Genomic DNA, 127,878 nt, shown 5'->3' on the forward strand with positions numbered 1-127,878 from the left:
TTTAGGTCACAAACATATTTTAAGCAAAAATACCTATTCTGTTGAAAGCATCTTCTTCAGAAACTGTCTGCTGCTTCAGGGTGGTTGCACTAATACTCACTGTCCTTAATGTTTTTTAATGAGATACCAGGTGCTTCCAAAGTCTGATTTTTGTTTGAATACAAATTAGATTCATTCTCTCTCTTTCTCTCTCTCAATCTAAATGCTGGTAAATAAGAAACTGCTTTCTGGCAGTTCATTTAGGTATCCCGAACAGGAAAAAGCACAGATTTCCCTGGATATCTATGAAAGAGAGATAAAACAGCTCTGCCACAGGGACAGGACTATAGTCCTGAACAGTCTGGTGCTGCTGGTGCTTTGCTCTCTGCTTGCTAGCAGGCAGGCAGGCAGGCAGGCAGGCAGCTTTCCAAGAGCACCAGCACTCAGACATTGCTCCCCATGCTTTGGGCTGCCATTTCTCTTAGCAGTGGCCTCTCCATGACTCTCTGTGGATTCACATCTTAACCGGATTCAAGCACCTGGCTACACCTCCTATCAAGGCTGTACAAGTGATGATCTCCTTGGACTTTGTAAATATTGATCATTATTCTGGAAGCAGCTCAGCAGAGAGAAGCTGCTCTTCAGCCCCAGCTCCTCTGCTGCTGGAGGAGACTTGTCTCACAGTCAATACACTTCAAACTGGAGCATATTGTGATGCTTAGGGATCCTTGGCTGTCCATGCTTAGATCAATATTCCCAAGCCTCCTGTTAACAAGCCTGGGGCATGGTCATCAAGCCCAAGGCTTCCACTGGGATAAAGCAGTATCAATCCTGGACAGCCCAGAGCAATAACCTGGAGCACTGTGTGACACGTCCTTGCTCCAAAGGACAGGTCCCAAAGCCTCCCTTGTTTCTGCTGACACACACCAGAGGAACAGGGCTGCTGCTGCTTTGCCCCCACAGCCCGCCCCTGGACTGCCTGCTGGCTCACCTGCTGCTGACATGTCCTTCCACCTGCTCATAACCTTTCTGTTTCCATGAAGGCTCTGTCTTGCATTTGATTCCTGAGACAATTTTCTCTCTCCTCCTAGGGAGGCTCAGTGGGACACAGAGACCCAAACACAGCAGGCTGCTTCCCCTGCCAGGCCTTCTTAAACTTCACAGCAGATCCTGGCGCTGCAGGCATCACTGAGGCACAGCTCCCCAGATGTCTCAGGAAGGAGGTGATGCTATTTTTCTGCCCTCTAGGATTCCTCCAGGGGATCTTTAAATCCCTTGACTCTCACAGAGCAAGCCTGTTTAATCTAAGTCTGAAGGAGGCAACAGCACAGGAAGAGTTGGATGAAGGAAGCCAATTTTTGGAAGCTTAGTAGAAAATATTGTAATGCTTCTGTTCTTTGGGGTTGACAGTGCACATTCCCTCCATCAACAACTTAGCTCACCTGCTCTGGCCTGCTCTGCACTGGGCCAGGGAACACAACTCCACTGCAGTTTTCTTGACCTGCAGTGGTAGCAGGAACAGAGGCAGCTCTCATCCAGCTGGGAGAGGCACCTCTGACCATTGGGAAGAGGAGCACAAGAAGCCTGAGAAATGCAGCTCCCTTTCCAGAGAGAGCTCCAGTGCCCTGCCCTCATCTACATCCACAGAACCACAGAATACTCTGAGTTGGAAGGGACCCACAAGCATCATCCAAGTCCAGCTCCTGGCCCTGCACAGGACACTCCAAGGATCACACATATGCCTGACAGTGTTGTCCAAACACTTCTTGAACTCTCAGGTATCACTCATCAGATAAAATGCACTTTAGGCTGGAAGCAGATGCAGAAACTGGTTTGAATGGAGTTAGACAGAACACCCACCCGGGAAGGCTTGACAGTGTTATTGGGTTAGCTTTAATGCAGCACATGTGGTCCAGCAGGCAGGGGAAATGGCTGGGCCTCCCTCAGAATTGATGGCTTTATCCCTTGCATTAGCACCAACCTGCTGGCAGTGCCTGGCTTTGCTTGCAGAAGCTGTTTTTCCATCCTGCCATGCCTGCAGAGCTCTGTTCAGCTGCAGGAAGAGGGCACTATCAACTGTTCATTCAAGCCAGGCTTGTCATGACAGGTTGTCCTTCAGGAGCCCGAACTGTCTGGAACAGAGCAGAGCAGCCATCCTTTCTAATGCCAGGAACTGTTGGAGAGGGCAATGATGGCATCTGCTCATGCACCTTTGACTTTCCAGTCCTCCCAAAGGCTGCATGTGGTGGATGAGAGATGGAAGGCAAACCCCACAACCGCTGCTCCGATTTCGCCATGTGCAGGACGTGCCTTGCTGAATGACAAAACTTCAACCTCTGCACAAACCACAATTAAATGTGTTTATTAAGAAAACCACTACTTTATAGATTTTTATGCTGGGTAGTTCTTCACTTCATCTTTACTAAACCTACAGCTTGATTTTGCAAACTGAAAACTCAGTATACGGCCCTGGTGAGTTCAGAGCACAAGCAGTTTTCTGTATTCAGGATTAGTTCTTAGTTTCTGCTTTTGGCTCCTTGTAAATCTACCTGCTTTTCTCCAGTGATAATATTGAATTCAGTCAGATTAAATCTAGACAGAATGGGTACAGCACGTTTTTTTTTCTGCTAGGTGATCACTGAATCTGACTTATCAGCTCTGTGACTTGATATCTAGAAGCTTGATACAAGATCTTGGAAGCCTGTCTATACAAGAACACCATTTTAACCAGCAGCACCATGTCTGCAAGCCCTCCACCATCAGCCTACGCTTCCCTTGAGGAAGGAGGAAAGAAATGGAAGTGCTGATCAAAAGCAGCCTCTGTTTTTTACACAGCACTGATGCAATGAAACATCCATCCTGGAAGTGCAGGAGGTTCCAGGAGGCATTCAAGGAACCTCTGCTAAGGAGAAACAATGTGCAGTGGGATTTCAAATGGTCCTCTCAAAGGAGACCTCAAATTGTTATTTTTTTCCTTGAATCCAATAAATCAAAATGATAAGTAAACAATATTCCCAACTAGGCACAAGATAAACTGAAACATGACAAAGGGGAGAAGTTTCTGTTTATTTATTCCTCTTTAAAATGACTTAAAAGAAAATTCAAAACACTATTTAAAAAAGAGGGGGATTCAGAGTATTGAGAAGCTGAAAATCAAACCACAAAGGAGGCATTACAAGGTTAGCAGAACATAGAAAGCATAGTTAGTATAAAACAGATTTACAGTCTCAATGAGCAGCAAATTTGTACCGCCCATATAAGTGGAACAGCACATAATGCTGCCCCTACTCTCTGGAACACAGAACTCTTTTATAATTTTGTTTTATTGTAGGACTGTGTAGGAAAACACAACAATTTTAAAAAGCAACATTTTCAATCGAAAGAGAAAAACATTAAAAACATTATATTGCTCTATAGGCACTGATAAATGTCTTTGTGTGGTAAAAGAGTGTGCCAAGCAGAATTCAAAACTGTACAATTTCTTTTAAAATCATATAGCCCTGGTGAGATTGCAAATAAAACTTAGTTATGCTACTTCTCTGGCACAGCCTGACAGCAGCTCTGCCCACTGTGAACTGTCTGCATGTCTTCATGGACAGGGCTAGGCAGAAGCAACAGGCAGCAGTACTGGAAAATGAAGGTTTCTCCTGGCAAGTCAGAGCACTGGCAGCTCAGATCCATGGAGGGTATTTGTTACACTGACAAGAAGTGACTGACTGCATGTGCTTGCCAAGGCTTTCGCTCGGCTTGTTTCAAGTTACACCTGACCTTGAGGTGCTGAGTCCCAGCAGGGAGCGAATGGGAGCAAGAAAAGGTTGCTGCCTACAGGCCTGCTTACAAAGAGCCACTCTGGTGGCCAGTGGCTGCTGGCAGAGGGTCAGCTACAAGCCCTGTCCGAGCTTGCCATCAGCAGACAAATACTTCCCTCTCCTCTCCCGTCACTGAGCACAGGCAGATGTATGTTACATACGCCCTCCTCTGCAGAGTGCTCTGCTTAGACTACGGAGCCCTTATGTCCCCTGAGAGCAGGGATGAGGACTTCACTGGGATCTGCAACAAAAATCAACTTAAAGCCATTGGGAGAAAGAGCTGCTAGGGCCTTGGAGAAGGTTACAGCAGTGCCTATGCAGGGCACCCTGAAGCAAGCATCCTCACTTCTGAGACTTGTCCTCCCCTATGTGTTTTGGCACATGCAGCTGTGCTGCTGCCCCGCTCTGGTGAGCAGGATGCCTGAGATTAGCAGTGCTGAGCTGCAGTGACCCTGCCTGTGCACAGGGGAGGGAAGATGCGCTCCACTCTTCTGTTCTGCTAAAGAGTCTCTGCCTTAAAAAGTCACCTTTTAAAAAATGCCCCGGCAGGGACAGTTAATCGAACATGTCCTCGAACATGCGCTGCCCCATGGCTATGTAAACCTCCTTTTCCTCCGGCGTCATCTGTGCCACCAGCTCGGGGCGCTGGCTCACTTGGCTGTAGGAATGCGGGCGCCCAGCCACTGTGACAGTGGGGTCTTCTGCCACCACCTCGAACTCTTCATCCTCCTCCTCCTCCTCCAGCCCGTACGTTGCGGTGGCCGTGGCGGCAGGGCGGGGAGGGGACTCCTCCTCTGACTCGCTGGTCTCGCTCTCGGAGTCACTGGCGTTGCCGCCCGAGAGAGGAGCGGCACCGCTGACCGTGACGGTGGAAGCAGAAGGCGTCTTCTTCTCGTGGATGAGCAGGGCACGCATCACCTCCTCATTGTCGTCCAGGGCTGCCCGGCTCTCCTCACGCTCCTGGAATGCATCCAGATCCCGGCCCCCTGCAAAGGGACACGAGGGAATGAGCATTTCCTCACAGAGATCGGTGTGATGGCCCTGAAAGCTTTCTTAACCTCCGTTAATTACTGCCACTGAGCTCAGTTGACAAAGTCACATCCTTTCTCTATGTGTAGAGAACTCCTCCTCTCCCTTCAAAGACAGAGACAGTTATGAATCATAATGGCAGAGCAAATACTGACATTTCCTAGGAGGCCTAGAGTCACTGTGGCTCCCAGCTGGAAGCTTTGACCAGGAGCACATTGCAAGTGAAGGTGCACCATACCAGGCAGAAAGGGGAAAAGCTCCTTACAGGAAGATGGTGCTGGCATGGAGCAGATGCAGCTGACAGCCTGCAGCCCAGCTGTGCAGCACAGCACTAACCAGTGCCTGCTCTCCAAGTGAAACACAGCCCACACAGTCCCTGTAGCTCCCTACCTGCACCTCTTATTTGGAGGGGACTGCAGTGTCCCAGCTGACACACCTGGCCTGTGCTCCTCTTTCAGAAAACTTGTCTGAATAACAGCTGAGAGGGCTCAATATGGCTCTGGTAGGCAGAATGTCTACAGTTCATGGATTCTGAAGGTAAAATTCTGCTCAAAAAGTAGCATTCCACAGAAAACCTCTCCTAATCCCACCTTTGGTGAGAGGGCTATGAGTCCACCTAGCACCAGAAGAACTACAGGGAGTATTAGAAAAAAAGAAACAAACCAAACCTAAAAACCACCACAAAACAAAAACACAGAACAAGAAATTAAATATGGAGAAAAAAAAAAGGCTTAAAAAGTAGGACAGGCTCCCTGTGGCAAATTTTCTGTCTTACACCAAAAGATGCTGCCTATGAACAATTGCTGGAGCTGAGGTGTTGGCATTCTGCCTTCACACAGGCAGCCACTTGCCCACTCCTCCAAGACACAGACCCTCATGGTTTCAGCACCACATCCAGGCAGGCAGCTCCCAAATCTTTTCCTTCCCCAGTTAGAAATGTGCTGGTTACATTTTTCACGTTGAGATTAAAAAATAATGTGAAGGAAGTAAGTTCCAGGGCAGTTTGTGGTCACTCCTTTCCTGTGGTAAAATAAAGGCCCAGAGAACCATATCTAATTTCACCAGAATTCTGTTTTCATTATAAACAAAGTTGTAGTAATGGGTGATGGCTACAACTACTAATACTAGAGGCTCTGCCAAATTCCTGAAAAAAAGGAAGAATAAAGGCATCGTGTTGGCAGTCATGTGCTCAGCTCACTGCTTGTGACTGTGGAGTAGAAGAGGCTGTAGGAGAGCATTTCTGTGAAATAATATCATAGCTCATCACACTGAGAGCTGTGAAATGACAACAGCCAGAGTTAGCTCCATAAAGGCTGACTTTGTGGCTCAGAGAGGCTGTCTCTTGCTTGCAAGAACTGTTTCTGCCAGATCCAAGCAGCGACTCTTTTCTGTCAATGGTCCCAAGTTTCTGTCCTTCCTGTTTATGCGCTGCAGAAGCAATTTCAGACTATTTTCACAAGCTCCCTCTTTGATCTCTGTAGCTGAGGAGGTTAAGCAGTGATGCCACTATCCTGTAAGGAGATACTCCACCTCCATGTCCCTTAGCGACTTCTTGAGAAACATTTATGCTGTGTACATCAAAAGCTGTCTCAAGGAGCTGATTTAAAACTACAGGTGAATTGAATGTCTAGCAGAAAAATGGGGTGAGAACTCACCATGGCTGGTGAGTAACAACAACATCTGCTACAGACTGCAGGAGCAGGTTGTTCAATCATCTCACTTTGCTTAATCTATTTGAAAAATGTTTTGGGATCCATAATACACTTGAAAGGCATTACATGTGAATAAGTTCTTTAGGTATCTTGTGACAATTACATCACATCTATTTTCTTCATTTCCGCTACACCTAAGTACTCCACTCCTCTCCTGAACATGGCACGAATTCCAGGGTCACATACTCAGACATATGACTCTCTTCTGCCATATCTTCTTCCTAGGGCACCAACAGTTTCAGTTCATAATCCTAACATTATTTTATCTATTGACTCACTCCTGTAAAAATCATAAAAGGCGTCCATTTCCAATTTTTGCATGGAATCTTAAACAGCACACATACCAAAGTAGAATGTTTCTACTAATGGTTATAAGACTTTGACCATTGGTCTGTAGATAACCTGACCCCAAGATGAATGAAAATAAAAGCAGAGATAATGAGAAACAAACAGAAGGGAATAAAGACTCACCTGTCATGGTGACAGACCTTCCTACTGTACTTCCAGAAGCTGTATTTCTGAGTATTCTTCATACATAACAAGTTTTGAGAAACAATTATCAAGAATATAAACAGTGCTGGTAGATTTAGTAGACTTCAAGGTCACTGAACATTAATAAATGTTATTTTTCAGCAGTGACCTCTTAGGGAGACAGCTTTCTAGATGAAACTGAAAGACCTTAACCTAGAAGCAATAAGCTCTCAAAGTGGAAGACATAACAATTAACATTTTAGAAGCCCCCACAAAATTTCATGGACAGCTCAGCTTTACTGACCTAGATGTCAATCCTGGATCTAAGGAATTTTTCCATCTGCCTACACACAGGTGCTTCGCACAGCAGAGGGGAGCAGACACTCCAGTGTTGGGAGCAGCAGCTGTACACAAACACCAGAAGATGGTTTTGCCAGCACTGTAAAGGCCTTGTATAAACCCAGCAGTACCTCTGTGAATTTCTTACCATCTTTGATTTCATCAGGGTCATAAGCTCCCTGCACCGTGCTCTCCCGCAGCCAAATGGGTCTCTCTCTGGCTGGCTTTCCTTCAGCTGCAGACCGGCTCAGATCCTCCTGGTCCTCCATGCTGATGACGACGTTCTGGGTGTACAAGTCCTCGTATGATGGTCCCTTTGTGGTCCATGCTTCCCGATGGTGTCCCCCTGCAAGGCCAGCTGCTGCTCCTGAACCAGCACCGGCCGCACGCTCCTTGCTACATGGAAGTTAAAGAGAGAAAAACAGCTCTCAGAACAAGCCCCTCCTTAGACAAAAATACTTCAAGGATGATTAGTTATCCCTCATGATCTGCACTGAGAACTTTCCTTCTCAGTTCTAACATGTGCTGCCAGGAATTTCTGTGCCAGCTTGCTGGTTTGGGAAACTTGTGGATCTCTACTGGGAAACCCTACACAGGGCCATGGCAACATCCACCACAGACACTGAAAAGAGGCAGCACTAGAGATGCAAATGCACTTAGGTTTAAACAAACATAACACCCCAGAATTCCCTGAAACAAAAGCCACAGCAGCAAAACACAGTCAAACAGTAGTCTGGTATTTGGAAAAGCCTCTTTTTGGCCTTCACACAGCAGCCAAATACTGCATTAAAAAAGCACTGAGGTCTAACCAAGGTAGATAGTAGGCCCAGGGACTCAGCATGCTCAGAGCCGTGAACTGTTATTAATCACAGGACTCCTGAAGAAGTTAACTCACCATGAAAAACACAATTTAAACCTTTGCTTGAATTGGGAGCGACAATGCACTTGAGAAGTCACCTCTCCTGTGCTACACAGGAGATCCGTACTATCCACAGAGGCAGCCTTGGGAGGACTGGGGAGCCCAGGCAGAGAAGAAAGAAGACAAAGCACCTTCAAACCAGAGAACTAGGGCTGGACAAAAGGCTCTGTGTGCTGATGGAGTGCAGGAGGAGACAGAAGAACTGTCTTCACTGTGGACCCATGTGAAGTCAAAGCCCAGCCCTCTGCTCTCCATGCATTTCCTGGCAGGGCTCCTTCTTAGCTCAGGAGACTGATGGAGAAAAACATTCCTGCTTGGATCTGATCAAAACAGGGTATCAGGTGAAATATTTTCTGCACACTGATGATGGCAATGAGCCTAAAATACACCCCGGCTTGTGCTGCTACGTATGCAGAGTGGGGAAAGCCAAATATGACTCTTCCTCTACTTCAGAATGAGATTTCATCTTTTCAGAGAAACAAATCCACTGCAGATCATATAATTTCAGTCATCCAATTGCCAGGGGTAACTACAGCTTTTCATGAGGAACAGCCCTGCCTTGACTCCTTCTCTTGTCCAGATTAAATCCATCAGGAATACTCCAGGATGCCAGCTGAGCTGACAGTTGTTATCAATGAGCATGGTTCAGTTGCTGCTGTCTACCCAATGACCTTTTCTCCAACCAAGAAGCTTAAAATAAAGTTGCACTTGGAGAAGACCTGACTAATTTGTCGGTTTTTTTAGTTCAGTAAAGACATTACCACTTTTTGATGAGCTAATTCTGCTGGATTTTTAGGGGTAAACAGTGAGGGGAAATGACACAGGTAGGTGAACATTGCTCTTCCCCAAATAAAAAATATTGGTGTGTTCAGCCACAGTGTTGATTGAGAGCTACTCACAGGCTCACAGTAGTGGAATGGCTGGGATCTGTTAACAAAATACTTCACAGCATCCTTGTTAGCATGTCTCGTGTCCTTAGCAATCCTGCAGAGCCAGCTCTGCTAGGAGAGCTTCACAGCAGCCTTGAATTTTGGGGCAGAAGGCTCATGCGCATGCATTGCTTATGTAACCTAAGGAACCACACAGAGACCTTCTCCCCAGCGTGTTATTTCAAGTGTTGGTACCTTTCAGCTCTCCAAGACAGGCGTGTGTTCTGTGAAAAGCACCACTCTGCTTCCCACACAATAGAAATCTCTATCTATCGTTTCCCTGACAATTTTATGTAATCCACTTCACTCACAGGATGCACAATGCAGCTCTCCCCACAGCTCTCCCTCCCCATGACTACAGCGTGACACTAAACCCTCAGTAGTGCCAGGAACTACCTAATAATACTTTTGCACAGAAGCCTCTGGGAATGTGCCTGAAATTGACTTTTTTCCTACACAGAACCATTTAGCAGCAAAACACTTATTCCATGACGTCAGGAACGTTTCAAAAATTAAAGTAACACTTCTAAGAGACACCTACAGTACTAATTACTTCATGTGATCTACTGCCATGTCCTACACTGAGCTGGAGCCATCCAGAAACTTTCTGTCTGATTTTGGACCCCAGTGAGCTTTGCAAGTGTGCCTCAATTGATGCCACTGTTGATAGGTGTGAGCACCACCCTGAGACTACCTGAGCAGGGGAACACTTCATTCTGCAAGAAGAGAACTTACTGTGGAGCAACCTGTTCCAGAGTACAGCATTAGACACCATGGACCAGGCACCAACAAAAAGTCAGGTGTGGGAGCTGCCGTACAGGCAGCACAGAGCAGATGAAGGGATCTCTTAAATCTCTCTTTCTCTCTTAGATCCACAAACTACTTTTTCCCCACCTTGCTCCAGACTTCACATGGCCACCCTGCAGGCAGGAACTGTGGCAGCTCAGTGGCCCAGATGTGGCTACATTTAGTCTGTTTTATTCACCTCGATGGAAATCCCTTAATAAGTGGTTTTGCTGTCTTTAAAGGCAACATAAATAGCCCCTGACACAGCTGAGGTATGGCCCACAGAAACCACACTGTGCAGTGGGCAAACAACTTGAAATTTTCATCTCAATCCTGCCCAGACTATTTAGAAAGGTCTTGGATAATGGGGATAACTCTCTTTTTTTGCCACATTTGAGATAAAACAAAACACATTTTCATTGTGCTGCTCTTAAGAGTTTCAACTTCACAACAGACAACCCATGGTTCTTGACAGCATGACTATAGAAAATTAATTCTGTGAAGATTTTTTGTTAATTGAAATCATGCTATTTTGACACAAGGAAATAGAAGGGTTATTAAAATCCATAATTTTTCAAAAACTACAGAGAAGGGCTTAAGTAAAACAGGTTTATTTTGAAACCTGTGGGGCTAATTCATGCTCTCCCACGATTAAGAAAATTAACAGCCTCTTAGGAAAGCATAAATGAAGATCTACCCAGTTTCCCAGGGCAGGTGAATGACAGTTCTGCAGTGCCAGTGGGGCCACTTAGAGCTGTAACTCTCCTGAAAACACGTGGAGTTGCCCAAGTTACTGAGAAGAGAAGATGCAGGCATTTTGTGACCTTTTTGGTTTGTTTCACAATCATCAAATGTCAGTTTTGTCAATGATTTTAGACTCTCAAGACTCCATAAAAACAGAGAGGATAAATAATCTAGGGTTTGGCACTTTAAAAAAATCTCACAGCAGTGCTTTCATGGAATTAACTGCTTTGAATTAATAAGAGTTAATAAATAATTAAATCACTGTATGTGCTGAAGCAAGTTGTGTTCAAGTAAGCATTTAAAAAGCTGCCTATTTATTTTGTCATTCCTTGCACAGAGTAATTAATCATTTACAATGTTTTTTAAGTATTTAAGAGTCAAGTAAGTGGGTGCTGCGATTTAATTGTGGGACTGCACCAGGCCTCTGCTGTGATAATTTCCTTCCACAAAGAGGGAAGACTAAAAAATTACTCTCTTTTTGGTAGGGTTATCCCAGTTCTACTACTTAAACTAGTGAAAAGGGATTTTAAAGCAAAGTCTAGTGATTCAGCTTGGGTATAAAGGCTTCAAAGAATTCCCCATATCACCAGACACATTGAGTGACCTTGGAAAAATCTTTTCTGCTCTTGATACTGCTTCTGTTTTTCTATCAGAATGATGAGGAAAAATAGCTACCTTCTTGGCTAGAAAAAGACTATGAATAGACAAAGAATTTTTATTATATTAATTAGAAGCTGTCTAGCATGAATATATGAGGAACATTCATTCTCAAGGTTAGCCTGAGAGAAAAAAAGAGTACCTTGCTTGCTCTCCTATTAACTAAAGCCAAGCACCCCAAGGCACTGTGGGAATGCTTCCCCCCATGGTACAGCTCTTTTCCCCCGTGTGTATAATTAATTTTTTTTTAAATACAGAGAAGTGCATCACATTTCACCACAGCTGACAAAACTGACAGCTCCCCACATCTTTTTGCATTATTTAAACATCATCTGTTTTTGTAAAGCTAGGAATGTTCTGAAAGAAAGTGTCATTTCCCATGAATAAGAACATTTTAAGGAGTTTTTCACTCCAACATGGTCTTCCTGAAAAGAAGAGGTGTGTAATAAGTTGGACAAAATGAGATGAAAAAAACTGCTCATTAAAAGTAATGTCTTCAAACTAGAATGCTGTTATATGAGGATTTGAAATACAAGGTGTGGATTGCAGATAGTTTCATTTCAAAAGCTGGGTAGAAGCAAAAGGAACAGATGACAGATAAGTATTTGAGAGATAGAAGACAGCATAGGTGGCACCTTCAGAGCTTTATCAAGCAGCTGCATTTTTTAACTATTGGGCCAAGGGCTTAGTGTGCATACCAGCTGCAGCATGGCAAGCAGCAGGCAATTCAAGCATCCCACCTCATAGAAAAATACATGCAGAGGGCTGACCAACAGAACAGTCATTTGCCTTGTTTAGTAGAAAATGGTTACAGCCCTCTGTCTCCTTGTAAACCACACATCCCTGGGGCAATCTGTCAGTTGTTTGCATAGTACAAGTAAGTGCTGCACAAGGTTTGGGAAAGCCCCACAGAGCACAGCAGAGCAGAGCAGAGTAACACTCTACAAGGAAGCAGTGCAGTGAGGAAAGAGCAAGCGCGCTCCCACCTCTGCTTCAGGGCAGGAATCTCTGTGGGTTCTGGCTCCAGGATTTCATAGGCTAAGTTAACATCTTCTGTCTCCCGAAGCAGCGCGTAGATGGGCTCAATCTGCTCGTTGAATCTCGCCACCAGTGTCCTTGCATCCTTCTTGGGCATGGCCGACTCATCCTCCTCCACTTCAGTCTCGCAGAACGTACAGCGGAAAGTTCCTAAAACGAGAGAAGGTGCTCAGTGTTGGAAGGAAAGCAGCAGGCCTGGCTCCTCATGCTGCCTTCCCAACTGCAGTGCCTTGCTGTTCCCTTAGCTGGATGCTAAGGAGCTTTTCTGCCCCAAAAATCCTTCCCACGCACGGTGTACCTGGTTATTATTCAAGCAGACAACAAAGGAAGTATTTTGATACCAGCCAGGGATACCCAGCTGGGTACAGTTTCTCACTCTGAAAAGCCCAGATGGGCTGCAATACCTCTACTGAGACATCTCCTAATCTCCCTCCCTCCTTGCTACACATTTTAAATGTCAGCTATGACTGGGCTGTGATAAAAAGCTACATAGCATCCTCTAAGGAGTTCAAATATCTTCTGTTTCAGGTGCCTGCGCCACTATCTCCCGGGCCACACCAATAGGCTGATTTCACAATAAAACTCTGCAGTTTTACACTGCATCAACCAGCCTGCAGGAACTGCTAATCTAACCCTTGTCACTTTGCAGCTACTGCAAAAAAGAGATGGCTTCTCCTTCTGTTTCAGGGCCAAACCAGGCAAAAAAGTCATTACTGCAGAGCAGACAATGCAAAAACCTATCCCACCCAACTCCCATATTAGTTTCTTAAAATTACAAATGGTAAGATAAGAATCATGTGAATAGCAGTTAAAAATAAGTTTGTTTTGCAGACCTCGTCAGGATCTATAAAAACAGGTCAGACTGAAATGGCTACATGGCAAAGCAGCTACAAAAAACCCACTGAACTCCTGCAGAGCAGCTTTTGGGTTTCATCACTCCATCTGTGAGCAGGACCCTTGGGGCCCTACATGCACAGTGGGACCTTTCCATCTGGTCTGCTAGGAGGGAGCAGAACACTGTGATGGCTTTGTCTTGCAAGTGCTGGACTGAGAACATACCCCTGCCACCTCAGAACATGACATCCAGAGTGATGCTCACAGGCTTCTTGATTTCGCTTGCCCCTGGGTGATATTTTTTATTTATCCATTCTGTGACACCCACGCACATCTAGCCTCACGCTCTCAATACCCCGATGAAGAAATTACTACATCTTTATACCAATAAGAAGCCTGAGGATAGGTACTGCCATAGAAATGATAATCTTATGTATAAAAACCAGAATTAGAATCAGTATTGAAGTCTGCTATGTCACCAATGCTATGGACAAACACAGTCAAAAGAACAGGGTTTGCCCAGGGCACATGGGCATGATGTAATGACACAGGCTGGCAAGCCAGGGCTTCTGGTATCTTGGTTTGCTGCTTACACAGATTTGCTAGTGTTGTCACTTCATTTTTCAGCAGAACTCCTTCCCTGCCTGTAACACAGTGATAAAAACAGACCTAACTTCTTCAGTGCTGGTGGTGAGGGCTAGACAATGCTCGCACTTGTCTCAGCAAACACAAAAAGCACTGTTTGTGACAGAAGGGAGATCTGTTGCCTCTCACCAGTCTGTAGAGATGCAGTTTTGTACTCTGGCACCATCTGAAGCACCTTTTGCTCATTGTTACTTAGAAATTAATGCATGCTGTGTATGTGGCCTACAATATGGACACATTTCCTGCAATAAATCCTCTCTTTAGAAAGTTTCTCTTATTGACATGCAAAAGCCAGAGCAGCCAAGAACAGCACTATGCAAAGTAAAATACAAGTGGATAAAGTACTCTTCTCTCCTATCCAAGCATGAAACACTTTGCTTATTTTCTTCCAGGCTGTAAAAACTGTCCCTACTGATTCAAAACTGTTCATTATATAAGCTGTCAGCCCAGCAAAAACTGAACCCAACATTTGGTCTCCTTATCCGACATCTGAGGCTATTGGTGTGACATAAATTGAATCAATTAAAAATAATTAGCACATCTCAGTTCCCTTAATGGACCACGGGAACAAGCACAGGTTAATGAAGAACACTCCCCTGTTTTTACACACCCCCCAAGTCCTGTTACATGTTCCTGAGACAGCTCAGACTTTTCACACTTCCATCTGTGAACCCCATGAGTATCTGCAAAAGATTAAGGTCATAGGGAGAATGGTTCCAATTCAGAGTACCAAAAAATCAGAAAGTAAATACAGCTCTAATGAAACAGAACTCCTAAAGCTATCATGGATTTGCTGCAACTTCCACCCCTCAGGGTTCATAATAAGCAAAAAAATTTAATAGATGAATTATGTAAAGAATTTCATCCATTAATATGCTGGTTTTTTTCAAGGTGATGCAGCATTTCACAAGAGGCATATGTGATTAGAGAACTGGGAAGCTGCTTTGCCATGACAGATGGCATTTACAAGTTGCAAACCTCTTTTGTTAGTTTTTAAGAGGTCAGAAAATGTCACCAAAGCTTTTATGACATGGCACATCACATCAGCAGTGACACACGTTCCTTTCAGATATGAATTGCATGTGACAAACATGAAGTGGAAGCCGTCCAAAGGCTGAAAACGGCAGTGTTTCCACTCCAACGATGTATTTTTTCCTTCAGCCCTTACACAACAGAGTTTTTCAATTCCAAAATGCTGCATAAACCAGGACTAACAGATATCCTGGAGCAAACAGACATGAGGCTTTTCTGCATCTTGGAAGTGCTAACAGAGAGCACATACATCTCCTTCTTTGAACACATGCTCAGGCACTCAACAGACCTCTCTGGCTGCATGTTAAAAACCAGCCATCTGAAAGAGATCTCATATGCTCCCAGACTCTGGGGGGGCAGATATGCTGGTAATCTGGCTCCCCAAGGCTTCCCAAGATTAAAGCAGCTGAAGCTCTGAAGTATGGGGCCAGAATATTTAGACATAATTCCTAATGGCTTGATTTCACTTGAGAGAAGGAAAAGGTCAACCACCCACACACACTGAAGGCAGGATGTCCAAGTGTGCAAGCAGCATCTGCTACAGTTAACATATTTTACTGGCTATAGACTCCTGAGTCTGAGCCCAGGCCCTGCTTACGCCCTTGTCAAAGGTCTCAAGCCTCACCTCCAGCCCAACAAGGGGTCTTCCACTCTGCCCTTTGGAAGATCAAATAGTTTTCTGAGAGAGTATCTTTGCCCAAGACTCTCACTACTCTCTCAGAAAACTATTTGATTTTCAACCTCAACTTAATTCCCATTTATCTCAAACTTAATGATTGTTTTGCCAAGAACTGTACCTTGTCTCATTGGGTTTCCATCTTGCTGTTAATCCTTCAGGTGTATTTACAAACTGCTGTCTTATTCATCCCTCAGTCTTCATTTTGCAAGGCCATATACTCTCCTTTACCTTTTAAAATTGGCCACCCATTTTTTTGAGCTTGCTAACAGCCTCACTGGCCCTTTCTCCAGTTTGCTCTCATCTTTCTGCTGTCAAGATGGAAGTATAGACAAGTGTCCAGATGAGTTCTCCCAAAAGCTCAAAGGCATTAGTGCTTCTCTGATAGCCACTGAGACCTTTTAAGATCACATTGTAAGAGACCATGAAAGTGATGCCTCAATTATCACAAGACTCAGCAATATTCACAGATTTTTCTTTTCCTTTGTATCTTTCCTTCTCCTTTGCAGTTTCCAGTTGATGAACTCCATGTTAATAGCAGACATTTGCATTACATGGTAGCCGCATGACAGTGCTTCATAGTATAATCTTTCAGCTCCTTTATATTCCTCCAGCCTTCACCCTCATCCAATTTTTTTTCTTGACTGCATCACAAAACATTAAGCTAATTTATTTTCAAAATCTCCCACAATCTTCTTTTAGAAGTAGCATTATTACCATTACATGGTGAGTGAGCTGAGGCACAGATGGCATAATTTCAGAAGTATCTGCTGATTTGAGCAGTACTTGATTTGAGATGCTTTTCTAAACTTCTTTTTCAGAACAGAACGTGCAGTATCCTTACCACTCTTCTTTCAGGCTCTAGAATTGGGCATCTCCAATGAGTTAGATACAGTGGCTAACAACAGCCTCTGAAAAGCTTAAAATGACTAGTTCAACATCACACAAACTCAGATAGCCTGGAGGATAAGATCATGTTCCTGTAGCTTCTACAGCCACTTTACTCAAGTAATTCCCTGACTCTTACACTGCATTTTTCCTTTTTCTGCAGCAAGCCAGACAAAAAGTGCATTCTATAAGCATAGCTCTTCTCTCTCATTGAGCAAAGCATGTTTTGGCAGAGGGGGGAATTACATCACAGAAAAAAAAGTTACAGGATGCAGAGGCAGCTTTAGTTCGGCACTCCTTAACCCCGAGTGCTTCAGCTGATGTTAAAATGAGAGTGTAAAGACCCTGAGGAACGGACAGGAGTTTCGTAGGTCCCCACCACCAAGAAGGCAGACAAGTGCCTCCCACCATGGGACGCTGTGCCAGCAGCCATATGGTTCATCTGCAGACCTGGAGCCCTCAGTTCCTCAGGCCTCTGCCACTTGCCTCGCCAAAGGCAAGATGACATCCTGCTAGTGCTGCAGGGGAGCAGGATGCTGTGCCAGCCTGCTTCCTCCAACAAAGGGAGGATGAGAAGGAAACAATTTGGGTGCTGCTCTAGCTTCTTGAAAGAGAGGTGCTTTGTGGGAATCTGCTGTTCTACCTGCTAGCCCCACGCCTAAACTTTCCTATCCAGCTCTTCCCATCTGCTTCCCATCCCAGTTCTGGGCTTTTCCTTCACTGATGGTCCTATTCTCCTTGCTGTCCTGCTTTTTCAGCATGGGCTTCACTTACTTCTCAAACTTCTCCATTCATTCTTCTTCTCCTGGACTTCTTTTTCCAATTTCAACCTCTTCTCATTCCTGAACCTCTCTACCCCACACTCTTAGATCAACTAATTCTGCCTCTTGATTTGAGCCCTGGTCATCAAACAAATTTCCCGTTTCAAGCCAGAGAGATGGAAGATCTTTTCACAGCATTGAAAAGATTTTGTCATTTAGAACAATATTACACAGGCAAAAGAATATACATTTTTCTGGTCTCCCATTTTCTCATAAGCCCATTCTTCAATAGAGCCAAACTGGTTTTAATTAAATTTTCCTAAGCAATTTAAACATAGTCAGATGCATAGAATGGGAAAAACTCAGCGTACAGTAAGTGTCTGACAAAGTTTTGAACAGGACAAAAGTCACAGAACAATTCCTATGCCTGCCCTCCACCAACGAGCCAATCTCATGGAATGAAAATACTTAGCAACCTAAGTAGTAGACAGTGTTGTCAGTACAAATTATAATTAAATTCCTTTTATTTATCATTGATTTTTAAGATTTAGAGGATTGTTTACAGCAGCACCTAAAGGCATATCTCTGCTGAATCATTAAAAACACAAATAGTAGGCCAAGTGGCTACAACAGACCTGGATCATCAGTTACCATAACATATTCTACATTAGGCTATAAGGACACGCAACCTACTAGAAGTGGCAACCTGAGGGGTTAAATGAAAGCAAAGAGAGTTTTAATGACCTTAATGGACTGATCTGGTAACAGAGCTAATTGTTAAAACAGCTGATTGTTAAATGGATTAATCATAATGCAGATTAGACTGTGGCAGCTGTTGTCCTTTAGTGACTCCCAAACTTAAACAGACTTCTCAGCCCTCATCAAACTGTTCTCACCTTCCCAACGAGAAAGCAATCCAGTGCATCTGAGTGGGAAATGTATTCCTGCCACACAGAAAGATGAGTCTGCTGTTAATTTCATCAGGCAGCCTTCTCTGACCCCATCCCTCTTTTCTCACCGTACTGGAAACAATGAAATAGTCCCTAGTACATTCCTATTCACATGTGAATTCCAAAAATGTAGCTGCTTTAGGTAAAAACAAGATAAATCCACCAACAAAAGCTGCCTCCTGAACACCACAGCAATACACCATTCTCTCTTGCAAGTAATTCAGTGATTCTACACATGCAATAAAAGAGCCAGCTACGAGCACAGTGTGTTACATAAAATGTAATGCCACATCTCATCTTTCTGAGACAGGTTTCATGGTCCACTGGATCTTAAGCTCCAGGGGCCACTCCACAGCCCAGGGCTGATTGCAGTACTCTCTTGAAATGTGACACAGAAAGTTTAACTTCTTATATTAGTCCTGTTTGGGATAGCCCAGAACAGACCCTGTTGTCAGAACACATGGCATGAAAACGAACACTGGGCCATGTGTAGAAAATGTCAGCATTTGGGGAAGATTCACTGACCCACTTCTGTAATAAAACATCCAGTTTTGCCATTGAAATCCAAAATGCATCAGGCTTCACCCAATTTGCTTTATAATTTCCAACTATAAAGAAGACATGGGATATTTCAATTGAGATGAGTAGCCTTGGTCAGAGACAGTGTCAGGGCAAATCCAGAACATGTGGGCGATACCTGAAAGCAGAGGACTGAAAGGTTCATGGGCAGTGCTGCCCAGAGAAGCTCAGTGCAGTGGCTGCAGTTTGGAGCCGAGCACACAGCACTCCTTGAACAGCACTGCACCCGAGCAGATGCAGACTGCTAAATACAGATCCTGCCCTCAAAACTGACAGCTCTCCTAGTAACAGCCTCATGGACTACAGCATCTTCTCTATGCCCCTATTCTTTTTCTGAAGACCTAATTACCAGGTACATACAATTACTATTATGAGCAGGAGGCACATTAACAGCCAATACTATACACTGCTGGACATATCCTATTGTCAGATCCTAGACAGAAATTTGCTAAAACATCTTTTCTATCACAGTTCTGCCTCAGATGAGTGAGGAAGCATGTGGAGTGCACATTAGAAAATGTCAAGCGTGGTACTTCAGCTAAAAATGTGGCTAGGAACAAATAATGTAACTAATACTATTATCTGAAGAAAGATTTAAATGTCTTTATTAATTTTTCCACAATATCTGAATTATTAAGAAAGTTGTGTAGTCTAGTGTTTACAAATGGGATCAAGACTCCACAATGAAGTAAAAAAATCCCCTCCTTTTATGTGCCCCAAATCTTGATCCAGTTTTTCTCAAGTCTGTACATATTCTAGCATAAATCCTACTGAGTCAACAGCTAAGAGATTGATCCTTCTCAGTATCAGACCATAAGGTTTTAAGATAGGTTTCTGTGAATTAGAGAATGAGTAATGACTGTTCACCTTCCAACAGCTTGTCTTCACTGACCTGCTGTTCAATATGAAATGGGACTGTATACTGGAGACAGGAGAGTAAAATCCAGGTTCCTGGAACAGCATTCAAGTCCCCAGCCTACAGGTTTGGGAAGAAGTCATATATATTCCTACCCTCCAAATCAGCCTTTGAAAATGGGTGATTGAAAAGGGCTTATTCTATGAATTTATTAAGTGGAAAACCCAATGTTTCATCATACAATTCAACACCATTTCATAATACATGCATACCAAGATACAGCTCTGACTTTAAAGTACCTATTTTGAGCCTTAATAATGCTTCTTAAACATTTTAATATTAAACATGTTTAATATAGATTCAGAGTATTGAATCGCCCACCAGGTATTAAACAGAGAGTAAACATTTCATTTGGGATAAATGTCAATCAGTTCGCTTTCAAAAATTCTATTCTTGTAATATAGATGTAGCAGCCACCTCATTTAAGGGCACTCATGCAGTAGCACTATTTCTGATTAAGATGAGGTAATTCTGCCAGAAACGTGTTCAGAAGATTTCAAAACTGCAACTCACTAACATATGAAAAATGATCAATTTGTTTAAAAATAAAAACAAGAGGGTAACTTAAAACAACAACAAAAGAGATAAAGGCATAGTCTTCAACACACAGCAGGAATAGCAAAAGATGAAAGAAACATATTTTATAATTGCCATTAAACAGTGCCTCACTATAATCAGAAGGAAATTTCACTTAGCCAATGCATATGTTCATGTATTATTTATTCTTCCAGAGAGCAGTGTGTAAATGTATAAAAATTGAGGGACTGGCAGTCCTGGAAACAGAAGGTCCCTCTGTTAAGCTGCAGAGCGGATTTTACTCCGGCAGTTACATTATCCTAGGCATAATTTGGAAGAATGGTGGTGCTAGAATGTTATTACAGATGGCTAAGAATAGTGTCCAGCACTCATTCCGGACCCTCTTGGCACAAAATGAGCCTTGCTGTTAACAATAGAAGGAGGAATTGCCAAGATAAGACACCCTTGGCAACACCTTCAAATACATAAGGCCAGTGTTTTTCTTCCTTGAAAATCTCAGGTGTTTGGGGACAGAAAAACAGAAGGTTTCAGAGGCTGCTTCTACATTGCCCTGTTTCAGGCAATGGCAAATGTCAAACACTTTTCCCATGCCTGAGATCCACCTGTTAAACTACACCAGCACTTCTGATTTTCTGAGAGATCTTTTCTTCCATGTTCACTGCCACTACCAAATCCCTTTAGTATCATACAAGACATTCCCTGAGCAGAGAAATCCAGAACTCTGGCACACCTACTATGCTACTTATAGTCCAAAAGGGCTTCAAATTCCACTGCTCAGAAATGGCAACAACTTAAATCCTTTCCTTTCAAATTCTCCTCAGAGAATTCAGAATCAGAGGTCATGCATAGCAAGAAAAATCTCCTATATCAGCACCCAGAGCCACCAACAGAGAACAATACAGATTAATAGAAAAAATGTAAAATGTCATTTTTTGCCTTATTATTATAAACTCCAGTTAAAAAGAAGGGCACCCAAGGGAACACACAGTGGATGCTGAGATTTTGCATTTCATACAAATCTGCTCATGTACACACCAGAAATCTATTTAAGAACAAAGAGCAAGAACAAAATCCTTACACCATAGTCCCAAGGCAGCATTTGAAAGGCTAACGGGGCCAATATCAGAAGAGTGTGTTTCCATACCAGTGCTTGGGATGGCAGCAGCTGGAAATAGCAAGAGAGAGGAATTAAAGCAGGACTCCAAAGCCTGCATGTTGTTTCCAGCCTTAGTTTCAACACCATCACATAGTGGAATGGGCCAACGCCAAGAGGACAAGCTGCTCTTAAGTCCACTTTTCACTTTTTGTTTTCCAAGAGGTTTTGAAGGCCCTTCACAACAAACAAATTAGGTTTTTCCAATGTTGGTTACTTAAGAATAAAGACAGACTATTACCAGAACAGATATCACACTACCCTCCTTCCTCCAGGTCTGAAATAATTTATGGGTAATCCTGACCAACAATTTACTGGTGGAAGAGATCATGCTCCTAGCTTGCAGCTTTTGAAGGTGCCCCAGCACTGCAAAAATATACATCAGTAAGTGATAAGAATGAATGCTGCTTTTCAGCTGACTTTCTGCTGGTAATGTGAAGGATGATGCAAGGCAGCATTTTCTACTCAACTAACTTGGATTCTCAGCCATACATAAGGTAACAGATCTCCTGAAGAAACTTCTGCACACACCCTTTGCCTGAAATGCCACCTTTTAACTGCTGCCTTACATGGTATTTTTGTCAATCTATTGATCCATTCTGTATTTCTCACATTTTAGCACATGAAGCCTCACTTCTTACCTGCCACTAAGGAAACAGAAATATCCATCAATTCTTTTTTGTTCCTTCAGACTTTCTTCTGGATAGTTTCACTGTTCTCTTTTCTCCTTAATGTTATGCCTTTTAGAAACTCCTTTGTGCAAAGTTCCTTGTTCTTTACTCTCAAAGGAGATACCTTTCCCCTGCTCCCTGTGAAAACTACATGCCACATGAAACCAGTCCCAGCAGTGCTCCATGAAGGGCCACCACTCCTGGCTGGGGAAGGATTACAGCCAAGCCAGCTCCCACTTGCACATAACCTGGGCCTCAGGCCAGAGCTGGCAGAAGAGAGGGAAGAGAAGCCCAAAGAAGGGTGATGGAAAAGCTTCCTCCAAAGACAGCACTTAGTGCTTAACCACCCTTCCTCCCTCTGTCCATGCAGAGCCATTAGAGTAATGGGAGCAGCCCTGAAAGCCTGGGTAGTGCTTCCCAGAGGCAGCCAGGGAGGACCGCATTTTCTCATGAAATATAAGGGAGAATAAATGAAAGAGAGGCTCCTCAGGACTGAGCTGAGCTCCAAACTGCAGGACAGTGCCAGAATTGCCATGGACAGAAATAAGTTGGCAGTTTCTAAGTGAAAGAACTGCACAGATGCCAGGAGGGAACCTGGAGCACAAAGGGAAACTAACAGAGACTAGGACTACAAAAATGTTGAAAAAAGAAATTAGGAAGGAATAACAGGGCCCCAGGTGAAACATGCAGGAGAAATTGCTGAGGCTGCTCAGGTGCTGGCCCATTATACCAGGCAGGATCTCTTATGAAGCCTGGACTGAGGTCTGGGTACCACTCTCCCACACTGCCTCAGGGAAAGAAAGAAGAGAGGATGTGTATTTTTTCCCTTCTCTGTCCTTTTCTTTTGACTCATGCAGTGGGAACCACATGGGCCTACACAGGTGAGAGGGACTAAAACAACAGTGTGGCCTGGTCAAACAGTCACAGGTGCCACAGGCTTGTGTTAATAAACAGAATTTCTGCTAACAACACTTCAAAGAGCAAATTCCCAGCACTCTCACTTCTACTACCTGCTTGGAAAGAAGGTGCTTTTTTCAATTACTGTTCTTCTTAGAGGAGAAATATCTCTCCAGCTAAGGGCGATTTCTGCCTTCTGTACTGCAGTCTCTCATCACGGGTTTCATGGTAAAACTGAGTAATGCTCACCCATGGAGCCAGGCGCCTCCGCACTGCAGAGTTTGTACAAAACTCACCTTACCAGCATCCAAGCACTTAAAAAGATTTAAAGAGCAAGCCACCCCACGTGCACACAACTTCCTTTAAACCATCCTCTCACTCTAGCAACGTGCATACCAAAAGCAGCAGTTTGGAAGGGCAAGGGCAATTAAATAAACTGGTTCCTGAGATTATTTCGCTTAGTAAAAAAAAATAAATAACAAAGGACATTTCAGATGCTACAGATGCCAAATAGTAAGAGCCTGACCTTCCTGCAGCAGCACACAGGAGAATTGATCAGAAACAAAGCCAGTGAGACTAGTTTTGCAGTACAGTCTGACTTATGCACAACAAGAAATACTCCAGTAAAAAATTTATTTTAATTCTCATAATTTTCAATACCAAGCAAAAGAAAATGACTTGTTAGTATCAGGAATATTTTAACAGGGTTCCTGATCTCCAGATTGCTGCTGTTGCAGATAACCCACCAGTGATCTGCCATCTCACTGATGGAACTGTTAAAGACAGAGGTTGATGAAGCTCACAGTAATGCCAGACAAAGCAACAGTCTCACACCTGCAAATTTTTAGTACAGAGGTACCACTCTCTTTAGCCATTCTATCTTATTTTTAACATTCAAATTAGACCATCTGAAAAATAAAAGCTGAAGCAGTTGAATTCAGCCTTGCCTTAACACTCCCTGTTACACACAGACAGAGCCCTCAGATTATAGTATAACCTAAAACAGCACTACCTTCTTAATAGAAAGTATAAAAGAAGAGCAGATGAAAAATGTGAAGAAATAGCAAATTTCATCCAAATTTTTGTATTTTTTACTGTATATTTGTGGAGAATGTGCTATTTCAGATAGACTGTACAGACCTGACAGACTTAGATAAAAAATACTTAGCATATCACCTTTTAAAACAAAGCATAAATTTTCCACAAATTACACCCCAGCAAAACATATCTTTGGACATCAGCTTGGGGGGACTCTGAAAGGAGATGCCATGACATAGCCTGGACAACAGAAGCTGAATACACAAAATAAGAAATTTGGTTCAACACATGTTAGTAGCTTAACAAAATAGACTGACAGGTTATCTAAGTGGACTAAGTGATTAAAAATTACCATTATTTTTCATTAACAATAATCAAGAATGTACTTCCTGTTTTTATTTCTTAATGTGATCAATCACTGCTAATTCTTAAACCATTTTATTAACCTCTTTAGTGAAAAAGAAGGTAACAGGGATAAACTTACCCTTCAGATTGCTAAAGCATCAGAACTGATACTGCCTTTCAGCTCAGTGGGTTGAGTCAGCTTTTGCCTTGTCTTGCCTTGCCTTGTCTGCTTTGTGAGTGTAGAGATTTAACATTTGGGAAGTTTTTTGAGCACAGCAAGTGTCAAGTCCTTTCCTCTGACACTGATCACAAATCCAAAACAGGTGCATTCATGGATAACACTTCATAATAGCAATAGAGATAGTGCTTGTAAGGGTCCTATAAACCTCTTAAATCTTTTTATTTCAGATTATCTGCAATTCCAGTGAAACAAATGCAAGAAGAAAGTGACCAAGTTTTCCCAGTTGCTTTTCAGAAGCAAAGCATACCTGCAGATATATAAAAGTGTTAGTACATTAAAAAAAATCAAATCCTAAAAACATTCCTGTTTTGCTTATTAAGTCTTTTCTCCATCAGAAACTTTTTGTATCTTCAAAACAAGTGCCTTTCCAACAATTTATTTTACAGGGCTGTTTCTCTGCTCTTTCTTCCCTTTTTCAGGGGGAGCGATGGCTTCACTGATCATGTGCCACAACAGCTTCTGATTAATTCTGATAGACAACCAGCAGTTAGCTGGCACATCATCATCATCACCCTAGGATGAACAATAATCTGCCTCACCATCTGCTCCCAAATTTATTTTTAACCAGCCCCTGCTCTCTCCAGTGCAGAGAGCATGGCAGGAAGGGCAGCCTTCCCCTGGAAGTGCTGCGCTGGGAGGGGCTGTCAGGGGCCAAGTCCAGTCACACACCCCTGAGCCCCACCGTGGAGGGAAAACAGATGGATAAACACAGCATCCCAGGGAGCAAAAAGGGCTTCTGCACCAGAGGGGCTGGCAACTGCCTGTTCTCCTCCAGCAGACAGGGAACACCTGCTGGGTTTTCAGTTCCATGGGCAAGCTAGATAAGGTTAAATGAACAGGCCAAGGTGGTAGGAGAACTAGGGGAAAGTGATGGATGTGGACCAGTTACTGATGCCAATATGCATGCCTGCTTTTTCTGAGGTCCACCCAAAACTGCAACATAAGAGCTTTTTTGATCACTTCAGTTCACCTCTGAAAGTTAAAACTATGCAGTGTTCACAGCCCAAGTGAGCTGTGCTGCTGTGCCAGTTAGTGTATGACATCCCTGGTGTAGCACAGACTAGATTCAATGATTTTCTTTGAAAAGGAGCACCAAGATGTTACAGCTCATGGGGAAGGAAGCTGGGGGGTGGGAGAAAGACAGGCTTGATGAAGGCACAGGGCAGTGAGGAGGTTCTTTTTGTAACTGCATGGGCCTGCTTGCCACCTTCAGGTACAGAAGCACAGTCCAGAAGGTGGCAATTACAGGAACACTGTGGCTGCGCCAATGCTCACAAGTGCTGCTGGCACCAGCAAACTGTCCGTAGACAACACTGTATGTGGGAACTGATATGATGTAATAGAGAAAAGAAGGAAATCAGCTGGAACCTAAAGCTTTGTACAGCTGGTAAAACAAGTTACACATCTGTGATACACCATCAGCAGATCTGATGATGATTCCCCCAGAGAAAACAGGGAATTGTTGAAAGTAGGCTCTGGGATATGAAGAACTATCAAAATTTCAGGACAAACATAAAGAGTAAAAAGATCAGATTTGAGAAAGAAGAGAAACATAGATGGACTTTAGCATGTCTCCAGTCCAGCCTCTTGCACAAATGAGGGCAATCAGACCTGACTGCTCACAACTTTATCTACTGATGCTTTGAAACCTCCCCCGGGTGGAGACTGCACAACATCTCTGGGAAGTCTTGCTCAAAGTGAAAAGGTCATATATCAGTTTAGACCCTCTTGTCCTCCAACCTGGCATCACTCTGAATATCCTGGCTTTGTCTTCCTGGAGATCTCATAATTACAAATGCTGAGGAACAGGTATTAGGTGTGATGCAAACTGATGCTGGACTGTCCTGAAAAACATCCTCACCAGGGAGAAAGGCTACAGGTGAAATGACAATAAGAAGGATGCACAATTGAAAAATATTCTCGATATTCTCAGTGAGTAGGCATCAGTAATTTGGTATCAGGTGGGAATGAAGCGAGGCCCTGATCACAGTATTTTCTATTGAGTGTTAGGTAACTAAATTTTGTGAATTTAGCTCACAATTTCAAGAGTAGGGCTTATCAATGCTTTAGGAGACAGGACTGCCATTCCAAATGGAGAAATGCTTGGCATATGTATAAAGAAATTCAGTAGAGATTGGTAGAAAATATAGCATTTGGGTTAGGAAAAAAGAAAAAAAGGAAGGGGGGTGACCAGAAGGGGGTAATTGTTTTGGCAGCACACTGCAAAGAACCTCAGGTTTATAACAGAGGGCAAAGCCAGGAACCAAACTTGCTGTGCTGCAAGGAAAGTAAGAGAAAATCTGGCTGCTGTATTAATAACTGTCATGCATGACTATGACTGTTACTCTCCACAGTATCTTAGCCTCCTTTATTCTTCCCTATGAATATCTGCTCCTGATAAACCAGGTGCAGCTTCAGATTCCATACTTGTAGTTAGGGACCAGCTGTAAAAATTCCAAATGAACAAAATGGCACAGCTTAATACATGTTTCATTAGGGAAAAATTGGGAAGACAGACTTGTTTAGTTTTAAGAAGGTGGTGGTAGAGAACAGCAAATTTTGGGTATTACAGTAATGAAAACAGTGACAAACTGTTCTTTCATTTCACACATACATAAAAAGATTACTCACGGCTTTAATTCGGGGTAAAAAACCCCTTCAGGTTAGGGTATTATGAAAAATTGAGGATAAGAAGCCTGGAATATGCCAGCCATGAAGGTTAAATTTACCCTGCTTCAGAGAAGGATGATGACATGGCTATCTCTTCTAGCCCTGCACTGTATCTGAAAATATCCTTCAGCATATTCTGAAATGCAGATAATTTTACTGTATACTCATTCCCGATTTTCTATCTATTTTTCAAAGCAGAAACACACATGTTTTTAAAGCCACAAACATAAAATTAACAACCAAGTATGAAAAATTGAACAGAACTTCCCTCCCACCACTGAGGGCTGTTTAATAAATAGAATTGTTAACAACATCTTTCCTTGGAAAATTTGATTCTGCATCAACATTCTGGCTTACAAATGCTGTGTCTCTTGTTTCAGGCTTTCTCCTGTACATTTTAATAAACAGATTGCCAGTTTTAGACTATGTTTATGCTGCAAGCCAGTGAGCCAGGGTCACAGTAATTGAAAGGCACCAGAAAGCACACCCCTCTGGAGGCCTGTATGATTATCCATTCTCCCTTGCCTTCTTGTTAGTTCCAATAACTGATATTTTAATCAATACCCCACAGAGCCTGAATGCCTTTCTTGCTGGGACTGTAGCAAACACTTGCACCAGTGCCTTACACATGGACTGACAGACCATCTGCTAACCTGTTCAAGTGGAAGTCCCAGCTGTGTGTTTTACTTTAACAGGTTATTTTATGTCTGACTTGGCACTGAACATCTCTTGATGCTCTTGTCCTGTTTTCCCAGTCTCCAACACATGCAGGCTGAAAGAAGAGTAAAAAACTGCAGGTTGATTCCTATGACAAATTCTCAATCCTCACATTGCTTTTCTCTTGCTCCTAGCACACTCCTTGCAAGGTATGCTGTGAGGCACACACTCTCCCTTTGGGAGACTGGATTTCAAAGCTGGAAGGGAGCTTAGTCCAACTTGAAGTCATTTAAGCAATGACCACTAAAAAACCCAAACAAGCAACATGCTTGAACTTCACACTTTAAAATGGTTTCAGAGGTCAAAACAAAAAAGTATACACAAGGAATTTTACCTTCATACACTTGAAACACTGTACAGAATCTGAGCCATGATATTTGTGATATGTTTGCTATTTGTGCTTTTAGCAACTCAAAATATAAAGCACAGTCAAATAATAATGACTAGCACAAAAACTATCCTAAGGGATGGAGTTTGACTTCACAAACAAGAATTTTTATTAATGAATAGCTTTCTTGAAGAAAACTAAACCCTATTATTTTTGTAGCATAGCTCAATGTCTCTTCTCAATTGGGCTGTTCTACACAGAAGTTTAATACTGTGACTATACAGTATTTATATTGTATTTAAAACACACCAGACCATGTGCGAGCTTAGCTTTAGCTCGTGCCACTTTAATAGGTGTTCCAGAGTCACAGAATGAAACTGCCATTCCCATGGTGCACATGACAGGCAGAAAGAGCTTCCACTGAACTTAGGACACTTAAAACAACACTAGAACATAGGGGCTTACTGGTCTGCAGGGCTCCCTTCACTGGCAGCAAACAGAAAGATGGATGCTCTGTTTGCAGTTTTCTTCTGCCTCAAGTGTCCATGTCTGCTCTGTAAATGCCTAAAATTAGAAAGATTAATACCTTGTCTAGTATCAGTACCCACGCTTGGAAAGACTCTCCCTCTCTCCCATTTACTGAATTGCATTACGGGAACATTTTCCAGTGTTCTGCAAGTAGTTTTTTTTTTTAACAAAAGCATTGTTGACACTAATTTTGGCTCCCTTCCAAAGTCTTCAAAAGAATACAAGAGTTATCTGCATCAGTTTCCTGAGCTGCATTTTCCTTTTACTTTAGCAGAATTAACTAATGAATAGTGCCACTCTAAATATCATATTTTGAAGCACAGGCAGATGAAAGGTTCTACAGTTTCAGACAGTGGCATCAGAAAGAAAAGAACAATATCCCAGCCTTTCAAGTTTTCTCTGAGGATGATAATTTAGAAGTCTGAACTCAGAGTCTCTATCTAGGTTTGTCACCAAGTTATTTCCAATTAGGAACACATCATACATCTACCCATGCAATTTACTTACATTTATATATACTTTCGCAAGACCTCACTGTAACACTGTCAATTATTGCCATCAGAGAAGAACACTACTGACACAATTATTCGTTCTTTTTAATTAATTAATTTAGCTGCTAAGAGTGCCAGCATATTTTAACACTGCACATGAAAAAGCAGCTTAGTAAAAGCATATACTATCTGATAGAGCATACAAGGCAGAAAACTCATTTGCAGAAAAACAGTATCTTGCATTTCTTCTGAGAAGAAAGGGCATATGCAGATTGGGTCAAATGCTTATGTATAGAAGAAATAAAGTTGAAAATCTACCTTAACAATGCTAATTTCCTGATTTTTTTTTAATATCAGTTTTTCACTCGTCTTAAACCCAAGCCAGAAACCTGTTTAGATATTTCATGCACATCACTGCAGTAACTTCTGGAGTCCAATGTCAACAGACGTTTTACTCTGCCTTGAATCCTGAATAAATTTTTGCATGCATACATATTTGAAAAATCTAAGAAACAATATTCTGAGTACTTCTCTATTCCTATATTAAACACACTTTTTTGCAGAGAAGGTTTCCATCAAATATTATCTACCCACACAGATAAGCATCTTTGCTTACTTACACAATCCAAGATCCTATCACTTTTGTTGACTTTTCTTTTAACAAAAGCTCCAGCTTTCCTAAATGTTTCCAAAATAATTTTGCCTCACTCACAACAACCTGAAGAATGAAGCAATTTGTTCTGGTTCCATTTGAACACACAGGGATGTTTTTCCTTAGAGCTATGACAAAGCAAGGTAACAGAGGATAAAAACAAAAGCAAAACCTCAAACCACATAACCTTGCTCAGCTGCAACCTGCAGCGTTAAGAAGAGAGAGCTTTTAATGGGAAGCAGGCACAAAAGCAAACACTTGTTATCACTGCAATCCTAAACTGGAATAGTGTCAATTCTCCTTGGGCAGAAGATGTAGAACAGCACTACAAAGTTAGCGGCATCCTCTTCTGTGTGCTCCAAGGACTACCTTTCAGCTTGTTCATCATGTAAGAGTCACAGCAATCCTTTTTATCTGATGCATGTCCAAAGGGATGCACAGAAACACGTGAGACAGGTTAAAGATGCCAGAGAAATCTCAATTTCACAGCAGTGTATTCAGTGTGTATAAGGAGTTTATTTCAGGGTCAAGGAAAGCCAGACAAAGATTCCAGCGGAAGGAAGAAGAAACATTCAGATTTTTGACAAAAGCAGTCAGCAGGAGATCAAGGTGCTTTATTAAAATCCATGCAAGTCTTCTCAAGAGCACAAAACACTGCCTGTCAAATTTATAAACAAACCAAGAGTCTGATTTAACCCTCAAATAACAAAATCATAATGCTCTGGATTAAAAAAATAAGGATTAAAAAAACTTCCATAATAAGATCCTGACATGGGCAAGGGACTGGAAGTTGTCTTTGGGAGAGAATAAAGGAAATCTGAAGCTCCAGATCATTTTTTTGATTGCACATCCCATCAGTAAAAAGAACTTTTGAGCAAACTATAAAAATATTTACTTATAAATTATATATGTAGTACTGTAATAATATGCTATATATTATAAAGCATACACAAAAATAGAATTAGGAACAAGATTAAGAAGAAAAACTGTTTTAGAAGATTTTTATTGATGTTACAAAAAATATTTTCTTAGTATTCCTCCCACCTTCATGGATTGTTTTGCATGCATCCCACTTTGGAGACTGTTGCAGATGGCTTTTTCTCCTCCTTCCTATTTCCAAAGACATTATCTAATCTCTTGCAGCTCAGTGAGGAATAGTGTTTACCTTGAGTTAATGCAGAGAAAAGTAACAACTATGGTGGCAGAGATCCAGTGACTGGAATTCAGGACTGGGGAAGGGTGGAGGACAGCTGAGACTCAGCCCATTTTGTTAGGGGCTATACTCCATCACACATTCAGGAAAACTGGATATTGGTGGAGGCTAAAGCATGGAAGAAAATATTCCCATAAGGAGGGAACTGATCAGGAGTATGAATTATAAGAGGAGGAAAACAAAGTGCACCAAATTTTAAGTTTTAGAGAAGAATAATGAGATAAGATAAAGGATAATGAGAAAAACGGGAAGCAATCTATTTTGGTTGGGAGAAGAGACAATCTTCATCTGTTCTAGATGCTTATCAGCAAACTAAAGAAACATCATCCAGATAAATTAATCACAAAATGATTGCACACCTGGTGGAGAACATCACTTTTAGAAAAAAAATCATTGCTTACTGTTAGCCTTAGAGTGCATTTCAAGAGTCTATCCTGGTTCACATCAATTTTATACTTTCTCCTAAAGATTTTGAATGCAGACTCTTAGGTGCATATGCTATGTACTAACAAGTTAAAATTTAAAATGGTGGCAAATCCTAGAAGACACAACTGGAATGAAAACCTTTCTTTATGAATTACATAAATTGTCATTAGTCAAGAAGATGCTGTTTAGTGAAGCCCAAAGCACCCATTTATTTTTCCATTATTTTTCCATACCTGCACTTTACTTTCTATACTGTTTACAGATGATGGCTGTGAGCCTTAAAAAAGCACCTCTGGATTGGCAGAATAGGTTTCAAAACAATATCCTCTATCACCATTCAGACTCTGCAATACTGGGGCATCTAAAAAGATTGATGCAGACAATCCAAATGAGTGTCTCTGCCTGCAACAATATCACACAGGATATGCTCAAACAAAGCAACTTCTGACTAAGAGATCAATTCCAAGTTTTAACTGCTGCAACCTAAAAGGTGTATCACAAACTATAATAAACAATTTTGCATCACAGCTGACAGCAGATCTTAAATGAAGAGTCATCACAAGTTGAGGAATCAATGTTTTGACACCATGAAATTGTACAGCATACCTGTACGCAAACACTGCCATTACATTAAAGAAAGTGACTTTATATATACAGCCTTAACAAAAAAAATAGTGAATGCATATTAAAAATGTTTTATTGCACAAATTCTGATGCAGCAGTGATCTGAGATGAAAACAAACAACAACTACATAAATTAATTCTCAGATTTCCAAACCCGATTTCCTGTCTTTCAGCATTCAGTAGCTTACAGGGTCTTAATGCTCTTCCAAAAGTGATTATAAACAAACATACGGACATTAATTGCAAATCTTTGAGCCCTCACAGGGAGTTTCAAAGAGCAGGCCTGCTGTGCTGTTTACTTGCATTTGCTTTCCCTCTCCTTAAGCACGCAGTCGTGCTTGGTGCCACAAATGCTTCCACCAGAGCAAGCAGAACTGGCACAACTCCAAGGCGAATTGTCATCTTGCTATTAGAAATGTATCAGAGGTGATAGTAGTGAGCTAATAAACTAAAATTCAAATAAAAAGGGGTTAAGAGAAGAAAGCTCGTATTCCTTTCTTTCACAGGTGCAAGAGCAGCAGTGCTCCAATGATCTTGAATCTGAGATAAAACTCATTACCTGTGCTCTGAAGAGGGAGAAGCAGGATATAAATGATTCATTTAACAAGGTAACAAAGTCTCTTTCAATCCAAGAGAGCAGCAAAAGACAGAAGAACCTTAAATTTGTAAACATTTGTTTATAATTTTGTCATCTAGTTAAATATAAACATAAAATTTCAGAACAGGGCTGAAGTCCAGCAGAGACTCATTGGTATTCATGAGGCACTGGTCATACTCACATGGGATACAGAAGTTCAGAATTGCACAGAACTGGTATCCTGCAAAAAATAGTTGGTAGAAAAAGTTCTGCTTCAAAAACTGTCAGTCCAACCAGGCAAATCAAGCAAGTGTGAGAGAAAAGTGTTATATATTTCCCATTTGGAAGACAGACAACATAAGTAATAAGTGATAAAGCCACATAAGGATGTGACAGAAGGGGGATCTCTGGAGCTCATGCCCAGTTTAAACTGTGGTATCTAAACAACCTAGTCACCCAAGGAGCATTTAGGAGGAGCTAAAAGCTGCATGCTGATGGGCACAGGTCAAACTCAGGTTCAGTCACATCTTCTCTGGTCCCACAACTGTAGCTGTTTTTCCTTCACTAGCCTGTAACCACTGCAGTCCTGAGAACAAGGCAGCAGATCCTTAACACTCCAATTCCTGAATGAGTACTACAGATTCATATGAAGACCAGGATCATGTTTTGGAAGCAAATACTAAACTGCTTAGAAGCACAGCAGCCTTTGTTGCCTGAAAGCAGCAAGTTCCTGTCAGCTTTACAAGTTACTGCTTTTGTGGGTCATTAACTTCCAGCTCCAGGCAGATTAAGATGAATCACCAAAGCATTTACCAGTGGCAAGACCCTTGGCTGAGAGGGAGGACCACAGGCAGGACTGAGGAACTCAATCCTCAACAAAAACAGTCCAGCCTAGACACGCAATGTTCAGTTATCACAAAAATATTTGGGTGATACTAAGCAGCTCAACTGTGTCTTGAGAACACAGATTTCCTTGAGTTAAATTCTTTAAAATATAAAAAAGGATCAAGTCAAGCACAGAAGCAGCCCAAAGTTTTAGATAATAAAGCATCACATACAGCAGGCGAGAATTATTGCCTCTTCCTTCATCAGCTTCTCTGACATTTTTAAGATTTTTACAACAATATTTTTACACAGACACACAGATCAGCCAATTTAATTACAGTTCTTATTGTCTTCTCATATAAAAAGAATATTCAGATGAGTTTTGTTGGGTTTTGTTTGTTTTTAAAATTGCCCTGTTCCCAACAACAATCATATATCCATGTGATCTTGTTCACAGAGCAGGAAGAACCACTGAGACTGCCATCTCTCCATTTCAGCTTGAATGAAGATTCACTAATCACCTAATCTTTTGTCTTTTATGGTCAAGTTACATCCCTGTCCTCACCGCTTTTTAGGCTTCAGGGTAGATAAACAAACCCCTTTTTAATCCGTTTCAGCAGCTCAGTGCAATTATTATGGAAATTAAAAAGGTATCTCTTCTTTCAGCTCCACTGAATTACATTCAGAAGTTGCTAATCTCTTTGCAACTTAAAACTACAGTATTCAAGTATTCCCATAATCATGGACTAGGAGTTTATATACTTCAGTCATGCAGTAAAACTACTAAAGGCATTTATCTACTTGTCAACAGGATTGTTTTCAGAAGCAGAGTAGTTTAACTCTTTTCCCCAGCCCGAAGTCAGCAAACTGGATCATACTGTTTCAGACTAACAGCAAAAGGAATCCAGAAAAGACAGCCTGCCTTAGCTCCACCTGTAAGCACAAAGAACCTGATTATTAGCCAGTTGTGTTAATTGATGTTAAGTCCCCAAGAAAAAAAAAACAAGAAAGTAAGAATAAAACTATTAAACAGCCCAAGAAAAAGAAAAATTTTGACTGTGAAGAGAAAAAATGCTTCCACGATGCAATTTTAGACTGGCATTTTCAGAACAGATTTGTATTATTGAGCTTTCTCCTTTTCCGTCAAAGCAGCTGCCTGTTCCCTTCTGACACCCAGATTTCTTTTAATCAATGAAGACAGGATGCTGTGTTCTGATGAAATGCCCTTCCTGGCCATCCCTGGTAGAGAGAATTAAAAGCCTTGCCAATCTTTTTGAAGTGCAAATCTTCACCAAGTAGGTTTCATGCCTCTGTTATTGTTGCCTCTCTCAGGAGAGCACAGTTGAGGTGGAACACTGAACACTGGACTGTTTACTTATCTTCTAAATGGCATCTTGCCTTGCACTTGAGGTCCCACGATCTCTGTCTGCACTTCCACTCTCCTCTTTCTGCATTCCCAAATCTTACACTGCTCAAGCAAAACAACCTTAATAACTCTAGATTGCAAAAAAGCTTGTTCCTCAAGTGGCAGAATCACTTACCTGAACATGGGTTGACAGAATTTCTTTCTTCAAGCTCCATGCCTGACCTGCAATGTGCTCTGGAAAACGCCTATCACTACAGGATGGGCACACTTGAGCCTCCAGCTTGTACCCTGACAGCACTTAGGGAGAAAGCACACCCAGCTGTATCACTCTGATCTTAAACTGAAAGCCAAAAAGACAGCAGCTTTTTTTCTGGCTAAGAACCAAGTACAGCTATACAAAGACAGTCCAGGGGCCCAGTCAGCAGTTTAAAATACATTTCTCTAGAGCACTGTAAAGGATACAAGTTAATAAGCTCTGCCAGGAGGCCACAGCAGGTTATCAGTGGAGAATGAGGCATGCAAGGTGCTCTAAGGGCAAAGCAGTGCTGTAACTCAGCTGTGAAATAGCAACTTGATCACAGATTGCAATGTGTATATGGAACTGCCCCTATATGGATTTATTTCTTGACCATAATTTAGGCTGTAAAGTCGAGAAAATTTAAGATATCAACCAAATTTCCTTCAGCATTTCATAACGACATTAACCTATACTTCATGCTACAGTTTCCCCTTCCTGATGAGCTGGCTTTGCAATTAGAGAAGGGAAACAATTTAACCTTTAATGTTTACCAAAAAAAAAGCAGCACCTTAAGAACAACTTTATATTATGTAGAGGAACACCACGTTGCTCATTCATCTCAGTGCGCAGATCATTTTTAGCTCAACTAAATTAAAATTACTGTAACACAATTTTTAAACAAAGACATTTCTCTTGAAAAGGTATTAAACATTCAAGAATTGGACTGCATGAGACACACATCAAATTATTGTTAATTCAGAAGCGTCAGATGATTTGTGTTCACTATAAACTGGAAGAGAGGAATCCTTTCCTCCTCTCCAGAAGCTAATGCTGCTGCAGCTCATATGCACAACCTCAGCAGCTCGGAGCTGACAGAGTTCTTCCTTTGGCCCTACTATGGCTACATTAAGCCAGACACTAAGCCAAGAAAACACAACTGGACAGAGGGATTACCCAATGGAAGCCCAGTGGGAATCACAGATAGGTGGTTTCTCTTTCAGTCAAGAAGACTACATCAAAATATCAACTAAGCCAACATACTATACCCTTGAATTGCATCCAGTGGCAGAGAGACTGCAATATAAGTTACAGGATTCTCCATGAGCTCTTGGTCTGACTTACAAATGCCCATGCCTAAAAGAGAAACACCCTTCAGTGACAATATCACCAAGGATGCAGTTTCAAAAGAACAAGTCACCAGAATAAAAGAAAGGAATGCTGCAGTTCAGCTTTCATCACTATAAATGGCTTAGCAATATTGACAGATTTCACAGAGATCTTGCTGCAATCTATTCCAATTTGCAAAGCTAAGAGAAGTTAAAGTGATAACCTTTACTTGAAGGGCAATTACTTCTTGTACTTCAAATAATAAAATGCCCTTCACAGATAAAACAAAAAAAAAAGGCATCAATATTGTAAGTCAGGGCATGCATTTATCAGATAGGTTTTTTAATCTAAGAGCCACAAGCATTCCAGACAGAGGTCAGTGTGGAATACAGGGAAGTGATCAGCTAGCATTCTACAGGCAGCAGCTTATCCTCTTGGCTGCTGTTTTGCACAGGTTCCAACCCTACCTTCACCTATTTCCCCATCAAGCTGAGAGATCCATGGTTAGACCAGCTGGTTATTTTCCAGACAGGGTGCCCAGCCCACAGGGAATGGGTTCAAGTTACAGATGCAACCTTTAAGTCACTCTACAGAGTATTCTTACTTTGAGGAAAACATGCATTAATTCTGATATGTTTTTCTCAGTTTTCCTTTCCCTGTGGCTCCAAGCCTTATCAAGCTGAAGCAGAGTGAAGCTGACAGGAATACACTTGGAGATTTTGCCAGGAATTGGAATAGAAATAGAAAAACTAAGCAGAGCATGGACACTTTCCTTCTGCTGGTGTTTGCCAAAAGCTCTCAGTGGCAGCACAGACAAACAAAATGTGCTTGTAGAGTCAAGGAAAATCACACTGACGGGTTTTTATGCACTTGGAAAGCTAACAATGATAACAAAACCACACAACTTCACAGAACTTGAAGTTGTTCAAAGCAGAACTGTTCTGAATCCTTTCTTTTTCAAGGGAAGTTTCAGTATGCCTGTTTATATTAAGACTTGCCAAGTCCTCATTTTGGCTGGTTAAAAGCTGTAAATTGTTGTACTAGTAGCATCACCTACTAGCACATACATGGCAGACAAAGCTATCCAGAATGTCTGAAAATCACTGAACTCAAAGGACAAGAAACAACAGCATAAAGCTCAAACAGGACTGGCTACATTGTGTGAATATAGAGAATAAACAGCTCCATGTGATTTATTTTTTTCTAGTGGCTGGAAGGGACAGAATACAAAAAGAGATGTACCAGAAATGGACACAAGAGCTCCCCAAGAAAGGGTAAGGCAAAAAAAAGCAGGGAAAAGGGGAAGCATAATAAAAAATTAACAAAATAGATAGGACAGGCTCAAAAGTAATTTGAATCAGATGAGGAAGTTTTGAAGCTAACGTAGAACTTGCCTGAGGAAGTGGGAATTCAAAAGAAGATGAGAAGACAGATGTGCTCTGAGCAGCTCACTGGGGATGAAGTGAGGAGCTGAACACTCAGGAGAAAAGGCAGTAGCTCCAGAAGTCAGCACACAAGACCAAAGCAAAAAAATGAAAGAGTAGTCAAACTTCTAATCTCAGAAACAGGGCCCAAACCATTCAAGTGCTCAGCTGCACACAGGCTGCCTGAATGTGATATTAAGTGCCTTATGACAGGTACACAAAACCAGTCTCTGAATGTGTTATGTGCAATTCTGTTAGGAAGTACACAAAGGACCTGTGAGAGGCTGACAGTAAAACAAGTGGGTTAAAATGATATTCAAGATGTTGTCTTTCCTTCTATAAAACTGATATTGTCACCTTCAATTTGTTCTTCCCAAATTAAATTTCTTATCAGTACACAGAATAAGAAAGGCATACAGATACACAGTATGTTACCATTACAGTGCACTTAGAGGAACAGCTAGACATCCTCACAAAATCATTCACCAAACCAAGAGCAAACTGTGGGAGGAAGAAGAGCAGACAAGTAATTAACTGCTGTGATTTCAAAAAGCAACAAAATACTTTGGTGATTACAACTGTGATTGAGAACATCCCAACCAGCATCACCTTTCTGATTCACATTACCCACTTGTCTTGCATCCTTTTCTTTCCACTACTATTCAACACCTTACCTAACTGAATATTATGGTGAGGACACAAGGTATAGATGGACATGAAAGATCAATTGTCATTACAACATACTGGTGACACCAAAATTTTTCTTCACAGTACAGAAGTGAAAGAAACACAAGACTGGGTAAAAATTATATTGCAAAGGTGGAAGAGAGCAGTGGAAAAACTACTTCATCTAGCCTTACACTTTTCAACATCAAATTCACTTACTGCACTGGTGAGTACCCTAACACAGTTTGGTATTTAGAATACCTAAGAAAATCCAGGGCTGAACACCAGCGTGATGCACTGCAGAATCTCATTTCTGCCACTCCTTCAGTTCCACCTTACTCTCCCTTTTGCAGTTTCTAGTCACATACTTTCTTTCAAACTGACCTTGAATTTGACAGAACTCCAACACTACACTAGATTTACAAATATGATTAAGGTATGAGAATAGGATACATTAGAGACCTTCTCCAGCCAGATCCAATTAATCAGGCTACAGAAAAACACATCCATGAACATAATTTCCAGTGTTGTGACATTCCATAGATTAAGCAAGCCAAATCCATCTGTAGAGAGCAAAGACAGAGCCCTCTACTGGGTGAGAAATGCAGCTCCTGCCGTCCTTCCCCCACACTCCACTGAACGCACGTGGGCGGATTCGATTCTCCAAACATCCAGCCCACAAAATGGTATAGAGCTGTTTAGGCTGATCTGCGATTCAAGGGATTGGCCTGCAGAACCTAAATTTCTGCAGTTTCTACACGAAAAGCGCAGAGAAGAACATCCTTACCATAGATTTAAGAGACTAATGTAACATCCTATGTCTAGGTGAAACAGGAAAACCCAGTGTTCCCTTATGCCAGGGTCCACTGTCTGGCAGTAGACCGAGCACAGCAGTGTTATTCACATCACACATCTCACAGATGGCTTTTCTTACAGCTCCTCAACTAAACTCTTTCTTTGTACACCCCCTACTTCAAAGGACAGCCCTTATCTTGTTCAGGGGAATAGCTGAAACTTTCCACCTCCATAAGAGTTCATCACAGCAGCAGCTGCCAACTATTGCTCATGTGCAGAATGAGGAGTGATGAAATACCAGAGTAGTCAGACAGCAGATGATGGCACAAGGGAAAGGCAAGGATCAAGTGCTCATACTAGGATATTCCAGGAAAACAACAATCTTTTTTGTTTCTCAGTCATCCTATCTGAAAAACAAAGCTAGAAGTATCACTTTTCATTCATCAGCATTATTGTTTTCCCACCTGTAGATTACAAAACACTCACAAAGTGGCTGCTTGGCCTGTAACAACCCAGTCTGCACCAATTCCCATAGATAGACAAACTCTTCAATCAGAAAGCTCTTCTAAGGTTTGCTACAAGTTTCCATTGCAAACTTTGGCACAATAAAATCATGCTGTGTTCACGCTGTTTGCCTCTAAAATCAGGGGTTACTGATGTAGCTTCTTTGGAGGCAACAGTAAAAAACACCACTGAGGAGAAAGTGTGGCAGCCAGAGGATCTGTTCAAGCTCCTCATGTAGAACAGATGGGGCTAAAACTCCTGACCTGTGCATGCCATGCTCAGAGTTAACAAGCACTCACTCACTGGTCATCCAACCAAAAAACTCCTTCAACACAGCATACATTTCTTTTCACTTTTCAGAAGACCTCCTTGTGAGCTGAAGCAGCAGAAAAACTCCAGTTTTTGGCATCATCTTGACTTTCACTGTCTCACATCCTGTCCTTGAACTTCCTTCAAGTACCAGATAAGAGTTGTTCAACCTTTGACAACATAGAAAGTCTTTGGAGCTTTTTTTGGGTTGAGACATTCAATGGCAGAAAAGATGGAGAAAAAAATCTTATAATGCTTTTATAAACAGAGGGAACACACTCTTAAAGTAACACTTCTACTATTTAACATCTACATTTAAAATTACTGTAGTGGCAAACAGGCTACTCTGTTCAAAATATTTTTTCCAAGTTAACTGAACAGCAGTCAAAGCACATCCACACCTACATGTCCTGAAAACACACCTTTCTCATTATCAATTATTTTTTCTCAGCAGACTTGTATCTACCCTCCAAAACCATCAATAACCACATTTTCTGATGAAAAAATAAACACATCAGTTTATTTCAACATTATTCAGAGATGGAGTAAAGAACAGAGCCAAAAGAGAGCTACTTGACCCGTAAGAAACAAAGGTCTGCTAAACTCAAGAGGTAGACACAGATGCTGTGGTAAAAAGTAAAGAGCTCTACAAATCCAAATTATTAACAGGCTCTTCATAAGCACTCTTAATTCACAAATTCCAGCATAATGACCCCAGTAATGGAGTGGTTCTGGAAACCTCTTCACCCATGCTAATAAGGAAGTGTAAGAGTAACTCTTCCAATTCTACAATTGCTCAGAGTTTGCATTTGAGTTGTAGATAGGAAAGAGGAAAGCAAAGAAGAAAACACAGGACATGTCAATCACACCCCTCTCTGAATGACAAGGACAAAAGGCAGGCAGTGAAAGAGGGTATCTTTTAACAAAAAGCTCTCAATTTAAGTCTAGCTTGGTCCAGCTTGGTGCAGAGAATGCCTTCCATGTCCTATCTGCTCCATGGATTAACAGATTTTGGCCCTGCAGGCCTTTTAATTCACAAAGTTTTATCAACATAGCTGCAGTCTAAGAGCAGTTCAGGTCAACTGTGACTGCAGCTATGTGGCTTTTAGCTACCCTTCAACAGTTGTACTGCCACAACTTTCCATGAGTGGGAGAGATACACACAGATACACACTTCAGCACTGACAGGAGCTAAAGACATTCTTGGAAAAGCATGGCTCTTCACTGTCTAATAAACCTTGTTTCTCTGCATGCCTTGACCTCTCAAGCTTCCTCTGTGAAAGACCTAGGGGTTTCTCAGGTCTTTTCTAATACAGAATTCAGAGCAGCAGGGAACATGGAGACAACACATTCCACTGCAATACAAAGCAGACATACAACAGTATCATTGTGCACAACCTAGATGAAGCTATCAGTGACTTTAAAATAATATAAGGAGAAACAGAATATACATAAACTCTAGGCAGGTATGCTCTTACTGAAAGTAAGTGGAGGTAAACTGACAATCTTGTTATTTGCACAAATACTGACAGAACTCCTGGGAATTGCTGAGAAAACAGTACTCAGCCTTTTCCTCCATCTGAACATAAAACACTCCTTGTGCCAGTGAATGATTTCACACTGTGGACACAGCCAATGCCTGTACTGCAGGAAGACCCTTGGTTGACCTTATCAGTTCCTGGAGCACAGGCCTTGGTATCAAAGCCAAATCCCAGCATTATTATTTTCAGCACCTCCTGGACAGGCAGTTCCTTGCTCTCAGAAGTCACTGCCCACACAGGCTGGGGGACAATGGCCACAGGCCTTTGCTAAGTGTTACAAGTCCCCTTGGGATCAGTGTCTCACACTCCCCACTGGTGTGCTCTCTGCACAGGTTCTGTACTCTCTCCTTACCAGCGCAAACTGCAAAAGCACCATTTCCCTTCAGCCAACACACACAACTGTAGCCACCACAGATGATCATTAAATGTGGAGGGCACACAGAGTTTCTACACTCAGTGGTGAGCACAGAAATTCTGTGTTGGCACTGCTGGTTTGGTGCTCCTCAAGGAAGCAATTTCTACTCAGCAAGCTGCGCTGGACTTCATCAGCAACTGTTACTTGACTTAGCAGATTCTGCTTCTCTAGTACTAAGTAACATCTTCATAGCTGCTCAAGTAAAAGGAGTTTCACAGCTTTTTAACTCTGGAGGCAGGAAAAAGGAAAAATGAGATGCTGAACATTTCTTGGGTGCTTGCACTTGGCAGATTAAACATCAGTAACCCTAGATTAAAAGCTTCAGTGTTGCTAAACAGACAAATTTACAGTTTCTCATTATGTTAACTGACACAAAACATCATAGTTCAACATATCTGAGAGTTCAACATATCAAACCCTAACTTTTGTCCTCTTACTCTTCTGAAAAAGTAAAATCACGACACAGAATTCCAAAGAAAAAAATTTAAAAAGTAAATTAACGCCTAACCTCCCTGCCTTCCCCCCAAAATAATCCCAGATTAGACTAGCAAAACAGAGTTTCATCAGGTGCAGGTGTTCTTCCTTTTATTCCCTGGCACAGAAGCAGAAAGTAGACAATGACATCCAAGAAAGGCTCTCATTTCATATGCATGAGACAGATACACACTTCCACTGAGACTTATACATGAATAAGAATCTTGTTTACTCCCAACCACAGACAAGACTGTAATTAATTTCTTTTAAATTTCGTGAGACTGCCTTGCACCAGGAAACAAGGCTGAGCAGTACAATGCACTAGGCTAGAGAATATTAAACAGGAACAACTCACTTCTTGCGTGACCAACTCAAATGAGCTCTACATGTGCCCTCTCTGCAAACTATCTGGAAGTCTTACAGTTTACTGGCGAGACCAGGTTATACTGAAAAGCCACCAGCTTCCTGTCAGGACCCAGGACATCCCTCTGGCTGTCCTGAGCAGCCAAGACCCCTGCCAGGGAACTCAGAGACCCTGGCACAGAGCCCAAAAATGCCTGTGGTTTTGATTATGACCCATGGAGCAAGTTACCAACCTTGGATGAAGATCTGCAAGCCATGACAAATTAAATAGAATGATAGTGAATTTATCACAAGGTGAAAAAGTAGATTTTGGGGTTTTTAGAATGGGGATTCAGGGGGGCAAGATGGAGGGATCTGGGCATGTCCAGCCTTTCTTCTTCTTGGCCTCCATCTTCTGCTGTGATGTTGGCACTTCTAGACTGGTTTAGAGTAGAAGCTCACTGTCTAACATAGGTGACAGGTACTGGAAAGTAATTGTAAATATTGTACACATAGTTTTTAGTATAAAAAGACAACACTGCCGTGGGGGCAGGCAGAGTGCCTCTGACTGTCTTGCTGAGCAGACCTCAGCTGGACAGGAGAAAGAATTTTATAGGTAAGATACAATAAACAACCTTGAGACCGAGAAGTGAAGAGCCCTGACTCTTTCTTCAAGCACCGGGCTGGGAAAAGAGACTTTCCAACTTTTCTCGGGGTCACTCTGACCAGCTAAAAGCCTCGACAGCTTCCAACAAGGACAGATTGCCTTATTCAACCTTGAGTGTGACTTCAGTAAGACTTCCATTTCTCTACTGCTTGTCACTCAAAAGCATTTCACCAAGATTTCTCTTCATCTGTATAATCCTGCATACACTCCTTTTGTATTTTGCTCAAACATTTACCACCTGCAGAAACAGAGTGCCCTCTAGCTCTGGCCAAACTCAAAGAGAATTTTCCTAAGGCTCTGTATCCTTAAAGTCCAGCACTTACAACCACAGCAAGAGCACTCTGTTAGCCATACCCTTACCTGTCCTGGGGTCAAACAGCTGGTTGGCCTCTAGATCTGTGAAAGTGCTGAAGCAGATGGGGCACTTAAAAGAGGCGCGGTTGGTGGAGTCTCTCTCATCGGTCTCGATCCTGCGGCGCATGTGGTCCAGCTTGTACTTGACCACGTTGACCAGCAGGCGGTAGTTGATAAAGTAATAGTTATGGCGCGTGGTCTTGCCATCGGGAGCCGTCTCCACCCTCATCCTGCATTTGATGAACTTGTCACCCTTGAGGGTGTTGAGGACAGCCCTGAGCTGCTTCCTGTCAAACTTGAGGAGTTCCAGCATGTCCTCCTCCTTCACACAGGGGTTCCTGATGAGGATGTCCAGAGCCAAAGCATGCTCGATGCCATAAAAGCCACGCACCACATATTTGGCAAGGCGCTTGAGAGCTGCTGGGACCTCAGTGAGGACGTCTGGGTCAGTCATAGCAGGTCCAGATTGTGAGCTTCATGTATACTGCAAGGAAAAAAAGGCAGATGGATTCTTAGCTATCTTCTAACTTCCAAAGTTCTTATTTATCTTACTTAGAGGTAAGAAAAGGATGGGGTGTTTTCCATTTCCCTTTCCTAAGCCTTGGACTGTCTCCTTATGTATCAATAATGTTACAGAAGTAGGAAATTATACCTCTCATTCAAAGCAAAACAACATAAAACTTTTTTTAAAAGCACACAAGAAATTAGTACCAAAACATACAGCAGATTTCATTTGTATTCAGTCACAGCCAACACAGCTTGAGTAAGAAAGCTGTCCTCCAGAAGACAGCTTTGGGACAGCTGAGACCTGTAAAATGGGGAAAGCAGAAAATGGCTACAACACCAAGAAAGGTCCTAAGACAGCCCAAGAGTGGAGTCTGAGGGCGTCAGCTGACATCACTCTGTCCCACTGTAAGCAGCCCTGTCTGCTTTAACACCTCAGCCACCCCTGAGCAGAGATGCACCATGAGCACAGCTTGCTGTACAGGCTGGTAGGTATTCAAGGAAAAGCTCCCAGCTGCACCATGAGAACAGATCCTTGCTCATAAACACACCTCAGTCAACTATCTGCATATCCACCAGAACCAAGAGAGCTTCCCCCTGGGAGTTCTCTGCTTTTAACCCCCTGGGTTCTCAGAGGCGTGTCCACCTGGCCACACCAGGTGCCAATATTCAAATCTGAGCACCTATTGGTTTGACCACCAAACTCCCAAAAAACTCACTTCCTTTTCAAACCAGGACACTGCAGCATGAAAACCATTAGCACTACCAACTCCTACACCACAAACTGCTTCAGCCTTGTTCTTAGATGAGCAAAGAGGTCCTTACAAAGGACTGAACCTTCATTTAAAGTCCCACATTCAGGCCTTAAAAGCCCATGAATAACATAGCATAATAAATGAAGCAAAAGTCAAGACATACCAAATATGAAGTAATGATGTGTTTAAAAAAGAAGAAAGTATTCCATGAAGTATCCTTTGAGTTACTTACCACCACTTACCAGGCTGCCTGTGACAAGACAATAATTTCTAAGTACTCTATTTTCACTTCACTTTTCCTCACCATAACATCAAATGGCACAAATGGTCATGACTATGAGATACATGGCAACATACATAAAATCATATGCAAGGAATTCCTCACATTGTCACCCCTGCCAGATTTAGCTCACAGACAACACCAGTGATTCAAGAGAAGAACAAAGCATTAGAGGTGTTTTTGAAATAGCCGTTCAGAAGGTTGCACTTCCAGCTAACATCAAATAAGACTCTGAATTATCCTTTTCAGTATGAGTTTTCTATGCTAGTTTAGGACATGAGCAACCATTTCTTACGCAAAAGGTTCATTGCACTGAAGAAAACCCCTCTCACCCTAATCTCTGTTTTTTTCATCATTGCTATGTAATTTTTATCTGTGAACTAATATATTAAATTGTAAAACTCTGCCAATCCTAATTTTCACTTCCATTAGATGTTTCACACTCTGTATATGTATATCCCCAGTATTCAAGCCTATCAAATAAAGCAAAAAGTGATAGCAGAAAAAAGGATCTGGATGAGTACCCTATTTTTTCATCACTATCATAAAACCACTGATAGGCCTTTTCACACACACCATCACATAATTTTTGTCCATTTCCCACACTAAGACATCCCTCTGAGATCACCAATTCTGTAGGTAACCAAGCAGCTGCTGACTCACTTCCATCAGCTAAGACTTCTCAAAAATCTGTGATCATTTATCACAGTAGTCTGCTTGGTTTTTCTTTTTCTTATGATAAACAGCGTCCTTTCAGAAAAGTGTAGCATTACCCATTTTACTCCTCTTCCACCCCTACCCTCTGCTGCCACTGAGGAGGGATGTTCCTCTCAAGGGTTAGGGCCAGTACCACTGCAAAGCAATTAGGCTGTGGAATGTGAAGCTTCACAGTAACTAAATTAAGATCATCCTGTCTTTTCTGCCTGTTGGATAAGAAAAACACCACCTTCGTGATTTTCTTTTAGAGCACTTCCCTGCTTGAGCTTTTCTTTCCCTCTAACTTAGAGCCAAATGGTATTTGCAGTGCTCAAATTGAAATTAACTGAATGACATTTGTTGACTGCTGGTGTGCAGGCTGAGAATAGCTTCCAGCAAACAATGCCTGGATGTCCAGCTAGAGCTTCCCTTTAAGGAAATTCAATTAAAACACATCTATCACACCGCGAATTAACCATGAAACAAGTACTTCCAGAGTCAGCCAGGTTTCTCTTGCATGCCAGAGACACAGTGATTCATCTCACACAAAGGAGAGCTTTAGAGAGCTTTGCATTGAAGGTAAAAGTATTAGCAATAAATGATGCCCCACCAAGAGTTAGCCACGCAGTATTTTGGAATCTCTAAGTCAGACCAAATCTAAATACTGTCACAGGATATTGTCTCTGAAGATCAACATCATTCTGTTGGTATTTTTTCAATCTTTCAGTCACCTGAAGACAAATCTTGGTTTTGACTGTATCTGTCAGCAACATACTGACACTATAAAACAATGCCAATGCAGAAGCTGGAGGGAAGCCTCGATTTATTCTAATTGATTAAATCTTACTCAGAGTTAAAGCACAGTAAAGAATAAATATAAAGATCAATTTTAAATAAAACCTGGCACCCCAAGAGAGTTAAAAAGTCAAAATTTTAAAGTCAAAAGCTTGTTAAGTGCTGATCTGAAGAGCAGACAACTTTCTCTCCTCAACAATCCACTTTCCCTACAACTTCATTGTAGAAAACTTGGTGATGCAACTTGCAGGGGCACAGTGACCCTCAGATATCAGTTGAAATAAAAAAAAGGAGAAAAGTACTTTTAAATAAGCACATCTCACTCTGGACACCCCATCTGAGACCTGATGGAAAGCACTTTCTCTGCATTGACAAGACAGCTGCAGATTTCCACAGATACTTCCAAAACAGGTTTAAAGTACAATTTCCTGAATAACGCACTCAAACAGCTTAAAGAGAGACCTACAGGGGGCCAATAAATAAAACCAACTCTAAGAGTTTTCAGCAACATTCAGAGATTTAATAATATTTCCTAGTGTCAATCACTAGAAAATATTCTTTTTCAGCTAGTGGGAGTAGGAGCTTTAACACAGTTTCTTCTACTCTGCTGGAGATTTTGAGTGATGTCCAAATGCTCTGTGTTCTCAGGTAACAGAGGGCATCTTGACTGTGATACTGTTTTCTTCCAGGTGGGGATATATGGAAATACAGGCATTCTGAAAACACCAGAAACTATTCTTTCCTGTTATCCTCCACTTCAAAAAGTGGATTAACACACACTAAGTTCTAAATCCTGCACAAGACAGTCTTTGGGTGAAACAAACAACTGAGTAGTGCCATCTTTGAGGGAAAAAAACCCAAAAAGCAAGTGCATACCACTGCCAGATCTCACCAGGCCAAGCTGATCCATGGAGAATCCAAGCCTTTTAATCCCTAAACTGCAAATTTTTACCATCTTTCACCAGGCAAAAAGGACACTGATTCAGCTCACAAAATTCAAACCCAGGGGACTTTACCACTGCATCCTTTAGCAATGATTTCACCTTCCCCTGAAGCAGTAAGTCAAACCTGAATTAATTAGATGTGCAAAGAAATATGGTAACACCTTTAACAAGGTTTTAATGGGCGTGCATCTGTTTCATAATAATGTCTGAACTGACCTTAATAATTTATTAACATCAAGGAACTTTTTCAGGGAAAAAAAAATACAATGGCCAGGATACTCAGCTATGCCAGTAAGCACCTACAGCATCAATAATAAGGCACACTGGACAGCATCATATTCAGAAACAGCCAAAACAAGAATTTCCAAATTTAAACATGGACTTTATTAAAAGAGACAGTTGGTGGGGAATTGTTCTGGGTAATCACATTAATACAATTCAGTATTATGGGTACAGGAGGAAAGCAGACCTGTCTGTGTTAACACAGTAGGACAGCAAACCTAAACACACATCTGTTGGATTTTTAAAATTGCTGTAATTGAAAGAATTAATACTGATGTGTCTATAAAAGGCAACACTGGAAAAAGAGACTTATACAACACAATCAGATATTCTGGGTGAAGAAAATAAGGATACCTTCTACAAGATTGTACCTAAGGTTTAGTCAAATGTATGAGGCCTTCAGCATAACTAGAGACGCCAGAAAGGATTGGCAAGGGGAGAACAAGTGACTCCACTTGTTCTTGTCCCACTTGCAAAAAAACCCCTTTGGTATGATGGGATCAGAGACCACACAGAAGCCAGAAACTGAACTGAGCAAACACCTCCACTTTCAGGTCCTTCCTGATGCAACATCAAAACAACTGAACTCTTCCACATCCAACAGTTTCAAGAGTTTTCAATTCCAATGAACTCTAACAGGAATTGTGCTAATGAAGTTAAATCTGTTTTTCTTCCTGCTTTTCCTGACTCAAACTGAGACAAAGAGTGCTAGAAGGGTGGTAACCTGGAAGCCACAATGTAGATGAAAATAGTACTAGAAAATATGAAAACCTACATCAGCCAGTGAATTAATATGAATTTTTATCCAATACTGCAAATGTAGATCATCCTGTTTCAACATCAAACTTACTGAGACTTACATTAAATTTACCCAGACAATTCAATGGTGTCACTATTCATATATTTGACAAAGGATCTTTAAAAGCAGGATCTTAAAAAAGGAAGCAGACTGCTTCAGACTCACAAGGAACTACAAAGCTTTTGTAACACCCCAGATCTCTTTTGGAGGAAAACCTGGAGTTGCAGGTTTGGCTGTGAACCTAGGCTATCAGACACACCGCTAACACTTGCACAGGTGCTTCCTATTTTCCCCCACATTTATTTAATTAGTGCTCTTTCCCACTAAATCTTTGAAACCAGCTTAGAAAATTCTTCTGCAAGCTTCTGACACAAGATTTTATAGAAAGGGGGAAAAAATGTTACTTGCTTACATCACTGACATAGTTTCTTCAGGTAAAATCAAAATCAGGTTATAGTAAGAGAATCCCCTCTCCTGTGAATGTGGCAGGTCCAACAGGCTTCCTGGAGCCAGTGCATGCCATATCCTGCTCCAGCTGTCACTTGCAAACACCAGATCCCAGTTTTGTAGTCTCTCACTCTAAGCAGATTTAAAATTCTGCTTTTCAGAAGATGATGAGGTTAAGCTAAGAGAAGCAATCCTGAATCTTCCTGAGAACAGGAAGGGAAGGCATAAATTTCAGAACTCCAATGGGAAAACATGTCATCAATATTTTCAATGTCTGTAGAATGTAACCTCAGATACTATTCACCCTTTCCAGAAAAGGGTACAGAATCTTCCACTTTCACATCCTGTTTTCACTTGCATTTCTCTGCAGTGAGCCCAGAACTGCCTTTATCCCACATCACTTGCAAAATAAAATGTTCTGACATTTTATCAAGAGCTTACTGAGTTTCATTCCCTGGAGAGTTCATGAACACTGCTGCTCAGCTTTTCTCCTGCACTGTATCTTGATGAGAAATAAGTGTATTTTCATTGTGAGACCTGCCTTGAAGTATAAGGGCAGAAAAGAACAATCTGGTTTCACTGAAATCCCATCTTCTTGTTGGCTTTCCATAACCTGAAACCAGGAGGCCACAGGTATCAAAGGGTTTTCTTCACTCAGGATGAGAAGCTGTGCTGCAGCTGCACACAGAAAGCGTGAGGGGCCTGGCTGAAATGTGGGTGCTTTCCCTTAATTCCACAAAAAAACCATACAGAGCCAGATGTAATAAGGCCACAAAGTTGGACCACACCAGGCAGAAACTGAACAATTCAGGCTCAGGATGTAATTCTCAATCACTTTTATAATCTTAATCCAGCATAAACAACAGCAAGGTGTCAGGAAATTAAAGGACCACCTGTGTGCATGTACACTAATGGATGAAATTTCCTGCTGCAGCTGACGTCAAATTACACCTCCCTCCCCAAAGGAAGTCTTTCTTTTCCTTCCTTGCCTTTAGCCACAAGCCCCACACCCTTCTGGCTTAATTCTGGCAGTTCACTATTCATGTAGCAACAAGAATCAATTGATAAAAAGTGAAAAACTAACATGCCAAAACAAAAAGGGGGACATTTCAGAGAGACCAAAGGGGAAAAGTTCAAAAATTGAGTCATTTAAGTTACCAGACTAGAGCCAACACAAAACAGAGGATGCATGGCTAAGGGTGTAGATGAGTGGGGAGCTTTCCTCACATGGTGGCAAATTAACCTAACTGTAATGTGATGCTGTTAGAAAATTTTAATTATGGATACCAGAACCTCTTTACACTCTGATCTGAACCTACCAGAAGAATATGCGTTATTTTGAAACATGTAAGCATCAGCTGTCACAGAATGTAGTTGTAAGGTTTTGGGGGGCTTCTTTAAAGGGAAGAAAATAAGGTCATTTCTCTCACATCTCAAGCCTAGGAAGTCATGATTACACCAAAGCACAGCGAGTTTAAACCCAGCATTCCTTTCTACATTTCTGACAGGAAAAAAGCAATAATTGCTTTTCACATTAGGGATTCAATAAGAACTGGAACACCACACTTTTCATCATGATAGATGATGTGAGCAGTATTGCCTTTTGGAAATTCCAGAAAGACATCGAAAAGTTATGGAAGTATTGGGTCCAGTACAGTTTTAGTGCATGACAGTGCAAGTACGTGGGTATATACCACGGAAATAAGCAATAAAGAAACAAAGAAACTAATTAACAAGACACCAGATTAGCTTTAATTAACACAGTTTCTTGTTTAGAAGAATCCCCTAAAGCATCCTGTGAGAAAATGAGCTGTATGTCACAGGAAGTGGAAGGCAGGAATGCAATTCCCATCACGCCTCACTCCTGCCTGAAAGCATGTGCTCCTTCCCAGGCACATGGCTCTGCCCTCACAACACCATCCTGTGCACCACACTGATTGCTTAAAGGTAGAAAATATTTGTTTTTTCCTTTTTGCTATATTTTTCAACAGTTCAATGAGCTGGCGGTGAACTCTGATGAGCAACAGAACCAGCACGTAAGAGAGGATGCCACTGCACTGCAAAAGACGAAAGAAAAATCTCCGCCTTTTCTGGATGAAAAATATTAAGCTACCTAGACTTCAAGAAAATGCACATTAGCTGAACACCTCTTCCAGAATGCTGATCTTCCTTGCTCATTGTGAGCTGCCTGGAATGGCATAGGCCTATAGCTGGACCCCTTTAACAGCAGCTGGGTGCCACTATGAGATGCTGTGTTTGCCTGCTTCTCGGGAACCAGCACGCTCCTGAGGCCAGAGGAAATGTAGTAATAATAATGTAATAATGTAAAAAAAAACCAAACAAAAAAAAAAAAAAAAAAAAAACCCAAAAAAAACCACCACAAACCTCACCTTGCTGACCTGGAAAATTGAATGGTTCCACAGCTGGCTGGCTCAAAGCCGGCAAACAGGAATGGGCTGGCTTTGCCAGTCAGCTCCCCCTCAGAAGCCCACAGCCCTGCATGTCCCTCCAGACCACGAACAGCACATGAGCTTTAACGCAGTCAGAGGGGAGAACCCCTGCACAGTTTCCCATTCCCTACCCACTTCATGTATTGAGGTTTAAACATCGAACTGTGTAGGATTCTGCAGGGCAAGAGGAGGTCAGGAGAACCTCTTTAAAAAAATATATAAAATAAAACAAAGAAGCCTCAGCAAACACCGCAGGAGGAACGGCAAACGGTGGGAAGGAGCCAATGCGAGGAAGGGGCCCAGACGGGCACAAGGTGCGGGGAGCAGGGGCCCCGCGGGCCGGGCCGGGGGCTCCGCGGGCCGCAGGCACCACCGCGCTCCCCGGGGCCGGCACTGACCTGGCGCCGCTTCCAGCTCTTCCCAGCTCCGGGCGGCGCTTCCAGCGGCCCCGCCACCGCGTCACCGCCGCGCGCGCCTCTGCCGGCACCGCCCGCGCGTGCGCCGCGCCGCCCCCCTCCCTGCCCAGCGACACGGAAACGAGCCAATCGCCTGCCCGTACGGAACGGCGCCTTCCCGCCCTCACCGGGGCTAAACCAATCAGAAGTGAGAACGCCCAGGCCTCTCGAGCAGGCAGCCAATAGATTGAGAGGAGCAGCAAGAACGCCCGTCGCGATTGGCGGGCGCGCCGGTGGCCGGGCGTTGTTGCTAAGCAGGAAAAAGATGGCGGCTCTGGACAGGGTCAAGGTGCTGGTGTTGGGCGACTCCGGTGAGTCCGTGCTGTCCCCAGGCCGTGTGTCCTGGGGCCGCTCCCTGGCCATCTGCTCCCCGTTACCCGCTGAGGGGCCGGGAGCGCCCGCGCTCGCTCCGTGCTGCTCCCGGCCTCGCCACCTGTTACCCTGACACCGCCCCCCAGGAGTTGTTCTCTCGCTGTGCGCTTGCAGGTGTCGGGAAATCGTCCCTCGTTCACCTCTTGTGCCACAACCAAGTGCTGGGAAACCCGTCCTGGACTGTGGGCTGCTCCGTGGATGTGCGAGTAGGTGACATGCACGGCCTCTTGGTGGCCTTGAGCCTGACGTGCAAGGGAAGGGCCTTGACTTTTTATTTCAATGACTTACCGCCCCAGAAAGAGGTGTACTTTGATCATGGGTTTTGCTGAGGGCTTAATCTTCTGGTGCAAGTAGCGTCAAACATGAGCCAAGCACTTGTGTAAGCAGGTTTTGACCTTCTAGGGTTTGTCACTGTCAGACAAGACATTTGTCACTTGTAGCTCTGATCACTGCTGCAGTGGCCTCTGGCGTGTTACAGGGTGGCCAGTTCCTTGAGAAACAGGCAAGGAGCAGCCAAATTGTCAGCCAAACACAGTGGGGAAAACCAGTTCACTCATTTAGCTTGTAGGAACACAGTAAAGTTCTGGGTGATGCTCATGTGTTCGAAAAACAAATTAAAATTTAGGGCCTGGCATGCTTCAGTGCTGTTAGACCTGAGTGAGGAAATGGACAGGAGAAATTTATTGTTGAGACTTGGACACCAGGAATGCAGAATTTACAAATCACAAAGACATGTTACAGAAAGCAGAGTTGAAGAAGAAACTAGCAAAGACAATTAGTAAGACTCTCCCTACCTGGGAAAAAGATAATAAAAAAGGCTGAAAAAGTGGGCTAGTTAGCATGAAAAGTAAGAAATCAATAACTAATAGAAGATTGAATACTAATTAATGAAGAGAACTGTGTCACTTGTAAGCCAGTGAGCATTAATTCCTTTGTTTGCCAAAATGTATAAACAGTTGTAAGTTAGAGAGTTTATTTCCTGGTTTTGGTGACAGTTGTGACCGTGGGGTTCCTGCTCCTCCTGCCTGCTTGCTGCAGGACCTGCTCTGGGAGGAATGAGGATGCCCATCCAGCAGCTCTTTGGCCCAGCCTCCAGCCCTCATGGGACATTGATAAATGATTTTTTCCTTCATCACTCTTTGCTGCATTCTCCTTGAAATGCATTGCCTAGGTTAGGAATATATTTCCAAAATGTGAGGGGAGGAACGTGGCAGTCCTGTTTGATTGTGGGCAAAACTACTCAGCAGATCTGGGGGCAGAAGTTGTTGATTAATTCAGTTGAGATGTCAGAGTTTGGGTAGGAAAAAGATGTGGTTAGTTGGAATCCAGGTCTGTCACCTGTGTTAATATTCTTGCAGTGCTGCCATGTGGGTTTTAACAATTGTAAGAAGTCAAGACCTTAATTTTTCGATTTGCTTTAGCAAAACACTGTGTCTGAGCACATCATGAGATGTTGGGTTTGTTAACACTGAGATGCAAAGGATACTCCCTGTTCACTCACCAGGCTCCCTCTCATATGAGATGGTGATCTCCATCTCTGTGATGTCCAGTGGCTGCTGCTTGACTCATTCCCTCTCTCTTCCACTTGAGAGGTTTGGAATAGTGTCAGCATGAGAATTTCCAAATTTCTATCCAAGTACAATAATCCTTCCAGCTGTGCCATGTGGATTAACTCCTGTGACATGGTGCTGTGGTTATGTGTGATGTGAATTTTTCATCAGATCCATGACTACAAAGAAGGGACTCCAGAAGAGAAGACCTATTACATTGAGCTGTGGGATGTTGGAGGTTCTGTGGGCAGTGCCACCAGTGTGAAAAGCACACGAGCAGTGTTCTATAATTTGCTGAATGGTAAGTTTGCTTGGTGTAAATATGGTTTTAATACTGTTTCTGTAAGAAGCTGTCCCTTGCTTCTGGGGCAGAGTTCCAGGCAGCCTGCCTGAGAGCTACATTGTTCTCCTTTCTGATTCTGATTTATACAGGAAAAATTATATTATTTGTAGGCAGAATTTTATGGATTCAGTCCTGAACGGCAGATATTTCAGGCAAACCTGTGCAGATGAGCTCTGTCAGCCTTACCCTTCAACCGTGTACAGCTGGCACAGCAGGGAGCCTTTGAAGGTGCAGTGGTTGCCTTCACCTTTCTGGGTCTGATATACTGCAGAAATATGGTTTATATTTTTTTGAGAGATTTTTTTATTATTTATATTTTCTTGTCTGTTCGGTTGTAAAACTTACAGCAGAAAAATGATTCTTTCAGTTTTTATGAACTTTGATAGTAACATCCTACCCTGGCAAATCTGAACTGTGTCCCATAAGATTGCCATATGCTGATAACCATCTTGCCTCTGCTCATTTAACTTACCAACTTATTTTTAAGAGTGTAATCTTGCAACTTGCTGCTTATGTAGGAAGTAGTATTTTGTGCCTTCTGTTGAAATATTGTCTTAAAGGCCTGGTAGTTCATCTGTGTCTCTAACAAGAGCAAATAAGAGATTATAAACATAACAGTGCAGTATTTCAGTTGTTACTTTTTGTTATCCCAGGGTAGTTCACTAAAAAAAGAGGTGTATCAGACTAAGAACTGCTTCTGAAAAAATCTGGCTCAAGTGTTCTGTTTGATTCTCTTTGCTTATTCCCACTCATTTGAAGACTTCAGTAACATGTTAAGCCACACAATAAACATTTTTGGCCTGTGACTGACTAGTTATTTCTTCCTCTTTTCTCAGGGGGAAAACTGTGTTAGATACCTCTTGCTTATACTGTTAACCAGATTTCTGTGTATGAGAACTGAGTTGAGTTGTGCCCTCAAAGCAAGCCTCTTTGGTGTATGAAAAAAAATTGATTTCTTTTTGATACCAAATGTACAGTGTGCCAAGGAGTGTGGGTCAGACTTGGAAATACCTTAGAACAGCCCATTAGGAAATGAAGTCTTGGACTTGTGCATCTGAATTATAATTGATGACATTAAAATAGCGTTATTTATCTCCACTGTCCAAAAGATACTAATTAGACAGCTTGCATATGAAGAGTGTTGACTTTGGTAGTTAACCTTGGGTCTTGTTTCTTTCATTAGATTAATTTTTCCATTAGAGCTTGTCTCACAAATTGCCTCTGCTTGACCTGATTTAAGAAGAGAAGATGAATGCATTCCTTCTGCCTGACTGCTTGTGCTTTCTGGGCTTGCAGTGGTCTGGAAGCCAGTCAGTGTTTGGTAGTGGCAGCAGCTGAGCAGGCTGCTGTGTTGCTGACCAGGCTGGTAGACTTTGGTTTTGGATTATCCACACATCTTCCTCTTTGCTGGCTCTCCACCTGGTGTGGGGACTGATAGCTGAGGACAGTGACTGGGCAGTAAGGCTTGGGCTTGCACACCTTGTTGTGGGAGGAGCATTTCTTTGAGTCCTGCCTGCTCTTTTTGGATGTTGACAACCTTTTTCTGCTGGTGCAGCTAACTGTGCAGGTTTTAGGTGAGGCAGATAAGGAAACTGACCAATCAAAGACATAACTGAGGGAGAGTGTGTGAACGTGGAGAGTGTTTCTCACAGGCTGTGCCGCACTGCCTCTGGATCTGTTGCTGTAGGCTAAGTTATGTTTTACCAGGCATTTTCTCTCTATACTGAGGGTGGTCACACAGCAGAGTTGCCTTTTTATAGTGTTACTGAGATAAATGCTTTGAAATAGGGTTACAGCTGTGATATGCTGGGAACTCTCGTGGGAGAGTCTGTGCACAATCATGTGGGGTAGTGGAAAATGTTTGTGGAAATGTGGTTTGTTCATAGCAGTGGGTGGCACCTCTGGAAATTACGGTGAAAGACTAAATTAGTGAGTTTTTTCCACCTGTAGGCTGTGAAGTGTTTTGAGAATGAATCCTAATGCAGATAAGGGATATCATTCCATTTTGTCCTTGAATTGATGATAGTTTGAAGTCTGGAGGAAGTGGGAACATTCCACATATTGCAGAAGGTGTGAATAAATAGAAGAAATTTGCTAGCAGGAGTTGGTAATTGAGTTAGGAACTGTGGTTATCAGAAGTGGGTGTCTGTTAATAGCACAGCTAGGAAGCTTGACTCTGTCTCAGAATTTACATTTTGAAGGCTCATGGTAATGAAAAATACTAGAAACTTAACTACAGTAAGTCTTAATAATTCATGCTTTTACCAGCCATTTAGTGGACTATGAAATTTTGTCAGTGTCTGTTTCCCCTTTGGATACCTCCCCAAATGTATAGCATTAATTCTTAAAAATGCAGGAAAGCAGTAGTTCTCTCCGAACTCCTTTAAAACAAAGAAAAAGCCTTCAGACTTTATAGAAGATGGGATAAAAAATAATTATGTTTACCAGAGAAAGGCTAAATTTTCTGCTGCAGTAATATAGAATCTCAGTATCATGAGAAGTAGACAGAATCAGTGAATGCCTGCAAGCCTTTTGCAGATTAAAGCCTGAGATGGTTGTTTGTTTCCTGCTTTCATGTGATTTTTCTCTTAGCTCTTAGCCAATTCTTGATAAGCAGCTTTAAAAAACCTGTTGCATCCTGATATTTTTCAGCCTTACTTATTCACTGTAACTGAACTGCTTATACATCCCTTCATTCTCAGATATCTGGGAACCTGTGGGTGTCATTTTGGTAAGATAAGGAGGAAAATATGTATCTTTAAATGGCATCTTACTGTCTTGTCTTTCACTCCAGGGATAATTTTAGTGCATGACTTGACCAACAAGAAATCTTCCCAGAATTTGTATCGCTGGTCTTTGGAAGCACTCAACAGAGATGTTGCTCCAACAGGAGTTCTTGTGACAAATGGGTGAGTGAAAAACAAACATGCAGAGCTCAGACAGGGTAATTCCAAGCAGTTGTAGAAGTTTTTGTCCCTCTCTAAGGGTACTTGGTCTCCGCAGGAAAGTGCATTGGTTAGACTTGGAAGAAAGAAAGAAAGAAAGAAATGGGGAAAATAAAAGAAAGTTGTCTGTTGATTGTTCTTGTTCTTTTATACTGCCAGACAATATCAGGCAATTCTGACAACAGATTCCCAAACTTGGTGGCAGAGACCTTGCTTTAAGGGAAAAGATGCATCCTTTATTTGTCTCAGGCCTCTGTGAGAGTGGGTCCAGTCCCAGTTACAAGATTTCTCTGTCTGCACCGAGAGATGCCATTGTACAGGAAATGTCATGGAATCATGTGTCTGGGCAAAGAGGCATTCCCTCCATGCACCAACACTGAGGAAGTTCACTTCATACATTTTTGGTTTGGGTGATGGGGGAGTGATTTTAGGAGCATGGCTAAAAGAGCTTAGAAAACTCTGCTTAAACAGCATGTTCATAATTAGCTCTCTAACACCTTGTCAAGGATTTCCTCTTGCACCTCTTTGCTCCTGTCATCCATCTAGTCAAGGAGGTTTTAAAATCATTGCTAAACCTCACATGTGACCAGGAAGGCAATAATGAGGAGTAGCTTTTTTGAGGGAAAAATATCAATTGTTTATCTGTCTGTTCTGGTACACAGAACAGTTCTGTAGAAATGTAGGAAATGGGGAAGAGGATTTGCATTGTATAAACTGCAAAATTCTCCAGTGTCTCCACAGACAGGTTCTTCACAATTGTTTTAATTTTCAGAAGTTTAACTCCTGTCAAGGACAGATGTTCAGCCATCAGCAATTCTTGCTCAAGTTGTTGCTGTTGGTACCTGCTAGAAAGCTTGGTTTAGGTAAAAAAATTACAGACAAGTGATTATCCTAGCTAAGGAGAGTGATTGAAGCTTGGGTTCCTATGTAGTGACTTTGGTGCACAAGCCCTTCCTTAATTTAAAGGTATTGCACATTTTAACTTAGATAAATGGGCTGTTAATAATTAAATTACTGGTTTTTGAGATGCACAGGGGAGGTGATGTTGTGCTTGTGCCCACTTACATGGCCATTGCCTCATTCAGGATTGTCTTTGTTTCCCTCATCAGTGACTATGACCATGAACAGTTTGGTGATAACCAGATCCCACTGCTGGTAATAGGAACTAAACTGGATCAGATCCCAGAAACTAAGAGGAATGAAGTTTTGACCAGAACAGCATTCTTGGCTGAGGATTTCAATGCTGAAGAGATAAATTTGGTTAGTATCCTTGTCATCACTGTTGTTTTTCTTTTATATGGGAGTGAGTCAAATTTTTAGAAAGTAAAGAGGTAACAAAAATTTGGCTTTTGGTGATTTTTCCAGTAGTGCCAGTCATTTATATTTCTGTTGGCTCTGCCCCTTGCTTGATGATACAGATATCTTTGTTTTACTATAGGGAGATGTAAGGGGTATTAGATAAGGCCACTTAAGCTTAGAATTGTTGACTGGGAGTTAAATTTTATTTTTCTTGTTCATAGCTCTGACATAGACTGTCTTTGAATGAAACATGAAGATGACTTTATATAGATCTATGGGTATAAAAATATACATCTGCTGTATGAATGCTTGTGTACACACTCCAATCTCAGGTGTAGCCTGTACAAATGCCTGCCTGACTGCATAGCTGGTGGTGGAAGGAATATGTGGAGCATATGGGGGGTTGCTTGGAATTCTGCAGTTGGGCTTTTCTCTGAAGTGACTGTGGAGCAGAAATCAGCAGATCCATTGTTTTCCCTTGCTGATGGTGTGTGTCAGGGAAAGGGTATGTTCCATTTCCTTGTGTTTGGCTTCCTTGCTCTGATTTCCTTGTGCTTGATTTGTTGTTGTTTTTTGGGTGTTCTAGGACTGCACCAATCCTCGTTATCTGGCTGCAGGTTCATCCAATGCTGTCAAACTAAGCAGGTTTTTTGATAAGGTCAGTCAATGAAATGGTGTTTTATTGTCCTGTGCATCAGATGTTGGGATTTGAGCATGAACAACAGTTTAAGCTGTTCTTTCACATTCCACTCTCTGAGTTGGTTCAAGCCAGATGTGGGAGGGCCAAAGATTGATCTGCTTTTGGAACCCTACAGGAGATAGCTGATCTGCATAGAGCAGTGAAAAAGAACTTACAAAAGACACTCTGCTTATGCTTTTGAAGTTGTCTGGCAGGTCAGAGGGGTTGCAGCATTCTGAGATAGTAATGTGGGGAGATACAAGACTGGTTAGCTCTGTTGATCCTAGTTAAAGCAACCTTTAGGAATTAAGAAATTAATTAAGAATATTATTCTCCCTTCCTGAAAAAGAGACCATTAAGGTCCACTGTGCAAGTGAGAGAAGGAATGCTCTGTTTTAAGCATCCTCTGGGCAAAATAGCATAATGGGGTTACTGTGCAGTAGTAGGACCCAGTATCCCTGCAGAGGGAATGGGAGTAGCTGAGTCTGAAGCAGGAGGCACACAAACCATCACCTCCATTACCCAGGAGGGCTGTGGCAAAGTTGAGGATGATTAGACAGCTTAGACAGCTTGTCTAAGAATGGCTGTGGGTGGCAACTGCTGTGTGTGCTAGAGCACTGCACTAAAGCAGTAGGCCTGGAGCAGAGATGTGGGGTCAGACCTTGTCCCAGTTAGCCCTGAGTTTCAGTGCTCATGTGTGAAGTGTTGGTTGCAATCTGAGGTTATGCATGTGCTGTGCAAGCTGAGATCATTCTCTGTTGTTCCCAGGTCATAGAGAAGAGATACGTCTTGAGAGATGGCACTCAGGTTTGTCACTTTTCCTCCTCTTTTGTTGCATTTCTCCCCGTGTAATGTGAACTGCTGACATAGTCCTCTTTAAAACACAAGCTTCCTGCAACCTAAATGGCAATCTGTGCTGGTAATTTAATTCTTGTATCTGTGGGAGCACAGCTGTTAAGGCTAGACAGAAGAATGGCTGACTTTGTCAGCTGAAGTATTTGTCTGTAAAGTGATTGGCAGTGAAATAATTAAGTATGCTAACATAGTAGAAGTTGGAAGAGTGAGGTAAAATGGGCAAATATGATTTCTTTCAGCTCTGTCAGCTTCAGGCTGCTTGGTTGCAGATTAAGGCTATCCTGAAGGTCTGTGAAAGGGTTTTTCTGTACAGCTGGAATGAGATTTTAGGTTTAATACAGGTAGTTTCCAGAGACTCAGTGGAGCCATAAAGAAAGTGGCAGTATGATATCAGCTTGTAATTCATTCCTAAAGGACTGAATTCACTGTTTTCAGCCAGAAGGGGAAGTACTAGCAAAATGACTTCTAGTTTGGGCAGGCCACTACAGCTTTTGTGCCTCCCATCTCCCCACGTGCAGTCTGCCATGCAGGGAGTAGTGAATTTGCATTTACCGTTGCAAATTACCATGAAAAGCATCTCTGGAGTACAGTCACACCTGTACATTGTTAGAGGTAGCTGTGCTGAAAGCCCGTGGGGTGTGGGGGGAAATCGTCACAGGTTACAAAATACTTCCTTTCTTTGAGCACTTTTGTAGTGCCTTTTGAAAATAAATTTGCTTTTGCCTCTTTTAGTTCTGCATGATGCCTTTTTTATTCCCCTCTCCTCCCCACATTCTAGTGAAAGGAAGTTTCTCTTTCATGGGAATAATATCTTAATGCAGAAACCTGCTTGTGTGCTGGTTGTCTTTGATGCATGATGTAAGATTTTTATTTTTATCATTTGATCCTATTTAGTGGCTAGCCAGGGATTAACTATAGATTCCTTTTGGCTGTGTGCCAAAGATTTCAGCCTGCTGATGACTGTCTACTTCCCTGACAGGAGCTCAAAAGCTCAAAACAAATCTTAAACAGCAAACAGTCATGTTTAAAGACGCAAAAGCCAAACTGGAAATGGAGACCTTAGTACAACCTCTTAATGTTATCATTTGAAGTTATCTACTTAATGTGACTCTTACCAATGTGTTTTTGGGTTTTCTACAATAGGTTACTACAATTATTCGTGTTTTGAGGTATTTCTGTTATAAACTTCTTCAGGATGAAAAGAATGATAAATTTCAAATTGTTCATAGCTATGACTTTAATCAGATATGTGATAAATAAATAATTGTTCCTCTTAATTAGTGACTTTGATGTAAAAAATGCTAAAGCAGATAACTTTTTACCTATGGTGTTCAGGTACTTTTTAGTTATAATGATTGTATTTTTCCTCTTTAAATTCCCAAATCAGTTTTCATGAGGTGAACCTTTGTACAAAATCTGCCTGATTTTATCCTTAGAGATGATTGCTTTTTAGAGATGAAGAAACCAGTACCTAAGTGAATACCTTGCATATGTGAGTTTTGGGCCTGAAAACCCCAAGTAAATTTAATCTGTGGAGTTTTTAGTGGACTTTTATTTTGGGGAAGCTCTTCAGCTCTCTGCTTACCAGTGAAGTGTGTAACCTGAGCAGTCTGCTGTAAATTGTAGATTATGTTTTTGTCCCTACCATCCATATATGCCCTTGTTCTTCTGGCATGATTTGTAGGGCTTGGTTGACTCCCTCCATTTTAATAGACTGTATTTCCTATGATTGTGTGGAATTGGTTTGGGAGAGTGTGTCTACAGGGTCTGCTGTTTCTACTTGTTTGTAGTGAGTAAGGTAAAAGTTACTGTGGCCTGTAATCAAATAGTTTTATGATGCCAACAAGGCAGATATGCAGTATTAGAAAGCAGCACATCACTTTCTTTTGGGGATTCACAGGTGCATTGGATTGAAAATCTGTCTGAAATGCTGTTAAGGCCAGAGAAGCTTCTGATGGTTTCAAGTAGATTTTCTTTGTAAACATCCATTGTCAGTGTGTAAGCAGTGTCTGCAGATGGGCTGCAGAAGCAGGAGTGCTCATCCTTTGTATTGTTGCAGCCATTTCTATCCCAGTGATTTTCTTTAAGCTTTCAGCCATTGATAAAACTGTACTTTCAGCTACCACTGAAGTGCTGCTGCCCGGGTTTGAAGGCATAAAGCCTCAACAGCTCTTTGATAGGACTTGGTTTATATTGTTTTATAGTTTTAGAAATGAATGGAGGAGAAATTCTTGTATGCACTTGAATCTGCTTTGAAATCTGTCTTTGAAATCTGTCATTAACTGTGTTAGGATTGAGGCTTTCAATTTCCCTTGCCAAAAAGTCTTAAGGAGCCCCACAGAACAGATGAGCCATGGTGGAGCTGTGCAGTGTTTAATTAGAGCTGCTCCTCGAGCAGTCAGCTGAAGCTCTGTGGCCCTGATTCTGGAGATGGCAGAGGTGGAAGATGCTGCAGTTGGCTTGGTAACAGTGTGGGCTAGAGGGAGCTCCTGCTGATTCTGACATGACAACTTGTCTTCCCTGCCTCTAGATTCCTGGCTTCTCTGAAAGGAAGAGGTTTGGAGGAGGAACACTGAAGAGCCTTCATTATGACTGAGCACTGAAGAAGTGGAAGACAACTTCTCTGAGTTCCTAAAGACATTCCCGTTCCCACTGGATGCTCAAAGACAGTAATGCTTCTGTCAAGCAGAGTAAAATGATATTTACAGCTGGCTAGCCTGCTGAAGCTTCTGTTGTTGGAAAAGACTTGGAAAGGTTTTGGAAAACCTTTTGGAAAGGTTTTCCAAAAACCTAATCGGGAGCCTAGAGTATTGCTTAGGATTGCAGACCATCTGGATCTAAGGGAACATCTGGGGAAAGTGTGCAATAAGTTGAATGCCTCTCACTGCTGTGGGAAACTTCGTCATACACAGCACATATATGTGACATCCTTGTCTCCATTTGGAAAACTTTTGGACAGTCTTTGCAATGATTTGCATTCATTTACCTCTAAAGGAAAGATGATGTTGAGTGGGTCTCTCATGTACAGTAAAGTGACCAAAAGAAGTGAGCAAAACATAATGATGGGTAAGGAGTGGTCTGGAAAATAATGGAATGCCTTCATTAAATGAATGAAGTGTTGTTTCACCTAGAGCACACTGTTCATCCCTATCCAAAAGGGATAAAAGCAATAGGCAAGATATGAAAAAATATTTGAAGCCTTAAAAAGAAAATCATTAGTAGAAAACAACTGGTGTTAGTTCTGCTGCTTAAATTAAAATTGTTTACTTTGGAGAGGGCAGAGTAAATCAGGTTCTCCTGTTTATCTTTTCATAATGATTGTGTCTTGTTTTTTATATTAAATTAAAAGGCAATTCATTGAAAACTGATGGAAAAAGTATGTTTTTATACAGTGCTTATTTGGAACAAATGTGACATTGTCCTACTGAGCCTGAGGACTTAGTGGATTCAGAAAACATGGAATGTAAGGACATCCTCTGAATTAGAATGGATAGAAATTTAGAAGGGATATAAAGCTGTGTAAAACCTGAGCATGATTGAGAGGAGAGTTCTGTGATGTAGATGTTTCCTTTACATAGTTAGCACTAAGGATAAAGGAGACTTGAGCTGGTCTGATCTCCTGTACAGGGTCTTGCTTTCCTAAATAGCCCAAGCTCTGCATGGTTTCTCACCTTGCTAGAACTCCATGGAGTGGTAAAAGCCTGATTTATGGCAGTTCCTTCTTTTCACACCTTCCTCACAGTCGCCTCTAATGGTTAAGCCTCTGGCAAAGGCCAGCTAAGAGCTGGAGTTAGATATAAATAGAGATTAATAATAAATGGGGATAGAAGAAAGTAAAATGCTGGTTTGAAATTGACAGGGAGCAGAGTTCTGCAGTCTCTGGATTACCTCTGCCTGCAGCTCTTCTGGCAGCTGCTTGGAAATAAATGGAAACCTGCGTACTGCTGCTAATCAGGCACAAAAGTGACAGCTGGGGGCACCAGTCAAACTTATTAAAAAGATGGATGCTTTGCTTTTCCTTAGGCCATTTCCAGAAAGGTCTGGGACCAGTTGTAAACATGAGTGCAGTAAGTTTTTAGGTGCTTGTGTGAAATAAGTTGTTGCTTTACAGTTAGTTTACAACCAGAAGAAACAAAATACCAAAATATTCATGATAAAGAGCACATGTGTGAGCTGTGCAGCTCGTGACAGCACTGGTGTCTGTCGTCTGATCCTTTGATAATGAAAGCTGGAATTGTTTCGTCAAGGTCAGGTGCAGTCTTAGGGCAACCAGATCTGAGCTCCCTCAGGTTGCTAAGGAGCTGCAGAGCAGAACAAGCAAGCTGTGGTGCTATTCCCTCCTTCACCTTTAGTGGCCAAACCCCTTGCTGCAGCTCACCTGTCTGTGTGTTTTAAAGTAGGCCTCTAATCCACAATAAGTATCTTGTTTGTTTAGATCTCAGCAGGTCACCACAATTAGGTATATTTTTTCCTTCTTAGGACAAGGTGACGTGTAATGGAGTTGTGCATGTGGATGATGTTACATTTATTTCTGCAGGGAGTTCCAGCTTCTTGTCAGAACCAGGAGTATGTGAGCAACTGGAGTTAGTTATGTTGCTTTTCCACCTTACCTGTTTTAGCTGTCCAAAAATGGTTCACTTGAAAGCTTAGGGATGTGACACCAGACAAATTTTCTATGTCATACTTGTTTTATGTGTTTTACCTTCCTTTTCTCTGCGCACACACACCTCTTCCATGCCCTCTGACCCTTCTGTCTGTCTTGCCTCTGTCTGCCTATACCTCATTCCCTGTTCCCACAAATACTATGCCTCTTTCTCTCCCATTTGCCCATTTGTCTGACCCCTCTGTATCACAAGAAGTCACAAAGACTCTTCTTTGTGTTTCCTGCTCAGCTCTCTGGTCCCCTTTTTTCCCATTTTCCTCTCTGCTTATCTGTGCTGTGCATTGTCTCTCTTGCTGTACCACTGAAATTCTGTTTTTCTGTTTTCCTTCATCTCTGGTCCTGTCTGTCCCTGGTTTGTATTGCATGCACACACATTTCACATCAAAACATTGTTACCCGGTCCCTTTAGATTCAAGCTACTCAATGTCTCTGCGTTATTTCCCAGGCAGAAATGTGTGCCCAGGTGCTGTGTTCCAGAGGTGTCAGTGAAGGTGGCTGGTGCAGGTACATGTGAGATGTGTTGGACCTCCCATGCAGGTGAAATGTAGAGCAAATAAACCATGAGCTTTCCCTGTTCCCAGGGGCTTGGCTTTCTGGTTGATCTATGACCACTTTGATGACTGGGGGGATCATCAGAATGAATATGAGTATGTCCTTAATGTGGAAAATTTAGCAAGGATGCCACTCGTTTTTTAAGCATGTGAAACCTACCCAGTAATGGGATTTTGGGTGCAACCTTAATACCAATTTTCATTATTGATTATATTTGCAGAGGCAGCTGCAATATGCTCCGTTTGTCACGAATGAGGGATGAACTGCTATGTTGCAGCCTGCAATCTGTATCAGTCAGCTGTGGTGAAGTCAGGGTCTGGGTTCTCATTTCTCAGTGGATAACAAGGTGGCAGTTTTCACTGATTGAAAACCTGCTTCTGCTTTTCAGCAAAGGGAGCTTAATCCTTCTATTTCTTTTGTTAGTCAGTTCCTCTTGTTAGAAGTCATGTTTCTGTCTCACTACCCTTACAAGGATGCTGGTTACTTTGATTCCTTTGTAGGGTTGAGCAAGTGTGTGGCTTAGTGCACTAGTTTGCTTCGACAGAAAGCCATTATCATTATTGATGAACCTGTCACTGGCTGGCAAGTTACCAGGAAGTGTGCAGAGGTAAAGCTTTCCTTAGGGTGTGCTTTGCTGCAGCACTCTGTGTTAAGGTCCTCAGACACACGGGGATTGTAGGAAAAAAAAAATCACATAGTTTTTGGGTGGAAGAGGGGAAGAAAAATAAAAGCAGTTCCAATCTTTAATTTCAAGTAGCAATGGCAAACTCTCCCATCTAGTGAGGACCTGTGACATGTAGCCAAAAGTATTAATTCTTACTATTTATTATCCACTTGTGCTACTGTTTTTATTCTGACATCTGATCAGTAAGTGCGGAAAATATATTTCTTTATGATACATGAGGACACAAAGGAGAAATTAGGAAACATCTCTGTCACTAACAGTGGCCATGTGAACAGCATAAGGGTTTTCCAGTTGTGCAGGCAAAGCTGCAATGAACAGCAATACTCAGGCCCTGACTCTAAATGGATCTTGAAATGAGATGCAGCTCCCTAACAGTGAAAATGATGATGCCTGAAACAGTTACTGGGAAAAAAAGGCGGATTTGTCAATGTTTAGAGTTTTTCAGAGTAGCATTAGTTGCTCTGGGAAAGGCATGCTTTAAACACAGCTTTGAGGACAAGTCCTCAGCATGCATGTAAGGAAAGTGGTTTTGATGTTCAGAGCTCTCTGTGGCAGCAGAGAGACTGTGAAATCTAACTTTGGCAGTTCAGCTGTTTAGCCAACACTGCAAATAACATTAAATACAGAAATGTGTCTTCTTTTTCCTACTTTGGCATTGTATTGCTGAGGTACAGCTTCTTGTGCCCCTTGGCCTTACCTGTGCACAGAAATGCTGGTTCCATACCTACTGAAATTGCACAGGAAGGTTTATTCTCAGCATACCATCATGGACTTCTCTCAAAAAGATGCTGAGCACAAGACAAGCTCATAAATAAAAACATATGCTCTTTCTTGACTAGATCAAAATGAAGTCTGGACTGCATGAGCAAAACAACTTAAAATTCAATCATATTTTTGAATAAGAGGAGCATGAAGGGAAATGTGGGTGATTAACCCATGCACATCTATGTTCCCTTTGACCTGAAAGTTAATGTTTGCCAGTGGAAATGCACTGCTGGCTTTGGGTTAAAAATTGTTTAAAGGACAAGGATGCCCAGTAGCTGTGAAGGCTACAACCATGGTCAGAGCTTCTATCTTTCTGTCTGATACCATCTGCTTTTCCTGAGGCTTGTTCTGCTGTGGCTTACATGGGTTTGATGGACTGTCCTACCCTTGCTGAATAAAAGGTCAGATCACAAATTCAGTGGCTGTCCAAAATTAGCACCAGAGTGGGGAAGGACAGAACAAAGCAATGTGACTAAATTTTCTGCTGATTTCTAAGAGTGGTGGTTCTAGCTTGCAGGCAGAAACATCACAGCAACGTGAGCAGGTGGCTTCTCCAGCTTCTGTTCATGCAGCATCTGCTTTTTGGCAGCAAGGACTGTGTGCTTTCTGCTGCAGACAACTTTTATGATCTTTCCTGCACAAATAAATGATAATAATTAACCTGTCTGGCATCTCCTGCTGAACAGTCCCAGAAAAATGACAAGGACATATTTCATAAGAGCCACTCTATAGGAAAGTACATGTTATTAAAAAGAGCCTTTTTTAACACATTGCTGTAGGCAGTGATTAAAAAAATGTATAAACATTATTGCTTAAGGTTAATTCTCCTGTTACTAAGTAGCACACTATCAGATAAACAAAGACAGCTGCTCTAAAGAGCTCCTGTCCAATTTAGCAGTGTGTAAAGGGTTAACACGCAAAGAACAGATGCAAGCTGGGGAAGCTGGAATCACAGAGACAGAAGTGAATGAGGACTTTTATTAATAGGTACATGACAGATGCATTGTAGCTGATGAAGATAGGAGAAGTTGGTCAATTTAGAAGCAGGGTGCATCGCTGTGAAAAGCAACAGGTTGTTGCAACAGGAGGGGCACAAATACATCAGAAGGGATCTGCCTCAGTCACCCCTGACATCTTTTGCCCACAGGAGAGAAGAGCTTGACTCTTGGGACCAGACAATGCCTTGCTGCAGGACACAGTGGTGAGCTGTGATCCAATAATAGTTCACACCATGGCCCCACTACCTGAATCAGCAGGAAACAAAATGCCTTTTAATGCATATGCTGTGAATTCAAATTTTTTTAGTCCCCTTTTTGTGTTGGATCAAATACAAGCTTCTTCAACTTCTCATTGAAAGGAAATATTTTCCGTTCCCCTCCTCATCTTTCATTCATCACCAGGATGTTGAACACTAGCTGCTAAATTTTCAAGCAAGTCCCTTGGTATTTTCATGCTGGCTCTCTGAAGTAGAAGAGCTCTTTGAACACCTCTTCAGATGCCTCTGAGAACGGTTCACAAGTAATAAGCTGCTGGTATGCAGATACCATCCAGATGTACATGCATCATGTAGCAAATACAGTGGTATGGATGTCTTTTGCTTTTTGACGTATTTCTTTTGGGTCTTGTTATGCCTTTCAGCTGGAATCTCTTTGGAGTAAAGGCCAGGTAAAAGCATGCACTGGATAACATCATGAACCCAGAAAGGTAGCTGAGAAAACACCGAATGCTTTTAATGCTCATTCTTCCAGGCTTAATTTATTGTGTTTATGCCCCATATTTATTGTCCTGGTTTAGGGCAAGTTTGGGAGGAAGTCACCCTAGGACCTTTATGCAATAACAATTCATCTTGTTTCCATGTTTCACAGTTACATGACAATGAATACAGTTGCTAAAATATTAATGAAGTACATCTATGTTTCATGTTACATAAGATTTATAGTCAAGATTTATACTGCAACTAACTAAAAGAGTTGTTTAGGCTAAATCACAGAATTACTGAGCCTGGATGTGACCTTTGGAGATAACTCATCCAATCCCCTGCTCAAGGAGGGTCAGCTGGAGCAGGTTGCCCAGGACCATATCCAGATGGGTTTTGAATGTCTTCACTGGTGGAAAATGCACAACCTCTCTGTGCAATCTATTCCAGTGTTTGACCAACACTTAATATTCACATTTATGGGCAAGAAGGGAAGTCCACAGAGCTACAGACCTGTCAGCCTGACCTCCATCCCTCAGAAGGGACGCTTCCAGGCAACTAATCCTGGAAAACATTTTCACACTCATGAATAACATAACGATGATTTGGAGTGATCAGCATGGATTTATGATTTCCCTCTTGAATTGAATAGGCTAGAAAAGAAACACAACGTGTGTTAAGATTTTTTTTTCTGTATTTCATATAATTTGGGGATCAATAAATTAAGTGGCATTTCAACAGAATCTCACTAAATAACGTTTTCTGTGGAATGGAATGGAATGGAATGGAATGGAATGGAATGGAATGGAGTGGAGTGGAATGGAGTGGAACGGCAAGGTTAGGCAGCGTAATCAGCTTTAAAACATTCCATGGCCATCAAGAGGGTAAAGTGACAACACCTTGTCTGTTTTTAGGAAACAAAAACAACCAGGAAATAGGCCTGCAGATAATTAAAAAGCAACACCTTTATTTTTACCTGTCCCATGAGAAGAAAACAAGAGAATGGAGCCTGTAAGGAGATGTGAGCAAGGTGAAATGTAGGCTCCCAAAGGGAAATGTAAGCTCAAATGTGATGTTCTCTCTCCTGCTGTGTGTCTCAGTAAAAGAGGATCTTGGAAACCCCTGAAACTCTGCAACTGCAGTTCGCTAAACTGTAGTCAAATGTGTAATTTTTCACTGTCAGAAAATAAGTGAGGTGAACTTTTCACTCTTAAATCTTGTCTGGTAGAAAAGGAGTCTCAAGGGTAGGTGACAGGTGCCAGGTACTTAATTTCTTTGGCAATGATGAATCACTGCTCAAGGTGAGCTAACATATTCACAATCTCTGCCTTGTCCTGGAGAATTCCTCTCTCGTGGAGTGATTTTTTATTGCAAAGCTGGGAGAGACCAGGGTATGGAGAGAGCCTTCCTGCTGTGCAGAAACAGAGACCTGAAGAAGATTTATAACTTGGAGATTACTCAGTCTATATTCTTCTAGAGCAAAGGAAAAGTCTCTCTCCCTCTCCCCCATCCAGAACCACTGTCTCTTCATAGAGCCCATCTTTTCCCTCAGGGCAGCCAGCCCATTTTGCCAGATCCTAAAAGTGGCAGCTCTCAGTGGCTGGAATGTGTTGCTCAGAATGGTGTGAGGAGCTACCCGTTTTCAGAGAAGCAAAGGTGATTTAGGACCTGCCCCTCCTGCAGCCCAAGCTCAGTGGCTGCTGTGGGGGTCACAGGGGCTGGTAACTGCTTTGGGAAGGGAAGGCTTCCAGGATGCTCTAGGAGAGGAAGGGACATTAATTCAGGGTCACATTCAAATTTCAGTGGGTGCCTCCTAGAAATTTCCTCCTGGCAGGGCATATAAGCAAAGCAGGTGATGGAAATGGAAAAAAAGCTGCTTTTTCTCTTTTCTTTTCTTTTCTTTTCTTTTCTTTTCTTTTCTTTTCTTTTCTTTTCTTTTCTTTTCTTTTCTTTTCTTTTCTTTTCTTTTCTTTTCTTTTCTTTTCTTTTCTTTTCTTTTCTTTTCTTTTCTTTTTTCTCTTTTCAGAGGGGTTGAGAATTCAAAGTAAAAAAAAAAATCAAAATCAAATAAAATCAATTGTGGTTTTTCCCCGGCAACTTCTGGAGTGCCGAGCTACTTTCATTAGTATTCTGTAGCTAAATGCTTGCTGCCACTTCTTCCCCAGCAACAGCTTTCTTGAAGAATATTAATATTTCAGAATTTGTAAGTTCCCCTTACGCTAGCTCTAATCACAGGAATACAAAATCCTCCCTTGCTTTTGGCCCCAAAATGCTGTGTAATGTTGCCACACAGTGTTTCCCAAATATCACTGCCTTCACCATGATGAAGATGTGATCTCTTCTATCCCCAATGTAACATAGCTCAGAAGAATTAATGAACAAATATTCGTTACACATTTAAAGGGTTGTGTCTGAAATTTGCTAGAGGTACAATTTACAAAAGAAGCTTATAAAACAGTTGCAAAATGGCTTTTCTTGGTTCTAAACACCTTGTTCTTTCCCCTCCCCATGTGTGGGAGCTATGACCCTTTTTTTAACATCCAGGGGGGAGCAGGGGTGATGAAGGAACCCAGTCGCCCTCACCCCCTGTTTGTTCAGATCGATCCTGGGGTTGGTTCTGCAGAGAAGGGCATTTGGTTAAACACAGACTGGGCTGAGCAAACAGGTTGAAAATTCCCTTGGACTTTCTCACTCCCAGCACTGTCAGCCTGCCTCCAGCCCAGCTCAGTTGATCAGTGAGCAGGCTTTGCTTGCCAGGCTGCTTTGGCCAGATACCTGCTCGGGGTTTGTGCCTGCTCCAGGAGGGGGATAACCAGAGGACGATGACGGGCCTGCAGGTAAGAGGTTGGGTGCCTGGATCCCACCAGTGCTGGCTGTAGAAACCCTTTCTCTGCTCACACTCATTTTTAAGGGCTCTGTTTCATTTTATTCTGCCCCTCTTCTGTGTGTCAAGGTGTGTTTTTAAAGCTTTCTTGGGATTAAGTATTTTGCTGTGTTTTATCTATAAACAAGCATTTCTCTCCCTTTTCACCTCCTTTGGAAATCATTCTTGGTCAGGACCTCTTCATGGTGGGAGTTGTCCTTTCCCCACCCTTGGCATGTGCCTCTCCTCCTGCCCTGGCTGCCAGGGGGTGTTTCCCCCTCAGCCTATGAAATCTGGCTGGCAACATCTGCCCAGATGTTGCAATCCTGGCTGCCATCTTCCCCAGCAGCCCCGGGGAGCGGCTCCATTCAGGGCTGTTCCTCAGTACCCCTTGCAGGGCACCCTGGAGCAGCCAGGCTGTGGCCATGCCCTCCTCTCCAAGCCCCAGCAGGGCAGCTGGCAGGAGCTTTTCCTGCACCATTTCCCAGAGCACAGGGGAGCTCTGTGAGAAGGGTGTGATAGGGTGGGTTTGTGGCTCAAGAACAGGAACACGAGACTTGCAACCCTGAATCTTGACACCACCTCACCACTGTGGAGGGGGGCCAGCTGCCCCAGGGCCACTGGGGTGCATGAGCTGCTGCAGCATGCAGGAGTGGCAAGGCTTTACCCCAGGACATGGTGAATCTCAAGAGCTTGTGCAGGATCATCATATTTCTCCCTGGACTTTTGGGATGTTATTGTTACTAAGCCTGTTCCTAGTTCTGGAGACACATGAGTGTGCTCCTTCCCCACCTTCTGTAGTGCTCATTATTTTACACAGTGCTCTTACAGTGCTCATTCCCCTCTGAGGAGTCCTGTCTCCTCAAACAGTAGGATTTCACCGTGCTTCTTCCCTGCCTGTCCATGACACTTCCCAGCTCTCACTATCCTCTTTCAGCAGCAGGGCACCCTTGTCCCTGTACTGTTCCAGATGAAGATCCAGCTGATTCATGTCATGGCCGTGACTGCATCTTTCATGTCCATCTTTGCCTCACTCCTAGCAGCCCTAACACCTTGTTGGCCATTGTGGCTGTGGCTGCAGGCTGAGAGTGGGTCTGCCCCAAGCTGCTCATGGGAACAGGCTGCTCTGCCAGCAGCTCCTCTTTGGGGTGTCACATGTGTTCCTACCCCGTCATCACCTCACCTGCTTCACCCTCTCTTGGCAGCTCTCCTCCAGAACTGTTGGTTTACCCTTCCTCTCTACTCCCTGGCATCCATCCCTCTCTCCTGTCTGCAGAAGTCATGTTCCAGCCTAGAGCTGAGCAGGTCCTTTCAGGAAAGGTCTGGCCCTGGACCATCTCCAGCACTTTTGGAGCACAGAGATGTTGAAATGTCAGGGGAGGTGGCAGTTTCTTCTGGGAATATTGGCCCTGCAGCACTGGGGCAGAGCTCTGGTTTGTGTGCTTTGGCTTCAGCCTGCCAGGAGGCTGTGGGGCCCCACAGAGAGGGTGACAGACCTGCTCTGCTCGTTGCCCCAAATGCTCATGTCAGTGTTTCTGCATTTGTGTTAAACCCTCCAGGGCTGACTGGACTGAGCTGATAAAAAGTGCCATGTTTCTTGTTGAGAGAGGAATGTTGTTTCCCTGTGTCCTGCAGCAGGAGCTGATAGAGAAATATAATATGCAGTGTTTGAAGAAGGGTCTTAATTGCATTGCAGACTATGTGTTCAGACTTCAAATGCATTTTTTCCCATGCCTGCTGTCTAATCTGGAGAACAAAAGGTTATGGTTTATAGGTCAGAGCACGATACCCATTGCGAGCACTCTGCTTTACATCCCAGTTATTCCAATCAATGAGCTATGCTGAATTTTTTATGCTGTGCTGGGCTTTTATCTCTCTCATTTTATCGAAAAACTACAAAACAAAAACCAAAGTGGAGTCAGATGAATACCTAAGGTCCTGTTGGCATAAAAATCTACAGGCTCTTGAACAAAATAACAGCAGTAGTTAAAAGCAGGGCTGAAAACAAAGAGCCACAGAGACTATTTTGTGTAACAGAGAAACCAGCTGCTCAATTACAATAGTGCCCATCAACCTGCCCAACCTGGAGATTTCTATAACTTCTCTAGGAACTGTAGAGGCCAGGTAGAGATGTAGGGGGAAGTGCTCTGGGACTCAAATCATGGTGCCACTTCATGGAAAAGAGTTGGGTTCCATTTTCACAGATTTTTCAGCCCAGGAAGGATGCTCTGCTGCTGGGCAGGCAGAAAGAGATCATTTCCCTTGGTTTGGGGGCACCCTGCGCAGCACAAAATGGGAAATGAGAGGTGGGAGGTAGGCTTGGAGGATTGGAAGGGGGAAAGGTCATGATTTGCCTAGCCCTTTCACCACTGCTCCCACCCAGCCTGTATCAGCAGGGTCCCTGCACGGTGCCCCAGAGCTCTGGAGCATGACAATTCCAAGGCATGCAGAGAGCACATGTGGCACAGCTTTTTGGGAGCCCAGATAATGTTTGACACCAACTCCCTATGGGCATGTAGAGGAGAGAAGCCTCTCTGAGGTATGCCACAGGGAAAGAGAAAATAAAACAGGGAATAAGAAAAGCCACATCCAATCTCTAGGCAAAAGTCTTGGAGCCACACTCAGGGTGATAAATCACCAGCAAGGCATCTCCCCTCCAAGTGGCTGCAGTCCTGCCAATGTCTTTTTTTCAGCCCTCGATGCAGTTACCTGAGAATTCTTTTTTTTTTTTCTTGGCAAGAAAGAATTTATTTGACCAAGCAATGATGCAGCAGCTTCTGCTGCCCCTCCAGAGGCAGCGGGGCAGTGCCACCCCCTGCAGCCCCTGGTGCAGCTGGGGAAGGCAGCAGCTCTGCATGCCAGCATCTTTCCCAGCCCAGTGGGGAAGTGCCCCCTGGCATCGCTGTGCGGGGCAGCACCAGCGCAGGCACAGGGCAGCTGCTGCTGCCAAGTTGGTTTTCTTTCTTTCCTCTGGCCCAGCAAGCAAAGGCAAAGGGACTTTTGGGGATGTGGATAGACAGTTCAGATGTGCAGATCCCCAGCTTTTTAGCCCGAAGGACAAGGGATGGATTTGTCACAGCAAAATCTCTGTGCCCGCTTTCCCCCTCACCCCTGGAGTATGGCAGGGGCTGCCGGGGAGCGCACGGTGCTTGCCAGGTGCACAAACCCTCCGAGGAGCCACTGGCTGTCCCCTCCCAGCCCTCCATCAGCATTCGGCAGAGCCTGTGGAGTCTTGCTGGAAGGTATGCTTCCAGAAAATCAGCTTGTTCCCTCTTCGTCCTCTTCCTTCTTCCCTCCCCTTTTCACCAGGGCTGCCCCGAAGGCAAATGCTCGGACAACCTCAGTGTTACCGGTAAAGGAGGATGCAGGGTGGAAGTCTCAGTTAATTCTGGAACTGCTGCAGTCCCATCAGATATTGCTGCATTTCCGTTCAAAAGAAGGGAGGGGGGAAGAAAAACGGGGCGGGGGGGGAATGTTCCAATACAATACATTTGCCAAGGCTGCTTAGGTGACCTACTGCTTTGCATATCAATATGCTTCTTGCAGAACCCAGCGGGGAGCAGCTCCTAGCGATGTATATTCATTTACAAGACGAGAGAAATATCCTCCCTGAACCGAGGGAAACCAGGATGTTTTCAGGTTCAGGCTGAGCAGGGCTTCCAGCCAGCCTGGGCCCCCTGGGAATGGTCTTCTCTTACAGGTCGCTGAAAGGAGCCTGAGGAAAACACATGATTTCTCAGGAGGTTTCAGGCTTGCTCTCTGAGTGTCTCCTACACTGGGAAAATTATAAGGAGGCTGCAAATTGCTCAAGGTTGAGCACCCCTGGGGGCTGTAATACTATTTATAAAATAAACCAGGTACAGGGGCTCCTATAACCAGGTCTGTCCATTTTAATCTCAGACCTGTGCCTCCCAGGGGGCCATACCACGCTGAGGATGGTCCCTGTGCCTGCCAGGGCTGCTCAGTGCTGAGGACAGCCAGCATGTGACAGCCAAGCCTGAGGGCTCCTGGGCTTTGCCATCCTGGCACTGCTGTCTGAAGGCTGATGAGCAGCCCCAGTACTCCTGCAGTTGTTAGAGGGCAGCATTAATATTTAACTCCCTCCCAGGCCACGGGGCTGAACCGCCAGTGGCTGCCAAGAAACACCTCTGTGTTCATGCAGAGTTCAACAGAGCTGTTTTGTGGCTTCCTGTAGCATCTGAAGGGACTGTATTTACATTTCTGACAGTGCAAAGCTAAGGTCTCTGTTATTCCTGCTTCCCTTATGTGTCTCAGGCTTGCTGTGGGGCTTGTCCCTGTGCTGCAAAGCCAGGATCTGCATCCACTTATCCTGTGGCTTTTAGCCATGCTGAGACCATGACAGCTGCAGGTATGGCAGGATGTGTAGGTCTGTTCCAGCTGTGGGTCTCTTGGGAATTCACTGCTCTAGAGACCCAGAAAATCACCCAGTAATTAATTAATCCTTGCTTACTACCATGGTGGACAGTTCATGCCCAACAAGACAACGCTTTTTTAGGGCAGATCAGTGGCACAGTTCAACTTGGCTGTGTTTCCCTTCATCCCTCATCCCATCTACATCCTGACCTTTTCTTTGAGCATGGGGATTGGCATGCCAACCAAATGATTCCCAGTTTCATTCCCTAAGAATCTGAGGACCCAGTGAACAAATCTTCAAGGCAGTCTGGAGATTTTGGAACACCTATGATTGAAGCAAAGTCAGATTGAATGTGAATGGTGCTAGCACACATCCATAATGTTGGTGCACAGTTCCTCCTATCCATCACCCTGTTGTCCTTGAGTCTGACAGAATATGTGATATTTGGGTTATTTCTCAAGTACCTCGATGGAGCAGAACACTGTCAAAATAGACATGCAGTCTTAGGAGAGCAATTCCTGTCTGTGCTTCCCAGCCCAGCACACGATTAGTTAACGAAGCAAATCCAGGAGCTGTGAAAATGGTCTGTGGCAACATGCGAGCAGATCACTTGAGAAAGTCTTAATGCATACAAAGACCCTGGAAAAATGCATGGGAAAGCAATGGGTGGGTTGTTTGGAGAGGTTTTGATTGTGTTTTCAAAACAGTGATGAGCTGTGTGGTTTGTTTTACAGTACATGTCGGGATTTGGAAATGAACATGCTTCTGAGGATCCACGCTGTCCAGGAGCTTTACCAGAGGGACAGGTACTGAGGTTTTTTTAAGTGCTTTATCAAAATGCCCTCCTGAGTGAATATCTAATCCTTTGGCTTCTTTTCATCTTAACATGTTTCTTTTCTCTCTGCCACCATGAAAATTTCCGGGAGTCTTCTTTATACAAGACTGGAATAATAAGATGCTGGCAGAAGTCAGAAATAAAGATTTCCATTAATACTTTCTATTTTAAACTTATTTGTGAGCTTCCAAGTTTCACCTTGGGTTTTAAGACCTGCCTAAATTACCTCTGCTCAGCAACAGGGATTTTTTTCCTAAAGGAAAAAAATACAAGTGGCTCAGCCACACTGAGAAGGAAGCCACCAGCTCTGGATTAAACCAGAGCAGAAATTTGAAGATTGGCAGAGAGATATGTTCATGCAGGAGAGGCAGATTTCACAACTTCTGTAGGAATGGGGTTCTATGAAGCTGTCATACAAGTCTTTGGCAGGGGAGAAGCTTCTTTGTAGGGAGGGGACATGAATATTATTACCTGTAGTAATAAACTGACAGATTCATTTTTAAAAGCAACTTCTGAACATGTTTGATGACAATAAATTATATGGGGTCATTCTGTTTTAAGGGAAGGAATTGCAACCCATTTGGTGCTATCTTCTTGGTGCCCAAAGGTGAGAATGAGACCCTGAAGAATTAAACCTCTCTCACCTCTTTTTGTGCTGGTCTCCTTTACACCAGCACACAATCTGAGGCTGCCTGTGGCTCCCCTTGGGTCTCCTGTAATTTTGGGACTTGGATGGCAGCACATCTGCTATGAAGACAGGTTTAGAGGGTTTGGGTTCAGCCTGGAGAAGAGAAGGCTCCTGGGAGATTTTATGGCACCTTCCAGTACCTAAATGAGGCTACAAGGGATCTGCAGGGGGACTTTTCACAAGGGCAGGCAGTGGATGGGACAAGGGAGAATGCCTTTAACCCAAAAGAAGGCAGGCTTAGATTAGATATTAGGAAGAAATTCTTTGCTACGAGAATGGTGCAACACTGGCACGGATTGCCCAGAGAAGCTGTGGATAGCCCACCCCTGGAAATGTTCTAGATCAGGTTGGATGGGGCTTTAAACAACCTGGTCAAGTGGCAAGTGACCCCTGTCCATGGCAGGTTGGTTTAGGGTCCCTTCCAACCCAAACCATTCTAGGATTCTATGGTTTGGTGCTAAGCCAATTGCATCCCTTGGTGCTCCCCTTCCCCATCTATGCAGTAGAATTAAGGTCAAATGGAGACTTTTTCAACTTTTGTTTTCCTGAGTTTCCTGGATTTCCCCAATTCTGATATTTTGCATGTTGTGTGCCAGTGAGGACACTAACACACAACACAGGGACATGGTAAATGCAAATGTCCCCTAGGTCTGCATGGCAGCCCACCGTGTGCTCACAAGAAAGACAAACTGTGCTGGTTCAGGCTGGTAGTTTGGCTGGTGCAGTGTCTTGCTACTGAGGCTGGCTAGAAAAAAGGTAAGATAGAGGCGTTTAAAACTGGAAGATCAATAACAGTGGCTGCTGGTCTAAAAAGGCAGTGGGATGTGGTGGATGTGCTCTTTGAGGATTTCCACAGCAGCACCAATTTGCAGAGCAGACTCCTCCAGCTCCTGCCTGAGGTGCTCTCATCTGGACAGAGTGTGGACTCTGTATCAAAAGAGTTAATAGAAAAATCTGAAAACAAGTTAGACAAAAAAGATTTTCAGCCCCAAGAGTGGATCCTTTCTCTGATGCAGTATTTATAAGACTGGCATCTGCAGTAGTGCTGGCTAAGTTAAAAATTCCAAGGGTTATTGATCCCCTGCTTCGCTGCATACCCGTACTGACAAGATGGAGCTGGAGGGCTGGAAGCTACACACACTCAGAGAGCTTTAGCTCTCCCCTCTGCCCACCTCTCAGGGCAGGGTTTGATACTGTCTGGATGGCTGCTCTGCTCAGCAGCAGGATACAGGATGCTATAGTAGACCTTGCAGGAGGGAGATGGGATAGAAAATGGTGTATGAGTGTCCCACAGGGGTGTTTCCTGCAGTTCTTGGATGTCTTTGCTTCTTGCTGATCTCAAACAAATAGATGGTGGCATACTTAGATCAAACTGCTTCGTTTCTGTTCTCTGAAAAGGACGAATCTGTCCTCCAGTTATGAACTCATAAGGGTTGCTAAACCCTGTGCTAGTTGTACCCCAGCTCTGCAAAGGGGGAAATGCCCCCTTTGTACTCCAGAGGAGGACTCTCACTGTGCAGAAACCCTGCAGGAAAGCAAAGGCTCCTACACAAGTCACTGATGCTTTTGGGCAGCAAGCAGCACTGTCAGGAGGAAGCAGTACAACGCCTGCCCTGGGCACTGGTTCCATAGGCAGAGGGCAGGAGAAGGGAGAATTCAGTGCATTCAGCTTCTGTGTCTTGATTAGCCTTCTGGAAAGGCAGCCAGACATGATGTTCTGGGCTAACCCCTCTGAACACTTGGTCTGAGAAAAGTTTGTGCTCAACACCAGTGTGCTTTTCAGTCTGTATTCACTGGGAATGATTTCCTTTTCCCTGATACTCCTGTTTCTGACCCTGTGCAGTACTGCCCCTTGCAACTTACTCTATTGCAGCCTCAGTGGCTGTGCTGACTCCCTAGGGCACTTCTGTGGTGTGTGGGAATGGTCTTTGGGGTCTGGCTGGTGCTCAGAGGAGCAAGAACACACAAGTACTGGAGCTGAAGCAGCCCCAGGAGAGCACAGCACCCTACAGCATCAGGGTGGCCAGCTCAGTGCTCTGCTGGAGGCTTCAGAGCCAAGTTCCATGCCACTGCCTCTCACTCCTCCTTTCTCCTTGTCCCCCCTGCAGAACAACCCCCAGGTGTGTCCCTACGGTCTGTACGCGGAGCAGCTCTCGGGCTCTGCCTTCACCTGCCCCCGCGCCACCAACAGGAGAAGGTACCGTGACCCCGGCGCTGGGGGGGATGTGGCACTGGGGGTGAGCTCTGAGGAGCAATGGAGAGGCTGCCTCAGTGCCAGCACTGCTTTCTGCAAGCCTAGAAATGTAAAAAACCTCTGCTGTGCACTGGGAAAGGGACAAGGACAGAAGACCACGGGTGGGGAGAGAAAAGGCTTTGGTGGGGAAAGTGGGTTAAAAAAATTCTGAGAAAGGAGTGGCTGGGGTAGGAAACAAAGTGGTTTTCTGAGCAAGATGAGGAGGGAGGAGGATGTTCACAGGGACCATGGAGTCCTGAATGGGTTACGTGTGCTGTGTGAAACAACCTCAGGGTTTCAGCCCTGCTGCTTCTATGGAAAGATCACCCCTGGCACTGGCACTGGTAAGCAACTGTTGATGCACTGTGTCAAAGCCAAGCCTCTGAGAAAGATTCTTTCCTCCTAAAGGGATGTTCCTGTACACTGGTTGGGGCCAGTGAGCTGCTAGATCAGTCTGTTCCCATTTTGGGGCTGCCCAGGGCCTCAGAAAAATGCCAGGACCCAGCATGATCTTTAACACCTCAGCAGTGCTGGGAACAGCTTGTTCCAGCCAGCAGCAAGCTTCCCAGAGCTCTGTCCCGGTTGTCATGCTCCAGCCATAACCAGATTGCAGAAGATGGGTTTCTCTTTTTGCTTCTCCCACTGTGGCTCTTCTGTCCCTTTTGCTGCTTGTTCAAATGAAAGGCAAATGCATCATCTGAGATGCCTCTGCTCTCCAGGCTGGTGCCAGCTCTCAGTGTGCGTGGGAAAGGGATGAATCATTGTTTGCTGCACGAAATTGTCCTTGATGGAATTTTTCAAGCTCTCAAGGGAGAGCTCCCTCCTCCCCTCTTCCACTTGCCCAAACTGCAACCACCACTGTTGACACATCAAAAGCATGGGCTGCCCTGCCTAGCTCAGGCTTTTCTGGTCACCTCTGCTCTCTCACCTGACTGAAAGCCCAGCTTTGGGCTTGGCTGCAGCATGCAGGCTGTGTGGATGCTGGAGTGGCAGTGCTGGCAGGGCCCACAGCCCCTGCAGGCAGCAAGGAAGGAGAGTGACAGTCCCAGGCAGTGACAGAGGCATTGGGGACCTCCTACAGCAGCAGGAAACATCACATAAAACTCTGGCCTTTGCTGCATGGGCATAGCCAGCCAAGCAAAGGATGCTACTTTTTGTAATCCATCCAAATTCAGATACAGGCTGTCTCCAGAGAGCTCCTCTGTTCTTTCCATTGGACACTGCTCATCCCTGCCTTGTCTGAGCTGCTTTATAGCTGTTTTAAACAAGCTTCTTTTTCCAACTCCGAGATTGCTGTATTTCAGCAACAGAAAAAGCTGTATCTTTATTTTTTTTATATGCATATGTGTGAATGTAGATGTAAGTAACTACACATAAATACACACATAGACATTTACCTGTTCAAAGCAGGACATGTTTGTATTTAGAGCCCATAATAAAAGCCATCTCTCTGGAATCCTCTGGCTGTGAGCTGTTGTTTGCTATGTAATCTTAATATTAATATTACTAATTTGATATTTAATAAACCTCTTGTTCCAGTTGCCACCCATGTAAATGTTATTCTAGGAGCTCAATCAGCCAAAAGCTACCCAGAGGGTTTAACCTCTTCCCCAGGCTAATCCAGGTGTTTTCCTTGTTTGTAGCTGGCTGTATCGAATCCTGCCTTCAGTCTGCCACAAACCCTTCAAACCTCTCGAGGAGGGCCACTTGACACACGACTGGGATGAAATTGAGCCTGACCCCAACCAGGTAACCATGCTGGAAGGAGCCCTAGTCCTGCCAAGAGGACAGTTAAATGTCAAACTAACCAGAAGTGCAAAGGCGCTGAGTTGCAAGAGGTCTGAGGGAGCCATGGGTTCCTGGGGGTCTGACCAATTCAGGAGCAGGGTATTGTCAGCCACCTGTCCATTGCTCCTCACCACAGTCACCCAAGGAAGGACAGCCCTCCACGCTTGTTGCTCCCCATCTTGACAGATCCTTGTGCTGCTTCCCAGCACGGCTACAGTGCCACAGGGTTGGATCTGTGCTACCTGGCATCTCCCCTGGGGGCTCCTGCTGGCCACCTTTTAACCTGCTCTCTCTTCTCCTTCAGTGTCCCCCATGAAATTCTCGTGCCCCAGCTCAGGCAGCAGAGCAGCTGCATGTCTCTGCCATCCATCCTGTCCTTCCCTGTGCTTTTGGAGAGGCTGCTGGCTGCCAGCCCATTTCTCTGCTGCCCTCGTGGGAAATGTCACTTCATTCTGGAGAGTCACACAGAGAGATGGAATTTGTCTCCCTCTGTTACAGCCTTGCCATTGTCTTTAATCATGATTTCTTCCCTGCCAGCCCCAGCACATTTGGTTTTGCTAATCTGTTGCCATTCTCCTCTCAACATCATCTCATGGTCACTTGGTTTTCACTTCTCTCAGGTTTTGCCCTTTGATGCATCATGATTAGCTAATTTCCAGCCTCCCGGCAGCCTCACCATTTGTCTAAATAATTTCCCGGATCTGCTGGAATATGTTTTCCAGCCATTGACCAAGGAGCAGTGACAGGCTCATATTTACATGCCTTTGGTGCTCCTTCCCAGATAAAGTTCCAATGACTTCTGTTATCACCTCATCCATCCTGGATGTCCTTTAGCACCTTACATCTACCTTTATGATTATTTATGGTTACAGTAATTCCAAGATGCCCAGCTCTCAAGCATTTGAAACCATTTATGTGGAGTACATTTTTTTGTCTAAGGAAAGAGCAGCAAAGCTCCTGCCCACTTCCTCTCTTGCCAGTTTCAATGGCAACCACCAAACCCAGAAGAGTTATTTCCTCACAGTAAGTGGGAGCCACCTTCCTGCTTTCCATCTTATCCTCTCTGAAGCAAAGCCAGAGACAAGGTTCAGTTTGATGGACAGCACCTACTCTCCCCTGAGATGCTTTGTGTTTCACCCAGGTACTTAAGGAACTTCAGCAATCCTCATCTATCTAAAAACATGCCATATGGAGGCACCTTATGCAAAACCCATTGAAGTTAATGGGGAAAATGACCCTTTAAAATTACCCAAGGACAATGGCAGAATTATAAAAGATGACAAAACTGAAAAGGAGTCAAATGTGATGAAAAAATATGGGGTGGCATCTGAGCAAGAAATGCTGAAACAGAAGAAAGCTCTCCAGACTGGACCAGAGATTACAAAGGGAAGCTATGATTGAGAGGCAGGGAAAAAACAAATACCAATAATAAATGTCACTGTAAAAAACAACAAACAAAAGCAAACAAATCAACCAACCAAACAAAAAAGCTCCAGACAAATATAAACTGTGGAACTTCTTGTGAGAGGAGGCAGGTGGATTCAAATCCAACAAATATTTTGAACCCCTCTGGTACTTTCTGCCTGAGGACCTCAATAGGCTTTGCAAGAAGTAATTAGTGCTGCTCATGGCTCCTGCTCATGCAGGCAGAGCTATTTCTGCTTTGGATGTGGGGGAAATGAGGTGGAGCAAAAAAAAATGTCACGTTTGGGTCACAGAAGAACTGAATCATTTAGCATGGAGCACAGGGCCATAACAATTTGGCTGTGGAAAGCTGGCTTATCTGAATTTCTTCACTCTCAAAAATGTTGTTATTAATAGAGACAGATTTGAAATAGGATTTTTTGACCTTGGCACTACAGAGACCTGCCAATTACTTTACAAAATTATGATTAAAATTTTTAAAAGCCCTCCAAATATTTTTTTAATTAAAAAAACCCACAGCAACAACAAAACCACTTGTAAACCAGATGATCAAGGCAACAAGGAAAGAGAAGAAAGAGCTACCTCGGCAAGGAGAAGCAGGGGGAGGACAGGGGTCTACTTTCTTTTGAATTACCACCATTTGTGTTCTGATCACTGGCACCTTCTTGTTTTTTGTTTGCTGCAATCTAGCTGCGATGGAAACCTTTTGAGATTCCCAAAGCCTCTCAGAATAAGATGGACTTTGTGAGCGTAAGTTGGGGAACCAGGGCACCTGGGCATCCTCCATCTCTGTTTCCCCTCAGGGGGTGGCAGGGCACACAAGATGCTCAGAACTAGGGTAATATTGGCAGTTTTGAAACCACTGGGCTTGCAGAGCATCTATGGGAGGGGAGAGGATTGCAGATTTCAAGCAACTGGCAGTGGGCTTGATTTTCTTCGTTGGCTCTCAAGGAATTCTTAAAGAAAGAAAGAAAAAAGCCCTAACCCTCAGTTTTCCCCAGACCCTTGGCTGAAAAACACCAGCTTACATGGATTTTAAGAAACCCTTATCATATTAAAAAGAATCCAACACATTTGACAAAAGGCCACACAGAGAAAGGCTGGTGACAGTGTGGGAAGTGAGAGAGGAGGTGAGACCCAGCAAGGGGTGAGGGGAGGAAAGAAGGCTGCTCCTGCTCCCCTGCCTTCTGCTCACTCCTGGTGCCTTGGGTTTGCCTGCAGGGACTGCACACCCTGTGTGGCGCCGGCGAGCCCCGAGGACGCAATGGCATCGCCGTCCATATTTTTGTCTGCAACACCTCCATGACTGACAGGTCAGTGCCTGCTGCGCTGGTGGCTCAGGCTGCTCCAGGCTGTCTGTCTGCCACCAACTGGAGTCCAGCTCCCAGCGTCCCTGTATGTCCTGCATTCCTGTGTGCACAGGCAAACGTGTTCTCCATGTCCACAGCGTGTTGTGGCCAAACACCGGAGGAGTGGGTGAGGAAACCACCAAGAGAAGTAGGCAGCTGGACATGGGGGTGCAGCAAGAGGAGATGTCTTGGATTTAGGTCCTCTAGCTGCTCCTCAGAATTCAACACACATGCAGCAGGCATTGCTGCTCCCTGCAGTGGCTCAGGGGGGAAATCAGTCCCGCTCCCCAGCTTCCAACAGCTGATGTGCCCATGAGTACAAAGGCAGGGACCTGGCAGAGGTCAGAGAACATCCTGCTTCCAGACTGGGCCATTTACTTAAGAGTTGGACTTGATAATTCTTGTGGGTCCCTTCCAAGTCAGAATATTCTGTGAATTTGTGAAACTCTGCCATGTCAGTCTCCCAGCTCAAAACTCCGCAGCTGTGGCTGTGGTGTGCACAAATGCATGGGGCTTATAGCACCTTAACCTTACTGTTTCCTTCTTCTTTAGATGCCTTTATAATTCCGATGGTGATTTCCTGATTGGTGAGTTGATGCTTTGGCTTCTTTTTTCCTCCAGGTGGTTCTACCTGGGCTCCCGCCTGCCTGCCTCTTTGTTCTTCCAGAGCCTGGGGCTCTACAGCCAAGATTTGGAGGAGAGGGTTGGCTTCACCCCCATGCCATGCAGATTTGGTGTTCTGGCACCAGCTCGGCTAAAGTTGGGCGAGTTGCACTGCTCCTGTGCCAGACCTCAGCTTCTTGAGCAGTGACCCATCTTCCTCGCCATGGTGCTCAGGGATCGTTTCCCAGGGCTCCCCAGACTGGTATTAGACACGCCACAGGCAGAGGTTTTCTGGAAATCATAAACCTCAGGATTTCAGAACAGCTTACAGTTGGATGCCTTTGTTGCTTTAGCCCAATATTATTTGGCACGGCAGCTTAGCTCCCATGCTGTGCCAGCCTCAGGCAACCAGACTGCCACAGTGAGCGTGGAGGTTGACACATAAAGTCCACACATGCTGAAAAATATTCTGAGCAGTATCAAAAGGCAGATATTTGCTTGTACCTTTCTTGAGTAAGGAACAGGAATGCCTTCGGGACGCCAACAGGAACATTTGTTCCATCAAATAGCTATTAAATTGTTCTCACTCACCTCCCTCACTACTGTGAAGTAGAAGTGCCAGGGCAGGCTTTGTAAATCTGCTAGTTTTTCAAGTCAAAATGTGAGCTCTCCTGTGCCAGAACAGTCATGGAAAACAATGCAGATGTTAGCAGAGTATTGCTTCTACCCTCAGGAAGCAGTTATTCCCAGATATCTCACACTGCCACAGTCCTGACGAAGATGGGTACGGGCACTGTTTTGTATGAAGATTGTGAGACAGAGAGGTATAGACCCAAATGTATCAAATCCCATTATCTGGACTGTGGTGCAAACCTTACACCAAGAGGCCATGAAGTTTTGGGTCATACAAGTACCTTCTGTGACATGGGGATGATGGAGCTGGTCAGGAAGCTTCACTCCAGCGCAGGGCTCTCTGCTGCAAGAGTCTGCATGGGAGCCCAGACTCCCTGTGTAGCTGTGCCAAAAAGGGCCCACTGCTCTTCCTTGGATCCTGGGTGCTCTGACAGGGAGAGGGAAGGTGGCAATCACCACACTACTTCAGCTCCTCTGCCTGCATTTTGTTTCCACAGTGCCCCAGCAAGGAAAACTGCTCATCACAACTGAGTTTGGGAAGATGTTAGTGGAGCCCAATGAAATCTGTGTCATCCAGGTAAGGGCTGAATGCACCTTGCCTGTGGCTCAGAGCCAGATGTTGGAGCAAGCCAACTTCTGCACTCAGCTGCTCATGGTTTGTCAGCAAAGCCCTGGGAGGATCCTAGTATCTTTCTTTATTTTCCAGCAAGGAATGCGTTTCAGTGTGGAGGTGTTTGGAGAGACCAGAGGCTACATCCTGGAGGTGTATGGGGCACACTTTGAGCTGCCTGACCTGGGACCCATTGGTAATGATCTCCTGTTACACCTACAGTGAATTCCATAGGGACGGGCACAAATTACAAGCCCGAATCCATCACATCCTCCCATGCACATGCTCCTTCACAAAGATGATTTTCATTCCAGCACTGTTATTTCCCAGAAGAGCTCAAAAAAATGTGACACACTAGTCATCCAGAGATTCCCCTGGCACTGAAGGGACCATTTATCTCCCACCCTCTTTTCTATTGTTTTCAGTTCTGGTCAGCATGTCCCCATCTGCTGACTCTGAAGTTGTTCCTACCAAAAGAAACCCAAGAGGCCATCACCACTGATGCCTCATACTTACAGAAATGGCATAAACTGGAATGATAGGAGAGAATTTTCCTGGTAAAAGGAAGGGCAGATTTCAGAGGCAACTGGAAATGACATATTCCTGAAGGCCCATTTTAGATTTAATCAAGTGGTTTTTTCCCCCCGCTTCTGTTAACAGAGGAACCTTGGAGCTCTAGAGCGCTTTAGTGTCAGAAACTGCTGCCTCTGGAGAATTAGAAACCAATAAAATGAGCAGCACATGACTTTGACCAGCAAGACATTCACATCTCCGTGTGGTGATGCTGGGGAGGATCTGCTTTCACTGAGTGAAGGTCTAGGTCTCAGAAATCACAGATCCTCTGTGCCAGATGCCTCCTGCTCTGTGCAGAGTCACAGATCATGAAGGCACAGCCTCTTGCTGCCATGACAAAGATATTGTGAGGGGACACAGCATCTGAAGGCTTGTTGCCCACATCGTGATTGCCCAGTCAGCTTACTGGCAGGGCTCAGCTTAGGTTATGTCACCTTCCTCATCCCTTGGGTACTGGCCTCCAAATTTATCTTGCTGAGAAGCACACCTCCTGGTTGCTTCTACTAAGATTGTCCCAGGGAAGGGAAGTGAAACTCCTCTTGTAATAGCTAAAATAACTACAAAACCAGTGCCAAGAGTTCTCCGACTTTCAGACTGATGTTTTGGGGTTGGTTGTTTCGTTTTAGGTTGGATTGGGGTTTTTTTCTCCACTAGATATTTTTAGTTCTCAGCATGACCTAGAGGACTAGCCATGCTTCAAGACAATTAAGTGGCATTATCAATCAGTAACAAGCTTGGTGGGGCACATCTGCCCTCAGGGGCATTTGTATCTCACGGCCGTGGTGAAAGTGAAGCTGGTCCTTCTTTCAGTGGAGAACCAACCCAATCTGCAGCTGTTCAGTGGACCCCACTTGAGCATCTCCTCTGTGTGACATTCTGGGCACATCATTTTACACATGGAGCCTACAGTGTTTTCTCAGCAGCTTGCCTTTTAGTCAGCTACAGCTTTCTGCCATCCCCCACTTATCTGTGCCTGCTCCACTTGATTATTGATATGGTTGCCCAGCCTGTTTGTAATAAGTTTTCCCATTAGCTAGTTTTTCAGACACAGTTAGATTTTCTTTTGGATTTTGGTTTGGGTTTTCTGGGGGGTTTTTTTGGTTTTTTTTGTTTTTGTTTTTTTTTTTTTGTCTCCAGAAGGCAGGAACCTATTATAAGTCTTACTTTCTGGAGAAAAGAAAAAGACTGCACTTGCCTGTAAACCTTTTCAGGAGGTGGTAATTATAAGAGCTCCTCTTCTCACCATCTACCCGCCTTCCCCTCAGAGACCAAGATCCTTTGTATTTCAGTCTTACTTTATTTTAACTTCACTTTTCACTTGAAAAAAGTGACAGCTGGAGAAAAGCAGTGACTGTTAAACCTTAGCAGCAGGTAGTAATGTCTGCATTTTTATCCAAGAAATTCAAAACCACTTTGTAACAATAATACTAATGAGGAGAAGAATGCTCCAGCACCCATATGGTGCTTTGCACTTTGAAAATGCACTCTTCACATTAAGCAACCCCTCAGTATGCCCTGAGTCTGTAGGTATCACTATTTTATTGCTCTCTTTGTTAGCATTCAGAAATGCATTTGGCCTCCTTGTGACATGCCTCGTAACTTCTGCACGGCTAAGCATCCTGTCAGCAGGATGTCCAGGAACAGAGAGCAATTCATCCTCCATTTTTCACTTAATTCCTGGTTGTTACATGCCTTTAATTGAGGATGATGTACTAATCTTGCTCAGAAGGCAACTGGTGGGACCTCTCTTAGTCACAAAGGGAGCACAGACTTGAATGCTAGGATGAATTACAATCACCTACCCATAGGAGCACAAGAAGTACATGACTATTTCAGGTTCCATGGTGGGCCAAGAAGCAGCTGGGTCACTCATAACACAGAAAGGCACCCACAAAGCCAGGAAATGGCACCAGCCTCTCACTTCTCTAGCAGATTGCCCAAAGAGCTTTGTCACCTTTTGTCCTTCTTTCTCAGGAGCTAATGGCCTGGCCAACCCACGTGACTTCTTGGTACCCGTGGCATGGTACGAGGACCGCCAAGTGCCAGGAGGCTACACAGTGATCAGCAAGTACCAGGGCAAGCTGTTTGCAGCCCAGCAGGTGAGGAGGCCCTGGGAGAACAGGTAACACTGAAGTGCTGTGACTGCCAGTGCATGGCCTGGGATATGCAGGTCAGTAGCAGGGATGTCGTCTCTCAAAGTCCTGCTCACTTATGTGGAGCAGAACTGAGCCCTTGTCTTCTTAGGTCATTCATTTTCCCAGCTGAGGATCCTCAGTCTGGGAAAAAAGTGTTTGTGAAGACTTGGTTGTCCAAAAACTCAACAGTGGTCTTTGCCTCTATATGTTTATAGCGACAATGTAGAAATGAGGAGCTGGTGCTACTGTGAAAATCCAGAGTTTCCTTACCAGAGAGCTGGTGTTGCAGCTGGCCTTGCCCAAACACTGCCCGAGCACTGAAAAGCTCTTAGAGACCAAACCCTAGAGGGAAGGCTGAGGTTCACCAAGAAGAAATGCTGAGGAAAACCTCATCCTCACAACACTGGGCTGTGCTTAAAGAGCTGCCAGTGTGCCTCTAATCAGTACTAAGCCCACTTTTCACTTGGGAAAGAGCAGCATCCTGCACATGTGCAGCATGTTGGAAGGCTGTGTGTGGTAATCCTCTGTCTCTTTGCTTTGCTAGGATTACTCCCCCTACAATGTTGTAGCTTGGCATGGGAACTACACACCGTACAAATACCACCTGGAAAAATTCATGGTCATTAATGCTGTTGCTTTTGACCACGCGGTAAGTTCTGGAACTGGGCAAGGCAAAGCAAAATTTTGTGGCTACCATACCACCCAAACCCACCCTCAGCTCCAGGGGCTCTGCACCTCTTAGAAAATATGTTGTGCTCTAAGAAACAGTGTGACATCTTTTGTGCCATTTTTCCTGGGTCCAAACGAAGATTTCATAGGAGAAGACATCCTCCTTTGTGGTACAAAGACATAACTGGAGGTTAATCAGCTTCTTAAACAGCTCTGTGTAGCTAAGCATAGAATTTCTGTGCCCTGGAGGAGGAATGAATACTGATGCCAACATACACTGTGCAACTCAGCAAAAACACCATTGCTTCAAATTCTTGCCTTGATTTATTTCTTGCTATTGGACAGGCTCCTTCCTCTGGTTCTTCTGAGTCCAGCACTGAATTTCATTTTGAAGAGCTGGCAGCTTTTATTGCAATAATTTCTAGATTTTATGGAAAATAACTAAGGCCAAAACTAATGTAAGCAACTCATCTAAAAAAGAAACCAGTCCAGTGGGAGAGATGAGATGTCCACAGCAATGCAAATGGGTGTGCAAGGGAGACTGGAGCATTTCTAGTGAGAAAACCAACAGAAAGTATTGTTTAAAACTCTAGAAAAATCTGCCAGGGGAAGGACAGGTTTGGGATCAAAGCCCAGAAAATCATTTTAGTGGACTAGAGATTTCAACAAGCCACAATTTCTCTGCAATTTCTTCTCCATTTGTAAACTAACAGGGCCATGAGGCTAAATGCCTCTAGCAGGATGTTCCTGTCCTCTGTAACTGGCTAAGGAAAAGGTGTGGTTTTGTGGTAGGAGTGTTGGAGACTGCTCCTGGAATTGCAGTACCTCATCTTGCAGCATTGTCCACCCTCCTCATCTATGCTGCCAGCTACGAGGGCCAGGATGGGAAGGATTGTCAAAGCTGCTCAAAGGAAGAACCATCCAGACCCATTTCTCGTCCTCCCTGTACAGCATGGAATTGAGTGCTGTCCTCCAGGGTCCCACATCTCATCCACACTATCAGGTGCAGGTGACAAAAGTGTTTAGGCAAGGGAGAGGCTGTATCAGTCAGCTTTACCACCCAGGTGACCTGATCAGACAGCTCTGAGCCCTGCTCCATTTCATTCTTTTTTTGCTTTGCTTTTTTCCAGGATCCTTCCATCTTCACTGTCCTGACAGCCAAGACAACCCGTGCTGGCGTGGCACTCGCTGACTTTGTCATATTCCCCCCGCTCTGGGGGGTGGCAAACAACACCTTCCGCCCCCCCTACTACCACCGTACGTCTGCGCCGCCCTGGCCCTGCCTGAGCCCAGGGCTGCAGGAAAGAAACAAGTCCCCATTTGTTTGAGAGCATGCACAGGGAAGCAGCAGCCTGATTTGTTGTCCTTGGCTCAGTTAGTCAGCTTCTTGGAGTCAGTCAGTCCTCCCTGGAAAATGGACAAATCCAAAGATGTTCCTATTTAAAGCATCTCACGAAAACTCAGAGGTGATGGGCCACTGTTTCTGCATAGGTGTATGTATCTGTACTCGAGGGGCTCCCAGAGAGCCTGGGTACATATTGAACTTGGCATTGTACAGATGAGTCAGACACTGTCCTGTCACCCAGCCATGAATCACTTAATATCTCATTAGAGTACATAGATAAAGAACAGGAGAAAGGGAAATATCATATTACAGGCAGTGAGAAGCCCAGAGGGGTGTAGAGCTGGCATTTGTATGGTGAGATCAGAGTTACAGCAAAGGAGGGAATTGGCTCTTCACAGCCCTTCTTCACCACCTGCACAGTGATGGAGATATTGCTCACATTTAAGAAGCCAGTGATGAGGAATTGGCTTCTCAGGCAGGGAGTTGGTTGGTATTTTTTGGACTTGGTTGCCATCCGCAGACCTGGTTTCTTTTTGGCAGTTTTTTGGCTTCATCTTGGCAGAGCATGGCAACATGTTGCATTGAACGGATGCTAGAAATCCAGTTCCTGACATGGGACTGCCCTTCAAGGGAGACGATGAGACATCCTCCTCTGTGAGATTGAGGGAGAAAGCATGGGCACCCAGCACCCCTCAAACCAACAGCTAACAGGCTCCATCCCAGAAGATGTCAAGTGACCATGCTGTGGTCACTTTGAAGCACTGAAAGGATTTCTGCACACTTACTAACCACAGTTTAACAGCCAGTTCCTTCTGCCACTTAAATTATTTCCAAGCACCTTGGAGGCCAGCAGAATTAGTGGCACTTGCAAACATAGCAGGCAGCTCTGCAGTCATCTGAGTAAATCCCATAGGCAAAGTCCTGCCCTGTCATTCTGCTTTCATTTGCAATAATGAGGGTGACAGGAAAACACATCTCCTGACTGGCTGGGATAGTGCCAAGACACTTTTTCTAGACCCTAGGAGGTGAGGCACACTGCTGGTTAACTACAGTGAAGTTGCTGCTCATCAGCAGAGCTGTGCTAATTTTACACGGATGCATTGTGAGCCATGACAAATATGTTCAACCTTGCTTCTTCTGTGCTAAAAGACAGAAAGAGCTCTCCTTCTCTTGTCCACGTTGTGATGATCTAAGAGCACCCATGAGGACAGCTGTGGCTGCCATAGCTACTCACTTGACCAAGCACCTCAGCCATAAGCTGGAGCACTAAATTCATGATGAGTAGATTGGTCTGCTCTTCCCCAGCCATGGAGAGGAAGAGCTTGAGTTAGTAAGGCAGACATTGTGATTGCCAACTATCAAGACACTGCACATGTTAATTCCTTCTGCAATTAGTGCTGTGACAAGAGTGTTGTTCCATTAAGAGAGGAATAACAGGACTGAGCAACTCTGGGGTAGAAGTGCCATATTGATTCCAACAAGTTCAGTTCTGCTGAATTCCCTTCTCTCCCAGTATTTCACCAGGGCTTATTTTGCTTGCCAGAAATCCTTTGTTGCCTCCTCTGCTCAGGTGCAGTGGAAAGCCTGTGTTCAGAGAATTTTGATGTACTCAAGAGTTATATTTCATTAACTTTGTTCCAAGTATAGCAATGGTGTTTCAAAAGTTTTCTTCTTAGACACTGTAACAATTTCATATGCTAAGGGGCTTGTACAGCTTGTAAATACTGACTTCTCCTGGCTGCATTTACATCCTTAGAGGCTGTGAATTACTCCTAAGAACTTTTGAACTTAGACTGAAAATCTCTGATACACTTTTTATACCATATATAAATTCTGTCTGAGAGAGTTTATGTGATTCTCATGATGGTGGGTCCTTAATACCTACTGGCCAGTAAGAGATTTTAACTTCACAACATCCTGCTTGTAGACAACACTATTTAAGTAACAGGGAAGGGAGGCACACCTATGTTGTTTGGGTTCACATATGAAATTTGCAAGTGAAAAAGAGACTGGACTCTGCTCATCTCCTGAGTTCCAGGCTGGTTTCCTACTTACCTGACCAGTCTTCCTCAGAGATATTAAAATTTCTGTTGCAGACAAATTGGCTACCCAGCTCTCAGGATCTGTACTGCAGTTTAAATGCGTCAAGTGCAGTACATGAGCGGGTTCAATGAAAATCTTGTAACTATCCAGTCCTACATGAGACACTGACAACTTGGAATGAAAATTAATGAATGATTGCATACATATATAGGCCAACTCTGCTTTGAGCTAAATTAGTTTTGCTGTTAAACATTTCAGAGCCTGGATTGTACTTAACAAGGATTGAACTAGTGGTTAAAAAGGGCTATATATAAAATAGCTAGGGAAGCATGTCCTGGTTTTGCAAAAACTAACTGCTGAGCAGAAAGTTGCCATATTGTTCAGTCACATCAGGTGTAGGAAAGCTGAAAGCTTGGATGACAGGTGTTAAATAGTTTCCTTACAGGGAGCATAACTCAGTAAGTACTGAATGATTAGATATAACCATCCTTGCCTAAGTTAGTGTTATGTTACTCTAGTGGTTTCAGAGGGTCTACTGGAAGTATTCTTCCTCAGGGAAGGACAGAATTTGGCTCCTTGTCTTTGGGCATACAGTGGATGTAGAGAAATAGGCAGATAATGCATGAATTAAAAGCATAAGGTAGTGAAGTGCCTGACTGCACTAGAGGTGGTAGAAGAGGTTTATCAAAATAATTTCCTGCTTATAACCTGGGACAGCAGAGCAAACTCTCTCATAAGACTGTTGATCAAGTATATTGTGTCTGTAACACAGGGATGATTATACAGAACTTCCTTTCCAATGCTTCACAATCCCTAATCCCAGTCTGTAAAATCAGGTTACACCATGCAGTCCTTATGCAGGTGTGTTACTAACACAGCTCGAGATGGTAGGAAAAGCACAGGTTTACCAACATCATTTAGGGATTGGTGGAACCCCCTTCATTAAGGTGATTCCTAATGAATGTCCTTCATCAGGGCACTCTGTTTCTGAATCCAGGTAGTAAAATCCTGTACAACTTTACAAGCATTGCCTATAGGATCCCTGATGTCCCCTAGCATGCTCTATTGCCCTTCCACTCCACCCTCTGCATGGCCCAGCTTAGCTCATGGGTTTCACAGCCTGTCTGTGATCCCTCCCAACCACCGTTCTTTGCAGCCTCTTCTCTTTGCCCCCTGCAGGGAACTGTATGAGCGAGTTCATGGGGCTCATCAAAGGCCACTATGAAGCAAAGGAGGAAGGTTTCCAGCCGGGAGGCGGCAGCTTGCACAGCATGATGACCCCTCACGGGCCAGATGCCGACTGCTTCGAGAAGGCGAGCAGAGCCAAGCTGGAGCCGGAGCGAGTCGCAGACGGGACCATGGTAAGGAGCCAAGGGAGCTCGTAGGAGTTGGGGTAGAGCATGGCACAGTGCCCACTTTTAAACTAAAGCCTAGTACTGTCACTTCTTGCTGGCAAGCTGGAAAAGTACTTGGACCCAACTGCTGCAGCATTCAGCTCCCTTACCAGTGAGCACTGCTCTCAGCTCCCAGGAGCTCCCCTGGAGACATCCAGTGCCAGGCAGCTTTGATCATCTGCCCACGTGTACTGCTGCCTGAGCAGGAAGCTGGGAATTTCATTGTTGTCTTAGCCTATGGGCAAAGAAGCAAACACCCTGACTGTCCTCCCATCTCTACCCCCTAACATCTAATGATGATCATCAACAGACCTTGAACTAGAGCTTTTGGGACAACCTGGCTTTCCTAGGCAGGCAGGGAGTCCAAAGTCACTCCTGAGACCTGACTAATTCCAGTATTGCATTGACAGATCTGCAGAGCATTCTCCATGTGTCGGTCAGGCTGAAGAGAGAACCTGGAAATACTGGACCATGTATACAAATCCTGTTTGTGGTAGAGCAGACATTTGCCTGGATTCAAAATTTTCCTTTTACCCTAACCTACCTTTCCTCTTCCCAACAGGCCTTCATGTTTGAATCATCCCTCAGCCTTGCTGTCACAAAATGGGGCCTCCAGACCTCAAATCGCCTAGATAAAAACTACTACAAGTGCTGGGAACCTCTGAAAAGCCATTTCAACCCTAAATGCAAGTAAAGGGAAAGGCTTGCTGCATGCAACATGAGTGAATGCACTCATGGAAAGGCATTCATGGAAGTCCAGCATACCTACATGTGATGGCACAGTCAACTCGGGCAGTGCAGAATGCTCCAGCACAGAATGGCACTTCCACCAGCCACTGAGCCATGAAAACAATCACCTCTAAGTAACATGAGAAATGCAGTAAAACCCATCATTACTCTTAACTTTCAAGCATCCAATTAAAGCTTTCCTGGTAACATGTTGAAACTGAAATAGTTGTGTGGCTCTCACCACATGGGGCTGGTGTGAAAGCTGCACCTTGTGTGGACATGAGGTGCCAGCTAGCTCCCATTCACAGGGCCTCCTGAAAATACAACCCAGTGTGAGACGCTAGGGAGTGACAAAGCATTGTATGCTGTCTGTATGGGAAGAGCTTTATAAACAGAGCTGAAGGCTCTAGCAGGCCTCAGCCCACTATCAGAGCAAGCCACTTCAACCTGCTCATCCATGGAGGGCTGCCAAGGAAAGACCTGGTTGTCAGAAAAGTAGACCACAAATGATAAAGGTTGGAGAACCCAAAGCACTTTGCTGCTAAGTGAGGGAAAGTTTCTATTCCACACTCTGGCCATCCTGCGGTATCGACTTGTTTGTCAGCACTTGACAAATTCTCTCCCTAGTTCTGTGCTAATCTGCAGCATAGCAAATGTGAAAGGGCTTCTCTGGCTTATCCAAGCATTTGTTCCTGGGAAGGTACCTGGAAAAAAGCTCAACTGCAGACACCATGGGGGACCTCAACATTGACTGGAGTACACAAGCCTCACCCCCATCTGGTGAATTCCACAGGGTGGAGGGGGCAAGCAAAGCCCCAAGTAGAGTGGGAACCAGGAGCACAGCCCAGGCACCCCACATTTCAGGCCTGTACTTTAGCACATACCCATGCGGAAGTTTCTAAACTTGGTGCCACCAGATTTCTGTTTCTTACTTCCCCAGAGAAGCAATTTTCCCAAAGAGAAGGAAATGTAGGCCTGCGACACGCAGTTATCAGTCAGTTACATCCATCATCAGTTTTGGAGCTGCACCAGGTCCTTGGGGGAAAAAAAAGGCATCAGCTTTGAGCAAAGTATTATAAAATCTACGTGGAGATGTTTACTCTAAAATAGCCAATTCAGAAAAGGACATTTGGGAGAATCAATTTGCCAGAGAAGCTGATTTAATCAGACTGATCCAGGGATAAATAAGGTCTAATGTTTCACAGGCAGAGGGGAAGAGCTTGTTTTCTGTTTGGGACCTTAATTATCATCCAGTGACCGACAGGCTTGAATTCCTCTGGTACAGACACATCACCAAAGCATACATGGGTGGTAACACATCAGTTAAGGGTAAAATTCCACAAGGCACATTCACTTTCCTACCTCCATCCTAGGTATCTGAAGGGAAACTTCTCTTTCCTTCCTCACTGCACCCAACACCACTGCCCCAAACACCAACCCCATCTCCAGCAGCACGGCATGTCATTCCTAGCAAGAAAAAAGCTTGGAGAGTTCTGGAAATAACAAGAGATAAAAGTAGGGCAGCCCTTCCCCAAGCGCCATGCTCAAATCTGCAGGGATGTAGCATCAGAGACTCAGGGCTGGAAAGGGCTGTAAAAGAAAGGGCTGTGGCAGGTGCCACGAGCATCAATCCAACGCTGCCCTAAAAGACCAGAGGCACTGTGCTTATCCACAACCCATCCTGAAGCATTTGCTCAGCTGGCCTGAAACAAATACAGCTGCAAAGGAGAATTTACATGTGTGGCAACTCAAGTTCCAATTAGCTGAGGAAATGGGTCCTGGGAGATCAAATTAGTTTGTGGCAGCAAGAATAGCTAATTTAGCATGCTCAGACAAGCAATTATTTCTTTCCCTAAATACCACTCTCTCCATGCACTGATGCCTCTCTGCACTGGTCCACAGCCTTATCTTGTAATATCATTTGTGACAGTCTTTTAGGAGCTATTCTGCAGAGAATAATATGGGTTTGCTTTAGTTAAACTAGCAGAACAAGCTGCAGAAACTGGTGCAAAAGGGTTGCTGGGAGCACATATGGGATTGCAAAACCTAGCACTGACTAGTCCAGTTTCTGTACAAAGCATTACTGCCAAGCTCCACACAGCCTGAATGTTTCATGGCCCACACAAGAAGACCTGCAATAGGAAAAAATTTTAAAAAATTAATTTTAAAAACCCCAAAAACAAAACAAAAAAACAAACAAAAACAAAAACAATTACAACAATAACAACAAAAAAGCAAACAAAAACAAACAAGCAAAAAAAACCCCAAGCAACAAACCCACCATCAAAAAGAACCCACACAATGAGAGTGATTTTATTGTGAGGGTGACTGAGCATGGGCACAGATTGCTCAGGGAATTTATGGAGTCTTCATCTCTAGAGATACTCAAAAGCCATCTGCACATACGTGGTCCTGGACAACCCACTTTAGATGGCCCTACTTGAGCAGAGGGTAGGAACCAGATGACCTCTAGAGGTCCCTTCCAACCTCAGGCACTTAGTGATTATGTGGAAAAGCTCATCAACTCACTCTGCTGGAGAGTGACTGCAAATGGTACATTTACGTCTTCATCATGCAGGAAAAGAAAGGATGCAGTAGACCTGTTTTTGCTGACTTCACATTGGCTGCTTTCCCAGCAGGCAAAGGGAATTTTTCAACTTTTGTATCAGACTGAGCTTCTGGCATGAACCTCAGTGCCTGGGAAGAAACCAGTCCCATAGTCTCCAAAGACATGATGGCACCTACAGGCCATGTAAAAATTCAAGCATGCATCAAAAATCTTACCTTTGCACTCAGTACATTGGCAGTAACAATTCCAGAGTCCTCTACAGCAGTGGATCTGGGCAGGAAAAGCTTTTGTTCTTATAAGAATAAACAGAAGAGGCATCTTTGCAGGCATAAGATTCAGTTATGCTTGGTGGCGGATTTTTTTTTTGGAACATAGCCCTCTTACAGGGGACTAGTACTCTCCTGTACTAGTACAGGAGTACTATCTTGTAGAACTCTCCTGTACTACAAGATAGTCGGTGTCAAAGTAAAAATTCTTATCTTTACACTTCTTGTTTCCCATTCACAGGAATCACAGAATTAGTGGAAATTCTGGTTACATACCGCATGACAACACTGAGCTCACTATTTCCCAATCTGGTACTAATAAAAAAATAGAAGTTTATTGCAATAAACAAACACATGGTTTAGGCTTGTAGTTCATTAGGGAAAAGAAAAATTATTATTGAGAGCACTCAGGCAGACTCCTAAATTCTTAAAAATGTATCATACAACTTGCCGATTATCCAGTTAGGGCAAACCACATAGCCAAAGTGACACCAAGAAGAAACATCTGGAAGGCAAGCAGTAGTTCCTTTAGGAAACTGCTTTGGTCTTGCTTAGCATTTCAGCCTGCTACTAATTTTAAACTTCAACCTTCCTGGACAACAGCAACTTCCATGGTTTAAAAAGATCCTCTGTATGTACACCAAAAGAGTACAGTGGCTAAGTTCCAGACACTCTCTCTGTATCCATCTGGTTTAGAAATAAAGATCCTACATTTTTGCACTTCCCATGATTTTTAAAGATGCAAGACAACCCACAAGCAATTAAGATTTATTCTTGTGACAGAGAAATGTCATCACATAGTGCATCTTATTTTATTTCTATCCCAAGAACATCACTGCAATTCCAGGGACTTAGAAGAATACACTGAGTGGCGATCGCTTGAGTTTACCTTCCTGGATACGCTTCTCTTTACGATCCTGTGGAAGAGAGAGAACATTGATCATCATCCTACCAGAGAAGGACTTCCAATCAGCCTGGGATAACAGAACAGCAGTTCTAGTATTTCAGCATGGACTACATGAAGGCAGCACCATATAGGATTTTAAGGGTGTTTTCCACCCTAAATGATTCTTTGGGCACAAGCTGTTTAGAAGTAAAAGATAACAAGGCACTTAGCTTCACCTACTAAAGACCTGCTCAGATTGACCTCACATCTAGGTACTCTCACAGACCAGCAGAGACCAATTCCTGTACGGCATTTTGCACCAAACCAGTTGTGTCTCATCATTTGTACCTTAGTTTCTATCTCCTCCTTCTGGCTAAATAACCCAGCTTGGAGATCTAATTATGGAGAAACTTCTTAATAACGTGCCTAAAAGTGCCTGTGCTCACTTCCCACCCATTTGTACCTAACTCTGCAGTCATGTACCTTTCTGACAGGTACCATTACAGTATACAGGCACTGCAGATAATGGCCAGATTCCTGCTGCTGGATAAAACCAGATTTACTTAAAACCTGCCTTCCCAGACACATAGCAAACATTCCTCAGAGAAAAGACTATGACTACTGTGCCTTATGTACTACCAGGAAAACAAGAAGAACCCCTAAACTTCACTAAAGGAACCACAATAAAGGAAAGTGAATTATCCTAGACACTAATTAAAGACTTCAGCATGGCAAAATACTGCAGAGGTACTGAAGTCACAAAAACATTTTATCAAGATGCTCGGCATGTTTCCTAAAACCTGAATTTTCAATCCACTCCAGCAAACAACATTCCCTACAAATATTTTGTTAATTTATGTTAGTGCTTCGTGGTTTATGATTTGATCTAAAATGCTACTTCTGTGCAAAAGAGGGAAATAAAAGTGGTTTACAACAGCCACAAATTCTCTACTAAAAACAGCCATTGTCTGCCTGTTAGCATTTTTTATGTATGTATATAGCTAAGTTTTTTCATAATGATCTACCATTCCTTAGATTCTGACAATCATAGTTTAGGAGTTAGAATGGAAGCAAGATAAACCTTCCAAATTATTAGAGTGTCCAGCTGAGATCAGACACTACAATTGGCATAATTACTCCCCATTTGCTTCACTAAATTAGAGAAATGGTCAAGCAACTGCACAGAGATATTGCTAGGTCTGCCATCGATAAGCTTCCTGTGTACTTTGAGTTCAAAAACCATAGTTAATGCATGTCAACTGCTGAAAATAAGAGTAACTTAGGATTAATTTTCACTCAGTGCTACAGAGAGCTTTGTGACTGCAAAATAGCCTGATCAGGCAACCTGTGACTGGGCATAGCCCCAAGGTACAATAAAAGGCTCTCAGAAAAACAAGACTTTGCAACCAGTAACAGGCTCTGAGACAGCAGACTCGCTACAGCCTTCCTTCCCTCACTACTTCAATGCTACTAATCATTCTTAGGGACATGAGGACCATACAGACTGAGACTCCAAACAGATGTACATTTTACAAGCTGGTGTTTGTGGTGTTCGCTGACGTTCAGCGTTCTCGGCCCACTTACCCTGTCAGCTTTTAAGACAAAGATCCAGAAAAGGAGGGGGCCTAAGCCATAAACAGCTCCTAGAAAGGACGTCTTGGGTGTCGGGCGGAAAGTCGGGTAGACGTTCTGCGACTTCGCATAGGCCCAGCGGATCAAGGCGGGATTTTCCTGGGGTGCAAAGACAACAGTGGTGAGGCCGCGGGGCTCCGCATGGCCCCTCCACCCGGGGACTGAACCAAGGCACACCGGAAGGGCACCAAGGTCACGGGGAGGGCGGGCAGCGTCCCGCCGCCAGGCCCCGGCCCCAGTACGGCCGCAGGCGCGGGCCCCGCTCCGGGACCCGCCGGGTGAGGGGGCGAGCCCCGCGCTTCCCCCGCCGCCCCTCGGCCCCTCCGTCCCCACTCACGATGACGGCGGGCGCGTTGGGGTCGTTGAGCTGCAGCAGGTAGTGCCGCTTGAGCCGGGAGCGGATCGCCAGGCGCTCGGCCTCGGCGCGGAGCTTCTCCGGCGATGTGTCGTAGGTGGCGGGGTCGAGCTCGGCGGGCAGCGAGACGTAGCGGTTCGGCCTGTACAGCTTGGCCGCCGATGGAGGCGGTGCCCACGCCATCTTGGAGAGCCGGCCCTGCCGGCCGTGGGGGCGGTGCCGGCCCTGCCCCTCCCCGCCCGCTGCGGGAGCGGCCGCCTCCCCTCACAGAGCCGGAGCCGGGAATGGTTTGGGCTGCAGGGATGGTAAAGTTCATCCTCTTCCAGCACCGCTGCCGTGGCCAGGGACGACGTCCACTAGACCGGGTTTATCAGAGCCCCATCCAGCCTGATGGGGCATGCACAGCTTCTCTGGGAAACCTGTGCCAGTGCTTTACCACACTCAGGGTAGAGGATGTTTTCTGTAATATCTAACCTAAACCTACTCTTTCGATTTGGACTTATTCCCCCTCCTCCTGTCACTCCATTCTCTTGTAAATAGCCCTTCCCCATCTTTACTGTGAGCTCCCTTCCAGGTACTGGAAGACCACAATTAGGTCACCTCAAAACCTTCTCCTTCCCAGGCTGAACAAGCCAAATTCTCTCAGCCTTCCCTCGTGGGAGAGGTGCCCCATCCCTGTGATCATCTTGTTGGCCTCCTCTGGACTCACTCCACCAGGTCCATGTCCTTCATGTGCTGCGGCCCCCGAGCTGGATGCAGTGTTCCAGGTGGGATTTTGCAGAGCACAGGGGCAGAATTCCCTCCCTTATCCTTTGGATGCAGCCCAGGATACGTTTGACTTTCTGGGCTGTGAGTGCCCATGGCCAGAGCATGTCCAGCTTCTCACCCAGCAGCACCCCAAGTCCTCCTGGTCAGAGCTGCTCTCAATCTGTTCATCCCCCATCCTGTTGATACCAGAGTTGCTCTGACCCAGGTGCAGCACCTTGTGCTTGGTCTTGTTAAACTTCATGAGATTCCCAGGTACCCACTTCTCCAGCCTGTCTTGGCCTTACCCGGCCTCACCTGCTGTGGCTCAGAGCATGTCAGGGGCAGGTTTTATTCTCACAATACCAACAGTCCCAGCAGGTAAATTTTTCCTGTCCCCTGCAATTAAAATGGCCTTCAGGATGAGTCACAGATCAGGAGTGTTGACCTCTTTGAGTCTGCTGGGACAAGGTGCCATTGCTGTGGGGACGTTTACTGCCCTTTTGAACAATATTTCTATGTTTTAGAAAATGTAGTTGATGTATGTCAAACTGCTGAAAATAAGTCTCTTAAAATTACAGGATCATGGAATCACAGAATATTTTGTGTTGGAAGTGACCCATAAGGATCATCGAGTCCAACTTAGCCCTGCACAGGACCATCCCCAAGAGCCACACCATGTGCCCTAGAGCATTGTCCAAACATTTCTTGAACTCTGTCAGGCTGGGTGCTGTGACCACTTCCCTGGGGAGCCTGTTCCAGTGCCCAAACACCCTCTGGGGGAAGAACCTTTTCCTGATATCCAACCTAAACCTCCCCATGGTCAACTTTAGGCCATTCCCTCAGGTCCTGTCACTGTTGACCAGAGAGAAGAGATCAGTACCTGTCCCTCCACCTTCCCTTATGAGGAAGGATGGCAATTAATTTACACTGTCAGTGCTACAGAGAGCTTTGTTACAGCTACATTTGAACATTAATTAATTTTTGAACTGAATAAAAAATCCCGACATTGGAACAGTATTCCATGTTGCACAAGAGATATGTTGCAGGCAGACTGGTATTTGCAAAATCCCACCGTTACTGGCTTTCAGCTTCAAGTTGTCCCTTTGATTCTTTAACAAAGGCTGAGCTGACTGGACAAGCTGCCAGGTAACCTTCAAGATTGTCAAGAGGTGAATCACCACCTTGACAGACACTATTGACAGGTTCAGGATTCACCCTCTGCTTGGTGAACACTGGGCAAAGAAAACAGGGGTTTGGCCTTGCACTGCTTTTGGCCAGTGTGAAGGCCAGTGGCATCCTGGCCTGGATCAGCAATGGTGTGGCCAGCAGGAGCAGGGCAGGGATTGTCCTCTTGTGCTCCAGACCCTTCCCCAGCTCTATTGCCCTTCTCTGGGCACTTTCCAGCACCTCAATGCCTTTCTTGTAGAGAGAGCCCCAGAACTGTTCACAGTTATCAAGGTGTGGCCTCACCAGTGCCGAGTACAAGTCCTGTGAGGAGCAGCTGGGGTTGTTTAGCCTGGAGAAAAGGAGGCCCAGGGGATACATTATTGCTCTCAATAACTATGTGAAAGGAGGTTGTGGCCAGATGTGGAGTTGGTCTCTGGTCCCCATACAGCAAGCAACTGGACTAGAGAAAATGGCCTCAGGTTGTGTGAGGGGAGGTTTAGATTGGATATTAAGAAAAATTTTTTCACCAAAAGGATTATCCAGCACTGGAACAGGCTGTTCCGGGAATTAGTGAACCTTCTCTGTAGATATGAGAGAGTCAGTGAGGAGCAAGGGGTGGAGCTTCCTGTGTTGCTGCTGAGTGACCGATTATAAGAGGTCTCTGGGAAGCGCGGCGACCCGTAGCGGGCAAACCAGGATGTGGGGAGTCTCTGGGGCGTATACAAGGCAGTTTGCACGGCAGTTCGCGCAGGCAGGGCAAGCAGGCAGGGTTGCCAGCTTTCTTACTAGTAACGAGTCCTCTGTATTGTTTGCGGTCTTTCTGCTACCTGGTTGTGTTTGAGGCGTCTATTAGTAATGGTTTCTACACGGTCGAAAACTGTGGCTGGTAGAAGTCTGACCAAGTCGAGCCCTCCAAAAAGGATGTGTCTGTACAGACCCATCCGTGCCCAGAGTGTTTGAGCTTATCGATGGCTTCAGGGAGTGTTGTGGAGGAAACCTGCCTGCGGTGTGAACAAGTGAATGACCTCCTCTCACTAGTGGCTGAATTTAGGGAGGAAGTTGAAAGGTTAAGGAGTATCAGGGAAAGTGAAAGGGAAGAAGACTGGTGGAGTTAAGCCCTTCCATCTTTAAGGGAGGCCTCTGACCGAGAGACTGAGGACTTACATGCCTCCCGCTTTCAGGCAATAGAAGGGCACCTGGGGGATGAAGAGGAGTGGAAATGGGTCCCCATTCAGGGAGGTAATAACAAAAACTCCTCCCCATCCCCATCATCCAACCAGGTACCACTTCAAAATAGGTATGAGGTCCTGGATCTAGAGACCCAACTAGATGATTTAGGAGAAAATTGTCTGCCCAGTGAACCCCCCAATTATGATTCATTTGTAAGATGGATCGCTACCTCTAACATCAAGAAGAAAAGAAGGGTAATCGTAGTAGGTGATTCCTTTCTGAAGGGAACTGAGAGCCCCATATGTGGACCAGACCCATCCCACAGGGAGGTCTGTTGCCTCCCTGGGGCCCGGGTACAAAATATCACTGAGAGACTTCCTGGGCTGATTCAGCCCTCTGATTATTACCCACTGCTGATACTCCAGGCTGGCAGTGATGAGATTGAAAAGAGGAGTGTCAAGGCAATTGAAAGGACTTCAGGGTACTGGGTCAGGTAGTTGATAGGGCAGGAGCTCAGGTAGTGTTCTGCTCAGTCCCTTTGGTAGCGGAGGAAAATGATGAAAGAAACAGGAGAATCCGCATCATCAACAAGTGGCTTAAGGGTTGGCGTCTTCGGCATAATTTTGGATTCTTTGATCATGGGGAAACTTTTACAGCATCTACTCTGCTGGAACCAGATGGGGTACATCTCTCAGTTAAGGGCAAAAGGTTTTTAGGTCATGAACTGGCAGACCTCATTGAGAGGGCTTTAAACTAGGTTTGGAGGGGGAAGGGGAAGCAGCTGAGCTATCTGTAAGCAGGCCCAAGGGTTGCAAGAATAAATTAGGGGTGAAGTCAGTAGCCCAGGTGAGGTGCGTGTATACCAGTGCACACAGCTTGGGCAACAAACAAGAAGAGCTGGAGGCCACGGTGCAACTGCAGAGCTATGATGTAGTTGCCATCACGGAAACATGGTGGGATGACTCACATAGCTGGAGTACTGCACTGGATGGCTACAAGCTCTTCAGAAGAGACAGGAAAGGAAGAAGAGGTGGAGGGGTGGCCCTTTATATTAAGCAGACTTTCAATGCCGTAGAAATTGGAACTAAGGAAGATGAAGTTGAATGTCTATGGGTAAGAATTAAGGGGAAGGCCAACAAGGCTGACACCCTACTGGGAGTCTGTTATCGTCCACCCAACCAGGAAGAGGTAGATGACTTATTCTATAAGCAGCTAGATACTGTTTCAAGATCATTAGCCCTTGTTCTTGTGGGTGACTTCAACCTACCAGCCATCTGCTGGGAGCTTAATACAGCAGTAAAGAGGCAGTCCAGGAAATTCTTAGAATGTATGGAGGACAACTTTTTGTCGCAGCTGGTGGATGAACCCACCAGAGGAGGGACTATGTTAGATCTGCTGTTTGCAAATAGAGATGGACTGGTGGGAGATGTGGTGGTTGGAGGTCGCTTGGGGCAGAGTGATCATGAAATAATAGAGTTCTCAATATTTGGTGAAGTCAGGAGGAGCACCATTAAGACTCTCGCATTAGACTTCCGGAGGGCAGACTTTGTCCTGTTTAGGAGACTTATTCAGAGCGTCCCTTGGGAAGCAGCGCTTAAAAACAAAGGAGTTCATGAAAGCTGGGCATGCCTCAAAACAGAGATCTTGAGGGCACAGGAACAGACTGTCCCTGTGTGCCAAAAGATCAGTCAATGGGGTAAACGTCCAGCCTGGCTGGGCAAGGAGGTTTTAGAGGAACTTAGGAATAAAAAGAGGATGTATCAGCATTGGAAGGAGGGTCAGGTCTCTAAGGAAGTATTCAAGAAGGCTGCTAGAGCATGCAGAAAAAAAATTAGGGAGGCCAAAGCTCAGTTTGAATTTAGAATGGCTGCTTCTGTAAAGGATAATAAAAAATGTTTTTACAAATTCATTAATGCTAGAAGGAAGGGTAAGACCAGCCTTTGTTCTTTATTGGACAAGGGAGGGAACTTAGTATCTGCAGATGAGGAGAAGGCAAAAGTGCTTAACGCCTACTTTGCCTCAGTTTTTAGTGGGAAGATGACTTGCCCTCAAGACACCTGCCCACCTGGGCTCGTAGATGGTGTCAGGGAGCAGAATGGTCCCCCCATTATCCAAGAGGAGGCAGTCAAAGAACTACTGAAATGCTTGGATGTTCATAAATCTATGGGACCAGATGGGATCCACCCCAGGGTAATGAGAGAGCTGGCAAATGAGCTTGCAAAGCCACTCTCCATCATTTACCAACAGTCCTGGTTCACTGGTGAGGTTCCAGATGACTGGAAACTGGCCAATGTGATACCCATTCACAAAAAGGGTGCAAAGGAAGATTCTGGTAATTATAGACCAGTCAGCCTGACCTCAGTACCTGGCAAAATAATGGAACAGTTTATATTAAGTGCCATCACAAAGAATTTACAGGATGGCCAGGCTATCAGACCCAGTCAGCATGGGTTTAGGAGGGGTAGGTCATGTTTAACCAACCTGGTCACCTTTTATGACCAGGTAACCCGCCTAGTGGATGCAGGAAAGGCTGTAGATGTTGTTTATTTGGATTTCAGCAAGGCCTTTGACACTGTCTCCCACAGCATACTCCTAGACAAGCTGGCAGCCCGTGGCTTGGACAGGAGCACTCTTTGCTGGGTTAGGAACTGGCTGCATGGCTGGGCCCAGAGAGTGGTGGTGAATGGTGCTGCATCCAGCTGGCGGCCAGTCACCAGTGGTGTCCCTCAGGGTTCTGTGCTGGGGCCAGTTCTGTTTAATATTTTTATTGATGACATGGATGAGGGTTTAGAGTCTCTCATTAGCAAATTTGCAGATGACACTAAGCTGGGAGCGTGTGTCGATCTATTAGGGGGACAGAGGGCTTTGCAGAGGGACTTGGAATGGTTGGATGGATGGGCAGAAACCAATGGGATGAAGTTCAATAAGTCCAAGTGCCGAGTCCTGCACTTTGGCCACAATAACCCCCTGCAACGTTATAGGCTGGGGACGGTGTGGCTGGACAGTGCTCAGGCAGAAAGGGACCTGGGCGTGCTGGTTGACAGCCGGCTGAACATGAGCCAGCAGTGTGCCCAGGTGGCCAAGAAGGCCAATGGCATCCTGGCCAGTATCAGGAATGGTGTGGCCAGCAGGAGCAGGGAGGCCATTCTTCCCCTGTACTCGGCACTGGTGAGGCCACACCTCGAGTATTGCGTCCAATTCTGGGCCCCTCCGTTTAGGAGGGACGTTGAGATGCTTGAGCGTGTCCAAAGAAGAGCAACGAGGCTGGTGAGGGGCTTGGAACACAAGCTGTATGAAGAACAACTGAGGGAGCTGGGGTTGTTCAGCCTGGAGAAAAGGAGACTCAGAGGTGACCTTATCACTCTCTTCAACTTCCTGAAGGGGTGGCTGTGGTGAGCTGGGGGTCGGTCTCTTTCTCTGGGCAACAACAGACAGAACAAGAGGACACAGTCTCAAACTGCGCCAAGGGAGATACAGACTAGAATTAAGGAGGAGGTTTTTCACAGAAAGAGTGATCAAATACTGGAATCATCTACCCAGGGAGGTGGTGGAGTCACCATCCCTCAATGTGTTTGAAAAAAGACTGGGTCTGGCACTTGGTGCCATGATCTAGTTGAGGTGTTAGAACATGGGTTGGACTCGATGATTTAAAGGTCTCTTCCAACCTAGAAATTCTGTGATTCTCTGATTCTGTGATATTTAAAAGACATGGTATGTGGGGACACTGTCTAGTGATGGACTTGGCAGCAATGGGTTAATCATTGGAGCTGATGATCTTAGAGTTATTTTGCAACCTTAATGATTCTTAGGCTTTGACTTTAAGAGGTTTTTATCTTGTCGGTATTAAGAACTTTGGTTTCCAGTGATGTAAAGACAATGCAAGTTGTCTCTCTGAAAACAAAGTAGCCAGTAAACAAGTTTACTGTTGTGTTTTCTTCTTCTAGTATACAAAACAGTGAAAGTTATGCTAATTGGGACCCAGTAAGTTAATGGCTTTGCATATATAGCCTGATTTACACTGTGGTAACTGCAGACTCAGGTAATGTTGGATGAGGGATTACAATTTCCTCCTAAGCACACACAAAATAACACTGCTGACTTTATTTAAGATTCTGTGCTTTGGCATTGCAATAATAGAGCACAAGCTCTTCCTCACATCCTACAATTTCACTCTTTTTCCTAAGCACTTGGAAAATAAATGACCTCCTTTTGGTCTGAAAGCTAATTAGGAGTTGTGACTTGCTTTCAGCAGGATGAAATACAAGTTGGATGTTTCTGCAGTTCATGTACCTTGAGCACCTCCACCATAACACACAGCATTGGTGCATTTCCATCTCTCAAGTACAAGCCTATAGTCCTCTCAGAAATCTCTCCAGCTTTTGCACTCCCGTTTTCTCCACAAACATGTGTCTGAAAATCCAAGTGAAAACCAAGCTGCTTCATTCACAGCCAGCTCCCAGGGAAGTACTTAATATGCCCTGTTGCTTTTGCTCCCAGGGCTTTCAGCTTGGGTCAGTGGCTCCTATAGCATGGAAAAATATACTCCCTTTACTTCCCATTTTGTGACCACTGGATTTAGTGAGCTCAGTGTCTCCAGCTCCACGATTTGTGTCTCTTCATAACCAGCATGTAGAGAGCTGCTTTAGCAGCCCAGTACCTATACCAGCAGCACTGCCATGTGGCACTCCTGTGGTACTTTCATCTCTGAGTGTTCCCAAGGACTTGGCAGCCTGTGTCTCCCAGCCCCTGCACAGCTTGCTGCTTTTAGAGCTGATCCTCCCTGCTCACTCTTATTTCTTAATAAAAGGACACGTGCAGCCTTGAAACAGATTGATTCCTGGCAGAAGCAGGAGTGTAGATTGGATTAGCAAACTGGGAAGAGTTAGCAGTTCTATGGGAAGTGGTGGAGTTTTTTCCCCTCTTTGCTGCATCACAGAGTGGAACAGAAGACTCCTGTTCCTGCAGCTCTCCCAAAGGACTTCAAAACAGCCGTATGCCTTTGCCCCAATTCACTGACTCCCAAGGCCTGTCTGTAGTGGTGTGAGATGGTTCCTGTGGGCAGGAGCAGAGGTGGTCTCGTGGTGAAGTCACTTGGCAAAGGCAGCGGGTTCAGCTCCAGCCCTGTTGCAGAATCTTTGTGATCTTATCAGTGCAGGTCCAAGCTGTGCCTCTCCCCACAGCTCAAAGCTGTGAGTGTGCATGCTTGGCATGCAAACAGTGCTGGAATTAATTCTACTGGGAGAAAAACAGAAGGTACAAAGCAACATTTCCATTAACAATGTAATGTAGTGTATTAGAAAACTGAGCAGCCAGCTGCTATGCTGAAAATACCTTTGCATTTCATCTCTAGCCGCTAACTCGTCCTCTTTCCCAAAGGATCAAAATCCTCACAGGAAGTCTTTTCTGAGAGATGGCACTTGTTTCATGGGGTAAGAAAATAACTAAATCCCTTCCAGAGAAAAATATTCTCTGACACTGAAGCCTGTGCATTGCAATTTGTTGTTTTCGCTGTTCCAGGGGTGAATTTGTGCACTTTCTTTGTTTTGTTAAGAGCCATGTTTCTAACTTTAAAACACATCCTTCAGCAAAAGCCTGAGTCACCAATAGTCAGTGTCTCACTCTTGCATAAAGCAATGCAGGTCAAAGACAGAAATGCTGCAGACAAAGCACTTGACTGAAATCAGTGATTGTTTTTTCTCCTGCTGACAGGAACTGCTGCACCCAGGGAGAAGTGCTGCGGTGACAAACTGTCCTCCTGTGCAGACCTCCTGCATCATGTGCTCCTCCTGGACCACCCTATGGCAGCCTCTGAACACAGTCTTACTGCTGCTGCAAACCACCTCTGAAACAAAAGATTTTGCAAGAATGAACAAGACCCTTCTTGTCCCTGTTTTGTCAGCCAGAACTTGAAGCTCCTTTGACTCTCCTTCAGACTGCTAGTGTTGACCTAAGGCAAGCAGCAGGAATATAAAATAGGCTCTAGTAAGGGTGGGGCCAGTCTCAGTAGGGCAGCACAGGCTTGAGCTAGAAAATGCTGGTCATAAAACCACATCTTCATGGGCTCACACACCAAGGCTTAACAGGTAAGACCCCAAGTGGTTTTTCTTCTTTTTAATTAGGACTGATGTTTATTGAATGTTCAAGGTTGGCAGTATTAAGTGAAATTGACAATTCTCCTATGAAAATGCCTTTGAAGTTTACATCATCTGTTTTCTTTGCCATCAGCAGTAACTAAAATGGAACGAACAGTCAAGAAAATTAATCTTTGTCCAGAACCCCATGGAGGGTTGGCCTTGACTGACTGCCAGACATCTACCCAGCTGCTTTCTCACTCCTCTCCTTGAAAGGGCTGGGGGAGAAAATGACATAGAAAATCTCATGGTTTGATAAAAATGCAGTTGTTAAGAAAAGCAACCGCTGCACATGGAAGCAAAGTAAAAAGAGGAATTAATTCACTACAACCCATCAGCAGGCAGATGTCCAGCTGTTTTTTGGGAAGCAAGACCTCAATAGGCATAGCAGTTGCACGGGAAGACAGATGGCATCACCACAAATGTCCTTCCATCCTTCTCCTTTCCTTCAGCTTTTATTTCTAAGGAGGCCATCATATGGCATGGGGATATCCCTTTGGTTATGTGAGTCAGCTGTCCCAGTTATTCTCCCTCCCAATCTCTTGGCCATCTCCAGCCTACAGACCTTCAAAGTTATTGGTGGGGTGCTGGAGAGAAAGCCCTGACACTGCTAGCACAGCCCAGCAACACCCAAACCCATGTGCTACCAGTGCTCTTTTAACCACAGATGAAAAGCACAGACCCTATAGGTTGCTGTGCAGAAAGTGGAGTCCATCCCAACCAAACCCTGTACAAAGGCAGTTTGAAAGCTGTCTGACACCACTGAATTTCAGACTATTCTCATACAAGGTAGCCTGAAATCAGACACACTTCTATGACACTCTTTGATTGAAGCTGCAAATAACTTCCACCTAGAGTTTGAAGTAATCCAAGATACCTTCAGTTTAGAACTGTGTGATTTTGTTAGTGGCTTTTCAGTCATACCCTGAAATACACAGACTGGATTTTTTGACTGTATACTCCAAGTCATTCCTTTCAGTGGGACCAGGCTAAGTGATTCTGTGCTTCAAGTGAATGAGAGAAAAATTAACCTAAATCACATACTTGTCTACCTACCTCCAAGGTGACCATGGTGCATGATGTTTTCAGAAGAGACAGGTTAAATATGCAGTCAACTCCAAAAATACTGGTGCCTGTCAGACTTGTGCTGAGTGCTTGCAGTTGCCCAGTTTGAATCCATTGTCACACTGGGTCAACATGTTGCTGGGCTCTGTTGTGAATTCTCACTGACCTTTTACAAAGAAAGCAATCTGGAAAATGGGGGAAGCTGACAAAATCACTCATGTCACAAGCAGGTTCCTGAACAGAGGCCCCTTACTTCTAATTCCCATATGTAATGGCCAAGAAGGGTCATTTGGCTCTTGTTTCCATTCTGCACAAGTGAATAAATACTGTTAAGTGTGCTGCTGCCCTTCTTTTGAAGGGGCATCAATATCAAGCATTCATGTGCATGGATTTATCCATGGTAAAAGCCAAATGGATACAGAAGGGGAGCAGTGTAAGCAGCATTAGGATTCAGCGCAGTTTATTTGAGCTCAGAATGAGTGCATCTAACTGCAGCATATAGCTATATTAATAAATTTTCCAGATACATGTAATTCATTCTGTGTTAGAACTGTATCTTCAGTATCTTTATTTTATAGTTGTTTAAAGGAAGCCTAGCATGCAAAGGAAGGAGTTAAGATGGCTAGGGAAATTATGAATTGTTAGTACAGCCAACAGGCCACCCATAAATGTGTATCAAATGTTGAGCTCAGCAGGAGTTAGTTACAAAACTAGGACATTTAATGAGTCATGAAGTGCCAGGAATAATGAGACATGGCATTAAACAAACCATTCCTGCCTCTCCTTGGCTTGTCCAGAGTCGATGGCAAGAAGCCCTCTGCTGTTTCAGCTTTTCCTGTCAAAAGAAAACTTTGGACTCACACTGAATTATAGCCGTGGCTGAGCTGCCTCAGCCAGGGAGCTGGTGCCGCCGGGGCGGCCCTGTGAGAGAAGGATAAGCTGGCAGCCAGCATCCCTTCTCCAATCCTTTGCAAGTCATTGATTGTAGCATTTAATAGTGTTATATTCTTAGCTCTCCCTCTGCTTCCAGCTCCTCGCAGGAGAAACTATTAATAGTTATGTATCAATGAAGAGTGAGAGAGGAAGAGGTCTCAGAGTAGGGTGGGAATTTGAAACATCCCCTGCATGTCTGAGGGTAAGTCCTGTTGTTGGTTAAGTGTTAGAAGTGCTTAGCCAGCTGAGGGCTAACACTGTTGCTAGACTTCCCCTCACAATGGCTGTCAGGACCTGGGGTACTCCAGCAAGCTGTCATTGCTTCAACCACCCTCCACCTGGCCCAGGGGCAGGATAAAGCTGAGATCCTTGCTTTAGAGCTGGCCTGAACTATGTGAGATGTATGTTGTATCTAGGCTTGGCTCGAGTTCCTAGCTTGACCTCAGGCCTTCCTTATTACTTTGGCTTTGCCTGGCCAACACTGAACTGCAGCTGGTTATGGTTATTGCCACTGGACCTGCCCTCATCACCTTGTCAGGCTCCCAGCTCAGCTCAGTCTTGCCATTCCTGGACTCCAGTGTCACTCATGAAGCAGCTCAACCTCATGGCTGTGGGGATTGTATGTGGTGCCAAGGGTGAACTCAGATGGCTGCCAGAAAAAATTCACAAAGCAGCTGCTAGCAGGAGTCAGTGAGAAGAAACTCAAGTGTTGCAGGAAATGGCTTATGCAGCATAAGGGGAGGCATCTTTTCTGGCCTGCTGCTCATGACACAGACCATCACCAGAAGCTGATGCTTCTTTTTTTTCCCTATTTCTCTGCAGGTGTTTTGCTCTGCCCACTAAAGAAATTATAGATCTGCCTCATTCAGTTTGGGTATCAAAAAGTAGCAGTGCCTGCTGTGAATTCTGCCTGCTCTGACGTGATGGGGAGAGTTTCAGATGGAGAGTCCTCTTAACCCAAAACATGTCTGAGAGGTGAACCATCCCTTAGAGATTAATTTTTTTCTTCATGGGTTTTGAGAAGAGTTTAGTGCAGCCCAGGTACTTTCCAGCTCCCTGAGTATCCACTGTGTGACAGAATGCCGTGGCTTGTGTAGCTTGGAGCAAAATGTTACACAGCCTTTATGGCACATGGAGGATGCTCCTGTAAGTTCTTCTCAGACCCACGGGTGAAATTCTGGACTTGCTGACAGCAAAGGAGAGCCCAATGAAAAGTGGCTCTGGCCCACAAAGCTTTCAGATTGCCTGCAAGGTCTTATTTGAAGTTACCTGGTGGGTTTAGCTGGACTTTCTTTCACAAACAGAATCAGAGTGTAAAGAAAAACCTGCTGTGTGAAGACCCCAACCAGGAGGGGCCAGGAAACTTTAATCCCCAACAGACATGGCTACTCCTGCCTGTCAAGACAGAAATACAGTGCCTCAACATCTGGTTTGGAGTTAGGGACTTTGCCTGCCAAGGTGGAGTCCACTCAAGAACGTTATTTTGGAGGAAGCCTCACTTTGTGGTACCATCAGGTCCAAAATTTATCCACAGCCTGAAATTTATTTTTAACTCAAAAAAGAAGTAGGATTTTATAGACAATGATTCTTTTAGAAGTCACAAATTTCTCCTTTGTGCAGGAAGACACTCCAACTCTGTGTGGGGAAAAAACCTCCTGCCTGAAATCTGTGATAGATGAGCCTTGAAGGAGAAGCAGCTCTGCTGAACTGCTGTGTAGAAAAAGATGCTCGCTTTGTTTTGCTTTATATATTTTGTTAGAAGTATGGAGCTTAAATTTTAAATCAAGTATTTGGGAACACACTGTGAAGCAGACTATCAGTATGAATAAAATATGTTAGTAGGAACATGTTGAATTTAGTGTGACTGTTTGGCAGTCTCTGTATTGCAGTGGGGAAGGACTTAGTTGTGGCAATGCAGAGTGGTTTTTTTCTTTGCTGAAGTAAAAGACAGAATACAAATGAGGCTGTTGCTGCAGAATGCCAGCTAGTGGGAAAGATACACCATGTCCAGACCGGGTATTTCAGTGTTTAAAAAAAATTATGGCAATACTAGAACTTTAAACTTCTGACCCATAGAGATAGAAAGGCAGAACAGTGATGTCTCTGGATTCTTGTTATCTTTGTATAAACCAGGAACATTCACTAAACAAGAAATATGCCTTTGCATTGCAGAGCCCTGTATCCATCAGGTTTCACCTGCCTTTTTGGGGAGATGGGGTAAGGCAGCTGCCAAGGTTAAAAATTGCTTCCTAAATTAATGTTTCCATACTTCTCTAGATAACCTCTTAGCAGAGACGTTTGTTCTTTGTGTAAACCACTTCTATTTACAGTGCCATAATTCCCTAGTTCAACCAGTGTAATTGTGATTTCAGTCCTTAAAGGGAAGATTTTTAGACACAGTGCTTTTCCTGCTCTCCTACTGCCCCCACTCCATCCCCTTACATGCATCTTCTTCCTTCCTACTCACTTGCATATGTTTTAGCCAATTCTGTTCTCCCACACTCTCAGCACTGCTGAGGGGCTCTTTACTCCCTCAACCTACTTTGACTTCCTCTGCCTCCTTCACTTGCTGCTCAGTCTTTTCCCTGTTCTCTACTGGACATACATTGCTCACTTTCATCCAAACATCTTCAAAAGTAGATCCAGTTGTGGTGGCAGCCACTTGCAAAATGCTTGACAGATTGCAACTGATGACTTTTTGGTACTCTGCTCCCTGATTCTTCTCATATTCTTTGAATCAAGCAATGTGTACACAGCACATTGGGAGCAGGAGCATTCAAAGTTCTTCCTTTGCTTTGAATTATTTCAGAATCTTCCTGGGCCTGAAGCTAAGGGAAGTGCAAGCAGCCATCATACTGCTTGCTGGTTTTCCTCAGCAGAGGGGTACTGATCAAACTCAGTTTCCACAACCAGCCTTTTCATTTTACTGACCAGTATCATGGTGAAGGCTATGGAGAAGGGTCCATCCATCTCTGTGCTAATGCTTTTCATGGTGAATTCTTCCTTTCTTTGCATGCAACATATGTCAGGAGAGAGTTTGTTGTGACTCAGGCGCAGGCATGGTATCCCCACCTCCTGTTGCAGTGTTAGTCTTGCTGCAAGCTCCAGGGAGGCAGCCCTCTCTTGTTCTCAACATAGTCCACCAGTGCCTGCAGTGACCAGAGCTGCCCACAGCACAAAGTCACAGAATGACTCCAAGAGAAATTACAAAGCCTGGTGCTGTTATGTCTGTATCAGTCTTTCACAGCTGGCTGAGATCCCTCTTCTTCTGGACCAATTAATAGGGAGGTTGCACTTCTCCATAATTTCCCTGAGGACTGAACACATCTCAGCAATTGAAAGAAAAAGGATGGTGACTCACCTCTCGACCTGCTTAATTCTTTCCAGGATAGTCCTTCTCATGAAGAATTGAGACTGTCTGGGACATACTCATGGGACAAACTAATATGCTAAAATCTGTCTCAAATCCAAATGAAAATTTGAAATATGATAAAACACTTGCAGCACAACAGTCATCAGAATTAAAGTGGGGTTTTTTTTCAGTTATATACCTTCTCCCCAGCACAGAGTAAGGCCCCATTTCCCATCCCTTTGCTTTGCCTTGTGGGGCTGAGTCGACTCCTTGCCCCTTCCTTGTTTTACTTAATTGTAGAAAGAGCTTGAACAAAGCAGGAAACTGAGCCCCTAATCTTAAAAATTTCCTGCATATCTTTTAAGATCAGTGAAATTATGAAGCTTTGGTTTCCTTGTTCTTAGACATAGTTTTTGCAGAGGCATCACAGGAGTAAGATCTGCTCCTGACAGCAATGCTGCCTTTTTTTCAGGCAATGATAGAAAAGGTCTTTCTGACCTGCAGAGCACTTTCAGAGCAGAGTTACCTCTGGCTGCATCGTCCCACCTCTGACATTTGTCAGGCAGTTGACAACTTCAGTTGACAGCTTATGGATTTTTATCCTATTTTCTTGCAGCACAACCTCTCCCAAATACCAGCAACTCTCTCTTCTCTGAGTGGACCTAGATAGCATCTGGCACCAGCTTTGTCTTGATTTTTGACTCTGTTTGGGACAAATTCTTCTGACTTGCCTATCATGTAGCATACTGCTCACACAGACTTTTTGATGTGCTGTGCATGGTGCACAGGAAGACAACTTCAAGATGTGACACCGTGGTGAGAGGTCTTGGAGGGACAAGCTGTCACTCACTGCATTATCTTGACCTTGTTCAGAAGCAAAGGTGCAAAAGTATTTCTTGGTCCCAGAGTTTAGATAGTCACAGGTTTGATCAGGACTGAATTTAAACAGTTTCCTACAGAGAGTACTGCTGTGCTCATGGCCCTAGGGTGACCTTGGGGCATGCAGAGGGATGTCCCTAGGAGTTTAGGGCTGACCATGTTGTTAGCATTGGCTTGTCCTTGCCTAATACCTTATTCTTGGAAGAAAGGAAAAGTCAGGATTGGATGTCCCTTGGACGGAACATTAGCTGATCAGAGCATAGGTATTTCAAAGTGATTTATTCTGGTGAAGATTACTTTCTTGCTTGAGAGTTGCTTATTGTTTGTGCTCTGTGGCATTGAAAGGCCAGTATGTGATGAGGAAAAGGTGATCTTTAGTTTAGGACAGGAGAAGTGAATGAACAACCCAACAGCTGGAACTGCATTTTGGGACATTGCTCAGCACCCCCCTGCTCTTATGGCTTGACACTGTCTCAGGATTTCAAATCTTTGGATCCAGTCCAGTATTTCTGAAGAAGTAATCAGTCTTTCCCAGCAGTAAGAGGCAGTGCAGAGAGCATAGTGGGTTAATGACAATGGTGATAAAAATACCAATAAAAATAGTCTGACAAAATTTCCCTCAACAACCATTTTCACATATTTGCTGTTTTGATGCAACATTTCTGGGTTTTTTGACAGAAACAGAAGCACTTTCTCATCCTTCCATTTAAAAAAAAAGTTTGTTTATTTTTCACCTCCTTTTCTCCTCTTTATACCAGTTGCTAAGGGAAACAGAGGAGTAAACAAGAGGGAAAAACTGAGAGGAAAAGAAAACAATTCAGGTTTTGTTATTTTTTAATAAATTTTTTCAACCAAACACAGCTAAATTATGATAAAAATACAAGAAAATTCCTTTCAGCAAAAGCTGCTGGTTCTCTGTGCTTTCTCAAATGAATTTCTACTGCATTGTGTCCCCCCAAGTGTAGCAAAGGCTAGCATGAGGTATCCAGAAAATGCTGGCTCCTGACAACATGGCTGGTTTGGTTTTAGAACTGCAGAAATGCAATGATAAACAGCAAATCTTAAGTGTTTTCTTGACAATTATCAATAGCTGCTGCTTCACTTTACAAAGTAACTTTAGGTTGCTCCTTTCTGCACCAGTGAACAAAGCTTCCTGAGACTTTGCACATGCTGGTCTGGTAGGTGGGCTGCAGGTATGCTGGACTTCTGCTCTAAGAGGATGATGATGATGATGATGATGATGATGATGATTATTATTATTATTGAGAAAATTCAGCTGTTGTTTTTGAGCTGAGATCAGTGAAGCTCTGCAGAAAGCAGGAGGTGAATCGCAGTGATGCAGCAAAACTGTTTCCTAGAAAAAAATCTTTTCTACAAGGGTTCACACTGCTCTGCAGAGACCAAAAGAGTCAAAACAAGTTCTATACACTTTTAGGCAGCATCAAACATATTTTAGCAAACCTGATGCTCTTTATTGAGTTCTAGAATGTTTTTCCACTAGGTAGCCAACAATTATGCTCAGCTGAATGGGAAAGGAGGTTTGAGCAATGCAGTCACAAACTAGTAAAATAGAAAAGGGTTCAGAAAGGAAGGGATCTCTGATCTAATGCAAAACTTGATATATGTTTTGAAGATATGTCTTGGCTGCAGCAGTAAAGTAAACAGGATCAGAAGTAATTCTGACTAGTATGCTGGGGTTCAGCCCAAAGAAAACTTTCTAAAGGGAAAAAATAAAGTTTATAAAAGAATACACTGAGCAAAATGGAGCTGTGATAAGTAATGTTTCTTCTACCTTCATTCTTAACCCTGAGCTGCATTCTGTGGGTAAAAATAGCTGCTGCCAAAAATACTAGTTGCTTTAAAGGAGCTGCAGTGCCATCACTTCTAGAGGAACTTCCTGTCGTTTCTGGATACAGTGTTAAAATAAGCATCTGGTTCAGAAAATAATATTGGGGTTGCAATAGAACTCTTCCAGTTGTTGTTAACTTTCCCAAAGAAAACAACATAGAGGGAAAATTAAAACACACAAGCCTTATTTACACAGAGCAGTGTAAATAAGTGCAGAGCAGTGTTGCCCAGTGCAGCAACACTGAATACTTAAGATCTCAAGCCCAGATGAGAGAGATCTTCAAGGATGTGTCCAGAGAGATCTCTGTCAGAGGGCTCTCAGATGTCTCTTTGGAATCTTTCCCCAGAAAGGACAAGCTGGTGTGTTGGCCCTCCACAAAGGCATAAAGGAAGAGGACAAAAGCAATCTTTCCCTGCTTGGTCTGGTAGCCAACACAGGTTAAAAAGATACAGTGTGTGGGAGGGCTGGAAAGAGAAGAAAATACACTGCTAGACCCAAGTTGTGGTGGATTATTAAAAGTCAAAACACCTTGCCATCTGATGACGGGATCAAAGCTCATTCTTAGGGCTGCTTCCAGAGGTCCAAGCACAATATGTCATGCTACGAAAGAATGAGTAAGAACTGAAGCAAAAACATCATGGCAAGCTCAAGTTAAGGTTCCCCTCTGGTCACCGCCAAAGGGCCACAAAGCAGATTCTCACAGGCTAAAATTCTGGGGAAAAAGAGAGTTTGACATCTGAGTTATCTATGTCCTTAGTGCACAAGGTCAGGAATCAGTCCAGCTTTTTCTGAGTACCTAATTCAGAACTTTTGCCTAGAGATGCTATAGATTGCTCACATTACCTGTTATTTGGAAATACATACAGAAGCATTTACAGCACATTTTTACCCAAGATCAATGCTGTAGTGCCACAGTGCTGCCAGATCAGAGTCCCTCAGTACCACAATATTGTGCCATTGGCAGAGAAGACTAAGAGCCATTTGGCAATGGAAAGACATAGGTTTAAGAAGGAGCAGAGCAAACTTCTTTAGTTGCTTTATGCTGGGCTGGAGATATGGAAAGAAATCATGGATCACATCTCAGGGGTTTTACCATGATGAGGATGTGTTGTCATTGTTCCTGCTTCTTGTGGCAGGACTGTCACTGCCAGGCTGCAGATCAGGCCTGGAGGAAGAGCAGTAGCTGTATTGCATCAGGGGCACCTTCCCACTATTTCCTTGGAGACCTTGCCTTGGGCTTTTGCAGCCCACAGTTTTAGTCCCCAAATTTTTTGTATCCTGCAGGAGGAACTCCACCAGTCGCATAGGAAGGCACCCCTCATCCATGTTGTGCTCCTCTTCACTGATGATAATTGACTTTCCCTTTCTGAATCTCCTGGGCTGACTCCCTGGCAGCTCCACAGCCTTGGAAGCATCTGGTGCATGTAGAGAGACAAATTGTCAGGGAGAGAGGGTGAGAGCAGATGTTTAAAACACCCATAAAAGACCTGGTGCCTGCTGGTGAGCCTCATGGAATGCTGATTTGTATGTATTTCTGCTTATATAAAGCTGATCCTTCCAATTGCCTGGTATTTTTAGTAGCCTAATCATTTGCATAAGAATACAATCTTGGTTGCTTGGGAAAATTATATGTCCTATATAACTGCTTTCAAACTCCTAACCTTTTCCAGCACAACAGGCTCTGATATTTGGCATTTACACAGAGCAACATCTTAGGCCGTCTTTTTTTTTCGCTTTTACCAGTGAATTGCTAGACTCCAATTCAGAGTACCTTCCAATATCCATTTGTATCTTCAAAAAATATAAATAAAGTTTTGCTATATTTCTTCCTTTAAAATATGAGGCTGCTTTGGCAAGATCATGTTTGCCTGTTTTGCATGGACTTCAGTTCACATGGATGGAAAATTACAGGTATTTATAACTCCATACATATTTTCATCTGAACAATTTATGCATCTTGTTCTAGCATTAACTAAGGAGAAACAAAATCTTAGTTCATCAAACTAAACCAAAAAGTTTCACTAATTCAGTTTTTTGTTTCTTCTGACTTTTAATGTCCACACCTGGAGTTTGGTTATTCTAAACATCAAGCCAGAAAAGATACCACTGTTGGAGACCAGGCATATACATCTCATGAGGAAGTGCAAGCAATTTTCCAGCACTTCACAACCTAAAATACATTTGCATGAATTCCTGAATGAGCACTCATCAGTAAGAAATACCTCTAGGAAGTTAGTCCTGAATCCTCATACAGCATCAAAAAGGCCATGTTGATTGGAGGTGCTTTTCTTAGAGAAAAGGTTAACAGCTTTGCTGAAAGGTAAATTTTTTGGTTCCCAATGGCTGTTGGAAAGCCTCCCTGTAAATTGAGTAGATCTGAACCTCAGCCTAGTGTAAATTACCACGCATTCAATGTTTCTTCTTTGTTTTACTGTCAGTGTTCCGAACTCGCCTTACTCTGACTTCCCAAAGGCATGACTAATATCCTATATTTTAGCCATATTTTATTTATGGTAAAAAAAAAAATTAATAAGATGAGAAAAGTTCAAATCTGTGGCTGCTCTGGTTGGATTTCTATTGTTGCATCAAAGGAGAGGATATGCTTGTTGTCACACTGTGTTGGCAGTGACTATTGGAGAAGAAATAAATAGAATGTGTTGTTTACTGAATGGTCATTGCAGAAAAAGGTCACTGTCCAGTTACTTTCTTGTAGTTCTGAAATGGCTGTGAAGGAGTGAGCATCTGGTTCACAACCCAGCTTGCTTCCCACAGGTCAAGAGGAAACCTCACCCTCGTGTGCCCAGGCTTTGGCTGATGCCCCAGCGGCTCTGAGGCAGGGCTGTGGCTGCTGCACAGATCTGGAGCACAGTGCAAACGAGGCAGAGCTGAAATAGGAAACGGGGCGTGGTGGCAAAGCTGCTTCTGAACGGGCTCAACGTGTCAGATGCTTTCTCAAGCCATGCTAAGTGGCAGCCGGCTGCCTTCCCTTCCGCCTCGGCTAAAGTCTCAGGGTATCTTCTTCTTAGACAGGGCTTCAGGTCCAGCCAAGAGTGTGAAATGCAGGTATAGGAAAGGCGGGAGAAACAGGACATCAAACTTCTCCAGTAGGCAATCCCCCTGTCCTTGCAGGCTGATGCGTCTCCTGGCAGAGCGGGAAGCCGTGCCCTCTGGTGGCAGAACGGGAGAGGGAGAAGTTTAAAACCTTTTCAGATACCCAGTCCAAGGACACCAAAGCACTTTGTACGTTTTGACCCCTGCCAAAATATTCGGCCTCTGATTAGGCTTGTACTGCCCTTGAGGGGTCCCTCATTGCAGCCAGGATTTCCTTGCTGCAGTCAGAGGCTCGCCTGTGCTGGGAATGCCATTGTCCAGGTGGGATGGCAGATTTTGGAGGAGTCCTCCAGCTACTCTGTGAGAGCATGTTCCCTGCCAAGCACAGCTATTGCAGCTCAAAGCATGCAGCCAGGGCTGTCAGCATGTGAGTGCTTTAATACCCAATCTGTCTCTCACAGCTTTATAGTGAGTCCATCACACAGCAGAGTTAGGAAGTTCCTAATAGTTCATACTGAAAGATTAGGTTGATTCAGATTCAGATATGGGAGAAAAGCAAGCAGAAGAGTTTTCCTGCTTGCAGGGAGAGCGCAGTCCAAATAGAGTTTGACAAAAACACCTGTGATTAGAGTGAGTGATCTGTTTATCAAACTGCGAATGTGTTGTCCTTGAAAAATGAGTTCATTACAGTTGCTTTTAACCTAGAGGAGTGTGGCAAAGCACTTTATGTGAGCTACCTCAGTGAAGTACCTGTGTGATGCTTGAGCAACTGACCATCCCTTTCCATCATGCTGCAGATGCAGCACACTACAGGCAGATCCACTCCTGCTGAAGGGATCTTGCAACCGAAATTAGGGGATCCTCAGTTTGCAGACTCCTTGAATCTGGAATAAAATAATGTTGCTGCTCCTAGGTAGACACAGCCACAAAAATCCTGCTAACTTCTCACTCCTAATGAGCTTTGCCACTAGAGGAAGTCAGCAACACCTTTTCTCATGCAAACCTGGGCTGCTGGACTCTCCCCTCCTGCATCTTCATGTTGAGTGCTGGCAACACAGGATCATGTCAGGAACCAGTGTGTGGAGTTAAGAGATAGAGACATGAAAGTAATTCCTGAGCATCAGGTCCCCAGACCTGTTTCCTTATCAGTACAGTGGCAAGTTCCCATGAACTGTAGTTCAATACCTTAAAACCTGCCAACTTTAGGAGGATTTTCCAAGTAAAAACTTCACACAGTTTCTCCCTTTCAGCCTCACCTTCAGCCTTTCAGCAGAATGGAGCACTAGAGCAAGTATGCTTTCATCACAAGGCATCTCTCTGCCTTGGACTCCATTTTCTACCAAAACAAGCCCAGAGCTCAGTTGCTGGAGGAACATGGAACATGTCAATAGATAGCTGAAAAAGCTTGCATGTGGCTGCGATTGCAAAGATGTCTCACCAAATGGACCTGTCTGTGTTTGGATATTATATTAGAGGCTTATGAGGATTTTCTGTTGGAGAGCTCAGGAGAGCTTAGATATGTGTATAGCAATCTTTGAAACAATTAAAACAGCTTGTGTGAGGAGACTCTATGGTTAGTTACACCTAAAATGAATTACCAAGGAAAGCTGATGCAATAGTCTGCTGGCTAAGAAATTATTTCTTTAGCTGTATGCATAGCAGCATGCTCAGCTCACTAAACCCAGGGGACATGTAAACATTGGTTTCAAATGATGAAAGAATAGATTGAGATTTATTTTATAGGTGTGCCAGGAACAGTAACAGAGTGCACAATCATGGGTATTTTATTTCTTCACAAATATGTTAAGAGCCTAAAACTGATGACTTGTTGTCTTGGGTTTTTTCTGCTTTATTTTTGCTTTCAAGTGGGAATGCAAAGCCTGAAGTCTCATCAGGTTCATAAAGAATTTGCCAAAGTTCCAGCAGTGAAATAGGAATGTTTTTGTATCCAAATTGAAAGACCAGAAATCTTATATTCCCCTCATTGTTTGTTTGCCATTCAAACAAAACTGTTTTTAACAGCAAGGGAACAAAAATAATTTTAACAAATTAATAGCAATAGAAACTACTTTGCAATTGAAATTTGTGCTCACTGGTGTATTACCTGTATGATAGTACTGCTAATTTTTTTGTGGCTCACAGAAATTTCAAGAAATCAAAAATTAGGAATTTCAGAATCATGTAAGCACTAGCAGGACAAAAAAATGCTGTTTGGAAGAGGACTTTCAGCTTTTCTTTTTGCACAAGAAGCAGAAGCTATTCTTGCCATTTGGAAGCAACTTTTGTGGATTCTGGATTACTAGAAAAGAGAACTAGGTTTCTATTTTATTCTTCAGTTTTGCATAAATGTTTCTTGTTTGGAGACTGTATTTTTGTGACATGCACTCAGTATGTTAATCCCTTAAATTATTTATTTATTTCATGATATATTTAAAGCCAGCCTTTTCCACCCAAATAGACATCTGGCCTACATAGATTCAACTTGCAAAGGGATTTTTTATAACTACATATTAAAATACAGTCTCAGTTTATTGGTCCCTGTATGATCATAGCAACAATGCAGTAGCAAAAGATACAGAAAGTCTGTTTCCCTGCAGCTGATGGGGAAACATGATTTTGTAGGATATGCTTCTTTTCTATGCAGTGGAGGACCAGAAGTTTTTTCTGTCTGAGAGGTGACATGGCTGAGGGTTTTAATATCTTAGAATTCATTTACTTGTAGCTCCCACTTCAACCACACTAAAACACTCATTTTGGTGCCAGACTAGTCACTCATGGCAAGTCTATTGTAAATCAGAAGGTGGCTTAGTAAATGATATTCACCCTTCAGGAAAGATTCCTGTATTTCCTGTAGTGTCTGATAGACTATAGGCTCCTATAAACTCCTATATTTTATTATGTCCTCATTAGACAAGAACAAAATGCAGAAGTGCTCATCTCAGGCAGCTTTAAATCCTTGTTATTTAGTGGAAGTTGCAATGTCATGTTCTCATTCTCAAAAAACACCCTCAACTTTTGAAAGAAATTTCACACAACAGTCTAGCTGTTTTCATGTGCTTTAGCTGTGAAAAGGCAAATATTACATTGGAAACATCACCCTCAGTCCTTTGCCCCGTGTAAATTCCATCCATGGTCCTTTAGGAACCGTGTTCTAGTGGAAAGTGCCCCTCCCATAGCAGAGGGATTGGAACTGGATGGTCTTCAAGGTCCCTTCCCACCTGAACGATTCTGTTACTGTGATTCTGAGGATGAAGTAACTCTTCTTCCAGGACTGTCTTCTTCAGTGTAACAGGATGGGGAGGAGAGGTGTGCAGTCCCTTGAGAGCCCCACCTGCAAGTGCCTCCATCTCCCAGACTTCTTGGCTAAAGGAAAGATGAAAGCTGTGACTACTACACAGGTTTGAGTCTCAGAAGTACCAGTGCAGTGTGCTCTCACCTTTCATCTGCCTCTGTACAGGAGGAGTGGGCTCAGCAGAGCTGAGCGATGAAATGCATCAGCAGAGGTTGGAGAAGGAGTCTGCAAAAGGTCCATCTCTCCTGTGCCTCTGCATGAGCAGCTCTTCATGTCCCTCAGAGGAGAAGTATGAGTACTGCCTGAGTATGGCAGAAGCTCTTCTTGTGTTTCCCAAGCCTGCACTGACTGTGAGGCAAAAGATAAAATTTGAAGAAAAAGACATATTTTTTGAGTTGCTCCTTATTTCAAATGTTCTATCCTGCTTCCAGTCTTAAACAATGCCTTTGTTCACAACGCTACGACATTTTCCTTGCCCAGGAGGGAGCTTAGACACTTCAATTTGCAGATAGTGCTTGGCATATGGTTTTGCTGCTGCACACAGAAGCATGAATGAAATGAGCTTTGGGCTTCCAGGAGATCTCATGGCACCTCAGCCAGGGATATTTGTTATGCCTTCCCTGTGCTGAGTGATCCTGGTTGGCACACACACAGCCCTACATTAAAAGTTTTAAATTGAGTTCATTTTCTTTTAAGCATGTGTTCTGTTCATTGTCATGGCTTGCTTCCAGGGGCATGGCTGGTTGAACTGGGCTGCCAGTCAGTCAGAGCCCCTGCAGAAATGCACCAGGTTTGGCCAGCTGTGTTAGCAGAGGCTTTGTCTATACTGGCAAAGCTCAACTTCTGTATGACTTAAAGGTTATGTTCCCTGGCCACCCTTTTGGCCTGTGCCAGTCAGCTCCAGCCTGGAAAAGGACTGGATACCATTTAAATGAGAACTTGGGGAGGAGCAGTTCCCGGTTCTTTCCTTATGAAGTGATTAACCCTGAGTCTGCTGTCAGTTTCTGTTCACCTCAGAGCCCCCTGGACAGGTCTGGGATCAGGCCCAGGATGCACTTTTAAGGCTCTGAAAAACTTATTGCATGAATATAGGTAGCACTTTTCCTGGTGTTTGGCAGCATTTCTAGGTCTACAGGTGTACCAACAGGCAAGAGGGGTTTGAACACAGCCACCCTGTTCTAGTGGAGAATTTAGGTTGCTTGACATGGGTGATGCCCATGTCCCACAGCCCTTGAATCTTTCATTCTGTTTTATTTAATAAAACAAACAGAGATGCAACCTAACCTGGATGGGGCCATTGCTTGGCTAAAGCATTGGTGAGGACAACAGGCAGTTCTGCTGCTGAGAGAAACACAACCCACCCGTGCATGGAGGGACAGTGGTGGCCTTTGTTCACCATCACAGAGGCAATGCTGGGCTCAAGGCAGGACACTTATCTGCTTGCCATGCAGCAGCTTCCAGCAAGTCTCCTTTCACTCTGTAGTGTCACTGGCTGGCATCTTTTGTGGTGGTTATTGGAAAATACTTCTATTTTGATAACCCTTTGGCCTCCCCAGTACAGATGCAAGTGTCCATGAACCAAACTCTGCATGGTCTAAGCAGAATAAGTTTACACAGGTGACATTTCAATACAAACAGAATCTGCAGCAGATTATAGGATTAGCATTCACCCTGGAGGCACAATGAGCTTTTCAATGAGAAAAATGGGAAATATGGGAAAATGGAGATCAGATTATGTAAACCATCTCTGCTTCACCCAACTAGAAAAATCAAGCCAGGCAAACCTGCAAGGTCCCAGCTCTCTTACAACCTTAACAAGTAGCACAGCCTGGAGAAGAGGCTGGTGACCAGGTGTAGTCAAGTGCCATAGTCAGCAGCCCTAGAGCCAAAGCTGGATGTCTCTGGCTGTGGTAGGAAAGCAGGCAGGAGGAGAGCCAGGGCTGAACTGCTGCTGTGAGAAGGCTCTCTCTCTCAGGAGCTCAGATCCTGCCCCTGTCCTTTTTTGACTCACTGTTGTTTGAGCAGAGTTAATGTTTGCTCTGGCCCCATGTGCTCTTCACAGAGCTTTCAGTAGTGAATCCAGCTCTGGCAGCCTGATACTGCTTCACAAACTTAGCCCTCAAAAGTCCCTGGGATAACTGCTGAAGGGAGAGTCACACATCAAAGAATGGTACAAAACTTCCAATAAATTAAGTGGAATTGCTGCCCATCCACAACTTAGGGACACATAGGCCATAGGCTTCCTTAACACAGAGTGGATTCTCTCAGCTGCCAGCAGAAACCCATAGCAGGGGTTCTGTCCTCTGAGCAGCATCCAGCCCAACAGGATCCTGGTTCTCAATTGAATTTCTGAGATACTGGTGGCACATAACCAGAGCTTTCTTTATCTGTCTTCTATAAAATGAGCTGTTTGAAAGACTCAGAGTTGGTTTCTTACTGGCTTCTTCTCTCACATCCTGCCCATGGTGTAGTCCAGTGATCTCCACCTGTGCCACTCAGTTTTTTGAGTTTCAAGGTTGTAGCTACAACCACAATGTTATCTCCCTACCCTCCAGCTGTTCAGGCTGTCAGGATCAGATGTGGAGTCCCCCATAGAAGCATGGCACCCTGCCCATTCACACCTTCAGATTCCTTCTCAATCAAGATAAACATTATGTTGAAACCTAGGTGCCCCAAGAGAGCAATTATCTGCATGTTATTTCAGCTAGCACCTGAAGAGCTGTTCTGTATTCATTCTACAAGGGTATCTATACTAATCTGCTCCTGGGATGAGCCTTCAGGGATTTCAATGTACAATCTGAATTCCTCTCCTTCTGGATACCTTTAGAGATAAAATTTGTCTCTTTTCTTAGTCATGTTCTACCTTGTTTTTATTTTGTAGTTGGAGGTCGGTTACCTTCCTGTTTGTTGAAATTTTCCTTATGATGAAAATACTTTATTCTGCTTAATGGCCAGTCTTCTTCCTAAACACCTCCTAAAGTCTTACAGTATCTTCAAGGGGGGCATCTGTTGCAGATGGTACTTTCAGAGGAGAGACAAATGCTCCTCTTTATTCAACTCAACACAGAATAGATGCATCAAATTCCTCACACATTCCCATTTCTTTCCTGGAGGGGTGGGGAGATGAAGGAGAACATCTCTCTGGGGATGAATGGATGCTTCCCCACAGACCAGGAGGGTGTAGCAAGGCTGCACAGTGCCTGTGTGTTACCCAGCCTGTACTGCAGAAGCTATTCCTGGAGTTCCTGTTCTGAAAGATGAGGAAGGAATCCCTGCCTGTCTCCTGGTATAGACCTGATGTCAACCACTGGCCATGCTCTTATACTCAGCCCGAGGTCAGAGATGCTTTCTGCTGTCCCAGCCAGCCTCTGCAGTGCAATATTTGTGCAGCAACAGTTCCCCTGTCCCCCCAGGACTGCTACAGCTCCAGTGTCTTTTGGCAGGGCTTCTGGGATGGATGCAGTGTGCTGCTGGTCATCCTGTCCCCACCTACCAGATTCTCTCTAAGCATCTTTTATAAGAATTACTACAGTTCTTCCAAACTAGAGATAAGGGCATAATTTAAGCAAGCAGACCAGTTTTCATCTACTGCCAGGAGATTTCTA

General features: G+C 43.9%; 4 protein-coding genes across 5 annotated transcripts; 2 read left to right on the plus strand and 2 right to left on the minus strand.

The window, feature by feature from the left end:
- Positions 1-3,033: 3,033 nt before the first annotated feature.
- GTF2E1 (general transcription factor IIE subunit 1) lies at positions 3,034-52,273 on the minus strand. Of its 2 annotated transcripts, none has more exons than XM_030952753.1 (5): positions 52,179-52,273; positions 43,835-44,312; positions 12,361-12,562; positions 7,488-7,735; positions 3,034-4,774 (listed from the first exon to the last, which is right to left on the minus strand). In XM_030952753.1, the coding sequence occupies exons 2-5, from the start codon at positions 44,280-44,282 to the stop codon at positions 4,344-4,346; spliced, it is 1,329 nt and encodes a 442-aa protein (XP_030808613.1). In that variant the 5' UTR covers positions 44,283-44,312; positions 52,179-52,273; the 3' UTR covers positions 3,034-4,343. The 2 variants fall into 2 exon arrangements, with proteins under 2 accessions (XP_030808613.1, XP_030808622.1); XM_030952762.1 differs by lacking the exon at positions 52,179-52,273 and adding an exon at positions 51,721-52,165.
- Positions 52,274-52,475: 202 nt separating this feature from the next.
- RABL3 (RAB, member of RAS oncogene family like 3) lies at positions 52,476-63,637 on the plus strand. Its single transcript, XM_030960240.1, has 8 exons — positions 52,476-52,546; positions 52,722-52,813; positions 54,329-54,458; positions 57,295-57,409; positions 58,555-58,705; positions 59,331-59,402; positions 60,192-60,230; positions 62,809-63,637. The coding sequence occupies exons 1-8, from the start codon at positions 52,501-52,503 to the stop codon at positions 62,872-62,874; spliced, it is 711 nt and encodes a 236-aa protein (XP_030816100.1). The 5' UTR covers positions 52,476-52,500; the 3' UTR covers positions 62,875-63,637.
- Positions 63,638-71,435: 7,798 nt separating this feature from the next.
- Positions 71,436-95,025, plus strand: HGD (homogentisate 1,2-dioxygenase). Its single transcript, XM_030956424.1, has 14 exons — positions 71,436-71,476; positions 76,612-76,683; positions 79,509-79,597; positions 81,277-81,382; positions 83,537-83,596; positions 84,068-84,159; positions 84,748-84,782; positions 85,929-86,008; positions 86,138-86,237; positions 88,589-88,713; positions 89,294-89,398; positions 90,549-90,675; positions 93,986-94,167; positions 94,763-95,025. Exons 1-14 carry the CDS (start codon positions 71,462-71,464, stop codon positions 94,892-94,894), a joined length of 1,320 nt encoding a protein of 439 aa, XP_030812284.1. The 5' UTR covers positions 71,436-71,461; the 3' UTR covers positions 94,895-95,025.
- A 3,484-nt stretch (positions 95,026-98,509) lies between these two features.
- Positions 98,510-100,875, minus strand: NDUFB4 (NADH:ubiquinone oxidoreductase subunit B4). Its single transcript, XM_030956437.1, has 3 exons — positions 100,620-100,875; positions 100,235-100,381; positions 98,510-98,681 (listed from the first exon to the last, which is right to left on the minus strand). Exons 1-3 carry the CDS (start codon positions 100,818-100,820, stop codon positions 98,616-98,618), a joined length of 414 nt encoding a protein of 137 aa, XP_030812297.1. The 5' UTR covers positions 100,821-100,875; the 3' UTR covers positions 98,510-98,615.
- Between the last annotated feature and the right edge of the window lie 27,003 nt (positions 100,876-127,878).

This window comes from Camarhynchus parvulus, chromosome 1, assembly GCF_901933205.1.
Source record: "Camarhynchus parvulus chromosome 1, STF_HiC, whole genome shotgun sequence".
In the NCBI taxonomy this organism is placed as follows: domain Eukaryota; kingdom Metazoa; phylum Chordata; class Aves; order Passeriformes; family Thraupidae; genus Camarhynchus; species Camarhynchus parvulus.

Coding starts and splice junctions, on each gene's coding strand:
- GTF2E1 (XM_030952753.1), bottom strand. CDS start 44,282: ATGACTGACCCAGACGTCCTCACTGAGGTCCCAGCAGCTCTCAAGCGC. Junction 12,563..43,834: donor GCTGTTTGACCCCAGGACAG/GTAAGGGTATGG, acceptor CTCTCGTTTTAG/GAACTTTCCGCTGTACGTTC. Junction 4,775..7,487: donor CCCTGATGAAATCAAAGATG/GTAAGAAATTCA, acceptor GTCCCTTTGCAG/GGGGCCGGGATCTGGATGCA.
- RABL3 (XM_030960240.1), top strand. CDS start 52,501: ATGGCGGCTCTGGACAGGGTCAAGGTGCTGGTGTTGGGCGACTCCG. Junction 52,814..54,328: donor GCTGCTCCGTGGATGTGCGA/GTAGGTGACATG, acceptor ATTTTTCATCAG/ATCCATGACTACAAAGAAGG. Junction 58,706..59,330: donor ATGCTGAAGAGATAAATTTG/GTTAGTATCCTT, acceptor TGGGTGTTCTAG/GACTGCACCAATCCTCGTTA.
- HGD (XM_030956424.1), top strand. Junction 84,783..85,928: donor CGATGGTGATTTCCTGATTG/GTGAGTTGATGC, acceptor TTGTTTCCACAG/TGCCCCAGCAAGGAAAACTG. Junction 94,168..94,762: donor GAGTCGCAGACGGGACCATG/GTAAGGAGCCAA, acceptor TCTTCCCAACAG/GCCTTCATGTTTGAATCATC.
- NDUFB4 (XM_030956437.1), bottom strand. CDS start 100,820: ATGGCGTGGGCACCGCCTCCATCGGCGGCCAAGCTGTACAGGCCGAAC. Junction 100,382..100,619: donor CCAACGCGCCCGCCGTCATC/GTGAGTGGGGAC, acceptor TTTGCACCCCAG/GAAAATCCCGCCTTGATCCG. Junction 98,682..100,234: donor TTGTCTTAAAAGCTGACAGG/GTAAGTGGGCCG, acceptor TCTCTTCCACAG/GATCGTAAAGAGAAGCGTAT.